This window comes from Scyliorhinus torazame, chromosome 7 (genome assembly GCF_047496885.1).
Source record: "Scyliorhinus torazame isolate Kashiwa2021f chromosome 7, sScyTor2.1, whole genome shotgun sequence".
In the NCBI taxonomy this organism is placed as follows: domain Eukaryota; kingdom Metazoa; phylum Chordata; class Chondrichthyes; order Carcharhiniformes; family Scyliorhinidae; genus Scyliorhinus; species Scyliorhinus torazame.
The window spans coordinates 12955874-13100052 of record NC_092713.1 but is presented as its reverse complement, the minus strand read 5'-3'; the positions used below and the strand labels follow the sequence as shown (position 1 = coordinate 13100052).

Below are 144179 nucleotides of genomic sequence, written 5' to 3'. Positions count from 1 at the left end.
GTTAAAAGACAGGACCTCTAGGGTTGTAATCTCGGGATTACTCCCTGTGCCACGTGCCAGTGAGGCTAGAAATAGGAAGATAGAGGAGCTAAACACGTGGCTAAACAGCTGGTGTAGGAGGGAGGGTTTCCGTTATCTGGACCACTGGGAGCTCTTCCGGGGCAGGTGTGACCTGTATAAGAAGGACGGGTTGCATCTAAACCGGAGAGGCATAAATATCCTGGCCGTGAGGTTTGCTAGTGTCACACGGGAGGGTTTAAACTAGTATAGCAGGGGGGTGGGCACGGGAGCAATAGGTCAGAAGGTGAGAGCATTGAGGGAGAACTAGGGAATAGGGACAGTGGGGCTCTGAGGCAGAGCAGACAGGGAGAAGTTGCTGAACACAGCGGGTCTGGTGGCCTGAAGTGCATATGTTTTAATGCAAGAAGTATTACGGGTAAGGCAGATGAACTTAGAGCTTGGATTAGTACTTGGAACTATGATGTTGTTGCCATGACAGAGACCTGGTTGAGGGAAGGGCAGGATTGGCAGCTAAACGTTCCAGGATTTAGATGTTTCAGGCGGGATACAGGGGGATGTAAAAGGGGAGGCAGAGTTGCGCTACTGGTTCGGGAGAATATCACAGCTGTACTGCGGGAGGACACCTCAGAGGGCAGTGAGGCTATATGGGTAGAGATCAGGAATAAGAAGGGTGCAGTCACAATGTTGGGGGTTTACTACAGGCATCCTAACAGCCAGCAGGAGATAGAGGAGCAGATAGGTAGACAGATTTTGGAAAAGAGTAAAAACAACAGGATTGTGGTGATGGGAGACTTCAACTTCCCCAGTATTGACTGGGACTCACTTAGTGTCAGGGGCTTAGACGGGGCGGAGTTTGTAAGGAGCATCCAGGAGGGCTTCTTAAAACAATATGTAGACAGTCCAACTAGGGAAGGGGCGGTACTGGACCTGGTATTGGGGAATGAGCCCGGCCAGGTGGTAGATGTTTCAGTAGGGGAGCATTTCGGTAACAGTGACCACAATTCAGTAAGTTTTAAAGTACCGGTGGACAAGGATAAGAGTGGTCCTAGGATGAATGTGCTAAATTGGGGGAAGGATAATTATAACAATATTAGGCGGGAACTGAAGAACATAGATTGGGGGCGGATGTTTGAGGGCAAATCAACATCTGACATGTGGGAGGCTTTCAAGTGTCAGTTGAAAGGAATTCAGGACCGGCATGTTCCTGTGAGGAAGAAGGATAAATACGGCAATTTTCGGGAACCTTGGATAACGAGAGATAATGTAGGCCTCGTCAAAAAGAAAAAGGAGGCATTTGTCAGGGCTAAAAGGCTGGGAACAGACGAAGCCTGTGTGGAATATAAGGAAAGTAGGAAGGAACTTAAGCAAGGAGTCAGGAGGGCTAGAAGGGGTCACGAAAAGTCATTGGCAAATAGGGTTAAGGAAAATCCCAAGGCTTTTTACACGTACACAAAAAGCAAGAGGGTAGCCAGGGAAAGGGTTGGCCCATTGAAGGATAGGCAAGGGAATCTATGTGTGGAGCCAGAGGAAATGGGCGAGGTACTAAATGAATACTTTGCATCAGTATTCACCAAAGAGAAGAAATTGGTAGATGTTGAGTCTGGAGAAGGGTGTGTAGATAGCCTGGGTCACATTGAGATCCAAAAAGACGAGGTGTTGGGTGTCTTAAAAAATATTAAGGTAGATAAGTCCCCAGGGCCTGATGGCATCTACCCCAGAATACTGAAGGAGGCTGGAGAGGAAATTGCTGAGGCCTTGACAGAAATCTTTGGATCCTCACTGTCTTCAGCGAATGTCCCGGAGGACTGGAGAATAGCCAATGTTGTTCCTCTGTTTAAGAAGGGTAGCAAGGATAATCCAGGGAATTACAGGCCGGTGAGCCTTACTTCAGTGGTAGAGAAATTACTGGAGAGAATTCTTCGAGACAGGGTCTACTCCCATTTGGAAGCAAATGGACGTATTAGTGAAAGGCAGCATGTTTTTGTGAAGGGGAGGTCGTGTCTCACTAACTTGATAGAGTTTTTCGAGGAGGTCACTAAGATGATCGATGCAGGTAGGGCAGTGGATGTTGTCTATATGGACTTCAGTAAGGCCTAGACAAGGTCCCTCATGGTAGACTAGTACAAAAGGTGAAGTCACACGGGATCAGGGGTGAGCTGGCAAGGTGGATACAGAACTGGCTAGGTCATAGAAGGCAGAGAGTAGCAATGGAAGGATGCTTTTCTAATTGGAGGGCTGTGACCAGTGGTGTTCCACAGGGATCAGTGCTGGGACCTTTGCTCTTTGTAGTATATATAAATGATTTGGAGGAAAATGTAACTGGTCTGATTAGTAAGTTTGCAGACGACACAAAGGTTGGTGGAATTGCGGATAGCGATGAGGACTGTCAGAGGATACAGCAGGATTTAGATTGTTTGGAGACTTGGGCGGAGAGATGGCAGATGGAGTTTAATCCGGACAAATGTGAGGTAATGCATTTTGGAAGGTCTAATGCAGGTAGGGATATACAGTGAATGGTAGAACCCTCAAGAGTATTGAAAGTCAAAGAGATCTAGGAGTACAGGTCCACAGGTCATTGAAAGGGGCAACACAGGTGGAGAAGGTAGTCAAGAAGGCATACGGCATGCTTGCCTTCATTGGCCGGGGCATTGAGTATAAGAATTGGCAAGTCATGTTGCAGCTGTATAGAACCTTAGTTAGGCCACACTTGGAGTATAGTGTTCAATTCTGGTCGCCACACTACCAGAAGGATGTGGAGACTTTAGAGAGGGTGCAGAAGAGATTTACCAGAATGTTGCCTGGTATGGAGGGCATTAGCTATGAGGAGCGGTTGAATAAACTCGGTTTGTTCTCACTGGAACGAAGGAGGTTGAGGGGAGACCTGATAGAGGTATACAAAATTATGAGGGGCATAGACAGAGTGGATAGTCAGAGGCTTTTCCCCAGGGTAGAGGGGTCAATTACTAGGGGGCATAGGTTTAAGGTGAGAGGGGCAAGGTTTAGAGTAGATGTACGAGGCAAGTTTTTTACGCAGAGGGTAGTGGGTGCCTGGAACTCGCTACCGGAGGAGGTGGTGGAAGCAGGGACGATAGTGACATTTAAGGGGCATCTTGACAAATACATGAATAGGATGGGAATAGAGGGATACGGACCCAGGAAGTGTAGAAGATTGTAGTTTAGTCGGGCAGCATGGTCGGCACGGGCTTGGAGGGCCGAAGGGCCTGTTCCTGTGCTGTACTTTTCTTTGTTCTTTGTTCTTATCCAGCCCATTACTGAGCTAAACCAGCCCATTGTCAGGGCCAATAGCATTTGCAACCGCCAGTGCTTTCAACCATTTCTTGATATCATGTGGAGTGAATTGAATTGGCTGGAGACTGGCAGCTACAACAGAATCACAGAAAAATAAGTGCGAAAAAGGCCCTTCGGCCCATCGACTCTGTACCGTCGCATGAAAGGCACCTGGTCTGCCAATCCTAATCCCATTTGCCAGCACTTGGCCCACAGCCTCGAATGTTAAGACGTGCCAAATGCTCATCCAGGTACTTTTTAAGAGATGTGAGGCAACTCGCCACTACCACCCTCCCAGGCAGTGCGTTCCAGACCGTCACCACCCTCTGGGTAAAAACGTTTTTCCTCAAGTCCCCCTGAACCTCCCACCCCTCACCTTGAACTTGTGTCCCCTCGTAACCGACCCTTCAACTAAGAGGATCAGCTGGTCCCTATCTACCCTGTCCATGCCTCACATAACCGTGTACACCTCGATCAGCTCGCCCCTCAGTCTTCTCTGCTCCAGAGAAAACAAACCAAGTCTATCCGACCTCTCTTCATCACTAAAATGTTCCATTGCAGGCAGCATCCTGGTGAAATGTCTCTGTACCCACTCCAGTGCAATCACATCCTTCCTATAATGTGGCGACCAGAACTGCACATAGTACTCCAGCTGTGGCCTCACCAAAGTTCTATATAAGTCCAACAGGATCTACATGCTTTTGTAATCAATGCCACGTTTGATAAAGGCAAGTGTGGACTTTGATGACCTCTGGAAGAGTCTGAGATGGATCATCCACTCGCCACTTTTGGCTAAATATCTTTTGCACTGATGTGCCAGATTCACCCATCATTGATGATGGGAATATTTCTGGAGCTTCGTCATCCAGAATTATCCACCACCATTCCCGACTGGCTGTGGCAGGGCTGCACAGCTCGGATCTGATCCATTGGTTGTGAATTGCTTAGCTCCGTCAGTTACATGCTGCACCTATTGTTTGGCATGCAAGTAATGTTTGCGTTGTAGCTTCACCAGGTTGACAGTGCGTTTTTTGGTATGCCTGGCGTTGCACCTGACATGCCCTCCTGCACTCTTCATGGAACTAGAGTTGATGCCCTGGCTTGGTGGTAATGGTAGAGTGGGAGGTGTGCCAGGCCATGAGGTTACAGATTGTAGTTGAATAGAATTCTGCTGCTGTTGATGGTCCACAGTGCCTCATGGATGCCAAGTTTTGAGTTTCTTGATCTACTTATAATCTGTCCAATTTAACAGTGTGAGTGCCACAAAACATCTTGTAGGGTATCCTCAATGTGAAGACAGGACATTGTCTCTACAACGTCTGTGCAGTGATCTCTTGTACCCATACTGTTGATGAAAAATAAAAATAAAACTTTGCTTGAAAATGGAGAGTACGACCTTTGAATTCAGGAACTGCAGTTCCCAGTGGGCCTCAGGGTTTTTGTGCGTAGGCCAGCTGTAGAATGAGCACACATGTGAATTTGGGCCATTTCTCACTTTTAGGTTAGGTACTGGCCCGGCACACGTGCAGTTTTTTTTTCTTGGTTTCTGAAGATCGGGAAGCCAGCCGCGCATCTGTGCAGAAGGAAGCCAAGAAGAAAAAGTGGAACAACACATAAAGGATATTGGGTGATGAGGAAGAGGAGCAACATTCTGGAGAAGATGTCCCAAGGAACAAGACACAGAATTAGGAGCGGGAGAAGTTCTGAACCCAAGAAAATGGTGCCAAACCTGGGGGTGGGACAGAAAGAGCATGCAGGAGACAGTCCCCATTAAGCGACAAAGACAGGAATCTGAAACAGGTTACTTAAGGTTAAATGTAAGGAACAGAAAAACCGGCTCGGAGTTTATATGAATAAGAAACAATTTCACGGTAACCAGTAGGCTCATGATGCAACAAGTATCTGAGCTCATTGAGAGATCCATGGAATTTGCTTTGGTTTCACCTGTCATTTACTTTGGAGTGTGTTGTTTGCCTGGTAATTCACATGTACTGTGAATATTGGAATACTCTGAATATTGCAGTACAAGATAAGTACTGTAAACTGTGTTATCTTTATGAATTTCTATGTATCTGTAAAGGGGTGAAGGAATAGTGTGATTTGAATCTCTTACTGCTACATGTATTGAAATCTTATAAATTTTATGTCCAGACTAATATAGTCCATTTTCCTTAATAAATGTTGATTAAACGTTCATCAGTAGACTCCTGTGAAACAAGACGTGCTTGTTAGGTGAATTGGACATTCTGAATTCTCCCTCTGTGTACAGGCACCAGAGTGTGGCGACTAGGGGATTTTCACAGTAACTTCATTACAGTGTTAAAGTAAGCCTACTTGTGACGCTAATAAAGATTACGGGTGGAATTCTCTGTAGCCTGACGGCAAAATCGTGAATGGCGATCGGGCGGAGAATGGTAGGAATCGGGGCAGGCGCCGGCTTGATGTTGGTTCTTGATGTTCCGCCCCATTCAATTCGGCATCATCGGGACACATGCCATGCGCGGTCGCAACACATTTGGCTCGTCATCAGCCGACCCACCCGCGATGCTCCACCTCCGATGCAGGTAGGGCAGTGGATGTTGTCTATATGGACTTCAGTAAGGCCTAGACAAGGTCCCTCATGGTAGACTAGTACAAAAGGTGAAGTCACACGGGATCACGGTTGAGCTGGCAAGGTGGATACAGAACTGGCTAGGTCATAGAAGGCAGAGAGTAGCAATGGAAGGATGCTTTTCTAATTGGAGGGCTGAGACCAGTGGTGTTCCACAGGGATCAGTGCTGGGACCTTTGCTCTTTGTAGTATATATAAATGATTTGGAGGAAAATGTAACTGGTCTGATTAGTAAGTTTGCAGACGACACAAAGGTTGGTGGAATTGCGGATAGCGATGAGGACTGTCAGAGGATACAGCAGGATTTAGATTGTTTGGAGACTTGGGCGGAGAGATGGCAGATGGAGTTTAATCCGGACAAATGTGAGGTAATGCATTTTGGAAGGTCTAATGCAGGTAGGGATATACAGTGAATGGTAGAACCCTCAAGAGTATTGAAAGTCAAAGAGATCTAGGAGTACAGGTCCACAGGTCATTGAAAGGGGCAACACAGGTGGAGAAGGTAGTCAAGAAGGCATACGGCATGCTTGCCTTCATTGGTCGGGGCATTGAGTATAAGAATTGGCAAGTCATGTTGCAGCTGTATAGAACCTTAGTTAGGCCACACTTGGAGTATAGTGTTCAATTCTGGTCGCCACACTACCAGAAGGATGTGGAGACTTTAGAGAGGGTGCAGAAGAGATTTACCAGAATGTTGCCTGGTATGGAGGGCATTAGCTATGAGGAGCGGTTGAATAAACTCGGTTTGTTCTCACTGGAACGAAGGAGGTTGAGGGGAGACCTGATAGAGGTATACAAAATTATGAGGGGCATAGACAGAGTGGATAGTCAGAGGCTTTTCCCCAGGGTAGAGGGGTCAATTACTAGGGGGCATAGGTTTAAGGTGAGAGGGGCAAGGTTTAGAGTAGATGTACGAGGCAAGTTTTTTACGCAGAGGGTAGTGGGTGCCTGGAACTCGCTACCGGAGGAGGTGGTGGCAGCAGGGACGGTAGTGACATTTAAGGGGCATCTTGACAAATACATGAATAGGATGGGAATAGAGGGATACGGACCCAGGAAGTGTAGAAGATTGTAGTTTAGTCGGGCAGCATGGTCGGCACGGGCTTGGAGGGCCGAAGGGCCTGTTCCTGTGCTGTACTTTTCTTTGTTCTTTGTTCTTATCCAGCCCATTACTGAGCTAAACCAGCCCATTGTCAGGGCCAATAGCATTTGCACCCGCGATGCTCCACCTCCGATGGCCCGAATTCCAAATTACGCGCGCTACGTGTGCTCCCAGCCGTCGTGAACCTGGCGTTCCGGTTGTGCACACTGTCTAGCTCCGCCACACCCGGCTGCGATCCGTACCACAGGCTGGGGTGGGGGGGGGGGGCTTCTGCTAGGGCTGGGGGGAATGGTGTGGGTGGGGGGGCTGTGGGGTCTGGGTGGGCGGGTACGCGGTCCAACACGGCCAGCGCCATGTTTCCCGGCATGATCAGTGGGTGTGTAGGCGAGCGCGGCTGCAGCTTGTCAACCCTGCGCGTGCGTGGCCCGGCGATTCTCCGGCTGTATTCCGCGTGATCCACGGGTGTTTCACGCAATGCCAGTGCTAGCCCCTTACCGGTACCAGAATCGATGAGGGGTTCGTGCCGATTTTCCCCTCGTGATACACCACAGGACTTCCGCTGGATTTGGCACATTAATAATAATAATCATCTTTATTGTCACAAATAGGCTCACATTAACACTGCAATGGCTCCAGGCCCTAACAATGCTCAAGATATCAATTCAAAAGAAACCTCCTGCTGTCTACCACAGACGGCAACACCCTCAGCTGATGAATCAGTGCTCTTCCATGTTGACCACGAATGGAAAAAGCACTCAGGAAGGCAAGGACTTTGACCCCGGGGGTCACGGTGGGGGTCGAGGGCTCTGACCCCGGGGACAAGATGGTTTGAGAGATATGACTCTGGGGGTTGAGGGAGTTTGAGGGCTCTGACCCCTGGGGTTAGAAACCCTGACCCCGGAGGGTGAAGGGAGTTTGAGGGCTCCTAACCCAGGGGTCAAAGAGATTTGAGGGCTTGACCCTGGGAACTGGTGCCCCTTACGCCAGAGGTAAAGGGCTATGATTGTGGGGATAATTAGTCCTGACTCCAGTATAGATGGGGTTTGAGGGCTCTGACCCCAGGGGTCATTGCCCCTGACCTTGGGGTTGAGGTGGTCAATGGCCATGACCCCGGGATTCGGGTGGGGGCAGGTTAGTGGTCCTGCCCCCAGGGGACGGTTTGAGGGCTCCGCCCCCCGGGATCTGTGAACCTGACCCTGGAGGTGGTGGCTCCGACCCAGAGGGTCGAGGGGGTTTGGGGCTCTGACCCCAGGAGTCAGTGGCCCGGACTGTGGGGGTCGGTGGCCCTGGGGGGGGGGGGGGGGGGCCTGACCCCGGGGCACGAGGAGGTTTGAGGGCTCTGACCCCAGAGGATGATGGGAAATGGGCTGGGATGATGGGAAATGGATAGAGGATGACGGGAAATGGGGAGAGGATGACGGGAAAAGGGGAGCGGATGAAGGGAAATGGGAGAGGGTGGTGGGCAATGGGGAGGGGATGATGGGAAATGGGGAGGGGATGATGGGCAATGGGGAGATGATGGGAAATGAGGTGCGGATGATGGGAAATGGGGAGAGGATGATGGGAAATGGGGAGAGGATGATGGGAAATGGGGAGAGGATGATGGGAAATGGGGAGAGGATGATGGGCAATGGGGAGGGGATGATGGGAAATGGGTAAGGGGTGATGGGAAATGGGGCGAGGATGATGGGCAATGGGGAGGGGATGATGGGAAATGGGTAAGGGATGATCGGAAATGGGGAGGGGATGATGGGCAATGGTGAGGGGATGATGGGAAATGGGTAAGGGATGATGGGAAATGGGGAGAGGATGATGCGAAATGTGTAAGGGATGATCGGAAATGGGGAGGGGACGATGGGAAATGAGGAGCGGATGATGGGCAATGGGGAGGGGATGATGAGAAATGGGTAAGGGATGATGGGAAATGAGGAGGGGATGATGGGAAATGGGGAGGGGATGATGGGAAATGGGTAAGGGGTGATGGGAAATGGGGAGAGGATGATGGGAAATGGGGAGAGGATGATGGGCAATGGGGAGGGGATGATGGGAAATGGGTAAGGGATGATCGGAAATGGGGAGGGGATGATGGGCAATGGTGAGGGGATGATGGGAAATGGGTAAGGGATGGTGGGAATTGGGGAGGGGATGATGGGAAATGGGGAGAGGATGATGGGAAATGGGGAGAGGATGATGGGAAATGGGGAAGGGATGATGGGAAATGGGGAGCGGATGATGGGAAATGAGGAGGGGATGATGGGCAATGGGGAGGGGATGATGGGAAATGGGTAAGGGATGATGGGAAATGGGGAGAGGATGATGGGAAATGGGGAGAGGATGATGGGAAATGAGGAGGGGATGATGGGAAATGGGGTGGGGATGATGGGAAATGGGTAAGGGGTGATGGGAAATGGGGAGAGGATGATGGGAAATGGGGAGAGGCTGATGGGCAATGGAGAGGGGATGATGGGAAATGGGTAAGGGATGATCGGAAATGGGGAGGGGATGATGGGCAATGGTGGGGGAAGATGGGAAATGGGTAAGGGATGATGGGAAATGGGTAAGGGATGATGGGAAATGGGGAGCGGATGATGGGAAATGGGGAGGGTTGATGGGAAATGAAGAGGGGATGATGGGAAATGGGGAGGGGATGATGGGAAATGGGGAGCGGATGATGGGAAATGGGTAAGGGGTGATGGGAAATGGGGAGAGGATGATGGGCAATGTGGAGGGGATGATGGGAAATGGTGAGGGGATGATGGGAAATGGGTAAGGGATGATAGGAAATGGGGAGAGGATGATGGGAAATGAGGAGCGGATGATGGGCAATGGGGAGGGGATGATGGGAAATGGGTAAGGGATGATGGGAAATGGGGACAGGATGATCGGAAATGGGGAGGGGATGATGGGCAATGGTGAGGGGATGATGGGAAATGGGTAAGGGATGATGGGAAATGGGGAGAGGATGATGGGAATTGGGGAGAGGATGATGGGAAATGGGGAGGGGATGATGGGAAATGTGTGTGGGGTGATGGGATAATGGGAAGAGGATGATGGGCAATGGGGAGGGGATGATGGGAAATAGGTAAGGGATGATGGGAAATGGGGAGAGGGTGATGGGAAATGGGGAGCGGATGATGGGAAATGAGGAGGGGATGATGGGAAATGGGGAGGGGTTGATGGAAAATGGGTAAGGGGTGATGGGAAATGGTGCGAGGGTGATGGGCAATGGGGAGGGGATGATGGGAAATGGGTAAGGGATGATCGGAAATGGGGAGCGGATGATGGGCAATGGTGAGGGGATGATGGGAAATGGGTAAGGGATGATGGGAAATGGGGAGAGGATGATGCAAAATGTGTAAGGGATGATCGGAAATGGGGAGGGGATGATGGGAAATGAGGAGCGTATGACGGGTAATGGGGAGGGGATGATGAGAAATGGGTAAGGGATGATGGGAAATGGGGAGGGGATGATGGGAAATGGGGAGCTGATGATGGGAAATGAGGAGGGGATGATGGGAAATGGGGAGGGGATGCTGGGAAATGGGTAAGGGGTGATGGGAAATGGGGAGAGGATGATGGGAAATGGGGAGGGGATGATGGGCAATGGGGAGGGGATGATGGGAAATGGGTAAGGGATGATCGGAAATAGGGAGGGGATGATGGGCAATGGTGAGGGGATGATGGGAAATGGGTAAGGGATGATGGGAAATGGGGGGGATGATGGGAAATGGGGAGAGGATGATGGGAAATGGGGAGAGGGTGATGGGAAATGGGGAGGGGATGAGGGGAAACGGGGAGGGGATGATGGGAAATGGGGAAGGGATGGTGGGAAATGAGGAGCGGACGATGGGCAATGGGGAGGGGATGATGGGAAATGGGCAAGGGATGATGGGAAATGGGGAGAGGATGATGCTAAATGTGTAAGGGATGATCGGGAATGGGGAGGGGATGATGGGAAATGAGGAGCGGATGATGGGCAATGGGGAGGGGATGATGGGATATGGGTAAGGGATGATGGGAAATGGGGAGAGGGTAATGGGAAATGGGGAGCGGATGATGAGAAATGAGGAGGGGCTGATGGGAAATGGGGAGGGGATGATGGGAAATGGGTAAGGGGTGATGGGAAATTGGGAGAGGATGATGGGAAATGGGGAGAGGATGATGGGCAATGGGGAGGGGATGATGGGAAATGGGTAAGGGATGATCGGAAATGGGGAGGGGATGATGGGCAATGGTGAGGGGATGATGGGAAATGGGCAAGGGATGATGGGAAATGGGGAGTGGATGATGGGAAATGGGGAGAGGATGATGGGAAATGGGGAGAGGATGATGAGAAATGGGGAAGGGATGATGCGAAATGGGGAGCGGATGATGGGAAATGAGGAGGGGATGATGGGCAATGCGGAGGGGATGATGGGAAATGGGTAAGGGATGATGGGAAATGGGGACAGGATGATGGGAAATGGGGAGCGGATGATGGAAAATGAGGAGGGGATGATGGGAAATGGGGAGAGGATGATGGGAAATGGGGAGGGGATGATGGGAAATGGGTAAGGGATGATCGGAAATGGGGAGGGGGTGATGGGCAATGGTGAGGGGATGATGGGAAATGGGTAGGGGATGATGGGAAATGGGGAGAGGATGATGCGAAATGTGTAAGGGATGATCGGAAATGGGGAGGGGATGATGGGAAATGAGGAGCGGATGATGGGCAATGGGGAGGGGATGATGGGAAATGGGTAAGGAATGATGGGAAATGGGGAGAGGATGATGGGAAATGGGCAGAGGGTGATGGGAAATGAGGAGGGGATGATGGGAAATGGGGAGTGGATGATGGGAAATGGGTAAGGGGTGATGGGAAATGGGAAGAGGATGATGGGAAATGGGGAGAGTATGATGGGCAATGGGGTGGGGATGATGGGAAATGGGTAAGGGATGATCGGAAATGGGGAGGGGATGATGGGCAATGGTGAGGGGATGATGGGAAATGGGTAAGGGATGATGGGAAATGGGGGGGATGATGGGAAATGGGGAGAGGATGATGGGAAATGGGGAGAGGGTGATGGGAAATGGGGAGGGGATGAGGGGAAACGGGGAGGGGATGATGGGAAATGGGGAAGGGATGGTGGGAAATGAGGAGCGGACGATGGGCAATGGGGAGGGGATAATGGGAAATGGGCAAGGGATGATGGAAAATGGGGAGAGGATGATGCTAAATGTGTAATGGATGATCGGGAATGGGGAGGGGATGATGGGAAATGAGGAGCGGATGATGGGCAATGGGGAGGGGATGATGGGATATGGGTAAGGGATGATGGGAAATGGGGAGAGGATGATGGGAAATGGCGAGCGGATGATGGGAAATGAGGAGGGGATGATGGGAAATGGGGAGGGGATGATGGGAAATGGGTAAGGGGTGATGGGAAATTGGGAGAGGATGATGGGAAATGGGGAGTGGATGATGGGCAATGGGGAGGGGATGATGGGAAATGGGTAAGGGATGATCGGAAATGGGGAGGGGATGATGGGCAATGGTGAGGGGATGATGGGAAATGGGCAAGGGATGTTGGGAAATGGGGAGTGGATGATGGGAAATGGGGAGAGGATGATGGGAAATGGGGAGAGGATGATGAGAAATGGGGAAGGGATGATGCGAAATGGGGAGCGGATGATGGGAAATGAGGAGGGGATGATGGGCAATGCGGAGGGGATGATGGGAAATGGGTAAGGGATGATGGGAAATGGGGAGAGGATGATGGGAAATGGGGAGCGGATGATGGAAAATGAGGAGGGGATGATGGGAAATGGGGAGGGGATGATGGGAAATGGGGAGGGGATGATGGGAAATGGGTAAGGGATGATCGGAAATGGGGAGGGGATGATGGGCAATGGTGAGGGGATGATGGGAAATGGGTAAGGGATGATGGGAAATGGGTAAGGGATGACGGGAAATGGGTAAGGGATGATGGGAAATGGGGAGCGGATGATGGGAAATGAGGAGGGGATGATGGGAAATGGGGAGGGGATGATGAGAAATGGGTAAGGGGTGATGGGAAATGGGGAGAGGATGATGGGCAATGGGGAGGGGATGTTGGGAAATGGGTAAGGGATGATCAGAAATGGGGAGGGGATGATGGGCAATGGTAAGGGGATGATGGGAAATGGGTAAGGGATGATGGGAAATGGGGAGAGGATGATGCGAAATGTGTAAAGGATGATCGGAAATGGGGAGGGGATGATGGGAAATGAGGAGAGGGTGATGGGGCGGGGATGATGGGAAATGGGTAAGGGATGATGGGAAATGGGGAGTGGATGATGGGAAATGGGGAGCGGATGATGGGAAATGAGGAGGGGATGATGGGAAATGGGTAAGGAGTGATGGGAAATGAGGAGGGGATGATGGGAAATGGGGAGGGGATGATGGGAAATGGGTAAGGGGTGATGGGAAATGGGGAGAGGATGATGCGCAATGGGGAGGGGATGATGGGAAATGGGTAAGGGATGATCAGAAATGGGGAGGGGATGATGGGCAATGGTGAGGGGATGATGGGAAATGGGTTATGGATGATGGGAAATGGGGAGAGGATGATGGGAAATTGGGAAGGGATGAAGGGAAATGGGGAGAGGATGATGGGAAATGGGGAGAGGATGATGGGCAATGGGGAGGGGATGATGGGAAATGGGTAAGGGATGATGGGAAATGGCGAGAGGATGATGGGAAATGGGGAGCGAATGATGGGAAATGAGGTGGGGATGATGGGTAATGGGGAGGGGATGATGGGAAATGGGTAAGGGGTGATGGGAAATGGGGCGAGGATGATGGGAAATGGGGAGGGGATGATGGAAAATGGGTAAGGGATGATCGGAAATGGGGAGGGGATGAAGGGCAATGGTGAGGGGATGATGGGAAATGGGTAAGGGATGATGGGAAATGGGGAGAGGATGATGCGAAATGTGTAAGGGATGATCGGAAATGGGGAGGGGACGATGGGAAATGAGGAGCAGATGATGGGCAATGGGGAGGGGATGATGAGAAATGGGTAAGGGATGATGGGAAATGAGGAGCGGATGATGGGAAATGGGGAGGGGATGATGGGAAATGGGTAAGGGGTGATGGGAAATGGGGAGAGGATGATGGGAAATGGGGAGAGGATGATGGGCAATGGGGAGGGGATGATGGGAAATGGGTAAGGGATGATCGGAAATGGGGAGGGGATGATGGGCAATGGTGAGGGGATGATGGGAAATGGGTAAGGGATGATGGGAAATGGGGGAGATGATGGGAAATGGGGAGAGGATGATGGGAAATGGGGAGAGGGTGATGGGAAATGGGGAGGGGATGAGGGGAAATGGGGAGGGGATGATGGGAAATGGGGTAGGGATGGTGGGAAATGAGGAGCGGACGATGGGCAATGGGGAGGGGATGATGGGAAATGGGTAAGTGATGATGGGAAATGGGGAGAGGATGATGCGAAATGTGTGAGGGATGATCGGAAATGGGGAGGGGATGATGGGAAATGAGGAGTGGATGATGGGCAATGGGGAGGGGATGATGGGGAATGGGTAAGGGATGATGGGAAATGGGGAGAGGATGATGGGAAATGGGGAGAGGATGAAGGGAAATGAGGAGGGGATGATGGGAAATGGGGAGAGGATGATGGGAAATGGGGAGCGGATGATGGGACATGAGGAGGGGATGATGGGAAATGGGGAGGGGATGATGGGAAATGGGTAAGGTGTGATGGGAAATTGGGAGAGGATGATGGCAAATGGGGAGAGGATGATGGGCAATGGGGAGGGGATGATGGGAAATGGGTAAGGGATGATCGGAAATGGGGAGGGGATGATGGGCAATGGTGAGGGGATGATGGGAAATGGGTTCGGGATGGTGGGAATTGGGGAGGGGATGATGGGAAATGGGGAGAGGATGATGGAAAATGGGGAGAGGATGATGGGAAATAGGGAAGGGATGATGGGAAGTGGGGAGCGGATGATGGGAAATGAGGAGGGGATGATGGGCAATGGGGTGGGGATGATGGGAAATGGGTAAGGGATGATGGGAAATGGGGAGAGGATGATGGGAAATGGGGAGCGGATGATGGGAAATGAGGAGGGGATTATGGGAAATGGGGAGGGTATGATGGGAAATGGGTAAGGGGTGATGGGAAATGGGGAGAGGATGATGGGAAATGGGGAGAGGATGATGGGCAATGGGGAAGGGATGATTGGAAATGGGGAGGGGATGATGAGAAATGGGTAAGGGATGATGGGAAATGAGGAGGGGATGATGGGAAATGGGGAGGGGGTGATGGGAAATGGGTAAGGGGTGATGTGAAATGGGGAGAGGATGATGGGAAATGGGGAGAGGATGATGGGCAATGGGGAGGGGTTGATGGGAAATGGGTAAGTGATGTTCGGAAATGGGGAGGGGATGATGGGCAATGGTGAGGGGATGATGGGAAATGGGTAAGGGATGATGGGAAATGGGGGTGATGATGGGAAATGGGGAGAGGATGGTGGGAAATGGGGAGAGGGTGATGGGAAATGGGGAGGGGATGAGGGGAAATGGGGTAGGGATGGTGGGAAATGAGGAGCGGACGATGGGCAATGGGGAGGGGATGATGGGAAATGGGTAAGGGATGATGGGAAATGGGGAGAGGATGATGCGAAATGTGTAAGGGATGATCGGAAATGGGGAGGGGATGATGGGAAATGAGGAGCGGATGATGGGCAATGGGGAGGGGATGAAGGGAAAGGGAAAAGGGATGATGGGAAGTGGGGAGCGGATGATGGGAAATGGGGAGCGGATGAAGGGAAATGAGGAGTGGATGATGGGAAATGGGGAGAGGATGATGGCAAATGGGGAGCGGATGATGGGACATGAGGAGGGGATGATGGGAAATGGGGAGGGGATGATGGGAAATGGGGAAGGGGTGATGGGAAATTGGGAGAGGATGATGGGAAATGGGGAGAGGATGATGGGCAATGGGGAGGGGATGATGGGAAATGGGTAAGGGATGATCGGAAATGGGGAGGGGATGATGGGCAATGGTGAGGGGATGATGGGAAATGGGTAAGGGATGGTCGGAATTGTGGAGGGGATGATGGGAAATGGGGAGAGGATGATGGGAAATGGGGAAAGGATGATGGGAAATGGGGAAGTGATGATGGGAAATGGGGAGCGGATGATGGGAAATGAGGAGGGGATGATGGGCAATGGGGAGGGGATGATGGGAAATGGGTAAGGGATGATGGGAAATGGGGAGAGGATGATGGGGAATGGGGAGCGGATGATGGGAAATGAGGAGGGGATGATGGGAAATGGGGAGGGGATGATGGGAAATGGGTAAGGGATGATGGGAAATGGGGAGGGGATGATGGGCAATGGTGGGGGGATGATGGGAAATGGGTAAGGGATGATGGGAAATGGGTAAGGGATGATGGGAAATGGGGAGGGGATGATGGGAAATGGGGAGGGGTTGACGGGAAATGAAGAGGGGATGAAGGGAAATGGGGAGGGGATGATGGGAAATGGGGAGCGGATGATGGGAAATGGGTAAGGGGTGATGGGAAATGGGGAGAGGATGATGGGCAATGTGGAGGGGATGATGGGAAATGGGTAAGGGATGATCGGAAATGGGGAGGGGATGATGTGCAATGGTGAGGGGATGATGGGAAATGAGTAAGGGATGATGGGAAATGGGGAGAGGATGATGCGAAATGTGTAAGGGATGAACGGAAATGGGGAGGGGACGATGGGAAATGAGGAGCGGATGATGGGCAATGGGGAGGGGATGATGGGAAATGGGGACAGGATGATGGGAAATGGAGAGAGGATGATGGGAAATGGGGAGGGGATGATGGGAAATGTGTATGGGGTGATGGGAAAATGGGGAGAGGATGATGGGCAATGGGGAGGGGATGATGGGAAATGGGTAAGGGATGATGGGAAATGGGGAGAGGATGGTGGGAAATGGGGAGAGGATGATGGGAAATGGGGAGGGGGTGATGGGAAATGTGTGTGGGGTGATGGGAAAATGGGAAGAGGATGATGGGCAATGGGGAGGGGATGATGGGAAATGGGTAAGGGATGATGGGAAATGGGGAGAGGGTGATGGGAAATGGGGAGCGGATGATGGGAAATGAGGAGGGGATGATGGGAAATGGGGAGGGGTTGATGGGAAATGGTTAAGGGGTGATGGGAAATGGGGCGAGGATGATGGGCAATGGGGAGGGGATGATGGGAAATGGGTAAGGGATGATCGGAAATGGGGAGGGGATGATGGGCAATGGTGAGGGGATGATGGGAAATGGGTAAGGGATGATGGGAAATGGGGAGAGGATGATGCGAAACGTGGAAGGGATGATCGGAAATGGGGAGGGGATGATGGGAAATGAGGAGCGTATGACGGGCAATGGGGAGGGGATGATGAGAAATGGGTAAGGGATGATGGGAAATGGGGAGGGGATGAAGGAAAATGGGGAGCTGATGATGGGAAATGAGGAGGGGATGATGGGAAATGGGGAGGGGATGATGGGAAATGGGTAAGGGGTGATGGGAAATGGGGAGAGGATGATGGGAAATGGGGAGGGGATGATGGGCAATGGGGAGGGGATGATGGGAAATGGGTAAGGAATGATCGGAAATGGGGAGGGGATGATGGGCAATGGTGAGGGGATGATGGGAAATGGGTAAGGGATGGTGGGAATTGGGGAGGGAATGATCGGAAATGGGGAGAGGATGATGGGAAATGGGGAGAGGATGATGGGAAATGGGGAAGGGATGATGGGAAATGGGGATCGGATGATGGGAAATGAGGAGGGGATGATGGGCAATGGGGAGGGGATGATGGGAAATGGGTCAGGGATGATGGGAAATGGGGAGAGGATGATGGGAAATGGGGAGCGGATGATGGGAAATGAGGAGGGGATGATGGGAAATGGGGAGGGGATGATGGGAAATGGGTAAGGGGTGATGGGAAATGGGGAGAGGATGATGGGAAATGGGGAGAGGATGATGGGCAATGGGGAGGGGATGATGGGAAATGGGTAAGGGATGATCGGAAATGGGGAGGGGATGATGGGCAATAGTGGGGGGATGATGGGAAATGGGTAAGGGATGATGGGAAATGGGTAAGGGATGATGGGAAATAGGGAGGGGATGATGGGAAATAGGGAGGGGTTGATGGGAAATGAAGAGGGGATGATGGGAAATGGGGAGGGGATGATGGGAAATGGTGAGAGGATGATGGGAAATGGGGAGCGGGTGATGGGAAATGGGTAAGGGGTGATGGGAAATGGGGAGAGGATGATGGGCAATGAGGAGGGGATGATGGGAAATGGGTAAGGGATGATCGGAAATGGGGAGGGGATGATGGGCAATGGTGAGGGGATGATGGGAAATGGGTCAGGGATGATGGGAAATGGGGAGAGGATGATGGGAAATGAGGAGCGGATGATGGGCAATGGGGAGGGGATGATGGGAAATGGGTAAGGGATGATGGGAAATGGGGACAGGATGATCGGAAATGGGGAGGGGTTGATGGGCAATGGTGAGGGGATGATGGGAAATGGGTCAGGGATGATGGGAAATGGGGAGAGGATGATGGGAAATGGGGAGAGGATGATGGGAAATGGGGAGGGGATGATGGGAAATGTGTATGGGGTGATGGGAAAATGGGGAGCGGATGATGGGCAATGGGGAGGGGATGATGGGAAATGGGTAAGGGATGATGGGAAATGGGGAGAGGGTGATGGGAAATCGGGAGCGGATGATGGGAAATGAGGAGGGGATGATGGGAAATGGGGAGGGGTTGATGGGTAAGGGGTGATGGGAAATGGGGCGAGGATGATGGGCAATGTGGAGGGGATGATGGGAAATGGGTAAGGGATGATCGGAAATGGGGAGGGGATGATGGGCAATGGTGAGGGGAGTATGGGAAATGGGTAAGGAATGATGGGAAATGGGGAGAGAATGATGCAAAATGTGTAAGGGATGATCGGAAATGGGGAGGGGATGATGGGAAATGAGGAGCGTATGACGGGCAATGGGGAGGGGATGATGAGAAATGGGTAAGGGATGATGGGAAATGGGGAGGGGATGATGGGAAATGGGGAGCTGATGATGGGAAATGAGGAGGGGATGATGGGAAATGGGGAGGGGATGATTGGAAATGGGTAAGGGGTGATGGGAAATGGGGACAGGATGATGGGAAATGGGGAGGCGATGATGGGCAATGGGGAGGGGATGATGGGAAATGGGTAAGGGATGATCGGAAATGGGGAGGGGATGATGGGCAATGGTGAGGGGATGATGGGAAATGGGTAAGGGATGATGGGAAATGGGGGGGATGATGGGAAATGGGGAGAGAATGATGGGAAATGGGGAGAGGGTGATGGGAAATGGGGAGGGGATGAGGGGAAATGGGGAGGGGTTGATGGGAAATGGGGAAAGGATGGTGGGAAATAAGGAGCGGACGATGGGCAATGGGGAGGGATGATGGGAAATGGGCAAGGGATGATGGGACATGGGGAGAGGATGATGCTAAATGTGTAAGGGATGATTGGGAATGGGGAGGGGATGATGGGAAATGAGGAGCGGATGATGGGCAATGGGGAGGGGATGATGGGATATGGGTAAGGGATGATGGGAAATGGGGAGAGGATGATGGGAAATGGGGAGCGGATGATGGGAAATGAGGAGGGGATGATGGGAAATGGGTAAGGGGTGATGGGAAATTGGGAGAGGATGATGGGAAATGGGGAGAGGATGATGGGCAATGGGGAGGGGATGATGGGAAATGGGTAAGGGATGATCGGAAATGGGGAGGGGATGATGGGCAATGGGGAGGGGATGATGGGAAATGGGCAAGGGATGATGGGAAATGGGGAGTGGATGATGGGAAATGGGGAGAGGATGATGGGAAATGGGGAGAGGATGATGAGAAATGGGGAAGGGATGATGGGAAATGGGGAGCGGATGATGGGAAATGAGGAGGGGATGATGGGCAATGGGGAGGGGATGATGGCAAATGGGTAAGGGATGAAGGGAAATGGGGAGAGGATGATGGGAAATGGGGAGCTGATGATGGGAAATGAGGAGGGGATGATGGGAAATGGGGAGGGGATGATGGGAAATGGGGAGGGGATGATGGGAAATGGGTAAGGGATGATCAGAAATGGGGAGGGGGTGATGGGCAATGGTGAGGGGATGATGGGAAATGGGTAGGGGATGATGGGAAATGGGGAGAGGATGATGCGTAATGTGTAAGGGATGATCGGAAATGGGGAGGGGATGATGGGAAATGAGGAGCGGATGATGGGCAATGGGGAGGGGATGATGGGAAATGGGTAAGGGATGATGGGAAATGGGGAGAGGATGATGGGAAATGGGGAGCGGGTGATGGGAAATGAGGAGGGGATGATGGGAATTGGGGAGGGGATGATGGGAAATGGGTAAGGGGTGATGGGAAATGGGAAGAGGATGATGGGAAATGGGGAGAGTATGATGGGCAATGGGGAGGGGATGATGGGAAATGGGTAAGGGATGATGGGAAATGGTAGGGGATGATGGGAAATGGGGAGAGGATGATGGGCAATGGTGAGGGGATGATGGGAAATGGGTAAGGGATGATGGGAAATGGGGAGAGGATGATGTGAAATGTGTAAGGGATGTTCGGAAATGGGGAGGGGATGATGGGAAATGAGGAGCGGATGATGGGCAATCGGGAGGGGATGATGGGAAATGGGTAAGGGATGATGGGAAATGGGGAGTGGATGATGGGAAATGGGGAGCGGATGATGGGAAATGAGGAGGGGATGATGGGAAATGGGTAAGGAGTGATAGGAAATGAGGAGGGGATGTTGGGAAATGGGGAGGGGATGATGGGAAATGGGTAAGGGATGATGGGAAATGGGGAGAGGATGATGGGCAATGGGGAGGGGATGATGGGAAATGGGTAAGGGATGATCAGAAATGGGGACTGGATGATAGGCAATGGTGAGGGTATGATGGGAAATGGGTTAGGGATGATGGGAAATGGGGAGAGGATGTTGGGAAATGGGGAGAGGATGATGGGAAATGGGGAAGGGATGATGGGAAATGGGTAGAGGTTGATTGGAAATGGGGAGCGGATGATGGGACATGAGGAGGGGATGATGGGAAATGGGGAGGGGATGATGGGAAATGGGTAAGGGGTGATGCAAAATTGGGAGAGGATGATGGGAAATGGGGAGAGGATGATGGGCAATGGGGAGGGGATGATGGGAAATGGGTAAGGGATGACCGGAAATGGGTAAGGGGTGATGGGAAATGGGGAGAGGATGATGGGCAATGGGGAGGGGATGATAGGAAATGGGTAAGGGATGATCGGAAATGGGGAGGGGATGATGGGCAATGGTGAGGGGATGATGGGAAATGGGTAAGGGATGATGGGAAATGGGGAGAGGATGATGTGAAATGTGTAAGGGATGTTCGGAAATGGGGAGGGGATGATGGGAAATGAGGAGCGGATGATGGGCAATCGGGAGGGGATGATGGGAAATGGGTAAGGGATGATGGGAAATGGGGAGTGGATGATGGGAAATGGGGAGCGGATGATGGGAAATGAGGAGGGGATGATGGGAAATGGGTAAGGAGTGATAGGAAATGAGGAGGGGATGTTGGGAAATGGGGAGGGGATGATGGGAAATGGGTAAGGGATGATGGGAAATGGGGAGAGGATGATGGGCAATGGGGAGGGGATGATGGGAAATGGGTAAGGGATGATCAGAAATGGGGACTGGATGATAGGCAATGGTGAGGGTATGATGGGAAATGGGTTAGGGATGATGGGAAATGGGGAGAGGATGTTGGGAAATGGGGAGAGGATGATGGGAAATGGGGAAGGGATGATGGGAAATGGGGAGAGGATGATGGGAAATGGGGAGAGGATGAAGGGCAATGGGGAGGGGATGATGGGAAATGGGTAAGGGATGATGGGAAATGGGGAGAGGATGATGGGAAATGGGGAGCGGATGATGGGAAATGAGGTGGGGATGATGGGTAATGGGGAGGGGATGATGGGAAATTGGTAAGGGGTGATGGGAAATGGGGCGAGGATGATGGGCAATGGGGAGGGGATGATGGGAAATGGGTAAGGGATGATCGGAAATGGGGAGGGGATGATGGGCAATGGTGAGGGGTATTGGGAAATGGGTAAGGGATGATGGGAAATGGGGAGAGGATGATGCAAAATGTGTAAGGGATGATGGGAAATGGGGAGGGGACGATGGGAAATGAGGAGCGGATGATGGGCAATGGGGAGGGGATGATGAGAAATGGGTAAGGGATGATGGGAAATAGGGAGGGGATGATGGGAAATGGGGAGCTAATGATGGGAAATGAGGAGGGGACGATGGGAAATGGGGAGGGGATGATGGGAAATGGGTAAGGGGAGATGGGAAATGGGGAGAGGATGATGGGAAATGGGGAGAGGATGATGGGCAATGGGGAGGGGATGATGGGAAATGGGTAAGGGATGATCGGAAATGGGGAGGGGATGATGGGCAATGGTGAGGGGATGATGGGAAATGGGTAAGGGATGATGGGAAATGGGGGGGATGATGGGAAATGGGGAGAGGATGATGGGAAATGGGGAGACCGTGATGGGAAATGGGGAGGGGATGAGGTGAAATGGGGAGGGGATGATGGGAAATGGGGTAGGGATGGTGGGAAATGAGGAGCGGACGATGGGCAATGGGGAGGGGATGATGGGAAATGGGTAAGGGATGATGGGAAATGGGGAGAGGATGATGCGAAATGTGTAAGGGATGAACGGAAATGGGGAGGGGATGATGGGAAATGAGGAGCGGATGATGGGCAATGGGGAGGGGATGATGGGAAATGGGTCAGGGATGATGGGAAATGGGGAGAGGATGATGGGAAATGGGGAGCGGATGAAGGGAAATGAGGAGGGGATGATGGGAAATGGGTAGAGGTTGATTGGAAATGGGGAGCGGATGATGGGACATGAGGAGGGGATGATGGGAAATGGGGAGGGGATGATGGGAAATGGGTAAGGGGTGATGCAAAATTGGGAGAGGATGATGGGAAATGGGGAGAGGATGATGGGCAATGGGGAGGGGATGATGGGAAATGGGTAAGGGATGACCGGAAATGGGGAGGGGATGATGGGCAATGGTGAAGGGATGATGGGAAATGGGTAAGGGATGGTGGGAAATGGGGAGGGGATGATGGGAAATGGGGAGAGGATGATGGGAAATGGGGAGAGGATGATGGGAAATGGGGAAGGGATGATGGAAAATGGGGAGAGGATAATGGGAAATGAGGGGATGATGGGCAATGGGGAGGACATGATGGGAAATGGGTAAGGGATGATGGGAAATGGGGAGAGGATGATGGGAAATGGGGAGCGGATGATGGGAAATGAGGAGGGGATGATGGGAAATGGGGAGGGGATGATGGGAAATGGTTAAGGGGTGATGGGAAATGGGGAGAGGATGATGGGAAATGGGGAGAGGATGATGGGCAATGGGGAGGGGATGATGGGAAATGCGTAAGGGATGATCGGAAATGGGGAGTGGATGATGGGCAATGGTGGGGGGATGATGGGAAATGGGTAAGGGATGATGGGAAATGGGTAAGGGATGATGGGAAATGGGGAGGGGATGATGGGAAATGGGGAGGGGTTGATGGGAAATGAAGAGGGGATGATGGGAAATGGGGAGGGGATGATGGGAAATGGGGAGAGGATGATGGGAAATGGGGAGCGGATGATGGGAAATGGGGACAGGATGATCGGAAATGGGGAGGGGATGATGGGCAATGGTGAGGGGATGATGGGAAATGGGTAAGGGATGATGGGAAATGGGGAGAGGATGATGGGAAATGGGGAGAGGATGATGGGAAATGGGGAGGGGATGATGGGAAATGTGTATGGGGTGATGGGAAAATGGGGAGAGGATGATGAGCAATGGGGAGGGGATGATGGGAAATGGGTAAGGGATGATGGGAAATGGGGAGAGGGTGATGGGAAATGGGGAGCGGATGATGGGAAATGGGTAAGGGATGATGGGAAATGGGGGGGATGATGGGAAATGGGGAGAGGATGATGGGAAATGGGGAGACCGTGATGGGAAATGGGGAGGGGATGAGGTGAAATGGGGAGGGGATGATGGGAAATGGGGTAGGGATGGTGGGAAATGAGGAGCGGACGATGGGCAATGGGGAGGGGATGATGGGAAATGGGTAAGGGATGATGGGAAATGGGGAGCGGATGATGGGAAATGAGGAGGGGATGATGGGCAATGGGGAAGGAATGATGGGAAATGGGTAAGGGATGATGGGAAATGGGGAGAGGATGATGGGAAATGGGGAGCGGATGATGGGAAATGAGGAGGGGATGATGGGAAATGGGGAGGGGATGATGAGAAATGGGTAAGGGGTGATGGGAAATGGGGAGAGGATGATGGGCAATGGGGAGGGGATGATAGGAAATGGGTAAGGGATGATCGGAAATGGGGAGGGGATGATGGGCAATGGTGAGGGGATGATGGGAAATGGGTAAGGGATGATGGGAAATGGGGAGAGGATGATGTGAAATGTGTAAGGGATGTTCGGAAATGGGGAGGGGATGATGGGAAATGAGGAGCGGATGATGGGCAATCGGGAGGGGATGATGGGAAATGGGTAAGGGATGATGGGAAATGGGGAGTGGATGATGGGAAATGGGGTGCGGATGATGGGAAATGAGGAGGGGATGATGGGAAATGGGTAAGGAGTGATAGGAAATGAGGAGGGGATGTTGGGAAATGGGGAGGGGATGATGGGAAATGGGTAAGGGATGATGGGAAATGGGGAGAGGATGATGGGCAATGGGGAGGGGATGATGGGAAATGGGTAAGGGATGATCAGAAATGGGGACTGGATGATAGGCAATGGTGAGGGTATGATGGGAAATGGGTTAGGGATGATGGGAAATGGGGAGAGGATGTTGGGAAATGGGGAGAGGATAATGGGAAATGGGGAAGGGATGATCGGAAATGGGGAGAGGATGATGGGAAATGGGGAGAGGATGATGGGCAATGGGGAGGGGATGATGGGAAATGGGTAAGGGATGATGGGAAATGGGGAGAGGATGATGGGAAATGGGGAGCGGATGATGGGAAATGAGGTGGGGATGATGGGTAATGGGGAGGGGATGATGGGAAATTGGTAAGGGGTGATGGGAAATGGGGCGAGGATGATGGGCAATGGGGAGGGGATGATGGGAAATGGGTAAGGGATGATCGGAAATGGGGAGGGGATGATGGGCAATGGTGAGGGGTAATGGGAAATGGGTAAGGGATGATGGGAAATGGGGAGAGGATGATGCAAAATGTGTAAGGGATGATGGGAAATGGGGAGGGGACGATGGGAAATGAGGAGCGGATGATGGGCAATGGGGAGGGGATGATGAGAAATGGGTAAGGGATGATGGGAAATAGGGAGGGGATGATGGGAAATGGGGAGCTAATGATGGGAAATGAGGAGGGGATGATGGGAAATGGGGAGGGGATGCTGGGAAATGGGTAAGGGGAGATGGGAAATGGGGAGAGGATGATGGGAAATGGGGAGAGGATGATGGGCAATGGGGAGGGGATGATGGGAAATGGGTAAGGGATGATCGGAAATGGGGAGGGGATGATGGGCAATGGTGAGGGGATGATGGGAAATGGGTAAGGGATGATGGGAAATGGGGGGGATGATGGGAAATGGGGAGAGGATGATGGGAAATGGGGAGACCGTGATGGGAAATGGGGAGGGGATGAGGTGAAATGGGGAGGGGATGATGGGAAATGGGGTAGGGATGGTGGGAAATGAGGAGCGGACGATGGGCAATGGGGAGGGGATGATGGGAAATGGGTAAGGGATGATGGGAAATGGGGAGAGGATGATGCGAAATGTGTAAGGGATGAACGGAAATGGGGAGGGGATGATGGGAAATGAGGAGCGGATGATGGGCAATGGGGAGGGGATGATGGGAAATGGGTAAGGGATGATGGGAAATGGGGAGAGGATGATGGGAAATGGGGAGCGGATGAAGGGAAATGAGGAGGGGATGATGGGAAATGGGTAGAGGTTGATTGGAAATGGGGAGCGGATGATGGGACATGAGGAGGGGATGATGGGAAATGGGGAGGGGATGATGGGAAATGGGTAAGGGGTGTATCAAAATTGGGAGAGGATGATGGGAAATGGGGAGAGGATGATGGGCAATGGGGAGGGGATGATGGGAAATGGGTAAGGGATGACCGGAAATGGGGAGGGGATGATGGGCAATGGTGAGGGAATGATGGGAAATGGGTAAGGGATGGTGGGAAATGGGGAGGGGATGATGGGAAATGGGGAGAGGATGATGGGAAATGGGGAGAGGATGATGGGAAATGGGGAAGGGATGATGGAAAATGGGGAGAGGATGATGGGAAATGAGGAGGGGATGATGGGCAATGGGGAGGACATGATGGGAAATGGGTAAGGGATGATGGGAAATGGGGAGGGGATGATGGGAAATGGGGAGGGGATGATGGGAAATGGGTAAGGGGTGATGGGAAATGGGGAGAGGATGATGGGAAATGGGGAGAGGATGATGGGCAATGGGGAGGGGATGATGGGAAATGCGTAAGGGATGATCGGAAATGGGGAGTGGATGATGGGCAATGGTGGGGGGATGATGGGAAATGGGTAAGGGATGATGGGATATGGGTAAGGGATGATGGGAAATGGGGAGGGGATGATGGGAAATGGGGAGGGGTTGATGGGAAATGAAGAGTGGATGATGGGAAATGGGGAGGGGATGATGGGAAATGGGGAGAGGATGATGGGAAATGGGGAGCGGATGATGGGAAATGGGGACAGGATGATCGGAAATGGGGAGGGGATGATGGGCAATGGTGAGGGGATGATGGGAAATGGGTAAGGGATGATGGGAAATGGGGAGAGGATGCTGGGAAATGGGGAGAGGATGATGGGAAATGGGGAGGGGATGATGGGAAATGTGTATGGGGTGATGGGAAAATGGGGAGAGGATGATGAGCAATGGGGAGGGGATGATGGGAAATGGGTAAGGGATGATGGGAAATGGCGAGAGGGTGATGGGAAATGGGGAGCGGATGATGGGAAATGAGGAGGGGATGATGAGAAATGGGTAAGGGATGATCGGAAATGGGGAGGGGATGATGGGCAATGGTGAGGGGATGATGGGAAATGGGTAAGGGATGATGGGAAATGGGGAGAGGATGATGCAAAATGTGTAAGGGATGATGGGAAATGGGGAGGGGATGATGGGAAATGAGGAGCGTATGACGGGCAATGGGGAGGGGATGATGAGAAATGGGTAAGGGATGATGGGAAATGGGGAGGGGATGACGGGAAATGGGGAGCGGATGATGGGAAATGAGGAGGGGATGATGGGAAATGGGGAGGGGATGATGGGAAATGGGTAAGGGGTGATGGGAAATGGGGAGAGGATGATGGGAAATGGGGAGGGGATGATGGGCAATGGGGAGGGGATGATGGGAAATGGGTAAGGGATGATGGGAAATGGGGGGATGATGGGAAATGGTGAGGGGTAATGGGAAATGGGTAAGGGATGATGGGAAATGGGGAGAGGATGATGCAAAATGTGTAAGGGATGATGGGAAATGGGGAGGGGACGATGGGAAATGAGGAGCGGATGATGGGCAATGGGGAGGGGATGATGAGAAATGGGTAAGGGATGATGGGAAATAGGGAGGGGATGATGGGAAATGGGGAGCTAATGATGGGAAATGAGGAGGGGATGATGGGAAATGGGGAGGGGATGCTGGGAAATGGGTAAGGGGAGATGGGAAATGGGGAGAGGATGATGGGAAATGGGGAGAGGATGATGGGCAATGGGGAGGGGATGATGGGAAATGGGTAAGGGATGATCGGAAATGGGGAGGGGATGATGGGCAATGGTGAGGGGATGATGGGAAATGGGTAAGGGATGATGGGAAATGGGGGGGATGATGGGAAATGGGGAGAGGATGATGGGAAATGGGGAGACCGTGATGGGAAATGGGGAGGGGATGAGGTGAAATGGGGAGGGGATGATGGGAAATGGGGTAGGGATGGTGGGAAATGAGGAGCGGACGATGGGCAATGGGGAGGGGATGATGGGAAATGGGTAAGGGATGATGGGAAATGGGGAGAGGATGATGCGAAATGTGTAAGGGATGAACGGAAATGGGGAGGGGATGATGGGAAATGAGGAGCGGATGATGGGCAATGGGGAGGGGATGATGGGAAATGGGTAAGGGATGATGGGAAATGGGGAGAGGATGATGGGAAATGGGGAGCGGATGAAGGGAAATGAGGAGGGGATGATGGGAAATGGGTAGAGGTTGATTGGAAATGGGGAGCGGATGATGGGACATGAGGAGGGGATGATGGGAAATGGGGAGGGGATGATGGGAAATGGGTAAGGGGTGATGCAAAATTGGGAGAGGATGATGGGAAATGGGGAGAGGATGATGGGCAATGGGGAGGGGATGATGGGAAATGGGTAAGGGATGACCGGAAATGGGGAGGGGTGATGGGCAATGGTGAGGGAATGATGGGAAATGGGTAAGGGATGGTGGGAAATGGGGAGGGGATGATGGGAAATGGGGAGAGGATGATGGGAAATGGGGAGAGGATGATGGGAAATGGGGAAGGGATGATGGAAAATGGGGAGAGGATGATGGGAAATGAGGAGGGGATGATGGGCAATGGGGAGGACATGATGGGAAATGGGTAAGGGATGATGGGAAATGGGGAGGGGATGATGGGAAATGGGGAGGGGATGATGGGAAATGGGTAAGGGGTGATGGGAAATGGGGAGAGGATGATGGGAAATGGGGAGAGGATGATGGGCAATGGGGAGGGGATGATGGGAAATGCGTAAGGGATGATCGGAAATGGGGAGTGGATGATGGGCAATGGTGGGGGGATGATGGGAAATGGGTAAGGGATGATGGGATATGGGTAAGGGATGATGGGAAATGGGGAGGGGATGATGGGAAATGGGGAGGGGTTGATGGGAAATGAAGAGTGGATGATGGGAAATGGGGAGGGGATGATGGGAAATGGGGAGAGGATGATGGGAAATGGGGAGCGGATGATGGGAAATGGGGACAGGATGATCGGAAATGGGGAGGGGATGATGGGCAATGGTGAGGGGATGATGGGAAATGGGTAAGGGATGATGGGAAATGGGGAGAGGATGCTGGGAAATGGGGAGAGGATGATGGGAAATGGGGAGGGGATGATGGGAAATGTGTATGGGGTGATGGGAAAATGGGGAGAGGATGATGAGCAATGGGGAGGGGATGATGGGAAATGGGTAAGGGATGATGGGAAATGGCGAGAGGGTGATGGGAAATGGGGAGCGGATGATGGGAAATGAGGAGGGGATGATGAGAAATGGGTAAGGGATGATCGGAAATGGGGAGGGGATGATGGGCAATGGTGAGGGGATGATGGGAAATGGGTAAGGGATGATGGGAAATGGGGAGAGGATGATGCAAAATGTGTAAGGGATGATGGGAAATGGGGAGGGGATGATGGGAAATGAGGAGCGTATGACGGGCAATGGGGAGGGGATGATGAGAAATGGGTAAGGGATGATGGGAAATGGGGAGGGGATGACGGGAAATGGGGAGCGGATGATGGGAAATGAGGAGGGGATGATGGGAAATGGGGAGGGGATGATGGGAAATGGGTAAGGGGTGATGGGAAATGGGGAGAGGATGATGGGAAATGGGGAGGGGATGATGGGCAATGGGGAGGGGATGATGGGAAATGGGTAAGGCATGATGGGAAATGGGGGGATGATGGGAAATGGGGAGAGGATGATGGGAAATGGGGAGAGGGTGATGGGAAATGGGGAGGGGATGAGGGGAAATGGGGAGGGGATGATGGGAAATGGGGAAGGAATGGTGGGAAATGAGGAGCGGACGATGGGCAATGGGGAGCGGATGATGGGAAATGGGCAAGGGATGATGGGAAATGGGGAGAGGATGATGCTAAATGTGTAAGAGATGATCGGGAATGGGGAGGGGATGATGGGAAATGAGGAGCGGATGATAGGCAATGGGGAGGGGATGATGGGATATGGGTAAGGGATGATGGGAAATGGGGAGAGGATGATGGGAAATGGGGAAGGGATGATGGGAAATGAGAAGGGGGTGTTGGGAAATGGGTTGGGGATGATGGGAAATGGGTAAGGGGTGATGGCAAATTGGGAGAGGATGATGGGAAATGGGGAGAGGATGATGGGCAATGGGGAGGGGATGATGGGAAATGGGTAAGGGATGATCGGAAATGGGGAGGGGATGATGGGCAATGGTGAGGGGATGATGGGAAATGGGCAAGGGATGATGGGAAATGGGGAGTGGATGATGGGAAATGGGGAGAGGATGATGGGAAATGGGGAGAGGATGATGCTAAATGTGTAAGAGATGATCGGGAATGGGGAGGGGATGATGGGAAATGAGGAGCGGATGATGGGCAATGGGGAGGGGATGATGGGATATGGGTAAGGGATTATGGGAAATGGGGAGAGGATGATGGGAAATGGGGAGGGGATGATGGGAAATGAGGAGGGGATGATGGGAAATGGGTAAGGGGTGATGGCAAATTGGGAGAGGATGATGGGAAATGGGGAGAGGATGATGGGCAATGGGGAGAGGATGATGGGAAATGGGGAAGGGATGATGGGAAATGGGGACCGGATGATGGGAAATGAGGAGGGGATGATGGGCAACGGGGAGGGGATGATGGGAAATGGGTAAGGGATGATCGGAAATGGGGAGGGGATGATGGGCAATGGTGAGGGGATGATGGGAAATGGGTAAGGGATGATGGGAAATGGGGAGAGGATGATGCGAAATGTGTAAGGGATGATCGGAAATGGGGAGGGGACGATGGGAAATGAGGAGCGGATGATGGGCAATGGGGAGGGGATGATGGGAAATGGGTAAGGGATGATGGGAAATGGGGATAGGATGATGGGAAATGGGGAGCGGATGATGGGAAATGAGGAGGGGGTGATGGGAAATGGGGAGGGGATGATGGGAAATGGGTAAGGCGTGATGGGAAATTTGGAGGGGATGATGGGAAATGGGGAGGGGATGATGGGAAATGGGCAGAGGATGATGGGAAATGGGGAGAGGATGATGGGAAATGTGTAAGGGATGATCGGAAATGGGGAGGGGACGATGGGAAATGAGGAGCGGATGATGGGCAATGGGGAGGGGATGATGGGAAATGGGTAAGGGATGATGGGAAATGGGGATAGGATGATGGGAAATGGGGAGCGGATGATGGGAAATGAGGAGGGGGTGATGGGAAATGGGGAGGGGATGATGGGAAATGGGTAAGGCGTGATGGGAAATTTGGAGGGGATGATGGGAAATGGGGAGGGGATGATGGGAAATGGGTCAGGGGTGATGGGAAATGGGGAGAGGATGATGGGCAATGGGGAGGGGATGATGGGAAATGGGTAAGGGATGATGGGAAATGGGGAGGGGATGGGTATGATGGGCAATGGTGCGGGGATGATGGGAAATGGGTAAGGGATGATGGGAAATGGGCAGAGGATGATGGGAAATGGGGAGAGGATGATGGGAAATGGGGAAGGGATGATGGGAAATGGGGAGCGGATGATGGGAAATGGGGAGAGGATGATGGGCAATGGGGAGGGGATGATGGGAAATGGGTAAGGGATGATGGGAAATGGGGAGAGGATGATGGGAAATGGGGAGCGGATGATGGTAAATGAGGAGGGGATGATGGGAAATGGGGAGGGGATGATGGTAAATGGGTAAGGGGTGATGGGAAATAGGGCGAGGATGATGGGCAATGGGGAGGGGATGATGGGAAATGAGGAGGGGATGATGCGAAATGTGTAAGGGATGATCGGAAATGGGGAGGGGATGATGGGAAATGAGGAGCGGATGATGGGCAATGGGGAGGGGATGATGAGAAATGGGTAAGGGATGATGGGAAATGGGGAGGGGATGATGGGAAATGGGGAGCGAATGATGGGAAATGAGGGCATGATGGGAAATGGGGAGGGGATGATGGGAAATGGGTAAGGGGTGATGGGAAATGGGGAGAGGATGATGGGAAATGCGGAGAGGATGATGGGCAATGGGGAGGGGATGATGGGAAATGGGTAAGGGATGATGGGAAATGGGGAGGGGATGATGGGCAATGGAGAGGGGATGATGGGAAATGGGTAAGGGATGATGGGGAATGGGGGGGGTTGGTGGGAAATGGGGAGGGGATGATGGGAAATGGGTAAGGGGTGATGGGAAATTGGGAAAGGATGATGGGAGATGGGGAAGGGATGATGGGAAATGGGGAAGGGGTTATGGGAAATGGGTAAGGGATGATCGGAAATGGGGAGGGGATGATGGGCAATGGTGAGGGGATGATGGGAAATGTGGAGGGGATGATGGGAAATGGGGAGAGGATGATGGGAAATGGGAAGAGGGTGATGGGAAATGGGGAAGGGATGATGGGAAATGGGGAATGGGTGATGGGAAATGGGGAGAGGATGATGGGAAATGGGGAGAGGATGATGGGAAATGGGGAGCGGATGATGGGAAATGGGGAGACCGTGATGGGAAATGGGGAGGGGATGATGGGAAATGGGTAAGGGGTGATGGGAAATGGGGAGAGGATGATGGGAAATGGGGAGAGGATGATGGGCAATGGGGAGGGGATGATGGGAAATGGGTAAGGGATGATCGGAAATGGGGAGGGGATGATGGGAAATGGGGAGGGGATGATGGGAAATGGGGAAGGGATGATGGGAAAAGGGGAGGGGATGATGGGAAATGGGGAAGGGATGATGGGAAATGAGGAGGGGATGATGGGCTACGGGGAGGGGATGATGGGAAATGGGTAAGGGATGATGGGAAATGGGAGAGGATGATGGGAAATGGGGAGCGGATGATGGGAAATGAGGGGATGATGGGAAATGGGGAGTGGATGATGGGAAATGGGTAAGGGGTGATGGGAAATGGGTAAGCGGTGATGGGAAATGGGGAGAGGATGATGGGAAATGGGGAGAGGATGATGGGCAATGGGGAGGGGATGATGGGAAATGCGTAAGGGACGATGGGAAATGGGGAGGGGATGATGGGAAATGGGGAGGGTATGATGGGAAATGGGGAGGGGATCATGGGAAATGGGGAGCGGATGATGGGAAATGAGGAGGGGATGATGGGAAATGGGTAAGGGGTGATGGGAAATGTGGAGAGGATGATGGGAAATGGAGAGAGGATGATGGGCAATGGGGAGGGGATGATGGGACATGGGTATGGGATGATGGGAAATGGGGAGAGGATGATGGGAAATGGGGAGGGGATGATGGGAAATGAGGAGGGGATGATGGGAAATGGGGAGGGGATGATGGGAAATGGGTAAGGGGTGATGGCAAATTGGGAGACGATGATGGGAAATGGGGAGAGGATGATGGGCAATGGGGAGGGGATGATGGGAAATGGGGAGGGGATGATGGGAAACGGGTAAGGGGTGATGGCAAATTGGGAGACGATGATGGGAAATGGGGAGGGGATGATGGGAAATGAGGAGGGGATGATGGGAAATGGGGAGGGTATGATGGGAAATGGGTAAGGGGTGATGGCAAATTGGGAGACGATGATGGGAAATGGGGAGAGGATGATGGGCAATGGGGAGGGGATGATGGGAAATGGGTAAGGGATGATCGGAAATGGGGAGGGGATGATGGGCAATGGTGAGGGGATGATGGGAAATGGGCAAGGGATGATGGGAAATGGGGAGTGGATGATGGGAAATGGGGAGAGGATGATGGGAAATGGGGAGAGGATGATGCTAAATGTGTAAGAGATGATCGGGAATGGGGAGGGGATGATGGGAAATGAGGAGCGGATGATGGGCAATGGGGAGGGGGTGATGGGATATGGGTAAGGGATGATGGGAAATGGGGAGCGGATGATGGGAAATGGGGAGGGGATGATGGGAAATGAGGAGGGGATGATGGGAAATGGGGAGAGGATGATGGGCAATGGGGAGGGGATGATGGGAAATGGGTAAGGGATGATCGGAAATGGGGAGGGGATGATGGGAAATGGGGAGAGGATGATAGGAAATGGGGAGTGGATGATGGGAAATGGGGAAGGGATGATGGGAAATGGGGACCGGATGATGGGAAATGAGGAGGGGATGATGGGCTACGGGGAGGGGATGATGGGAAATGGGTAAGGGATGATCGGAAATGGGGAGGGGATGATGGGCAATGGTGAGGGGATGATGGGAAATGGGTAAGGGATGATGGGAAATGGGGAGAGGATGATGCGAAATGTGTAAGGGATGATCGGAAATGGGGAGGGGACGATGGGAAATGAGGAGCGGATGATGGGCAATGGGGAGGGGATGATGGGAAATGGGTAAGGGATGATGGGAAATGGGGATAGGATGATGGGAAATGGGGAGCGGATGATGGGAAATGAGGAGGGGATGATGGGAAATGGGGAGGGTATGATGGGAAATGGGTAAGGGGTGATGGGAAATTTGGAGGGGATGATGGGAAATGGGGAGGGGATGATGGGAAATGGGTAAGGGGTGATGGGAAATGGGGAGAGGATGATGGGCAATGGGGAGGGGATGATGGGAAATGGGTAAGGGATGATGGGACATGGGGAGGGGATGGGTATGATGGGCAATGGTGAGGGGATGATGGGAAATGGGTAAGGGATGATGGGAAATGGGGAGAGGACGATGGGAAATGGGGAGAGGATGATGGGAAATGGGGAAGGGATGATGGGAAATGGGGAGCGGATGATGGGAAATGGGGAGAGGATGATGGGCAATGGGGAGGGGATGATGGGAAATGGGTAAGGGATGATGGGAAATGGGGAGAGGATGATGGGAAATGGGGAGCGGATGATGGGAAATGAGGGGATGATGGGAAATGGGGAGGGGATGTTGGTAAATGGGTAAGGGGTGATGGGAAATAGGGCGAGGGTGATGGGCAATAGGGAGGGGATGATGGGAAATGGGTAAGGGATGATCGGAAATTGGGAGGGGATGATGGGCAATGGTGAGGGGATGAGGGGAAATAGGTAAGGGATGATGGGAAATGGAGAGAGGATGATGCGAAATGTGTAAGGGATGATCGGAAATGGGGAGGGGATGATGGGAAATGAGGAGCGGATGATGGGCAATGGGGAGGGGATGATGAGAAATGGGTAAGGGATGATGGGAAATGGGGAGGGGATGATGGGAAATGGGGAGCGAATGATGGGAAATGAGGGCATGATGGGAAATGGGGAGGGGATGATGGGAAATGGGTAAGGGGTGATGGGAAATGGGGAGAGGATGATGGGAAATGCGGAGAGGATGATGGGCAATGGGGAGGGGATGATGGGAAATGGGTAAGGGATGATGGGAAATGGGGAGGGGATGATGGGCAAAGGAGAGGGGATGATGGGAAATGGGTAAGGGATGATGGGGAATGGGGGGGGTTGATGGGAAATGGGGAGGGGATGATGGGAAATGGGTAAGGGGTGATGGGAAATTGGGAGAGGATGATGGGAGATGGGGAAGGGATGATGGGAAATGGGGAAGGGGTGATGGGAAATGGGTAAGGGATGATCGGAAATGGGGAGGGGATGATGGGCAATGGTGAGGGGATGATGGGAAATGTGGAGGGGATGATGGGAAATGGGGAGAGGATGATGGGAAATGGGAAGAGGGTGATGGGAAATGGGGAAGGGATGATGGGAAATGGGGAATGGGTGATGGGAAATGGGGAGAGGATGATGGGAAATGGGGAGAGGATGATGGGAAATGGGGAGCGGATGATGGGAAATGGGGAGACCGTGATGGGAAATGGGGAGGGGATGATGGGAAATGGGTAAGGGGTGATGGGAAATGGGGAGAGGATGATGGGAAATGGGGAGAGGATGATGGGCAATGGGGAGGGGATGATGGGAAATGGGTAAGGGATGATCGGAAATGGGGAGGGGATGATGGGAAATGGGGAGGGGATGATGGGAAATGGGGAAGGGATGATGGGAAAAGGGGAGGGGATGATGGGAAATGGGGAAGGGATGATGGGAAATGGGGAGCGGATGATGGGAAATGAGGAGGGGATGATGGGAAATGGGGAGGGGATGATGGGAAATGGGTAAGGGGTGATGGCAAATTGGGAGACGATGATGGGAAATGGGGAGAGGATGATGGGCAATGGGGAGGGGATGATGGGAAATGGGTAAGGGATGATCGGAAATGGGGAGGGGATGATGGGCAATGGTGAGGGGATGATGGGAAATGGGCAAGGGATGATGGGAAATGGGGAGTGGATGATGGGAAATGGGGAGAGGATGATGGGAAATGGGGAGAGGATGATGCTAAATGTGTAAGAGATGATCGGGAATGGGGAGGGGATGATGGGAAATGAGGTGCGGATGATGGGCAATGGGGAGGGGGTGATGGGATATGGGTAAGGGATGATGGGAAATGGGGAGCGGATGATGGGAAATGGGGAGGGGATGATGGGAAATGAGGAGGGGATGATGGGAAATGGGGAGAGGATGATGGGCAATGGGGAGGGGATGATGGGAAATGGGTAAGGGATGATCGGAAATGGGGAGGGGATGATGGGAAATGGGGAGAGGATGATAGGAAATGGGGAGTGGATGATGGGAAATGGGGAAGGGATGATGGGAAATGGGGACCGGATGATGGGAAATGAGGAGGGGATGATGGGCTACGGGGAGGGGATGATGGGAAATGGGTAAGGGATGATCGGAAATGGGGAGGGGATGATGGGCAATGGTGAGGGGATGATGGGAAATGGGTAAGGGATGATGGGAAATGGGGAGAGGATGATGCGAAATGTGTAAGGGATGATCGGAAATGGGGAGGGGACGATGGGAAATGAGGAGCGGATGATGGGCAATGGGGAGGGGATGATGGGAAATGGGTAAGGGATGATGGGAAATGGGGATAGGATGATGGGAAATGGGGAGCGGATGATGGGAAATGAGGAGGGGATGATGGGAAATGGGGAGGGTATGATGGGAAATGGGTAAGGGGTGATGGGAAATTTGGAGGGGATGATGGGAAATGGGGAGGGGATGATGGGAAATGGGTAAGGGGTGATGGGAAATGGGGAGAGGATGATGGGCAATGGGGAGGGGATGATGGGAAATGGGTAAGGGATGATGGGACATGGGGAGGGGATGGGTATGATGGGCAATGGTGAGGGGATGATGGGAAATGGGTAAGGGATGATGGGAAATGGGGAGAGGACGATGGGAAATGGGGAGAGGATGATGGGAAATGGGGAAGGGATGATGGGAAATGGGGAGCGGATGATGGGAAATGGGGAGAGGATGATGGGCAATGGGGAGGGGATGATGGGAAATGGGTAAGGGATGATGGGAAATGGGGAGAGGATGATGGGAAATGGGGAGCGGATGATGGGAAATGAGGGGATGATGGGAAATGGGGAGGGGATGATGGTAAATGGGTAAGGGGTGATGGGAAATAGGGCGAGGGTGATGGGCAATAGGGAGGGGATGATGGGAAATGGGTAAGGGATGATCGGAAATTGGGAGGGGATGATGGGCAATGGTGAGGGGATGAGGGGAAATAGGTAAGGGATGATGGGAAATGGAGAGAGGATGATGCGAAATGTGTAAGGGATGATCGGAAATGGGGAGGGGATGATGGGAAATGAGGAGCGGATGATGGGCAATGGGGAGGGGATGATGAGAAATGGGTAAGGGATGATGGGAAATGGGGAGGGGATGATGGGAAATGGGGAGCGAATGATGGGAAATGAGGGCATGATGGGAAATGGGGAGGGGATGATGGGAAATGGGTAAGGGGTGATGGGAAATGGGGAGAGGATGATGGGAAATGCGGAGAGGATGATGGGCAATGGGGAGGGGATGATGGGAAATGGGTAAGGGATGATGGGAAATGGGGAGGGGATGATGGGCAAAGGAGAGGGGATGATGGGAAATGGGTAAGGGATGATGGGGAATGGGGGGGGTTGATGGGAAATGGGGAGGGGATGATGGGAAATGGGTAAGGGGTGATGGGAAATTGGGAGAGGATGATGGGAGATGGGGAAGGGATGATGGGAAATGGGGAAGGGGTGATGGGAAATGGGTAAGGGATGATCGGAAATGGGGAGGGGATGATGGGCAATGGTGAGGGGATGATGGGAAATGTGGAGGGGATGATGGGAAATGGGGAGAGGATGATGGGAAATGGGAAGAGGGTGATGGGAAATGGGGAAGGGATGATGGGAAATGGGGAATGGGTGATGGGAAATGGGGAGAGGATGATGGGAAATGGGGAGAGGATGATGGGAAATGGGGAGCGGATGATGGGAAATGGGGAGACCGTGATGGGAAATGGGGAGGGGATGATGGGAAATGGGTAAGGGGTGATGGGAAATGGGGAGAGGATGATGGGAAATGGGGAGAGGATGATGGGCAATGGGGAGGGGATGATGGGAAATGGGTAAGGGATGATCGGAAATGGGGAGGGGATGATGGGAAATGGGGAGGGGATGATGGGAAATGGGGAAGGGATGATGGGAAAAGGGGAGGGGATGATGGGAAATGGGGAAGGGATGATGGGAAATGGGGAGCGGATGATGGGAAATGAGGAGGGGATGATGGGAAATGGGGAGAGGATGATGGGCAATGGGGAGGGGATGATGAGAAATGGGCAAGGGATGATCGGAAATGGGGAGGGGATGATGGGAAATGGGTAAGGGATGATCGGAAATGGGGAGGGGATGATGGGCAATGGGGAGTGGATGATGCGAAATGTGTAAGGGATGATCGGAAATGGGTAGGGGATGATGGGAAAGGAGGAGCGGATGGTGGGCAATGGGGAGTGGATGATGGGAAAAGGGGAGCGGATGATGGGAAATGAGGAGGGGATAATGGGAAAATGGGAGGGGATGATGGGAAATGGGTAAGGGGTGATGCGAAATTGGGAGAGGATGATGGGAAATGGGGAGAGGATGATGTGCAATGGGGAGGGGATGATGGGAAATGGGTAAGGGGTGATGGGAAATGGGGAGGGGATGATGGGAAATGGGTAAGGGGTGATGGGAAATGGGTAAGGGGTGATGGGAAATGGGGAGAGGATGATGGGAAATGGGGAGAGGATGATGGGCAATGGGGAGGGGATGATGGGAAATGCGTAAGGGACGATGGGAAATGGGGAGGGGATGATGGGAAATGGGGAGGGTATGATGGGAAATGGGGAGTGGATGATGGGAAATGGGGAGCGGATGATGGGAAATGAGGAGGGGATGATGGGAAATGGGTAAGGGGTGATGGGAAATGGGGAGTGGATGATGGGAAATGGGGAGAGGATGATGGGCAATGGGGAGCGGATGATGGGAAATGGGTAAGGGATGATCGGAAATGGGGAGGGTATGATGGGAAATTGGTAAGGGATGATCGGAAATGTGGAGGGGATGATGGGCAATGGGGAGGGGATGATGCGAAATGTGTAAGGAATGATCGGAAAAGGGGAGGGGTGATGGGAAATGAGGAGCGGATGGTGGGCAATGGGGAGTGGATGATGGGAAAAGGGGAGCGGATGATGGGAAATGAGGAGGGGACGATGGGAAATGGGGAGGGGATGATGGGAAATGGGTAAGGGGTGATGCGAAATTGGGAGAGGAGGATGGGAAATGGGGAGAGGATGATGTGCAATGGGGAGGGGATGATGGGAAATGGGTAAGGGATGATCGGAAATGGGGAGGGGATGATGGGCAATGGTGAGGGGATGATGGGAAATGGGTAAGGGATGATGGGAAATGGGGAGGGGATGATGGGAAATGGGGAGAGGATGATGGGAAATGGGGAGAGGATGATGGGAAATGGGGAAGGGATGATGGGAAATGGGGACCGGGTGATGGGAAATGAGGAGGGGATGATGGGAAATGGGTAAGGGATGATGGGAAATGGGAGAGGACGATGGGAAATGGGCAGCGGATGATGGGAAATGAGAAGGGGATGATGGGAAATGGGGAGGGGATGATGGGAAATGGGTAAGGTGTGATGGGAAATGGGTAAGGGGTGATGGGAAATGGGGAGAGGATGATGGGAAATGGGGAGAGGATGATGGGCAATGGGGAGGGGATGATGGGAAATGCGTAAGGGATGATGGGAAATGGGGAGGGGATAATGGGAAATGGGGAGGGGATGATGGGAAATGGGGAGCGGATGATGGGAAATGAGGAGGGGATGATGGGAAATGGGTAAGGGGTGATGGGAAATGGGGAGAGGATGATGGGAAATGGGGAGAGGATGATGGGCAATGGGGAGCGGATGATGGGAAATGGGTAAGGGATGATCGGAAATGGGGAGGGGATGATGGGAAATTGGTAAGGGATGATCGGAAATGGGGAGGGGTTGATGGGAAATGAAGAGGGGATGATGGGAAATGGGGAGTGGATGATGCAAAATGTGTAAGGGATGATCGGAAATGGGAAGGGTATGATGGGAAAGGAGGAGCGGATGGTGGGCAATGGGGAGTGGATGATGGGAAAAGGGGAGCGGATGATGGGAAATGAGGAGGGGATAATGGGAAAAGGGGAGGGGATGATGGGAAATGGGTAAGGGGTAATGCGAAATTGGGAGAGGATGATGGGAAATGGGGAGAGGATGATGTGCAATGGGGAGGGGATGATGGGAAATGGGTAAGGGGTGATGGGAAATGGGGAGGGGATGATGGGAAATGGGTAAGGGGTGATGGGAAATGGGTAAGGGGTGATGGGAAATGGGGAGAGGATGATGGGAAATGGGGAGAGGATGATGGGCAATGGGGAGGGGATGATGGGAAATGCGTAAGGGATGATGGGAAATGGGGAGGGGATGATGGGAAATGGGGAGGGTATGATGGGAAATGGGGAGTGGATGATGGGAAATGGGGAGCGGATGATGGGAAATGAGGAGGGGATGATGGGAAATGGGTAAGGGGTGATGGGAAATGGGGAGAGGATGATGGGAAATGGGGAGAGGATGATGGGCAATGGGGAGCGGATGATGGGAAATGGGTAAGGGATGATCGGAAATGGGGAGGGTATGATGGGAAATTGGTAAGGGATGATCGGAAATGTGGAGGGGATGATGGGCAATGGGGAGGGGATGATGCGAAATGTGTAAGGAATGATCGGAAAAGGGGAGAGGTGATGGGAAATGAGGAGCGGATGGTGGGCAATGGGGAGTGGATGATGGGAAAAGGGGAGCGGATGATGGGAAATGAGGAGGGGATGATGGGAAATGGGGAGGGGATGATGGGAAATGGGTAAGGGGTGATGCGAAATTAAGAGAGGATGATGGGAAATGGGGAGAGGATGATGTGCAATGGGGAGGGGATGATGGGAAATGGGTAAGGGATGATCGGAAATGGGGAGGGGATGATGGGCAATGGTGAGGGGATGATGGGAAATGGGTAAGGGATGATGGGAAATGGGGAGGGGATGATGGGAAATGGGGAGAGGATGATGGGAAATGGGGAGAGGATGATGGGAAATGGGGAAGGGATGATGGGAAATGGGGACCGGATGATGGGAAATGAGGAGGGGATGATGGGAAATGGGTAAGGGATGATGGGAAATGGGAGAGGATGATGGGAAATGGGCAGCGGATGATGGGAACTGAGAAGGGGATGATGGGAAATGGAGAGGGGATGATGGGAAATGGGTAAGGGGTGATGGGAAATGTGTAAGGGGTGATGGGAAATGGGGAGAGGATGATGGGAAATGGGGAGAGGATGATGGGCAATGGGGAGGGGATGATGGGAAATGCGTAAGGGATGATGGGAAATGGGGAGGGGATAATGGGAAATGGGGAGGGGATGATGGGAAATGGGGAGCGGATGATGGGAAATGAGGAGGGGATGATGGGAAATGGGTAAGGGGTGATGGGAAATGGGGAGAGGATGATGGGAAATGGGGAGAGGATGATGGGCAATGGGGAGCGGATGATGGGAAATGGGTAAGGGATGATCGGAAATGGGGAGGGGATGATGGGAAATTGGTAAGGGATGATCGGAAATGGGGAGGGGTTGATGGGAAATGAAGAGGGGATGATGGGAAATGGGGAGGGGATGATGGGAAATGAGTAGCGGATGATGGGAAATGAGATGGGGATGATGGGAAGTGCGGCCAAGCCAGCTCCGCTCGGGGAAACATTGAGCGGCAGAACACCTTGCAGCCGGCTCCTGGGATGACCAGCGTGTCAGCTAACAACAATCTCTCCCATCGTGCGGCTCCCCCCCCGATCCGCTTCTGAATTGTTTCGCGGCCTCAGGGCGCTGGACCGCCAGGTACTCGCGCCGCCGCCGCCCGCGTTTGAACGTGATTGGCAGGCGCTCCCCAACTGCCGCCTTGCTGCCTCCCGCGCTCTTTTTGCCCCGCAACCGTTCTGGTTTCAGATCCCTTCTTCGTGCTGCTCCTTTGTGCCGCTTCAATTACAAAAATAAGGACCTGGACCCTGATGCTACAAAAAAAGCTTATGCATTTATATAGCGCCCGCAACCGAATACACTATCCCAAGCTGCATTCCAAGGAGGTATAAAACCAAACAGGTCAAACCAAGCCACATAAAAATACATAGTAATAATAATCTTTAGCGTCACAAGTAGGCTTACATTAACACCGCAATGAAGTTACTGTGAAAAGCCCCTAGTCTCCACACTCCGGCGCCTGTTCGGGTACACAGAGGGAGAATTCAGAATGTCCAATTTACCTAATACGCACGTCTTTCGGGACTTGTGGGAGGAAACCGGAGCACCCGGAGGAAACCCACGCAGACATGGGGCGGAATTATACCCCCCCCACGCCGGGTGAGAGAATCGCCGGGGCGCCGCGTGAGTCCCGCCACGCCGCCCCGGCACCCGCACGCGATTCTCCCACCCCCCCCCCCCCAAACCGGCCCGGTGAGAATCACGGCAGGCCGCTGGGAGAATCGCCGTTTGTAACGGGCGAGCGGCGATTCTCCGGCCCGGATGTTCCGAGCGGCCTGCCCAACACGATGGCTTCACGCCAGCGCCATCCACACCTGGTCGTTGCCGGCAGGAACAGCGTGGGAACGCTGGGGGGGGGGGGGGGGACGGCCTGTGCGGGAGGGGAGGGGGGTTCCTGCACCAGGGGAGGGGACTCAAAAGGGGCCTGGGCTGCAATCGGTGCCCACCGATCGGCGGGCCGGCCTCTCCGAAAGGAGGACCTCCTTTCCTACACCGCCCCGCCAGATCCATCCGACATCTTCTTGCGGGGCGGCCTCGGGGAGGACAGCAACCGCGCATGCGCGGATTAGCACCGGCCACGTCATTTACGCGGTGCCGCTACTCCGCGTAAATGATGCAACGCTGCTACTAGCCCCCCGGGGCCGGGAGAATAGGGGGCTGGGAGCGGCCTCCGATGCCGGAGTGAAACACTCCGGTTTTCACTCCGCCGTCGGGACTTAGTCTCCCGATGGGAGAATTGCGCCCAGGGAGAATGTGCAGACTCCGTACAGACAGTAACCCAAGCCGGGAATCTAACCTGGGTCCCTGGAGCTGTGAAGCAATAGTGCTAACCACTGTGCAACCGTGCCAGGTTTCCTCTTTGAGCCAGCCACATATCAGCCATGATTGAATGGCGGAGCAGACTCTATGGGCCGAGTGACCTAATTCTGCTCGTCTGTCTTATGGGGCGAAATTCTCCGTTATTGGCGCGATGTCCGCCGAACGGCGCCAAAAACGGCACAAATCAGTCCGGCATGGCGCCGCCCCAAAGGTGCGGAATCCTCCGCATCTTGACTGGCCAAGCCCTAACCTTGAGGAGCTAGCCTGCGCCGGACTGATTTCCGACCCACCAGTTGGCGGGAAAGACCTTTGGTGCCCCGCCAGCTGGCGGGAAAGACCTTTGGCGCCCCGCCAGCTGGCGCGAAAATGACATTGCCGGGCTGCGCATGCACGGGAGCGTCAGCGGCCACTCATGGCATCCCCGCGCATGTGCTGTGGAGGGAGTCTCTTCCGCCTCCGCCATGGTGGAGACCGTGGCGAATGCAGAAGGAAAAGAGTGCCCCCACGGCACAGACCCGGCCGTGGATCGGTGGGCCCCGATCGCGGGCCAGGCCACCGTGGGGGCACCACCGGGGCCAGATTGCCCCGCGCCCCCTCCAGGACCCCGGTGCCCGCCCGCGCCGCCTTGTCCCGCCGGTAAGAGAGGTGGTTTAATCCACGCCGGAGGGATAGGCATTCTAGCAGCGGGACTTCGGCCCATCTGGGCCGGAGAATCGAGGGGGGGGCCCCGCCAACCGGCGCGGCGTGATTCCCGCCCTCGCCGAATCTCCGGTGCCGGAGAATTCGGCAACTGGCGGGGGCGGGATTCACGCCAGCCCCCGGCGATTCTCCGACCCGGCGGGGGGTCGGAGAATCTCGCCCATGGTCTTATGGGTCAATCAGCTTTCACTCTTCAACTACTGTGCTCCTTCTTTGCTGTCCAGCCTAATATTTATCCATGAACCTCAACTGCACTGCACTACCTCCAACACAGTCCACCACATCTTTCATGTCTTGTCCAACATTCACACTGAACCCCTCTCTCTCTCCTCTTCCTCCATATCAGGGTCAATCTTCATCCTCAAACTTCTAACGCTGCCTCAGTCTCTACCTTAACCAACATTAAACCCTGAACTCTCTCCTCTTCCTCACTACCTTGCCCAATACTCATTCTGAACCCGTGTTCCCTCCTTTCTCTGTTTCCTTGCCAATATTCATGCCTGAATCACTCATTTTTGTTCCGTGTCTTGACCAATGTCTGTCCCTGTACAACTCAGTACTCTTCCTCCGTGTCTTTGGCTGCAAACCTGCAACATTAACTCTGCTTCTTTCTCCATAGCTGCTGCCAGACCTGCTGAGTGTTTCCAGGATTTACCATTTTTAATTTAACCCTGAATGAATAATCCGCCCCCATCCCATCTCTCACCCCCAACATCAACCACTGCAGTTAAAATAGGCATATATTTATCATCATTCAATGATTGATTTTGTAGTGTAATCACTATTGATGCAGGAATCGGGGCAGATATTTGCTCTTAGCAATCTCCCACGATCAACAATGAACTATTTGTTCAGTAAGAAGTCTTACAACACCAGGTTAAAGTCCAACCAGGTTTGTTTTGAATCACTAGCTTTCGGAGCACTGCTCCTTCCTCAGGAGAATGAGGAATGGATATTTTTTTCAGTGTTTACTGAGGGCTAGATTTTAGTGAGAACATTTATAAATTACTTTTTATCTCATTGGCTGTTTGTTGAAATTACGATGTGAAAGAAAGTCATGATTGGATTTTGTCAATAGAACAATGGTGACCGCATCAGGCGGGAATTGCAATGGCGGCGGTACAAACTCCAACTGGTGTGGGACAGCCTCCTGCGTTATGGGCTGGGGGGGGTGGTGAGGGTAATTCTCACATGGCTTCCCTTTAATACAACTGGCAATTCTGGGTGCTGGTATATTATCTGGATTACGTGGCTAGTATTCGGGGTCTGGCTACCACAAGAAGAGTTTGGGGTTTGTGTCATTCATTTGAGGGGAAGCGAGATAAAGGCTAGGTCAGGGAAATGAAATAGAAGGATATTTCTGATAGGATGAGCTGAGGTGAGTGAAGATGAGATGAGGTGTGAAGAGGTTTTTGTGGTCGAAACAGTGATGGGCCAAATTGTCTGTTTCTGTGCTGCACATGCTACACATGTAATACCTCATTGATGAAAACCTGTTTGTGTTTCATGCTGATTAAACACCATTAGATATCGAATGGAAAGTTTATTGCCATATCTTGCATCCAGAATAAAAGCTTTTTGAAAAGTCTCAATGACGACAGCAGATAGGAGCAGGAATTGCTCAGACCTTGAAGCACGTGAATAAATTCTTCTTTCCCCCTATCCTCCACTCCCTTAATGACGCTATCAGCCACCCAACCAGTAAAGAACAGAGCTCCACTGGCACTGAGAGAACAGATCTGTAACAAACTGTCCAGTTATGTTCCAAAGGGAAAACACAATAACGTAAACTTTGTGAATCATGACTCTCCCAACAAGGGGATGTTGAGGATAGAAACATAATAATAAAAACCTTTATTGATGTCACAAGTAGGATACAGACTCCGTAAGTGCATACAGTTTAAGTTTAGGCAAGTACCATGGTCGATGCAGGCTCGGAGGGCTGAAGGGGCTATTCCTGTGCTGTATTGTTCTTTGTTCCTGTATCCTAGGGCTAGGGTGAGTTACTTCCAAGAAACACACCAGAGGCCATATCTCCAAGGTCCAGGGCAGTGTAACTTGGGTAGTGGGGGTGGGGGGGTTCACCAAAGATGTGCTGAGAGCCTGGAAGTTCCCAAGTAAGGATTGGGTGGCAATTACGTGTGAAGTGCAAAATTCTGATCCGCAATCACCCTGCTCTGGGAACAATCCAGTACCACAGTTTAAATCACATCATTCGGATGATTCTGAATATCTTACAGCAGTAGTTACCCAGGAAAAGTTAAAAGAATTAAAACCACTTCCTGCTTCTGAGTGACTATTGTAGAGACTCAGAGCAACCCCTACAGGACTGCTCCCAACCTGCAAAATCAAGAGAAGTAACCCCAACCCCCTACTACTTCCAGGAGACAATGGCACGCAGAACGCCATCCCCCTCCTTTCCCTGCTCTCTGGTTTGAATGCTGCTGGACCTTTAAACTCATCTGATTTACAACAGCCCGTGTGATAAAAAACATTGGCGTGGCCTCCTGCAGCACTCAACTGAAGGTCTCAGGATGTTACTGCAGTTATATCATGATTGAAAGGGACTACACCAGGTCTGTGTGTACAGTTTGGGTCCTCTTAACTCAGGAAATCATCATAGAGTCCCTACAATGCAGAAGAAGGCCATTCGGCCCATCAAGTCTGTACCAAACGTTTGAATATGCACTCTACCTATGTCCACCCTGCTCTATCCCCGTAACCCCAAAACCTAACCTGCACATCTCTGAACACTAAGGGGCAATTTAGCATGGCCAATCCACCTAATCTGCACATCTTTGGACTGTGGGAGGGAACCGGAGCACCCGGAGGAAACCCACGCAGACACGGGGAGAAGGTACAAACTCCACACAGCCAGTCATCCAAGTCCGGAATTGACCCCGGGTCCCTGGCGCTGTGAGACGGCAGTGCTAACCACCGTGCCAGCCCCAAAATATATATTTACCTCAGTGCAAAGAAGATTCACTGTACTATTTCCTGGGATGAAGGGATTGCCTCGTGAAGAAAGATGAAGCAGACCAGGACTTTATATCCTCGAATCCCCTGGCGGGACCAAGACATCGATTCATTTGGGTGGTTCCTGGAATGAGGGGGTTGTCTGTGAAGAGAGATTGAATAGGCAAGGCCTATGTTCCTAGGAGTTTAAGTGAATAAGCAGTGACCTAATTGAATCATATAGAATTCTTCAGCGACTTTAGACAGTGTGAAAATGTTTCTCTTCTCCAGCAAAGGGGTTACGGTCTCGAAATAAGGGTTTGACCATTGAGAACTGAGTTAAGGAGTTTCCACTCGTTGGTTGGTGAATCTTTGGATTTTCTATGGCAAAAGCCGTTGATGCTCAATTGTTGGGTTTATTCATAACACAAGTCAGTAGAATTAAGAAATACAGAGATAATGGGTGGGATTTATCAGTTGTTCATGCCGGCGAGAATTTGGTTTCCTGGCAATCGAGAAATCCCGCTGACAATGGCGCGACCGGAATATCCACTGGCAGGCAGTCTCCCCCGCTCTTAAACGTGCGGTGGGGTGGTCGGTAAATCCCGCCCAATATAGAGAGTGAAGTTGAGCTGGAAGAGCAGTTATGATCTTATTGGCTGACGGGCAGATTTGAAGTGTCAATGAGCCTATTCCAGCTCCTGTTTCTTCATGTTCTTCTGTAAAATTCTGATATACTGACTAACTGTTAACCACAATGGAGTCCCAAGGTTACTTGTAGAGATAGTTGATCTTGGCAGGTTGTTGCCCATAATGCTCAAAGAAGACAAAGGGACAGCAATGGGTATTAGCTTGTCTGCTCTCATCAGGTTGTTGAACTTCTTGCAAGACTGGTTCATGGGCGGCACGGTAGCACAGTGATTAGCACTGTTACTTCCAGCGCCAGGGTCCCAGGCTCAATTCCTGGCTTGGCTCACTGTCTGTGCGGAGTCTGCATGTTCTCCCCGTGTCTAAATGGGTTTCCTCCGGGTTCTCCGGTTTCCTCTCTCACAAGTCCTGAGAGACGTACTGGTTAGGTGAATTGGACATTCTGAATTCTCCCTCTGTGTACCCGAACAGGCGCCGGAATGGGGGCAACTGGGGGCTTTTCACAGTAACTTCATTGCAGTGTTAATGTAAGCCTACTTGTGACAATAATAAAGATTATTATTATTATTTAAAAATGCCTTCTGGAAGTCCAGGTATACTACATCTACAGGGTCCCCATTATCCACTTTGCTTGTTCCATCTTCGAAAAACTCTATCAAATTAGTCAGCCATGATTTGCCCTTCATAAAACCATGCTGATTCTGATGGGTTGCGTTTTGACTTTCTAAATGTCCTGTTATTACTTCCTTAATAACAAATTCTAACAATTTCCCAACGACAGATGTTAAACTAAATGATCTATAGTTTCCTACTTTCTACCTTCCTCCCTTTCCAATCCACTGGAACCTTTCCCACCTCTAGGGAAATGTGGAATATTATAGCCAAGGGATTCATTACATGCACTGCCACTTCCTTTAAGAGCCTAGGATCTAAGCCATCAGGCCCTGAGGATCTGAGTGCTTTCAATACCAACAGTTTGTTTAGTACTTTTTCCCTATTGGTGAAGATTGTTCTTAGTTCCTCCCTTTCCATTACCTCCGTATTACCTATTACTACTGGGATAGTACTAGTGTCCTCCACTGTGAAAACTGGGCAAAATATTGATTTTGCGTCTCTGCCATTTCTGTGTTCCCTATTATTAACTCCTCGGTCTCACCCTTCAAGGGACCATGGTTTACTTTAGCTACTCTCTTCCCTTTTACATACTTATAGAAACTTTTGCTATCCTTTTTTGTATTTTGCCCTGGTTTTCTTTCATAATTGACCATTACTATTTTTGTTACTTTTTTAGTAACTCTGTTGACCTTCAAAAGTTTCCCAATCTTCCAGCCTGCCACTTGCCTTCGCAATATGGTATGCCTTTATTTTTGCCTTTATGTTAGATTTAATTTCCTTGTTTGGCATTGGGTGTTTCCCCACCTCGTACAATCGTTCTTCCTCTCTGGAATACATTTTAATTGGGCAGGAGATGGGGTGGTGGTATTGTCACTGGACTAGTAAACCAGAAATCCAGGGTAATGCTCTGGGGACCTGGGTTGGTATTCTGCCACTGCAGATGGTGAAATTTGAATTCAATAAAAATCTGGACTGAAAAGTCTAATGATAACCATGAAACAAATTGTCGATTGTCTTAAAAACCCATCTGGTTCACTAATGTCCTTTAGGGAAGGAAATCTGCCGTCCTAACCTGGTTTGGCCTACATGTCCCTCCAGACTCACAGCAATATGGTTGACTCTTAACTGCCCTCTCAAGGGCAATTAGAGATGGGCAAAAAATGCTGGTCCACATCCCATTAGCGAATAAACAATGCGATGCCCACATCCCATTAGCGAATAAACAAAATAAATGGAATATCTCCTTAAACAACTCCCACTGCTCATGAGCTGTCCTACCTTTTTTAATATAAATTTACAGTAGCCAATTATTTTATTCCATTTAAGGGGCAATTTAGCATGGCCAATGCACCTACCCTGCACATCTTTTAGGTTGTGGGAGTGATACCCACGCAAACATGGGGAGAATGTGCAAACTCCACATGGACAGTGACCCGGGGTCGGTATTGCACCCGGGTTCTCAGCGCTTTGAGGCAGCAATATTAACCACTATGCCACCTTAATCAACTGTCCTGCCTTTTAGTCTTCCTGTCCAGTCCACTAGGGCCAAATCTGTCCTCGTGCCAACATAATCCCGTACCAGCCTCCCTGAACAGGCGCCGGAATGTGGCGACTAGGGGCTTTTCACAGTAACTTCACTTGAAGCCTACTTGTGACAATAAGCGATTTTCATTTCATTTCATTTAATTTCATTATCTTTGTTTAACTCCAGGAGGAGAGTGTGGGACTCCAGTTTCTCGCCCTCAAACTTAATTTTAAATTCTATCATGCTATGATCACTCTTCCCTCGAGGATCCTTAACTATGTGGTCATTAATTAATCACCCCTGATTACACAATAGAAAATCCAGAATACCCTGCTCCCTGGTTGGTGCCACAAATATTTCTCCAAAAAACGATCTCTAATACATTTAATGAACTCTCCCTCAAGTATACCCTTGCCAATTTGATTAATTCACTCTGTATGCATATTAAAATCACCTATGATTAATGTCGCACCTTTCTTACAAGCCTCCAATATTTTCTGTTTTTTACTGTGCTCCACTGAGGGACAAATATTTGGGGATCTATAGATTACACCCACCAGGGACTTCTTTCCTTTGCTATTTCTTATTTTTACCCTTGATCTCGTGCCTATATCATTTCACACTACAGCACTGATCCTTTCCAAACCGTCACTTCGCAGATGGGCTCCCATTGCTCTATTATTGCTTTACCTCGCCATTTTGAACTCCCATCCAGGGCTGGATCTGTTTTTATAGTTGGGAAGGCATAACTTTGCTCAAGGCTGAAAGAGGTTACTTTCCTTCTCCATTCCAAACCTTGATTTGGACTTCACCGTATTCTTGTAATTTCCATGTCTGAATGTGGTGAACATATTATGGTAACCATTCACCACTGTATTACATTGTACTATGCTGTTGCCCAAGTGGGCTCCACCTATGGACCATTGTACTATATTACACCGCTTGTATCATGTTGGTGCCCTTGTGGGCTCCGCCCCTGGCTCCGCCCCCTTGAGGGGAGGTATAGCGAGCAGCTGCCCTGTAGACGGCTCTCAGTGCAGAGCAGTCTCAGGCAGGCACTGTTCTAGTTGATTAAAGCCACTGTTCACTGCAACTCTCTGTCTCGTGTGAATTGATGGTCGCATCACTGAGTTGTACTCTTCTCTCAGAGGTGGTTGGACCATAAATTACAAACAAAGTTCACCAACCAACTTTGTGACGGAACAAAGTTGTAACGAATGGAGAGCATGATAATTCTTGCTGGGTAGAATTATAAATGAATTCCAGAGAAAGTGGGAGACACATCATATCCACCGAGCTGACTCCAATGGTAAGTTTTGCACATTGGCAATGAGTAGAGAATGTGTATAACTAAGTACTACTACATAGATGTCACAAGATTAGATTCATGGGGATTCTTTTCTAATCGGATCTACAATTGTTCTAAATTTGCAGAATTTCCACTTTCCTCAATCAACACAACTAAACTCTTACTTTGTTTTATTTGTGAAATATTCATCAAGATGCCTGTCAGAAATGGATAATTGTACAGCACTCGGGATTCAAGCTTCCAATTGTCACAGTGCTTTGTACTGTTACATTAAAAATCAGCCACCAAAAAACAATATTATTCGCTGACTATTCATACCCTATACTGGAGGAAATAGCAAACTGAAATATCATCTTGGCACAAATGATAACCTGAAGTAAAATAAAACCACATGATATAATCATTAAGATGTGCATACAACAGACATGTCTCGTAAGAATTGTATGTTTGCCCAGTGGAAAAGCTCATTTGTTCCCAGAATTATAAGTATTCATTGGCAAAAGCACCGGCCTCCATTGTCATTCAGTTTGTTTCTTTATTCATTCGTGGGATGTGGGCCTCATTGCCTAGGCCAATATTTATTGCCAAGTTCAAATCCCCTTTGAGAAGGTGGTGGTGAGCTGCCTTCTTGGATCTCTGCAGTCCATGTGCTGTTGGTACGCACACAGTGCTAGTAGGGAGGGAGTTCCAGGATTTTGATCCAATAACAGTGAAGGCCTAGTTCAATGCCAGGTGGTCCATTCGCTTTCAGTCCTTGGTGATATTCTCTAGTGTTTTGATTCAAGGGCGTTTCAGAGTGATTTAATAGTCAACCACATTGCTGTGGATCTGAAGTCATATGTAGGCCAGACCAGGTAAGGGTGGCAGATTTCCTTCCCTAAAGGATACAAGTGAACCAGATGGGATTTTTACCACCGTCGTTTCATGGTCATCATTAAACTTGTAATTCCAGATTTTTATTTATTGAGTTGAAATTCCACCATTGTTGCGGTAGGATTCAAACCCCCGTACCCAAAACATTACCATGCTCTCTGGATTAGTAGACCAGTGACAATAGCACTACAGCCCTCCTTCCCAGAAGTAATATGATAGTTAACAAAGATTTGTTGCATTTTGTAAACAACCTATTAAGATACCTGAAGACCTTTGTTGGCAAATCACATTAGTATATTTGCTGTCCATTTATTAGGAATTCGTTCATTACCTGAAATGCTAAATCTGTTCCCTAGATCTGGGTTACTTTGATTATTAATGTTGGAAGCTATCTCACTTTCTGCTGTGTTTATCAGTAAAACCAATCACATTACATGCAGATTAAATGGTTCCAACTCTCCACTTTTTTCTGATCGGGCACAGAGCATTCCACATGTCTTCAGTTTGCATTGCTGCCGTTGGATTGAAGCTGTAATTTAGATCAGTTCCAAACCACACACCTATACCACCGAGTTTTAATTTCTTCATGATCGTTGACTTTAGTGAAATGCTCTCTGGGTCATCATACCAGACCTCGTGGTATGTATTATTAGCCTGCCATAAAAGTCAAAGGGGTTACATAGAGAGGATATACTTTTGGATCAATGTAATGGCACAACACAGAGCATCTTAAAAAGCATTATTTAACTACAATAAATTTTGACTTGCATTAAAGGATATATTTGGATGGAATTTGAACCAATTTAGGACAAAGATTCTCTCAGAGGGTTAGTCCGTAAGATATAGGAGCAGAATTAGGCCATTCGGCCCATCGGGTCTGCTCCACCAGTGGATCATGGCTGATATGTTCCTCATCCCCATTCTCCTGCCTTCTCCCCTTAACTCATGATTCCCTGGGGTTGGGTTGCCTGCATTTGGAATTCTCTTCCTCAAAAGTTGGTTGAGGCACTGTCTTTGCACATTGTTAAAGCAGAAGTAGATAGATCTTAACAAATAAGGGGAGAAAGATTTTCGGGAGCAGGCAGTAACGTGAAGTGGAGGTTAAAATTAGGTCAGTCATAAACTCATTGAATGGCGGAGCAAGCCAAAGGCGTCTAGTGGCCTACTTCTCCAAACTTGTATCTTTGGCTGAGCTCGCATCCTCTTCAGCATCGATCCAGTTACATAACTAGTTCACCACCTCGAGAATACACATTCCCTTTTCAAAGTTCACCAAGGCTGGATTTTGAGAATAAACACCTAAGAAAATAATAGATAGGAACTGGAGTAGGCCCGTTGGCCCCCCAAGCCGACTCTGCCAATCAGAGCCAGAGTCTCCCCCATGTGACGTGGACAAGATGGGCCGATTGGCCCCCTTCTGTGCTGTAACGTTTCTATGATTCTATGGGCTTGACATTTAAATGAAGGTAACCTGGTGGGACATCTTCAGGGAGAATTCCTATGGTAAATTCAAACATTATTTAAATGATCAAATAGTAAAACATGCTGCTGTGCAGAGAGACCTGGGTGTGCTAGTGCATGAGTCGCAAAAAGTTGGTTTACAGGTGCAACAGGTGATTAAGAAGGCGAATGGAGTTTTGTCCTTCATTGCTAGAGGGATGGAGTTTAAGACTAGGGAGGTTATGCTGCAATTGTATAAGGTGTTAGTGAGGCCACACCTGGGGTATTGTGTTCAGTTTTGGTCTCCTTACTTGAGAAAGGACATACTGGCACTGGAGGGTGTGCAGAGGAGATTCACTAGGTTAATCCCAGAGCTGAAGAGGTTGGATTACGAGGAGAGGTTGAGTAGACTGGGACTGTACTCGTTGGAATTTAGAAGGATGAGGGGGGATCTTATAGAAACGTATAAAATTATGAAGGGAATAGATAGGATAGATTTGGGCAGGTTGTTTCCACTGGTGGGTGAAAGCAGAACTAGGGGGCATAGCCTCAAAATAAGGGGAAGTAGACTTAGGACTGAGTTTAAGAGGAACTTCTTCACCCAAAGGGTTGTGAATCTATGGAATTCCTTGCCCAGTGAAGCAGTAGAGGCTCCTTCATTAAATGTTTTTAAGATAAAGATAGATAGTTTTTTGAAGAATAAAGGGATTAAGGGTAATGGTGTTCGGGCCGGAAAGTGGAGCTGAGTCCACAAAAGATCAGCCATGATCTTATTGAATGGCGGAGCAGGTTCGAGGGGCCAGATGACCTACTCCTGCTCCTAGTTCTTATGTTCTTATGTAAACTGCCCAAGCAGTCAGCCTAGCTACTGTGAGTTAAATTGTGTAATTAAATGAAAGTAAATTGTGAAGAGGACATAAGGAGGCTACAAAGGGACATAGATAGGCTAAGTGGCGGACGAAGATCTGGCAAATGAAGGGTATGTGCGCAAGTGTGAAATTGTTGATTTTGGCAGGAAGAATTTTTAAAAATAATCTTATTATCTAAATGGTAAGAAATTGCAGAGCAGAGGGATCTGGGTGTCCTAGTCCATGAATCACAAAAGGCTCATGCAGCAAGTAATTAGGAAAGCTGATAGAAGGTTCTTGTTTATCGTAAGGGGGATTTAATACAAAAGTAGAGAGGTTATACTTCAGTTGTACAGGACATTGGTGACACTGTGGAGTACTATACAGTATTGGTCTCATTATTGAAAGACTGACTGGACTGAGATGTATAACGAGACAAGACACAGTTGATACGCAGAAAAACAAATCAAAGATTTGTGACTGAAGGCGACAGTGTCAATCTTGGAAACTCTCCTTCAATGACCCCTCTCCACTGTCAGAATCCCCACTACAAGTGTGAATGGGGTTTTCCACTTCACTTCCAAAGTTATGACAGTGGAACAAGAAAACAAGAGTTGAAAGGAAATTTCTAGTCTATTGTTTACAACGACAAACTCAATGAACTCATCCAGATACTGTACAATATATATATCCCAGGCACACGTTTAAAGAGGCAATATGTTCCCAACATTGTCGTAATCCGTTGTGTCTGTTTTCTCTGATAAACAAGATTACAGAATGACTGCATTTATAAAGATTCTAAAGAGAGTGTTTGACTGTACAAAGAACAAAGAACCATTGAAATGTTACAGTTGCAGCAAGAGGCCATTCAGCCCCAGATGTTTGCATTTCTACATTTGTATTTTCATTTCTATAGCACATTTCACAACCTCAACACACTGGGCTGGATTCACCGTTTTTGAGACTAAGTGCGCACAGATGTGGCGTTTTACACCAAAATAAAATCGGCGGCGACCCCGCACCGATCCTGCGACCGGTGTGGGGATAGCAGCCGTGCCGAGTAAAACTCCTGCCTCCCACGATATAAAGGCCTGCAGGATGTCCGAGTCCACGGTGGCGTAAAACATGGCGCCAGGCGTGCGCGGACCTGACCTGCCAAATACTGCCCCCTGGCCACCCTCTGGCCACCCCCCACCAGTCCCCCCAGCCCCTGCGGATGCCCCCCTGGCCAGCAGTATGGCTCCAGCCCGACTGGCGGTGCTGGACACAGTCCGCAGCAGCCACGTGGGTTCCCGACCGCTGAAGCACACCTGTCCCTCACGGTCAGGAACTCGGCCCATCGGAGAGGGGCTTCAGGTGACGCGCCAACGCCATTCCAGCAGTGTACGGTGCGCGACGTGATGATGCCATTTCGGAGGGGGTGGAGGATAGAAAACTGGCGCCGTCCCCTGATTTGGGTGTCAGAAGTGATTCTCCGTCCGATTGCCGATTATGAAATCAGCGTCGGGGAACAGTGAATCCTGCCCCATATTCCTCAGGCCCACATGATTCTCCAGTCTCTAATGCAAGCATCTGTCTGATGCGGTATACCTCACGGCGGACTAAGGGGGTAACGCTTTTGGGAAGTTTCCCCCAAAGTCCATTGGGGGCCACCCTGCCCCCAACAATGCAAGACTTGCCCACACTAACCCCACCAGATATCCCCACCAGAGATCCACTAATTAAAGAGACCCCCACAATTAACCGCCAAATTAGAGACCATCCCCCCACAGACCCCCTAAATAAAGAGACCCTCACAGCGACCCCCAAATTAAAGAGACTCTCAAGAGAGCCCCCAGAAGAGAAAGACCCCTGTCAGGAAGGCCTCCAGAAGAGAGATCCCTGTCAGAAAGCCCTCAGAAGAGAGATACCTGCTTGGAAGCTAGAGGGCAGTCTTGACAGAGGCAGTGAAAAAACATCACTGCTTTAAAACTCACCTGGGCGACACACCTGCTGGCTCAGGAACAGGAAGCAGTACCTGTCAATTCGTGGACAGAGAAAATCAGTCAGCTGGATTTAAACCCCCTCAGATTCTTGATCTGCAAAATATTCATTCATTTCTATTTGATATTGATTTCACTAGGCTGTGATAGGCTTCCACAGCCTATCCAGCTGTCAGCATTATTCCATTCATCTGCCTTCAAGGTTGAGTAACTTTGAAGTGTCAGCTGTAAAGCTAACCGCAATGTTGAGAAACTTCAAGCTTTGATTGACAGCTGCTGGAACACATCAAACAGAATTAAGTGCTTCCTGTTAGTTTCGCTGCTGACGACTTCAAAGTCCTTCAGCCATGAAGGGAGATTAAGAAGGGGAAGTACAATTTGAAAGTAAACTAGTGGGAAACATAAAAAGTGACTAAAAGTTTCTACTGTATGTAAAAAGAAAAAGTTTGATAAAAACTGACGTGGGCCCCTTACAGTCAGAAACAGAGGAATTCATAACAGGGAACAAAGAAATGGCTGAGGAACTAAATTTGTACTTTGCTTCTGTCTTCACAAAGGAATGATGTGGAGATGCCGGCGTTGGACTGGGGTAAGCACAGTAAGAAGTCTTACAACACCAGGTTAAAGTCCAACAGGTTTGTTTCGAATCACTAGCTTTCGGAGCGCTGCTTCTTCCTCAGGTGAATTCACCTGAGGAAGGAGCAGCGCTCCGAAAGCTAGTGATTCGAAACAAACCTGTTGGACTTTAACCTGGTGTTGTAAGACTTCTTACTGTTCACAAAGGAAGACATGAATAAAGTACCGGAAGTTCTGAGAAGCACAAGTTTCAGTGAGGAGCTGAAGGAAATCAGTATGAGTAAAGAAATGGTTTTGGGGACTTCCGGGTGCGGCGATGACCAGCTAAGTCGCACGTTTCGGCAGCTCCCAGTGGAAAGGACTTTTGGGCTCTTAATAGGAGCCCCAACGGCAATTTTAACGGCTAAAAACACTGTGCGGTAAACCAGAAGGGAATCCCCCCTGGACACGGATGGAAAAAGGAGAGGAAAGTAGCCGGATTGCGGTGGATCCTCTAGAGCAGCGGCCAGGAAGGCAGGCACAAAGCAAGATGGCGTCGGAAGGAGGCAGTTTAATATGGGTCCCTGACCAACAAGAGTTCCTGCGGCGTTGCGTGGAAGAACTTAAAAAGGAGATGAAGAAGGAGCTGTTGGCCCTGATATTAGTCGATTGAAGGGCTAAAGGAGGACAAAAGACCCAGGAGCAGGAGCTTCGGGTCGTGAAGGCAAAGGCTGCTGAGAATGAGGACGACATACAGGGCCTGGTGGTGAAGACAGAGATGCACGAGGCACAACACAAAAGGTGTGTGGAAAGGCTGGAGGTGCTGGAGAATAATGCGAGGAGGAAGAATTTAAGGATTCTTGGTCTTCCCGAAGGTGCAGAAAGGGCGGACGTCGGGGCATATGTGAGCACGATGCTGCACTCGTTAATGGGATTGGAGGCCCCGACGGGCCCGTTGGAGGTGGAGGGAGCCTATCGAGTTATGGCGCGAAGACCGAGGGCTGTAGAAATTCCTTGAGCCATGGTGGTGAGATTTCTCCGATATAAGGACAGAGAGATGGTCCTCAGATGGGCAAAGAAAACTCGGAGCAGTAGGTGGGAGAACGCGGTGATCCGCGTATATCAAGATTGGAGTGCGGAGGTGGCGAAGGAGGGCAAGCTTTAATCGGGCCAAGGCGGTGCTGCACAAAAGGAAGGTTAAATTTGGAATGCTGCAGCCGGCAAGACTGTGGGTCACACATCAAGGGAAACACCACTACTTTGAAACGGCAGAAGAGGCGTGGACATTTATTGTCGAGGAGAAACTGGAATAAGCGGGCTAGAAAAAGAACGTTTGGGACAAAGTGGTGGGGTGAATATGTGGGGTGAAAAGGGGGAAGAGATGATTTCCCAAGCTGTTAATCCTGCGACCCTGTAACTTTTCTCTCTTCCCCATGTCGTGGGGGAGGGGGGGAGGGAGGATGAGGAGCTGGGGGCGCCGGCCATTGGGGGCGGGGCCAAATGGGAAGCGCGGGCTTTGTTCCCGCGCTATGGTAATCATGGCGGGAACAGGGAAGCAGGAAGGAGGGGGCCTCGCACAGTGGGAGCCGAGGTCACGGGGGGAAGCCGAGGTCGGCCAGAGTTTGCTGACTTCTGGGAGCAACATGGGGGGTGCAATTACGCTAGTGAGGGATCTGGTGGGGGGGGGGTTTAACTGGGTTGCTGCTGCTGGGGAGAAGGGGGAGCTGGTATGGGGTGGGGTGGTCGGGGCGGGAGGGCACCGTTGGGGGGAGATACGGCTACGTGGGAACCGGGTGAGGAGCTGGATTGAAAAAGGAGATGGCTAGTCGACAAGGGGGGTAAAGAGCCCCCCAACCCGGCTGATCACGTGGAATGTGAGAGGGCTGAACGGGCCGATAAAGAGGGCACGGGTACTCGCACACCTAAAGAAAATTAAGGCAGATGTGGTTATGCTGCAGGAGACGCATCTGAAACTGATAGACCAGGTCAGACTACGCAAAGGATGGGTGGGGCAGGTGTTTCATTCGGGGCTAGACGCAAAAAACAGGGGGGTGGCTATACTAGTGGGGAAGCGGGTAATGTTTGAGGCAAAGAACATAGTGGCGGATAGTGGGGGCAGATACGTGATGGTGAGTGGCAAATTGCAAGGGGAGGCGGTGGTCTTAGTGAATGTATATGCCCCGAACTGGGATGATGCCAACTTTATGAGGCGTATGTTAGGACGTATCCCGGATCTAGAGGTGGGGAAGTTGGTAATGGGTGGAGATTTTAATACGGTGCTGGACCCAGGGCTGGACAGATCGAGGTCCAGGACCGGAAGGAGGCCGGCTGCAGCTAGGGTGCTTAAGGACTTTATGGAGCAGATGGGAGGAGTAGACCCCTGGAGATTTAGTAGACCTAGGAGTAAGGAGTTTTCGTTTTTCTCCTATGTCCACAAAGTTTATTCACGGATAGACTTTTTGTTTTGGGAAGGGCACTGATCCCGAAGGTGACGGGGACGGAGTACACGGCTATAGCTATTTCGGATCACGCTCCACATTGGGTGGACCTGGAGATAGGGGAGGAAAAAGAACAGCGTCCACCCTGGAGAATGGACATGGGCACATAAAGGAAAGCAGGAGGGTAGGGAAAGGGAGCGGTTGTTGAAAGAACTTCTGAGGGTGGACAGACACTATGCGGAGGCACCGGAGGAGGGACTGTACAGGGAAAGGCAAAGGCTACATGTAGAATTTGACTTGTTGACTACGGGTAATGCAGAGGCACAATGGAGGAAGGCACAGGGTGTACAGTACGAATATGGGGAGAAGGCGAGCAGGTTGCTGGCCCACCAACTGAGGAAAAGGGGAGCAGCGAGGGAGATAGGGGGGGTGAGAGATGAGGAGGGAGAGATGGAGCGGGGAGCGGAGAGAGTGAATGGAGTGTTCAAGGCATTTTATGAAAGATTATATGAAGCTCAGCCCCCGGATGGGAAGGAGAGAATGATGTGCTTTCTGGATCAGCTGGAATTTCCAAAGGTGGAGGAGCAGGAGAGGGCGGGACTGGGAGCACAGATTGAGACGGAGGAAGTAGTGAAAGAGATTGGGAGCATGCAGGCAGGGAAGGCCCCGGGACCAGACGGATTCCCAGTTGAATTCTATAGGAAATATATGGACTTGCTGGCCCCGCTACTGATGAGAACCTTTAATGAGGCGAGGGAAAGGGGGCAGCTGCCCCCGACTTTGTCAGAGGCAACTATATCGCTCCTCCTAAAGAAGGAAAAAGACCTGCTGCAAAGCGGGTCCTATAGGCCTATTTCCCTCCTGAATGTGGACGCTAAGATTCTGGCTAAGGTAATGGCAACGAGGATAGAGGATTGTGTCCCGGGGGTGGTTCATGAGGACCAAACTGGGTTTGTGAAGGGGAGACAGCTGAATACAAATATACGGAGGCTGCTAGGGGTAATGATGATGCCCCCACCAGAGGGGGAAGCGGAGATAGTGGTGGCGATGGATGCCGAGAAAGCATTTGATAGAGTGGAGTGGGATTATTTGTGGGAGCTGCTGAGGAGATTTGGCTTTGGAGATGGGTATATCAGATGGGTACAGTTGCTGTATAGGGCCCCGATGGCGAGCGTGGTCACAGATGGACGGGGGTCTGATTATTTTCGGCTCCATAGAGGGACGAGGCAGGGATGCCCTCTGTCCCCGTTATTGTTTGCACTGGCGATTGAGCCCCTGGCCATAGCATTGAGTGGTTCCAGGAAGTGGAGGGGAGCACTCAGGGGAGGAGAAGAACACCGGGTATCTCTGCATGCGGATGATTTGTTGCTATATGTGGCGGACCCGGCGGAGGGGATGCCAGAGATAATGTGGATACTTGGGGAGTTTGGGGATTTTTCAGGGTATAAATTGAACATGGGGAAAAGTGAGTTGTTTGTGGTGCATCCAGGGGAGCAGAGCAGAGAAATAGAGAATTTACCGTTGAGGAAGGTAACAAGGGACTTTCGGTACTTGGGGATCCAGATAGCCAAGAATTGGGGTACATTACATCGGCTTAATTTAACGCGGTTGGTGGAGCAGATGGAGGAGGACTTTAAGAGAAGGGACATGGTGTCCCTGTCACTGGCAGGTAGGGTGCAGGCGGTTAAAATGGTGGTCCTCCCGAGATTCCTTTTTGTGTTTCAGTGCCTCCCGGTGGTGGTTACGAAGGCTTTTTTCAAAAGAATCGAGAAGAGTATTATGAGTTTTGTGTGGGCCGGGAAGACCCCGAGAGTGAGGAGGGGATTTTTGCAGCGTAGTAGGGACAGGGGGGGGGCTGGCACTACCGAGCCTAAGTGAGTACTACTGGGCCGCCAATATTTCAATGGTGTGTAAGTGGATGGGAGAAGAGGAGGGAGCAGCGTGGAAGAGATTGGAGAGGGCGTCCTGCAGGGGGACTAGCCTACAAGCTATGTTGATGGCACCGTTGCCGTTCTCACCGAAGAGATACACCACAAGCCCGGTGGTGGTGGCTACATTGAAAATTTGGGGGCAGTGGAGACGGCATGGGGGAAAGACGGGAGCCTCGGTGCGGTCCCCGATAAGAAATAACCATAGGTTTGTTCCGGGGAGAATGGATGGGGGATTTGGAGCATGGCAAAGAGCAGGGGTAGCACAATTGAGAGATCTGTTCGTAGATGGGACGTTTGCGAGTCTGGGAGCACTGACGGAAAAATATGGGTTGCCCCAAGGGAATGCATTTCGGTATATGCAACTGAGGGCTTTTGCGAGGCAACAGGTGAGGGAATTCCCGCAGCTCCCGACGCAGGAGGTGCAAGATAGAGTGATCTCAGAGACATGGGTGGGGGATGGTTGGGTGGGGGATGGTAGGGTGTCGGATATATATAGGGAAATGAGGGACGAGGGGGAGATCATGGTAGATGAGCTGAAAGGGAAATGGGAAGAAGAGCTGGGGGAGGAGATTGAGGAGGGGCTGTGGGATGATGCCCTACGTAGGGTAAACTCATCGTCCTTGTGTGCCAGGCTAAGCCTGATACAATTTAAGGTGTTACACAGGGCGCATATGACTGGAGCACGGCTCAGTAAATTTTTGGGGGTAGAGGATAGGTGTGCGAGATGCTCGAGAAGCCCAGCGAATCACACCCACATGTTCTGGTCATGCCCGGCACTACAGGGGTTTTGGGTGGGGGTGGGGGTCCAGGTCGAACCAAGCTGGGGGTTGGCTATATTTGGGGTTGCAGAAGAGCCGGGAGTGCAGGAGGCGAGAGAGGCTGATGTTTTGGCCTTTGCGCCCCTAGTAGCCCGGCGCAGGATACTGTTAATGTGGAAGGAAGCCAAACCCCCGGGTGTGGAGACCTGGATAAACGACATGGCAGGGTTTAGAAAGTTAGAACGGATTAAGTTCGTACTAAGGGGTTCGGCTCAAGGGTTCACCAGGCGGTGTCAACCGTTCGTCGACTACCTCACAGAAAGATAGAGGGAATGGAAAAGAAGAAGACAACAGCAGCAACCCAGGGGGGAGGGTGGGGGGGGGGGGGGGGGGGGGGAGGAATCGGACGGACTCTCAGGGATGTTATTGTATATGTATAGGCACTTGTTTTAGGTAATGTATATTGGACTGTTGGGTTGTATCTTTGGAGAGTATTTATTTTTGACAAGGCAGTTGCCATTTAGTTTGGTTTTTGTTTCTGTTCATATATTATTTATTTATTTGTTTAAAACTGGCCACTGTTATTTATATTGCTTTATTGTTGTTTAAAATAAACACTACGTACTGTTATGTCTGGCCAAAAAATCTTGACTAAAATATATTTTTTAAAAAAGAAATGGTTTTGGGGAAATTTATGGGACTTAAGGCAAACAAATCTACAGGGCCTGATAATCTTCATCTCAGAGTACTTAAGGAAGTGGCCCTAGAAATAGTAGATCCATTGGTAGTCATTTTCCAACATTCTTTGGACTCTGGAATGATTCCTACAGATTGGAGTGTAGTGAATGTAACTGCCGTTCAAAAAGGGAGGTGGAGAGAAAACAGAGAACTATAGACCACTGAGCCTAACGTCGGCAGTAGGGAAGTTGCTGGAGCCCATTAGCAAGGATTTCACAGCACAGCATTTGGAAAGCAGTGGTGTAATCAAACAATCAGCATGGATTTACAAAAGGAAAATTATACTTGACAAATCTACTAGAAGCCTTTGTAAATGTAACGAGTAGAGTTGACCAGGGAGAACTGGTGGATGTGGATGGGTGGATGGAAAGACTACAAAAACAAACAGAGGATAACAAAGAGAGAAATAAGGACAGAGAGGATCAAAATTGAAGGTAGGCTAGCCAGTAACATTAGGAATGATAGCAAAAGTTTCTTTAAATACATTAAAAACAAACAGGAGGCAAAAGTTGACATTGGGCCGCTCCAAAATGACGCTGGTAATTTTGTGATGGGAGACAAGGAAATAGCTGAGGAACTGAATAAGTATTTTGCGTCAGTCTTCACAGTAGAAGACATGAGTAATATCCCAACAATTCCGGAGAGTCAGGGGGCAGAGTTGAATATGGTAGCCATCACAAAGGAGAAAGTGCTAGAGAAACTAAGAGGTCTAAAAATTGATAAATCTCCGGGCCCAGGTGGGCTACATCCTAGAGTTCTAAAGGAGATAGCTGAAGAAATAGTGGAGGCGTTAGTTATGATCTTTCAAAAGTCACTGGAGTCAGGGAAAGTCCCAGAGGATTGGAAAATCGCTGTTGTAACCCCCCTGTTCAAGAAGGGAACAAGGAAAAAGATGGAAAATTATAGGCCAATTAGCCTAACCTCGGTTGTTGGCAAGATTCTAGAATCCATTGTTAAGGATGAGATTTCTAAATTCTTGGAAGTGCAGGGTTGGATTAGGACAAGTCAGCATGGATTTAGTAAGGGGAGGTCGTGCCTGACAAACCTGTTAGAGTTCTTTGAAGAGATAACAAATAGGTTAGACCAAGGAGAGCCAATGGATGTTATCTATCTTGACTTCCAAAATGCCTTTGATAAGGTGCCTCACGGGAGACTGCTGAGTAAAATATGGGCACATGGTATTCGAGGCAAGGTACTAACATGGATTGACGATTGGCTGTCAGGCAGAAGGCAGAGAGTTGGGATAAAAGGTTCTTTTTCGGAATGGCAACCGGTGACGAGTGGTGTCCCGCAGGGTTCAGTGTTGGGGCCACAGCTGTTCTCTTTATATATTAACGATCTAGATGACGGGACTGGGGGCATTCTGGCTAAGTTTGCCGATGATACAAAGATAGGTGGAGGGGCAGGTAGTATGGAGGAGGTGGGGAGGCTGCAGAAAGATTTAGACAGTTTAGGAGAGTGGTCCAAGAAATGGCTGATGAAATTCAACGTGGGCAAGTGCGAGGTCTTGCACTTTGGAAAAAGGAATAGAGGCATGGACTATTTTCTAAACGGTGACAAAATTCATAATGCTGAAGTGGACTTTGAAAGGGACTTGGGAGTCCTCGTCCAGGATTCTCTAAAGGTAAACTTGCAGGTTGAGTCTGTAATTAAGAAAGCAAATGCAATGTTGTCATTCATCTCAAGAGGCTTGGAATATAAAAGCAGGGATGTACTTCTGAAGCTTTATAAAGCATTAGTTAGGCCCCATTTAGAACACTGTGAGCAATTTTGGGCCCCACACCTCAGGAAGGACATACTGGCACTGGAGCGGGTCCAGCGGAGATTCACACGGATGATCCCAGGAATGGTAGGCCTAACATTCAATGAACGTCTGAGGATCCTGGGATTATATTCATTGGAGTTTAGGAGGTTGAGGGGAGATCTAATAGAAACTTACAAGATAATGAATGGCTTAGATAGGGTGGATGTAGGGAAGTTGTTTCCATTAGCAGGGGAGACTAGGACCCAGGGGCACAGCCTTAGAATAAAAGGGAGTCACTTTAGAACAGAGATGAGGAGAAATTCCTTCATCCAGAGAGTGGTGGGTCTGTGGAATTCATTGCCACCGAGGGCGGTGGAGGCCGGGACGTTGAGTGTCTTTAAGACAGAAGTTGATAAATTCTTGATTTCTCAAGGAATTAAGGGCTATGGAGAGAGAGCGGGTAAATGGAGTTGAAATCAGCCATGATTGAATGGTGGAGTGAACTCGATGGGCCGAATGGCCTTACTTCCGCTCCTATGTCTTATGGTCTTATGGATGTGATTTATTTAGACTTTCAGAAGGTTTTCAACAAAGTCTCACATAGCAGATTAATATGTAAAGTTAAAGCGTAGAGGATTACGGATAGTGTCTTGAGATGGATAAAAAGCTGGTCAGCAAACAGGAAGCAAAACGTTGGACTAAATGGGTCTTTTTCTGAATGGCAAGCAGTGACTAGTGGGATGCCGCAGGGATCTGTGCTAGGACCCTAACTGTCCACATTATATATTAATGATTTGGACGAGGGAACTAAATGTATGATCTCCAGATTTGCAGATGATACAAAGGTGGGTGGGAGGGTGAGCTGTGAGGAGGATGCAGAGATGCTTCAGCGGGATTTGGACAGATCAGTGGGCACATGCATGGCAGATGCAGTATAATGTGAATAAATATGAGTTATCCACTTCGGTAGCAAAAATAGGAAGGCAGATTATTATTTGAATGGGTGTAAATTGAGAGAGGTGGCTACTCAGCGAGACCTTGGTGTCCTCGTGCATCAGTCGCTGAAAGTAAGCACGCAGGTACAGCAGGCAGTAAAGAAGGCAAATGGTGTATTGGCCTTCATAGCGAGAGGATTGGAGTGTAGAAATTAAGATGTTTTACTGAAATTGTATAGGGCATTGGTGAGGCCACAGCTGGAGTATTGTGTGCAGTTTTGGTGTCCTTATCTGAGGAAGGATGTTCTTGCTGTGGAGGGTGTGCAGCGAAGGTTTACCAGGCTGATTCCAGGGATGGCGGGATTGTCATATGAGGAGATACTAAGTCGGTTAGGATTATATTCATTGGAGTTTAGAAGAGTGAGAGGGGATCTCATAGAAATTTATTATATTCAAACAAGATTAGACAGGGCAGATTCAGAAAGAATGTTCCCGATGAGTGGGGGAGTCCACAATTAAGGGGCGGGATTCTCCCCTACCTGGCGGGGCGGGGGGTCCCGCGTGATGGAGTGGCGTGAACCACTCCGGCGTCGGGCAGCCCCAAAGGTGCGGATTTCTCCGCACCTTTAGGGACCAAGCCCTCACCTTTAGGGGCTAGGCCCGCGACGGAGTGGTGGCCGTCCCGCCGGCTGGCGGGAAGGCCTTTGGCGCCACGCTAAACGGGGCCGAAGGGATTCCGCCGGCTGGCGGAAGTCCACACATGCACGGGAGCGTCAGTGGCTGCTGACGTCATCTCCGCGCACGCGCGGGGGGGGGGGTCACCTCCGCGTCGGCCATTGCGGAGGCTGATGGCTGACGCAGAGGGAAAAGATCGGTGGGCCCCGATCGCGGGCCTGGTCACTGTGGGGGCACTCCCCCGGGGCCAAATCGCCCCGCGCCCGCCCCCCCCCCCCCAAGACCCCGGAGCCCGCTCGCGCCGTCTGGTCCCGCCGGTAAGAGAGGTGGTTTAACTCACACTGGCGGGACAGGCATTCCAGCAGCGGGACTTCGGCCCATCGCGGGCCGGCAAATTGGCGGGGGGCCCGGCGACCGGTGCGGCGCAATTTCCGTCCCCGCCAAATCTCCGGTGCCGGAGAATTCGGCGGCCAGCGGGGGCGTGATTCACGCCGCCCCCCGGCGGTTCTCCGACCCGGGGGGGGTTGGGGTCGGAGAATCCCGCCCAGGGGTCATAGTTTGAGGCTAAGGGGTAAACCTTTTAGGACTGAGGTGAGGAGAAATTTCTTCACCCAGAGAGTGGTGAATCTGTGGAATTCGCTACCACAGAAAGTAGTTGAGGCCAAATTGTTGTGGTAATTTCATGAAGGAATTAGATATAGCTCTTGGGTCTAAAGGGATCAAGGGATATGGGGGGAAGGCGGGATCAGGGTATTGAACTTGATGATCAGCCACGATCAGAATGAATGGAGGAGCTGGCTCGAAGGGCCAATAACCTCCTCCTGCTTCCATTTTCTATTTTTCTCTGGAAAGCATTTAACTCAGTTTGATGTGGTCCAGGAACTGTCACTCATAGCTGATGTTTATCAACATTGCAGTTAGTTTCACAGTTGAGGAATTGAAAGTTACTCAACCGTGAAGGGAGATGTCTGAACAATGCTGACAGCTGGATGTGTGTGGGAGCTGTCTATCAAAGCCTTGTAAAATCAATATCAAAGAGAAATGAAGGAATGACTTGCAGATCAAAGGTCTCTGGAGGGGTTTAAATCTAGCTGACTGTTTTTCTCTTTCCAGGAATTGACAGGTGCTGCTTCCTGTGCCTGAGCCAGCACGTGTATTATCCAGGTGAGCTTTAAAGCAGTGACTTTCTCATTGCCTTTGTCTCTCTAGTTTCCAGACAGGAGCCTCTCTTCTGGGCATCTCGGTCGGTCTCTTTCATTAGGAGGTCTCTGTGGGAAGGGTCATTGAATAGAAGTAGGCCATTTGGCCCATCAAATCTGCACAAACCCTCTGAAAGAGCACGCCACCTAGGCCCACACCTCCACCCTATCCCCATAACCCAGTATACCCCACCTAACATTTTGGACACAAAGGGTCAATTCATCATGGCCAATCCACCTAACCTGCACATCTTTGGACCGTGGGCGGAAAGTGGAGCACCAGGAGGAAACCCACGCAGACACGGGGAGAACGTGCAGACTCCGCACAGACAGTGACCCAAGGCTAAAATTGAACGCGGGTTCCTGGCGCTGTGAGGCAACAGTGCCAACCACTGTGGCACCCCCCTTTATTTGGCAGGTCTCTGTGGGGGTCTCTTTATTTAGGAGGCCTGTGGATGGTATGTCTTTAAGATCGGGTTCTCTGCTGGGGGGTGTGGGCAGTGGTCGAAGTCACCCCTGAACTGAGGGGAGGGGAAGCTGGGGGTGATCCATGAAATCCCGGGGAGGGGGTCTGGATTGTGCTGCAGGGAGCTGTTGAATTGCGTTGCCACTGGCGGGGGTGCTGAATTGCATTGCGGGGATGGAGGGAGCCCAGCCATGCCACCCGGTTATCGGGTCGCCCGCTCAAAATGGCAGCCCAGTAGCGGATTCCCCAAAGAAACCCTCGCAATCCTCACCATGTAAAAAGTTGATTGGCCCCGGATTGGCACAGCATGAGCACAAATCAGGTGCAATTCAGCTCCAGGTGGGAGAACACCAGACCGGATTCTCCATTCCTGAGACTAAGTGTGGGTGCTGGGGCAGGATTTGTGGACTTCCACGACAACAAAACTGGCGAAACACCTGGAGCGATTGAGCCACTGTTGAGGGGCTGGCACTGGTGCCATGTGGAACACAATCCGTTCCAATGAGAAATGGTGTGGGATTCACTGGATTGGCGATTCACACTCAGGAGGCTGACACTTCACTCCTCACACACACTATCCCAGCTAACAAGATGGCACCAAGACGCACGGCCCCACGATTCACCGACGCTGAGCTTGAGACCCTCCTGGATAACGTAGTGAGGTGGACCGCCCTGTACCCTGGCCCGGTAAGGAGGCTGCCCCGCCTTCCCATGCCATGCCTGGACGCAGATGGTAGCGGCTGTCAGCGCCACCAGCTACACCATCTTGACCGGCGAGCAACGCAGTAAAAAATTGCACGACCTCCTCAGCGTGGCCAGGGTAAGTAGGCAGCGCTGTGCCCCTGGCACCAACCCCCTTCCCACACACCAGTACCCCCCACCAGGAGGGCAGCAGAACACCACTCTGCAGCACCTGCCGGCACCCATTTCAGCCGCCATGGCCGGATGCCTTGGCCACTGAAGCCACCATCTACCCACCCCTGGACTGCATGCCTCGGACTGTCTAACGCTGTGCATTCCTGCTCCCTCCCCGCACCCCACAAGAGAAGGCTGCCCATAAACGTAAGGAGCGAAAAAAAACTGGAGGAGGACCACCGGACCTGCGGCCCCTCACTGTGACCGAGGACCGGGACCTGGACGTGGTCGACGGATGGCCCACGGAAAGGGCAGCCGCCAGGTTGGAGATCAGCCTCGGGCGAAGAAGTGACACCCCGCTAAGTTGCGGTTCCCATGCCATGTGTGTCAACCCCCCGCAACACCACCCTCACCCCCACCCTCACCCTCACACCTCCCGCTCCCCCACCCTCACCGCCACAACACCCTCACCCCCACTCTCACCCCCACCCCACCCCACCCCACCCTCAACACCACCCCACCCTCAACACCACACCACCCTCACCCCACCCTCACCCCCACACCACCCTCACCCCCACCCTCACCCCCACCCTCAACACTACCCTACCCTCACCCCCACCCCACCCCCATCCCACCCTCAACACCACACCACCCTCACCCCCACACCACCCTCACCCCCACACCACCCTCACCCCCACCCTCACGCCCACACCACCCTCAACCCCTCACCACCCTAGCCCCCACAACACCTTTACCCCCACACCACCCTCACCCCCACCCTCACCCCCACACCACCCTCACCCCCACACCACCCTCACCCCCACTCTCACCCCCACACCACCCTCACCCCCACAACACCCTCACCCCCACAACACCCTCACCCCCACCCTCACCCCCACACCACCCTCATCCCCACACCACCCTCACCCCCACCCTCACCCTCACACCACCCTCTCCCATACCCTCACCCCCACACCACCCTCAACACCACCCCACCCCACCCTCAACACCACACCACCTTCACCCCCACCCCACCCTCACCCCCACACCACCCTCACCCCCACAACACCCTCACCCCCACACCACCCTCACCCCCACACCACCCTCACCCCCACCCTCACCCCCACACCCCCCTCAACCCCTCACCACCCTCACCCCCACAACACCTTCACCCCCACACCACCCTCACCCGCACCCTCAACCCCACACCACACTCACCCCCACACCACCCTCACCCCTACTCTCACCCCCACACCACCCTCACCCCCACAACACTCACCCCCACACCTCCCTCACCCCCACACCACCCCCATCCTCACCCCCACACCACCCTCACCCCCACAACACCCTCACGCCCACCATCACCCCCACAACACCCTCACACCACCCTCACCCGCACCCCCACACCACCCTCACCCCCACCCTCACTCCCACACCACCCTCACCCTCACCCCCCACACCCCCACACCACCCACACCTCCACACCACCCTCACGCACAGACACACCGCCACACCACCCTCACCCCAGCCTCACCCCTACACCACCCTCACCCCCAGCCTTACCCCCACACCACCCTCACCCACACACGACCCTCACCCCAACACCACCCTCACCCCCACCCTCACCCCCACACCATCTTCACCTCCACACCACCCTCACCCCCACCCTCACCCCCACACCAGCCTCACCCCCACACCACCCTCACCCCAACACCACCCACACCTCCACACCACCCTCACCCCCACCCTAGCCCCACATCACCCTCACCTCCACACCACCCTCACCTCCACACCACCCTCACCCTACCCTACCCCCACACCACCCTCACTCCACCCTAACCCCCTCACCACCCTCACTCCCACACCACCCTCACCCCCACACCACCCTCACCCCCACACCACCCTCACACCCACACCACCCTCACCTCCACACCACCCTCTCCCCCACACAACCCTCACCCCCACCCTAACCCCCTCACCACCCTCACCCCCACACCACACTCACCACCACACCACCCTTACCCCCACACCACCCTCAGCCCCACACAACCCTCACCCCCACACTACCCTCACCCCCTAACCACCTTCACCCCCTCACCACCCTCACCCCCACACCACCCTCACCCCCACACCACCCTCACCCCCACACCTCTCTCACCTCCACACCACTCTCACCTCTACACCATCCTCACTCCCTCACCCCCACACCACCCTCACCCCCACCACCCTCACCCCCACACCACCCTCACCCCCACACCACCCTCACCCCCACTCTAACCCCCTCACCATCCCCACCCCCACACCACCCTCACCCCCACACCACCCTCACCCCCACCCTAAACCCCTCACCTCCCCACCCTCACACTACCCTCACCTCCACACCACCCTCGCACCCACCCTAACCCCCTCACCACCCTCATCCCCACACCACCCTCACCTCCACATCACCCTCACCTCCACACCACCCTCACCCCCACACCACCCTCACCCCCACCCTAACCCCCTCACCACCACACACCCTCACCTCCACACCACCCTCACCCCCACACCACCCTTACCCCCACACCACCCTTACCCCCATACCACCCTCACCCCCACACCACCCTCACCTCCACACCAACATCACCCCCAGACCACCCTCACCCCCACACTATTCTCACTCCCACCCTCACCCCCACACCACCCTCACCCCCACACCACCTCTCCATCACTCCCACTAACCCCAAGGATCTTGCCTTGTGTCTTGCAGGATCCGCCTGTAATGGGGCAGGCACACAGCCACAGCCCAAATCCTGGGCTGCCACGTGTCAGTGCCACCTGAACATTGCAGCGGCGCTCCTGAGCGTGGTACACTCACATCGGGCCATGGGTGAGATCATCGGCGGCAATGTCCAGGCCCTGGCTGATGTGGCAGACTCATGGGGAGGTGGCCCAATCCCAGAGGGAGATGGCGCAGTCACGGCTGATGTGGCGCAGTCCCAGATTGAGGTGGTCCAATCCCTGTGCTCCATGGCCGTGAGCGTGCAGACCCTGACCAAGACGAGAGCTGACCTCCAGGATTGGCAGCGCCACGTGGCGTGGAGCTTCAGAGGATAGCTCCATTCTCCTCCTGTCCCATGGAGTAGCCCGGGACCACCGGGCACCCCAATGGAGGAGGAGGTGATGGGGCCCGTGCTGGTGACTCCCTCACGGGAAGTGCCAGAACACCGCAGCACCTCCGACTCTCCCGCTGCTGACCCTGCTGCATCTGGTGGGCAGCGGGCAGAAAAGGGGGGCACCACGCCACCTAGGTTCCGCGAGCAGCAGCCGGACCAGGCCAGGCATCGTCGTAAAAGAAGACGGCCGCCAACGGGGACCCAGGTCACAGGGCGGGATTCAACACCAGTTAAGTTGGCAAAGGTGCAGTTTAGTGAGAGGGGCTCGGGCACATAGGGGCCAGTTTAGCACAGAGGGCTAAATAGCTGGCTTGCAATGCAGAACAATGCCAGCATACCCGCCTCCCTGAACAGGCGCTGGAATGTGGCGACTAGGGGCTTTTCACAGTAACTTCATTGAAGCCTACTTGTGACAATAAGCGATTATCCAGGGGCTGGTTTAGCACAGGGCTAAATCGCTGGCTTTGAAAGCAGATTAAGGCAGACCAGCAGCACGGTTCAATTCCCGTGCCAGCCTCCCCGAACAGGCGCCGGAATGTGGCGACTAGGGGCTTTTCAGAGTAACTTCATTTGAAGCCTACTTGTGACAATAAGTGATTTTCATTTTCACATATCTTGATAAAGATGTTGTCACATTAATCAACTGTTCCTCCTGTTACAATCTGCCTCGGTGCTCTGTCAGATGGGTGTGAGGGCTGGTCCGGGCTGGCCGCAGAGGGGGTGTGCTCTGCTCCGGTGTTCCACCCCCATTTACCGCCCGGCTTCCACCGTCAGCTGAAGTTGTATCCCGCCATAGTCTCCCAGACAGAGAATTTCGGCCAATGTTTAAAAAAACCGAACTGGTTTAGGTCTTTTTCTTATCAACTCCCATTTTCTTGTCAATTCACACATTTTCCACTGTACTAACTTATCTTGAGCTTTGCTGGGTCCGAGACAAAGGGGGCTGGATTCTCCATTGACCGATGGCAAAATCGCAAAAGGCGATTGGACGGATAATCGGTATCGACATCAAAATCGCTGCACGCGCCCATTTGACGCCAAATTGCTATTCTCCGTCACCTTGACAGCGGTGTCAGTGTGTTCCGGAACGCACGTACAGTAAACACCGTTTGGATGTCATTACGGGCCCACCCAGGTATTCTCTGGGGCCTCCGTGATTCTCCGCCTCCGATGGGCTGAGTTCCCAACGGCGCAGTTCACTTGTGCTTTTAAAAATCATGAAATCGGTGTGGCGGCTGCGGAGGGAACGAGAAAGAGGAGTTAGGGCATGGGGAGGAGCTACTGCAGGCTGCAGGGCCAATGACTGGCCAGGCTGGCTAAGGTGGGAGAGGCCCTGCAGGGCCAGGGGAGATGGGGGCGGGTGGAGGCCGAGTGGCAGGGATGATCCCTGCCACCCCCTCCCCCACGGATCTGGGGCGGTGGCCGGGCATCGATCACCATTACGGCAGCCACCTTACTGCGCACCTGCTGACGACCCACCTTGGTCCCTGGTTCTGCAGTGTGCCACTGACTGTATGGGTGCCCCCGGGGATGGGGGGGGGGTAAGGGACATGCGGGGGCGGATCCCACAGTGCCACCATGTAGCCCGATGGACCTGGTTGGGCATGGGGGTACACACCAGGCTAACATGTCGTCCTTTCACCCCCTGTAGACAATGGATATTGGAATTCAACCAGCAATGGGAGTGCAGCGAAGGATTACCAGACTGATTCCAGGGATGACGGGACTGTCATACGAGGAGAGATTGACTAGGTTGGGATTGTTCTCGCTGGAGTTCAGAAGAATGAGGGGGATCTCATAGAGACTTATAAAATTCTAACAGGACTAGACAGGGTAGATACAGGGAAGATGTTCCCAATGATGGGTATGTCCAGAACCAGGGGACACAGTCTGAGGATTCAGGGTAAACCATTTCAGACAGAGATAAGGAGACATTTCTTCACACAGAGTGGTGAGCCTGTGGAATTCATTACCACAGGAAGTACTTGATGCTAAAACTTTGAATATATTCAAGAGGCGGCTGGATATAGCACTTGGGGAGAATGGAATCAAAGGCGATGGGGAGAAAGCAGGATTAGGCTATTGAGTTGGATGATCAGCTATGGTCGTGATAAATGGTAGAGCAGGCTCGAAGGGCCAAAAGGCCTCCTCCTGCTCATATCTTCTATGAACCTATGTATCTCTGTCTGTAATGGTGGCCTTCCTGCTGGTCGCCACAGCCCTTGGGGTGCCCTGAGGCTGTATGAGCTGCCGCTGCTCAAGGAGGAGGAGGAAGCGACAGCGGTGGAGCGGGCAGCAGCGGAGCAGGCAGCAGCTGAGAGTGAAGCAGGCAGCAGAAGTGTGTGCAGCAGAGGGGCAAGTGGCAGCCACCCAGGATGGAGAGGGAGTCCGAGGAGGAGGAGGTGCCAAGGAGGTGCTACATTAGGACTCGTGTACCGACAGCACCTGTCATTCGAGGACCTGCCAGACCGGGCATGCCGTCGAAGACTCCGGCTGAGCAGAGAGACAGTACGACATATCTGCCAGATGTGGCACCGCGGGGGCATGGGGGAGGCCACCTGCTCCCAGTCGCATTCAAGGTGACGGTCGCCCTGAACCTCTATACGATGGGGTCCTTTCAGTCGCCGAGTGGGGACCTGTCAGGGATCTCACAGACCTCGGTGCACAGGTGCATCCGCGCCGTCACGGAGTCCCTGTATGCTCAGGTGGAACAATACATCTATGTCAGTGTGGACCGAGCACCAGGATGCCCAGGCAGTGGGGTTCGCTGCCATCGATGGGATGCTGCAGGTCCAGGGGCTGATCGACGGGATACATTGCGCCCTATGGGTACCTACAGACGACAGGTCATTCTACACCAATCAAAAGGGATTCCACTCGATGAAAGTGCAGCTGATAAGTGATCATCAGCTGCGCATCATTCACCTCTGCGCCCGATACCCGGGCCGTGTGCACGACGCCCTCTTCCTGGCACATTCGATGAGTCCTGACATGTTCGAGACACCCCCCGATTGGGGGGTTGACTCCTGGGTAACAGGGATTATCCGCTGTGGTCGTGGCTGCTGATGCCTATCCGGAGGCCACTGACCGACATGGATACCCGCTACACTGACACCCATACAGCGACAGGAGTGTGATCAATCAGTGCTTCGGCCTCCTAAAGATGCTGAGCACAGGGCTGGTTTAGCTGCACAGGGCTGGTTTAGCTGCACAGGGCAGGTTTAACTGCAAAGGGCTGGTTTAGCTGCACAGGGCTGGTTTAGCTGCACAGGGCAGGTTTAGCTGCAAAGGGCTGGTTTAACTGCACAGGGCTGGTTTAGCTGCACAGGGTTGGTTTAACTGCACAGGGCTGGGTTAGCTGCACAGGGCAGGTTTAGCTGCACAGGGCTGGTTTAACTGCACAGGGCTGGTTTAACTGCACTGGGCTGGTTTAATTGCACAGGGCAGGTTTAGCTGCACAGGGCTGGTTTAACTGCACTGGGCTGGTTTAATTGCACAGGGCAGGTTTAGCTGCACAGGGCTGGTTTAGCTTAATGGGCTAGACAATTGGTTTGCGATGCAAAACAAGGTCAGCAACGCGGGTTCAAATCCCGTACCAGCTGAGAATTCTGAATTCTTCCTCTATGTACCCCAACAGGCGCCGGATGTGGCGACTAGGGGCTTTTCACAGTAACTTCATTGCAGTGTTAATGTAAGCCTACTTGTGAGAATAAAGGTTATTTATTTATGAAAGATGTGGTTCAGATGGACCGCTCTGGAGGTGCCCTCCAGTATGATGCTGAGAGTGTCGCCTGCATCATTGTGGCCTGCTGCATCTCCACAACATTGTACAGCAGCGGGTGCGATGTGCAGGAGGAAGAGGAACGCCAGGCCTTGTCCGACGAGGAGGATCCGGAGGAGGGAGAGAGTGGGTCGGATATAGAGCCCAGGCAGGCACGGGAGGCTGCATGACTTGTGCGCTTGGGCCATACAAAATGATCAGGTTGGATAGGGTGGACAGTGAGAGCCTTCTCCCGCGGATGGATATGGCTGGCACGAGGGGACATAACTTTAAACTGAGGGGTAATAGATATAGGACAGAGGTCAGAGGTAGGTTCTTTACGCAAAGAGTAGTGAGGCCGTGGAATGCCCTACCTGCTACAGTAGTGAACTCGCCAACATTGAGGGCATTTAAAAGTTTATTGGATAAACATATGGATGATAATGGCATAGTGTAGGTTAGATGGCTTTTGTTTCGGTGCAACATCGTGGGCCGAAGGGCCTGTACTGCGCTGTATTGTTCTATGTTCTATGTTCTAACGCGCAGGGGCTGCCCTTATCGCATCCAGGTTCACCAACTAGGATGGGGGGTAGAGCGGGGGTACTGGCCTGGGGCGCAGACACCGCATCCCAACCCCGCATCCCCTCACACACCCCCCCAGCCACGCCCTGCCTGCAAACCCCTCTGTGGTATATACCTGTCGCACTACGGGGTGGGGGCCCTGGGCTGGCAGTAACACCAGCATGGGATGGAGGATGATGACAACCCGCCCTGCAATGAGGTCTGACGCACCGCATCGTAGATGATGCCTGATTCCTGCCCACGGTAGCACTTTCCTCCGTCCGTCTGGGTGATCCCTGCATGCGAGCTGGCCATTCCATCACACGGTGTCATCGGATCGCTGGGGTGGCGGTGGTGAGGTTGGTCGGGGGAGGGGAAAGGAGGGTGGGGAACACAGGCCCAGCACAGGGTCCGCCCATTCCCCCCCACCCCCTCGGCTTGCCCAGACCAGCCCACCCCTCACACCCATCAGACAGAACACCGAGGTAGGTTGTAACAGTGGTACTAGGTATTTATTGTGAACAAATAGATACAGGTTTGTGCCCTAGCCCCTATCACTAAACTATGCCCTACCTTTCTGCCTTACATGCCCTAACGTTACGTCTAGGTGGTTCGCCAGACGGTACAGCAGGAGTGGAGGCAGCCAGCTGTGATTCCCGCCCTGCGATAAGGGTCCCCCATGGCAGGCGTCTTCTGGGGTGACCCGGCCTGGATGGGTCCGGCTACTGCTGCTGCTCGGGTATCCCTAGCGCTGCCCTGTTCTGCCCGCTGCTCACCAGATGCGCCAGGGACAGGAAGGGTGTGGGGGTGGAATCCGAGGTGCTGCGCTGTTCCTCCTTCGGGGTGCCCAATGGTCCCCGGGCTACTTTATGGGACAGGGATGCGGGTGGAGCTATCCCCTGAGGCTCCCCTGACACCTGCCACTGCCAGTCCTGGAAGCCCGCTCTGCTCTTGGCCAGGTTCTGCTTGCTCGTGGCCATGGAGCACAGGGAGTGGGCCATCTCCGTCTCGGACTGTGCCACACCACACAGCGACTGTGCCACCACCTTCTGGGTTTGTGTCACGTCAGCCAGTGACTGTACCATCTCTCTCTGGGACTGGGCCACCTCCTTCTGTGTCTGCGTCGTGGCATGCCGGCCGGAGCCTGGGCAATGCCGCAGACATTCCCAGCCATGGCCTGCCGTGACTAGGCCACGCTCAGTGGCGTCACTGCAGTGACCAGGTAGCTCTGACGCATGGCTGCCTGTGAGGCGGCAACTCTGTCCTGGGCTTCGGCCAGCACCTGCACAGAATGTCCCAGGACTTGGATATGCTGATCCATAGCCAGAATCGTCACCCCCATGCCTCCACCGTGGATGCCACCCGTGTGGTGTGGCCCTGGGTAGCACGCATTGTCGGCATCACCTCCTGCTGCTACATGAACTCCTCCAATTGCACTTGCAGGTACTGGATGCTCACCGACAACCCCTGGCTCTGTGACTGCATCTCAACAATCGATGGGACTGTCTGCTCCAGAAGCCCGAGGCGGGTGTGGACGGCGGCTCGTTCCCCGGGTCGGCCTGCCCTCCGTCAGTCCCCCCACTCGGTAGTTCCTACCTCCACTTGCTGTACCGGGTCAACTGTGTGGTGAGCACCAGAGAGTGTCCCAAGAGCTTCTTCACTCATATGGCCAACCGATGTGAGTGTCTCTGGGATGGTGGAGGGTGTTGGAGACAGATGTGATGGGAAATTACTGTCATCCTCCGACCCGAGCTCCGGGGTCTCTTGAGTCTCGGGCGGAGGTTGGTGTCCGAGCTGCTCCCATCACTGCTCGGCTCACGGGAGGACTCTGGTTGTGCCACTGGCTGGGGGCGCCAGATGGACCCGCCCCATCTCCAGCAGGTCCTGCAAGACACAATACAAAATGCATCATTAGACCGCGAGCCACGGGGAACGGGACGGTAGGGGGCGGGCGGGCACCGCAAATAAACAGAGTCTCACTTCCTCACCTGCAGTTGGTCGAGCTCGCCCTTAGCGACCTCCCTTTCCTCCGGGCCGCCATCCACATCCACGGCCCTCTGCCATGGTGAGGGGCCGCAGGTCCGGCGGTCCCCCTCCTGTCTTCTCCCGCTCCCGGCTGTTGTGCGCGGCCTTCTCCTGGGGGGAGCGGGCGGGGGGGCGGGGGGGGGGACGACATAAAACAACAGGGTTAGACATTTCGATGCATGCAGCCCAGGGGGTGGGTAGGTGATGGCCTCAGTGGCCAGTCACCCGACCATGGCAGCCAGTATGGGTACCCGCATGTGGTGCAGGGTGGGGGTTTGGGAGTGTTTAGGAGGGGGGTTAGTGCCAAGGGCACACTGCTGCCTGGCCATCTTGAGGAGGTTGTGCAGTTTTTTCCGCACTGTCGGATGGTGTTTCCCACTGCGCTCAAGGCCTCTGCCACCTGCACCCAGGCACGATGAACGGTGACAGCTGGCAACTTCCTTTCCGGGCCGGGGTACAGGGTCATCTGCCACTCCACCGCATCCAACAGTGTCTCCAGCTCAGCGTGTGTGAGCCTCGGGGCTGCTCTCCTCGCTGCCATCTTGTTGGCTGGGATGGTGTGTGTGGTGGCGCCAACTGTTTATATGCGGCTGCAGCTTGTGAGCCTTTGGGTGTCAATCGCGAAACTGGCGAATCCGGCACCGTTTCCCATTGGAATAGATTGTGTTCCACATGGCGCCGGTGCTAGCCACTTAACGGTAGCGGAATAGGTCCAGGTGCGGCACCAGTATTTCTGGCGTAGAAGTCCATGGATTCTGCATTGGTGTCAACACTTAGTCTCAGGAACGGTGAATCCTGCTCAGGGAATACGGGATCATGAATCATTGCAATGTTTCCATTTAAACAATGTTAAAATGCACATGTCTCCATTGTGCTTTGACCGATAGTCCTACCTTGTAGACAAAAAATGGCGATTTGTAATTATCATCCCAGTATCTGCCGGTAAATGATTTGGGCAACTCCTGCATGATGTCTTTGTACGGAATCTTCTTCGCCACTTCAGAACTGCAAGGAGCTCCTCTGAAAGGAACCGGCTCCAATTTGCATCGACCAGGCTGTGGGATGAGAAAATAGTACTTGTGAATTCTGTTAAAATCAAAGTTGTATTAGCCGCCTGACTGATCTCCACATGCACTGGCCGTGACACAAAAGGGTTGATTGAAAATGTCACACCTGAGATTGTTTGATTTTTGTTCGGTAAAAGCATAACGAGTTATTGAATCAAGGCCGGTTTTAGATAATTCAGATCACCAAACATCGAATTGATTGGTAGAATAGACACTACTCCAGCCTGCTCTTTGGGAAAAGATTTAAGAAACATGTGGTTTACAATCTGGAAGACTGCATTTAAGGGAACGTCTCAGTGGAAGAATGCAAAAAACCAATGTGCTGTTCCAAAATGTAATCAGATGTTCTGATTAGACAGGTTTTTTAAATTCCTTCACAGTTACGGGGATGTGGTGGGGTAGTGGTATTGTCACTGGACTGGAAACCAGGAACCCAGGGTACTGCTCTGGGGACCTGGGTTCAAATCCCACCACAGCAGATGGTGAAATTTGAATTCAATACAAATCTGGGATTAAAAGTCGAATGATGACCCTGAAACCATTATTGATTGTCTTAAAAACCCAACTGGTTCACTAATGTCCTTTAGGGAAAGAAATCTGTCATCCTTACCAGGTGTGGCTTACATGACTAGGGGCTTTTGACAGTAACTTCATTGAAGCCTACTTGTGATAATAATAATTATTATGTGACTCCAGACCCACAGCAAGGTGGTTCACTCTTAACTGGTCCCTCAAGGGCCATGATGTGAGATTCCGGTGTTGGACTGGGATGAGCACAGTAAGAAGTCTTACAACACCAGGTTAAAGTCCAACAGGTTTGTTTGGAATCACTCGCTTTCGGAGCGCAGCTCCTTCATCAGGACTCCGAAAGCAAGTGATTCCAAACAAACCTGTTGGACTTTAACCTGGTTTTGTAAGACTTCTTACTGTGCCCTCAAGAGCAATTAGGGATGGGCAATACATGCTGGCCCAGCCAGCAATGCCCACGTCCCATCAACGAATAAAAAAAGCCGGACCAGGCCAGCATTAGTTGCCCATCCCTAATTACCCTTGAGAAGGTGGTGGTGAGCTGTCTTCGTGAACTACTGCAGACCATGTTGTGTAGGTGCACCCACTGTGCTATTGGGGGGGAAGATCCAGGATTTTGACTCAGTGACAGTGAAGGAACGGCGATATATTTCTCGTCAGGATGGTGAGTGACTTGAGGGGAACTTGAAGATGGTGGGGTAACCACGTATCTGTGGCCCTTGTCTTTCTAGATGGGCGTGGTCGTAGGTTTGCTGCCTGAGGAGACTTAGTGAGTTCCTGCAGTGCATCTTGAAGATGGTACACACAGCTGCTGTTGTGCGTCAGTGGTGAAGGGTTTGAGTATTTGTGGAAGGGGTGCCAATCAAGCGGGGCTGCTTTGTCCTGGATGGTGTCGGGCTTCTTGAGTGTTGTTAGTCTGCACTGACCCAGGCAAGCAGAGAGTGTTCCACCACACTCCTGACTTGCGCCTTGTAGATGGTTGACTGGCTTTGAGGAGTTGGGGTGTGAGTTACTCGCTGCAGGATTCCTAACCTCTGACCTGCTCTTGCAGCCACAGTATTTATATGGCTAGTCCAGTTCAGTTTCTGATCAATGATATCCCCCAGAATGCTGATAGTGGGGGAATTCAGCGATGGTAATGCCATTGAATGTCAAGGTTTGATTCTCTCTTATTGGAGATGGTCATTGCCTGGCGTGAATGTAACTTGCCACTTGTCAGCCCAAGCCTGGATATTGTCCAGGTCTTGCTGCATTTGCACATAGACTGCTTCAGTGTCTGAGGGGTCACACGTGATGCCAAACATTATGCAATCATTAGCGATTATCCCCACATCTGACCTTATGTTGGAAGGAAGGTCATTGATGAAGCAGCTGAAGATGGCTGGGCTGAGGACACTATCCTGAGGAACTTCTGCAGTGATGTCCTGGGACTGAGATAACTGACCTCCAACCACCACAACCATCTTCCTTTGTGCCAGGTATGACTCCAACCAGCAGAGAGGTTTCCCTCTGATTCTCATTGACTCCAGTTTTGCTCGGGCTCCTTGATGCCACACTTGATCAAATGCTGCCTTGATGTCAAGGGCAGTCGCCTCACCTCACCTCTGAAGTTCAGCTCTTTTGCTCTGTCGTCCAATTTTGGTCCAAGGCTGTAATAAGATCAGGAGCTGAGTGACCCTGGCGCAACGCAAACTGAACGTGAGTGAGCAGGTTATTGCCGAGTAAGTGCTACTTGATGCCCCTTCCAACACTTTACTGATGATTGAGAGTAGACTGATAGGGTGATAATTGGATGGGTTGGATTGGTCCTGCTTTTTGGGTACAGGACAATTTTCCACTGCCGGGTGAATTTCAGTGTTGCAGCTGTACTAGATCAGCTTGGCTAGAGGTGCAGCAAGTTCTGGAGCACGAGTCATCAGTCCTAATGTCGGAATATTGTCAGGGCCCAGAGCTTTTGCAATATCCAGTGCTTTCAGCCGTTTCTTGATATCGCGTGGAGTGAATTGTATTGACTGAAGAACGACATTTGTGATGCTGGGGAACTCCGGAGGAGACCGAGATGGATCATTCACTCAGCACTTTTGGCTGAAGATTATTGCAAATGCTTCAGCCTGGTCTTTTCCTCAGATGTGCTCACCTCCTCCATCGTTGAAGATGGGGATATTTATGGAGCCTCTATGATGGCAGATTCTCTTCCCTGAGGGACATTAATGAAGCAGAAAGCTTTTAGAATAATTAGTTATAGCTTCATGGTCACCATTACTGAGATAAGCGTTAGCTTCCAAATGATATTGAATTTAGATTCTACCAGCGACTTGGGTGGGATTTGGCTCATTGCCCCCAGAACATTAGCCTGGGCCTCTGGGTCACTAGCCCAGTGACATTAACATTGAACCACCTTCACCCAATTAACATGCACTTCAGATGTACTAATTCACTCCCATTTTGTGCACAATGCAAATTAATCATTTGTCCTTACCTCAAAGAAATGCTTGCAAGGATAGTCATAACCATACCATGGAACTCCCATTACCAGTTTTCCGGAATCAATACCCAGATTAATATAAGCAGAAAGACCTAAATGGACAAAAATGTGACCATTTTAGGCTAATATTGATATAGGCCGGACACTCTTAACCAAAATGTTTTGTTGGACATACCTGTATAAGTGTGGTCATAGGGAGCATTTGCTTTTGCAAAACACTCATCCCACATTTGACTCTGCATATCAAAGGACATCACAACTAAGAAGTCACACGAGCTTCCAATTGCTGCATAATCATAGCATCGATCATCACGACAATGAGGAGACCAGGGCACGTCTATTATAATCTGAGGGCCAGAATATAACAAAATGTTAATTTAATCTCAAACCACATCTTGACTATAACTGGTATTCATAGTACCGGTGCATGGTTCTAATGACACCAGCATGGATGCTGGTGACCGATGCAACGATGCCCGGCATAGAATATAGAAAATACAGCACAGAACAGGCCCTTCGGCCCACGATGTTGTACCGAACCTTTGTCCTAGATTAATCATAGATTATCATTGAATTTACAGTGCAGAAGGAGGCCATTCGGCCCTTTGAGTCTGCACCGGCTCCTGGAAAGAGCACCCTACCCAAACTCAACACCTCCACCCAACACCAAGGGCAATTTTGGACATTAAGGGCAATTTATCATTGGCCAATTCACCTAACCTGCACATCTTTGGACTGTGGGAGGAAACTGGAGCACCCGGAGGAAACCCACGCAGACACGGGGAGGACGTGCAGACTCCGCACAGACAGTGACCCAAGCCGGAATCGAACCTGGGACCCTGGAGCTGTGAAGCATTGTGCTATCCACAATGCTACCGTGCTGCCCTTAAGAACAAATAAATCTACACTATATCATTTTACCGTAATCCATGTACCTATCCAATAGCTGCTTGAAGGTCCCTAATGTTTCCGACTCAACTACTTCCACAGGCAGTGCATTCCATGCCCCCACTACTCTCTGGGTAAAGAACCTACCTCTGATATCCCTCCTATATCTTCCACCTTTCACCTTAAATTTATGTCCCCTTGTAATGGTTTGTTCCACCCGGGGAAAAAGTCTCTGACTGTCTACTCTATCTATTCCCCTGATCATCTTATAAACCTCTATCAAGGCGCCCCTCATCCTTCTCCGTTCTAATGAGAAAAGGCCTAGCACCCTCAACCTTTCCTCGTAAGACCTACTCTCCATTCCAGGCAACATCCTGGTAAATCTTCTTTGCACCTTTTCCAAAGCTTCCACATCCTTCCTAAAATGAGGCGACCAGAACTGTACACAGTACTCCAAATGTGGCCTTACCAAAGTTTTGTACAGCTGCATCATCACCTCACGGCTCTTAAATTCAATCCCTCTGTTAATGAACGCGAGCACACCATAGGCCTTCTTCACAGCTCTATCCACTTGAGTGGCAACTTTCAAAGATGTATGAACATAGACCCCAAGATCTCTCTGCTCCTCCACATTGCCAAGAACTCTACCGTTAACCCTGTATTCCGCATTCATATTTGTCCTTCCAAAATGGACAACCTCACACTTTTCAGGGTTAAACTCCATCTGCCACTTCTCAGCCCAGCTCTGCATCCTATCTATGTCTCTTTGCAGCTGACAACAGCCCTCCTCACTATCCACAACTCCACCAATCTTCGTATCGTCTGCAAATTTACTGACCCACCCTTCAACTCCCTCATCCAAGTCATTAATGAAAATCACAAACAGCAGAGGACCCAGAACTGATCCCTGCGGTACGCCACTGGTAACTGGGATCCAGGCTGAATATTTACCATCCACCACCACTCTCTGACTTCTATCGGTTAGCCAGTTCGTTATCCAACTGGCCAAATTTCCCACTATCCCATGCCTCCTTACTTTCTGCAGAAGCCTACCATGGGGAACCTTATCAAATGCCTTACTAAAATCCATGTACACTACATCCACTGCTTTACCTTCATCCACATGCTTGGTCACCTCCTCAAAGAATTCAATAAGACTTGTAAGGCAAGACCTACCCCTCACAAATCCGTGCTGACTATCCCTAATCAAGCAGTGTCTTTCCAGATGCTCAGAAATCCTATCCTTCAGTACCCTTTCCATTACTTTGCCTACCACCGAAGTAAGACTAACTGGCCTGTAATTCCCAGGGTTATCCCTAGTCCCTTTTTTGAACAGGGGCACGACATTCGCCACTCTCCAATCCCCTGGTACCACCCCTGTTGACAGTGAGGACGAAAAGATCATTGCCAACGGCTCTGCAATTTCATCTCTTGCTTCCCATAGAATCCTTGGATATATCCCGTCAGGCCCGGGGGACTTGTCTATCCTCAAGTTTTTCAAAATGCCCAACACATCTTCCTTCCTAACAAGTATTTCCTCGAGCTTACCAATCTGTTTCACACTGTCCTCTCCAACACTATCGCCCCTCTCATTTGTAAATACAGAAAAAAAGTACTCGTTCAAGACCTCTCCTATCTCTTCAGACTCAATACACAATCTCCCGCTACTGTCCTTGATCGGACCTACCCTCGCTCTAGTCATTCTCATATTTCTCACATATGTGTAAAAGGCCTTGGGGTTTTCCTTGATCCTACCCGCCAAAGATTGTTCATGCCCTCTCTTAGCTCTCCTAATCCCTTTCTTCAGTTCCCTCCTGGCTATCTTGTATCCCTCCAATGCCCTGTCTGAACCTTGTTCCCTCAGCCTTACATAAGTCTCCTTTTTCCTCTTAACAAGACATTCAACCTCTCTTGTCAACCATGGTTCCCTCACTCGACCATCTCTTCCCTGCCTGACAGGGACATACATATCAAGGACACGTAGCACCTGTTCCTTGAACAAGTTCCAAATTTCACATGTGTCCTTCCCTGACAGCCCATGTCACGGAGCAGGGCATCGGACTCCTTAAAATGCAGTTCCGATGCTTCGACCACTCAGGTAGTGCCCTGCAGTATATCCTGCAGAGGGTCACCCACTTTGTGGTGGTCTGCTGTGTCCTCCACACCCTGGCCTAGCAGAAGGGCGAAGTGCTGGAGGTGGAGTGGCAGGAATATGTGGCCACCTCGGAGGATGAGGAGAAGGAGCCGCCAGATCAGGAGGACACACAGGACCAGCCAAAGGGTGGGAGCGGCGAGGGTCTGACAAGCCCGGAGTGCCAGGGAGGCCCTCGTATCCTCGCCTGCCCCACATAGGTCATTCCCCCACTCCTCAACCTCCACACCCCCTTCTCGCTCCAACAGGGGGAACAGGGCATCCCGTCTGGCCTCCGCCGTGTCCAACAATCTGCCCAGGTCGGCATCACCAAACCCTGGGGCTGGTTACCCCGGCAGCATGGCTACGGTCTGAGTGGGGTTGGCTGTGCAGTGTCGGTTTAAGTGCTGCTCTTCCTTGTTAGTGGGGGGCTGGCGAGCGCGGTCCTGGCGAATCAGCTGGCGGTACCATGATTTGCGGGCAGATGCCCGTCGGGGCTCATTAAGTGGACCAATCAATGTTTTATTGCAGGAGGGACCTCGCTGGGCTGAGCATCGGGAAGCTCGTGGCTGTTCCCGCTCTTTGAAACTTTTTGGTTAAATTGCGCCCTTTGTCTCCACTGTACGGTGGTCATGCCTACCAATCCCACGAGGTTCAGTGAGGATGAGGTTATGTAGCATCCTCTTGTTGGTTCCCTTGTGACTTGCCACAGACCCGGGCTAAGGTCTGTGTCCTTTATGACTCAGCTTGTTCAGTCAATGTGATGCTGCCAAGCACCTCTTGGAGATGTCAGGAAAACAGAGGTTTTTAAGGGATTTATATTTGTATTGTTGAATATTAGAAATCAGGTGTAGATTTAACTGGGTGTCATGTAGTATTGCTGTAAAAGGAAAGGTTAACCTACAGTTAGATTCATGTGAGACAAAAGTGTATGTTTCCAGGGGTTTTTGGTTTTAGTTCAAACTGTGATTCCATTGTGCTTAGAGAGGGTTATGTCAGGAAAAGTAAAGAAGCTGGGAGAAGTAAAGCTATTGCTTAGTAACCAGGGTCACCTTTACAGGTACATCTTTCACAGTTGCTTCACAGCTCCAGGGTCCCAGGTTCGATTCCCAGCTTGGGTCACTGTCTGTGCGGAGTCTGCACGTTCTCCCCGTGTCTGCGTGGGTTTCCTCCGGGTGCTCCGGTTTCCTCCCACAAGTCCAAAGGTTTGCAGGTGAGGTGAATTGGCCATGCTAAATTGCCCTTAGTGTACAAAAGGTGGGGTGGTGTTACTGTGTTCCGGGAATAGGGTGGAGGTGTGGGCTTGGTTAGGGTGCTCTTTCCAAATGCCGGTGCGGACTCAATGGGCCAAATGGCCTCTTCCTGCACTGTAAATTCTGTGAAATCGATGAAAGTAGGAATGCTTTTTGAGTTAAATTTAGCTGGATTTATGGCAGTTGGAGCTAAGGAGTAAGAAGGTGAACAGCTTTGAGCTCTGCCAAAAGCAAAAAAAACATTGGACACTAACACTAATACATGGCCAATACACCTAACCTGAAATGAAAATCGCTTATTGTCACAAGTAGGCTTCAAATGAAGTTACTGTGAAAAGCCCCCAGTCGCCACATTCCAGCGCCTGTTCGGGGAGGCTGGTACGGGAATTGAACCGTGCTGCTGGCCTGCCTTGGTTTGCTTTCAAAGCCAGCGATTTAGCCCTGTGCTAAACAGCCCCTAACAGCACCTGCACATCTTTGGACTGGGGTGGAAACCTGAGCACCCGGACGAAACCCATGCAGACCCTGGGAGAACATGCAGGCTCCACACAGTCACCCAAGGTTGGAATTGAACTTGAGTCCCTGGCGCTGTGAGGAAGCAGTGCCAACCACTGTGCCACCCCAATGGAGTATGGTGCACGAAAGCAAGCTCGAGAGGAACGAGAGGACTGTTCATTCTCGAAACTAAAGAATTAAAAAAAACGCTCCAGGAATATTCAAGTGAAAAGGATCAACGAGGAACTGGCTTTGAACAAAATGCTGTTTCTGGAAGCTGAAACTCTGACCTGGGAAGAGATGATCTGGGGCGTCATTCTCCGGCCCCCCGCCAGGTTGGAGAATCGGCGGGGGCTGCCGTGAATACCGCCCCCGCCAGTTGCCGAAGTCTCCGGTACCGGATATTCGGCGGGGGCGGGAATCGGGCCGCGCCGGTTGGTGGGCCCCCCCCGCTGGATTCTCCGGCCCGGCCCGGATGGAAGTCCCGCCGATAAATTGCCTGTCCCGCCGGCGTGGATTAAACCACCTTTTGAACGGCGGGACAAGGCGGCGTGGGCGGGCTCCGGGGTCCTGGGGGGGGGTCGCGGGGCGATCTGGCCCCGGGGGGTGCCCCCACGGTGGCCTGGCCCGCGATCGGGGCCCACCGATCCGCGGGTGGACCTGTGCCTTGGGGGCACTCTTTCCCTTCCGCCTCCGCCACGGTGGAGACCATGGCGGAGGCGGAAGAGACTCCCTCCACTGCGCGTGCGTGGGAAACTGTCAGCGGCCGCTGACGCTCACGCGCCGCCCGGGGATGTCATTTCCGCGCCAGCTGGCGGGGCAACAAAGGCCGTTTCCGCCAGCTGGCGGGGCGGAAATTCCTCCGGCGTCGGCCTAGCCCCTCAATGTTGGGGCTCGGCCCCCAAAGATGCGGAGCATTCCGCACCCTTGGGGCGGCGCGATGCCCGTCTGATTGGCGCCATTTTGGGCGCCAGTCGGCGGACATCGCGCCGTTTCGGGAGAATTTCGCCCCTGATGAGGCTGCTTTCAGCCAAGCCACACACCTGAAGCAATTGTAAGGTTTGGTGTCCTTCGTTCCAGTTTTTGAAGCAGTAGTATTTGGTTGGGGACTGAGTACCTGAGTCTGTGTAACGTTTTGGATGCATGTTGCAATTCATGATAAATGAATTTCTTGTTAAAAGTGGAGCCGAGTCTTTCTTTGACAGGATAGTTGAAGAGCCAGTAGTGGATTATTGATGCAAACGGCTGATGGAAAGCATTGTTAGAAAGTTTTAAATCATGTATTTTTCAGAGTGGTGTTTGAGAGACCATCATGTGACAATCACCTGGGAAAATTGTGAAATAAATCCACAGAAGATTGGTTGAGTGGCATGGGCCATTTGGTTCAGAATGGGGTGTTATTTTTTTGAAAACTACAAAGTTTGAAGCTAAAAGGAGGGTACGGGGATATTGTATTATAATCAAACTTTTCATGTTTAATAAATGTGTTATTAAAAGCTAATTCGTAATCCTGTGACTCTCCTCCAAGTTTTCGAAAAAAAAAGGTCCACCTCACCTGCAGGATTTTCCGTTTCTGACATTACGTGTTGATGCCGGAGCAGGATTCGTGGACTTTCACAACAGCAAAACTGGCGCTGCCCCTGGACCGATTCAGGGACCACTGAGGGGCTGGCACCGGCACCACGTGGAACACAAATCGATTCCAATGAGAAATGGTGCGGGATTCGCCGGGTCTGTGATTGACGCTCGGGAAGATGACAAGTTGCAGCTGTATATATACATTACAACCCCCACGCACACTCATCCCAGCCAACAAGATGGCACTGGTTGTGCTCGAGCACGCCCATCCTGCTGATGGATCGGCTGGGGTCAGAGGGCACCTATGGGAGTGCCCTGGAGGGACACCCATACAACCTGTGGCCCTAAGTTCACAGAGGGCAGTCAGTGGCGTGCACTGCTGCATGGCTGCCTTGCAGGCCGTGGCAATGGTGTTCCATGCCCGTCCACCCTGACCCCACAGCCCACCTCCTGGCCACCCCCGCTACTCCCCCTGGCCCTGGCAGAAGTCCCCCCGGCCAGTGGCACGACTACCAGAAAACTATGGTGACGTTGGACACTTTCCATACCCGCTCGCTCTCCCTCAGCAGCCACGGTGCCTGTTTCACAATGTTTAAAAGCACAAGTGAACTGCGCCGTCGGGAATTCGCCCCTGTGGAGAATTGCAGGGGCCCCCCGAGAATACCGGGCAACGCCCGCGAATTATATGCCCAAGGTGTTCACTGCACATGTGGAGTGGAGCACATTGATGTCCTTGTCGAGGCACCGAAGAATTGCGATTTGGCGTGAAACCGGCGCCTGCCACGATTTGGCTGTCAAACCGATTCTCCGCCCAATCGCATTTCCCGATTCTGGATTCAGAACGGAGAATCCCGCCCATGATCTTTGGAGCCATGGTTCCATTCTTGGGTCTTCCCATCAAATAGTAACACCAACTGGGATCGTAACAGTCGTGGACTTTGAAGTCCCTCAATCCAGAGTACATTCTGAGCCTTCACCATCTTCAGTGCTTCCTCCAAGTAGTATTCAATATCGTGGACCACTGAATCATCGATGAGTTATGACGGGAGCAGACGGGAACACGTATCAAATGGTGATCAGAAGAAGACTTCTTGCCCATGTTTGACTTCGCCCATGAAAGTCCAAGGGCTCCAGTGGGTCAATGATGAAAGCGTTCAGGGAAACTGCAACCCTACAGTGTATACGGTATACCACTGTGCCACCACCTCTGGTAGGAATGTCTTGCTGGTGCAATAAGACAAACCCAGGGATGCTGATGGTGGTGTCTAGGATATTGTCTGTGAGGTATGACTGTGTGAGCATGACCATGGTTGTTGCGTGACCCATCTGTGAGACAGATCTCTCAATTTTGGCACAAGCCCCCATATCTCAGTAAGTAGGACCTTGGAGGGGCATAGAATCATAAAATCATAGAATTTACAGTGCAGAAGGAGGCCATTTGCCCCATCAAGTCTGCACCGGTGTGGTAAACCACGGATTGCATTGTGTTGCATTGTGTTGTATGGTACATGCCTGGTCTTGTCCAGGCTGGCTCCGCCTGTGGCTCCTCCCCTCGGGCTTATGTATAAAAGTGGCAAGTCTCCGCCTCCGACCCAGTTCGGCTCCAGAGGCAGGAGGCTTGCTGTTTAGAGTATTAAAGCCTCAGTTACATTCATCACTCGTCATGTGCTTATTGATGGTGTATCAATTTAATACACTAACCTTTACGATGAACTCATCACTCAAGCCGGATCGTCTGGAGCTGGACCCACAAGCAGCCGACGCCACAGAAACCTTTGAACACTGGCTAAGCTGCTTCGAGGCGTACCTCGCATCCTTCACCGAAGACTTCACAGACCTCCAGAAGATGCAGATCTTCCATGCACGGGTGAGCCCAAGAGTCTTTCTTCTCATCAGGGACATCCCCTCGTATGCGGACACAATAATGCTACTGAAGGGACATACGTGAAGTCCATTAACGAGGTGTATGCTAGGCACCATCTCGCCACGAGACGGCAACGCCCTGGGAATCACTCGCAGAATTCCTGCGTGCCTTGCGTATATTCTGCCGGAACTGCGATTGCCGGGCGATATCGGCTACCCAGCACACGGAGCTGCTGATCAGGGATGCTTAAGTCGTGGGCATGAACTCGAACTATGTCTGCCAGCGATTACTAGAAGGGGGGACACTCGGCCTCCCAGAGACAGTGCAACTCTCCAACTCGCTGGAGGAGGCCTCCCAGAACATGAGGCCTACCCCTCCAACCGCGCGGCACCCTCATGGGTGCTGCCATCAACCGACCCAGGTGTGACGCAAGCCTGTGCCACACAGCGGCCCGCCAACACCGGAGGCCCGAGGTGCTACTTTTGCGGCCAGAGTAATCATCCCAGACAACGCTGCCCGGCACGGAATGCAACTTGCAACGGCTGTGGGAAGAAGGGCCACTTTACAAAAGCCTGCCAGGCCCGATCTCCCTCTAAAACATCTAGGACCAGCAGCGCTGCCCAAGCTGCCGTGCCATCCGCCATGTGCGACCCGTGGACGCTGCCATCTTCACCACCATCTTCAATTTCGGCCACCACGTGGGACCTGTGGGCGCCATCTTGGACGCCATCGCTGCTGCCACCCGCCACGCGCGACTCATGGGGGCCGTCAACTTGGGACCACTCCGGAGCCTCCCGGGAGCCCAGCTCACCCGACCTTATGCTGGCCGCCGCTACCTCCGACGGGCCTACCCATCACCTTCCGAAGCTCGCCACCATCACCCTTGACCAGTCCCGGCTGCACCACTTCGCAAGAAGCATCAGGAATAAGGTGGGTGAACTTAAGGCATGGATCGGTACTTGGGACTACGATGTGGTGGCCATCACGGAAACTTGGATAGAAGAGGGGCAGAAATGGTTGTTGGAGGTCCCTGGTTATAGATGTTTCAATAAGATTAGGGAGGGTGGTAAAAGAGGTGGGGGGGTGGCATTATTAATTAGAGATAGTATAACAGCTGCAGAAAGGCAGTTCGAGGAGTATCACCCTATTGAGGTAGTATGGGTTGAAGTCAGAAATAGGAAAGGAGCAGTCACCTTGTTAGGAGTTTTCTATAGGCCCCCCAATAGTAGCAGAGATGTGGAGGAACAGATTGGGAAACAGATTTTGGAAAGGTGCAGAAGTCATAGGGTCGTAGTCATGGGCGACTTTAACTTCCCAAATATTGAGTGGAAACTCTTTAGATCAAATAGTTTGGATGGGGTGGTGTTTGTGCAGTGTGTCCAGGAAGCTTTTCTAACACAGTATGTAGATTGTCCAACCAGAGGAGGGGCAATATTGGATTTAGTACTGGGTAATGAACCAGGGCAAGTGATAGATTTGTTAGTGGGGGAGCATTTTGGAGATAGTGACCACAATTCTGTGACTTTCACTTTAGTAATGGAGAGGGATAGGTACGTGCAACAGGGCAAGGTTTACAATTGGGGGAAGGGTAAATACGATGTTGTCAGACAAGAATTGAAGTGCATAAGTTGGGAACATAGGCTGGCAGGGAAGGACACAAGTGAAATGTGGAACTTGTTCAAGGAACAGGTGCTACGTGTCCTTGATATGTATGTCCCTGTCAGGCAGGGAAGAGATGGTCGAGTGAGGGAACCATGGTTGACAAGAGAGGTTGAATGTCTTGTTAAGAGGAAAAAGGTGACTTATGTAAGGCTGAGGAAACAAGGTTCAGACAGGGCATTGGAGGGATACAAGATAGCCAGGAGGGAACTGAAGAAAGGGATTAGGAGAGCTAAGAGAGGGCATGAACAATCTTTGGCGGGTAGGATCAAAGAAAACCCCAAGGCCTTTTACACATATGTGAGAAATATGAGAATGACTAGAGCGAGGGTAGGTCCGATCAAGGACAGTAGCGGGAGATTGTGTATTGAGTCTGAAGAGATAGGAGAGGTCTTGAACGAGTACTTTTCTTCTGTATTTACAAATGAGAGGGGCGATATTGTTGGAGAGGACAGTGTGAAACAGATTGGTAAGCTCGAGGAAATACTTGTTAGGAAGGAAGATGTGTTGGGCATTTTGAAAAACTTGAGGATAGACAAGTCCCCCGGGCCTGACGGGTTATATCCAAGGATTCTATGGGAAGCAAGAGATGAAATTGCAGAGCCGTTGGCAATTATCTTTTCGTCCTCACTGTCAACAGGGGTGGTACCAGGGGATTGGAGAGTGGCGAATGTCGTGCCCCTGTTCAAAAAAGGAACTAGGGATAACCCTGGGAATTACAGGCCAGTTAGTCTTACTTCGGTGGTAGGCAAAGTAATGGAAAGGGTACTGAAGGATAGGATTTCTGAGCATCTGGAAAGACACTGCTTGATTAGGGATAGTCAGCACGGATTTGTGAGGGGTAGGTCTTGCCTTACAAATCTTATTGAATTCTTTGAGGAGGTGACCAAGCATGTGGATGAAGGTAAAGCAGTGGATGTAGTGTACATGGATTTTAGTAAGGCATTTGATAAAGTTCCCCATGGTAGGCTTCTGCACAAAGTAAGGAGGCATGGGATAGTGGGAAATTTGGCCAGTTGGATAACGAACTGGCTAACCGATAGAAGTCAGAGAGTGGTGGTGGATGGCAAATATTCAGCCTGGATCCCAGTTACCAGTGGCGTACCGCAGGGATCAGTTCTGGGTCCTCTGCTGTTTGTGATTTTCATTAATGACTTGGATGAGGGAGTTGAAGGGTGGGTCAGTAAATTTGCAGACGATACGAAGATTGGTGGAGTTGTGGATAGTAAGGAGGGCTGTTGTCGGCTGCAAAGAGACATAGATAGGATGCAGAGCTGGGCTGAGAAGTGGCAGATGGAGTTTAACCCTGAAAAGTGTGAGGTTGTCCATTTTGGAAGGACAAATATGAATGCGGAATACAGGGTTAACGGTAGAGTTCTTGGCATTGTGGAGGAGCAGAGAGACCTTGGGGTCTATGTTCATACATCTTTGAAAGTTGCCACTCAAGTGGATAGAGCTGTGAAGAAGGCCTATGGTGTGCTCGCGTTCATTAACAGAGGGATTGAATTTAAGAGCCGTGAGGTGATGATGCAGCTGTACAAAACTTTGGTAAGGCCACATTTGGAGTACTGTGTACAGTTCTGGTCGCCTCATTTTAGGAAGGATGTGGAAGCTCTGGAAAAGGTGCAAAGAAGATTTACCAGGATGTTGCCTGGAATGGAGAGTAGGTCTTACGAGGAAAGGTTGAGGGTGCTAGGCCTTTTCTCATTAGAGCGGAGAAGGATGAGGGGCGACTTGATAGAGGTTTATAAGATGATCAGGGGAATAGATAGAGTAGACAGTCAGAGACTTTTTCCCCAGGTGGAACACACCATTACAAGGGGACATAAATTTAAGGTGAAAGGTGGAAGATATAGGAGGGATATCAGAGGTAGGTTCTTTACCCAGAGAGTAGTGGGGGCATGGAATGCACTGCCTGTGGAAGTAGTTGAGTCAGAAACATTAGTGACCTTCAAGCAGCTGTTGGATAGGTACATGGATTACGGGAAAATTATATAGTGTAGATTTATTTGTTCTTAAGGGCAGCACGGTAGCATTGTGGATAGCACAATTGCTTCACAGATCCATGGTCCCAGGTTCGATTTCGGCTTGGGTCATTGTCTGTGTGGAGTCTGCACGTCCTCCCCGTGTCTGCGTGGGTTTCCTCCGGGTGCTCCGGTTTCCTCCCACAGTCCAAAGATGTGCGGGTTAGGTGAATTGGCCAATGATAAATTGCCCTTAATGTCCAAATTGCCCTTGGTGTTGGGTGGAGGTGTTGAGTTTGGGTAGGGTGCTCTTTCCAAGAGCTGGTGCAGACTCAGGGGGCCGAATGGCCTCCTTCTGCACTGTAGATTCAATGATAATCTATGATTAATCTAGGACAAAGGTTCGGCACAACATCGTGGGCCGAAGGGCCTGTTCTGTGCTGTATTTTCTATGTTCTATGTTCGCAAAGTCTACGATGACTGTCCGGATCAACGGGCACGAGACGCCCTGCCTTTTCGACTCCGGGAGCACAGACAGCTTCATGCACCCAGATACGGTAAGGCGCTGCTCCCTCCCAGTCCTACCCGTGACTCAGAAAATCTCCCTGGCTTCCTGATCCCACGCAGTAGAAATCGAAGGTACTGTGTTGCAACTTTAAGCTCTACATCTTCCCCCATCTCTGCGCTGCCCTATTATTGGGGCTCGACTTCCAGTGACACCTCCAGACCCTTACCTTAAAGTTCGGCGGACCCCTGCCCCCCCCCCTCACCGTCTGTAGCCTCGCGACCCTTAAGGTCGACCCACCCTCACGCTTCGCAAACCTCACCTCGGACTGTAAGCCCGTCGCTACCAGGATCAGACGCTACAGTGCCCGGGACAGGGCCTTTATCAGGTCGGAGGTCCAGCGACTCCTGCGAGAGGGAATTATTGAGGCTAGTACCAGCCCCTGGAGAGCCCAAGTGGTGGTCGTCAAGACTGGGGAGAAGCACCGGATGGTCATCGGCCACAGTCAGACCATCAACCGGTACACGCACCTCGATGTGTACCCCCTTCCTCGCATATCTGACATGGTCAACCAGATTGCGCAGTATCGAGTCTTATCCACAGTTGACTTGAAGTCCGCGTACCACCAGCTCCCTATCCGCCCGGAGGACCACCAATACACTGCCTTCGAGGCAGATGGCCGCCTCTACCACTTCCTCAGGGTCACCTTCAGCGTCACCAATGGGGTCTCGGTCTTCCAAAGAGAAATGGACTGAATGGTTGACCAGTATGGGCTGCGGGCCACTTTCCCGTACTTAGTGTCACCATCTGTGGCCATGACCAGCAGGACCACGACGAAAACCTCCGGCACTTCCTCCACACCGCTAAACTCCTGAATCTCACCTATAATAAAGAAAAATGCGTCTACCGCACAACCCGCCAAGCCACCCTTGGCTACGTTGTGGAACACGGAGTCCTAGGGCCCGACCCCGACCGCATGCGCCCCCTCATGGAACTCCCCCTCCCCCACTGCCACAAAGCCCTGAAGAGATGCCTGGGGTTCTTCTCGTACTATGCTCAGTGGGTCCCCAATTATGCGGACAAGGCCTGCCCACTTATCAAATCCACCGTTTTTCCCCTGACGGCTGAGGCCCGACTGGCGTTCAATCGCATCAAGGCAGATATTGCCAAAGCCGCGATGCACGCGGTGGATGAGTCCATCCCATTCCAAGTGGAGAGCGATGCGTCGGACTTTGCTCTGGCCGCTACCCTCAACCAGGCGGGCAGGTTGTCTTTCTTCTCCCGTATCCTCCATGCCTCCGAAATTCGACACTCCTCCGTCGAAAAGGAAGCCAAAGCCATCGTAGAAGCTGTGCGACATTGGAGGCATTACCTGGCCGGCAGGCGATTCACTCTCCCCATTGACCAACGGTCGGTTGCCTTCATGTTCAATAACACACAACGGGGCAACATTCAGAATGACAAGATTCTGAAGTGGAGGATCGAGCTCTCCACCTACAGCTATGATATCTTGTATCAACCGGGGAAGCTCAATGAGCCCCCAAATGCCCTATCCCGCGGTACGTGTGCCAGCGCACAAGTAGACCGACTTCAGGCCCTCCACAATGACCTTTGTCACCCGGGGGTCACCCGTTTTTTTCACTTCAACAAGGCTCGCAACCTGCCCTACTCCATCGAGGAGGTCAGGACCGTGACCAGGGACTGCCAGGTCTGCGCGGAGTGCAAGCACTTCTATCGGCCAGACAGAGCACACTTGGTAAAGGCCTCCCGCCCCTTTGAGCGCCTCAGCATCGACTTCAAAGGGCCCCTCCCCTCCACTGACCATAACGTGTACTTCCTCAACATCGTTGACAAGTACTCAAGATTCGCCTTCGCCTTCCACGTGCCCCGACATGACCTCTGCCTCCGTCATCAAGGCCCTGCACAGTCTTTTCACCCTGTTCGGGTTCCCCGCCTACATCCACAGTGATCGGGGCTTCTCCTTTATGAGCGACGAGTTGCGCCAGTTCCTGCTCAGCAAGGGCATTGCTTCCAGCAGGAGACCAGCTAAAACCCCCGGAGAAACGGATAGGTGGAGAGGGAGAATGTGACGGTCTGGAAGGCCGTCCTTCTGGCCCTACCGTCTAGAAGTCTCCAAGTCTCCTGCTGGCAGGAGGATCTCTCTGACACGCTCCACTCCATCTGGTCGCTCCTGTGTACAGCCACCAACGGGACTCCTCATGAACGTATGTCTGCCAGGACGGGCGGCAGGACACAGTCTCCCTTCGGGATTTGGCACCTGCATGTTCCCCAGCGACCATCACCACCACCCCTGACCCTACACTATCTTCCCCCACCCCTGTCCACCTACCTCACGAACTGGCACCTGCAGGCCCACCGGCGACAAGCATCACCACCCTCGCCCATACACCGCCCCCCACTTCGCCGACTCAACATCTGGGTGAAGAAGAAGACAACACATTCCCGGACGTGCAGGTCTCGACACCGGTGCCCACACCACAGCCAGGACTGAGGCGATCACGGCAGAAGGTCATGGCCCCCCGATAGACTTGATCTTTAAGACCACTTCACCCCCGCCGGACTCTTTTTTTAAACAGGGGGTGAATGTGGTAAACCACGGTATTGCATTGTATTGCATTGGTTTGTATTGAACATGCCTGGGCTTCTCCAGGCTGGCTCCGCCTGTGGCTCCTCCTATAAAGGTGGCAAGTCTCCTCCTCCGACCCAGTTCGGGTCCAGAGGCAGGAGGCTTGCTGTTGAGTGTATGAAAGCCTCAGTTACATTCATCACTCGTTGTGTGCTTATTGAAGGCATATCAACCGGCTCCTGGAAAGAGCACCCCACTTAAGCCCACACTTCCGCCCTATCCCGGAACCCAACCTAACCTTTTTTGGACACTAAGGGCAATTTATCATGGCCAGTCCCCTAACCTGCACATCTTTGGACTGTGGGAGGAAACCGGAGCACTCGGAGGAAACCCACGCCGACACGGCAAGAACGTGCAGACTTCGCACAGACAGTGACCCAAGCCGGGAATTGAACCTGGGACCCAGGATCTGTGAAGCAACTGTGCTAACCACTGTGCTACTGCGCTCAAAAGGACTGGATTTGCCAATGTTGTTTCCAGTGCCTAGGTCAAAGCTAGTCTGGTTCCATTCATTGGTCTGGACTTTGTTATGATACAGTTGAGTGGCTTGCTGAGCTATTTCAGATGCTGTTCAGAGTCAATCACTGTTATTTATTAACTGAATAAAATTGCAATCATGGTCTTGGTGGGATTCAAAATGTTCCAGAACATTAGCCTGGCCCCCTGGATTACTCGTCTGGTGGTATTACCACAATATCAACACCTCCCCCAGAAGGTGCACGAACAGCATTTCAATTTATTGATCCAGAAATATGTCCAGACATTTTTTTAATGAATTACAGTAAGCTTTGTTCCCATTTTTTAAAATATAAAAAGATTTTTACCTGCGATCCACCTATTTCACTGTGGAAGGCTTTTGCGGTTTCATTTATCAGCAGTGTAAGTGACTCTTGGTCCATAGTTCCAGATTTAATAATGTCCCGCATTTCCAAATAGATGCCGTCCATATGCAATGTTTTGACAAAACCCAAGTTACGATTGATCCATATTTGTCTACGATGATGATTCACGAAACCTTGAGGCATTGTTGTTCCTGATAAACGGTGAAGAAACAACAGCTCACATCTTCTGCATCAGTTACACATGCAGCGGTATTCTCCCTTCTGGGGGATAAAGTCCCCAGGCCGGCGGGAGAACCCGTGACAACCACTCCGGCGTCAACAGCCCCTGAAAGTGCGGAATTCTCTGCACATTCGGGGGCTGGGTGGATGGCGGAGGGGTTGGCGCTGTTCCTGCAAGCGCTGAAGGGACTGCGCGAGTTCGCGCATGCGCCGAAGGGTCGGCGTGATCTCGCGCATGCGCAGAACCCCCGGCGTGGTTCCGTGCATGCGCAGACCGACCAACATATTTTGATGCATGCGGGGGGGTTTCTCTTCTACGTGCCGGCCATGGTGGAGCCCTACAGGGGCAGGCCCGCCCGCAGATCAGTGGGCCCCGATCGCTGGCCAGGCCACCGTGGGGCACCCCCCACCCCCCCTCGCGTCCCCCCCGAGGACCGCCCCCACCGTCTTACCTGCCAGGTCCCACCATGTGGGACCATGTGGAATCCACGTCGATGGAACTGGCCAAAAACGGACGGGCGCTCGGTCTATTGGGGCCTGGAGAATTGCCGGGGGGGCCCCTGCCAACGGCCCCCGACCGGCGTGCCATGAATCTCAGCCCCGCCCAAAAAACATCATCGGAGAATGCGGCAGTCGGTGGCGGGGCCCCCGGGGATTCTCCGACCCTGCAGGGGGCGGGGGGGGGGGGGGGCGGAGAATCGCGCCCATGGTGTCCCAGAGTATTTGAGAGAACGCAACTGCCAACCTCCAGTAGGACATGGAGATTTAGGTAGAACTTGCATTTACATTGTGAACTTCATATCCTCAGGATGTCCTTGAACCCTTTGTGGCATATTAATTATTTCTGAAGTGTAAGCACTCTTGTTTCTGAGGGAGGTGTGATCACTAATCCCTGCCCACCAAGGTCCCGATGAAAGGAGGCAGAAAGCAGGAATCTACGGACAGTTAGCTTAACGTCTGACATATGTTATAAGTCACTATAAAAGACGTTATAGCTGGGAGGTTTGTAAAATTCCGGGTAGTCAGACAGAGTCAATAGTGCTTTCTGAAACGGAAATCATGTTTAACCAAATAACTGAAGAAGAAGCATGTGCTGTGGATAAAGGGGAACCGATGGATGTACTGTACTTAGGTTTTCAGAAGGCATTGGATAAGGTGCCACATCAAAGGTTGTTGCGAAAACTAAAAGCACATGGTGTGTGTGTGTGTGGGGGGGGGGGGGGGGGTGGCTAACATATGGACATGGATTGAAGGCTGCCTAGCTGAAAGGATGTGGAGTTGCCGGCGTTGGACTGGGGTTGGCACAGTAAGAAGTCTTACAATACCAGGTTAAAGTCCAACAGGTTTGCTTCAAACACTAGCTTTCAGAGCACTGCTCCTTCCTCAGGTGAATGAAGATGTATGTTCCAGAAACATATATATAGACAAATCTTTGAATTTGGACTTTACCCTGGTGTTGTAAGCCTTCTAGCTGAAAGGAAACAGAGGCTAGGTATAAAAGCATCTTTTTCTGATCAGCAAGATGAAATGAGTGATATGCCACAGGGATCAGTGCTGTGGCCTCAACCTTTTCAATTTAGATAAATGACATGGATGGAGACCTTGAAGATATCAAGGCTAAACTTGCTGATGGCACATAGTTAGATGTTAAGATGTGATAATTAGATGTGAAGATGACACAAAGAGGCTACAAAGTGATCGAGATAGATTAAGTGAGTGGGCAAAGACCTGGAAAATGAAGTATAATGTAGGAAAGTGTGAAACAGTTCATTTTGTCAGAAATAATTTTTTTAAAAGCACATTATTATACATGTTGAGAGATTACAAATCCATCTACTTATTAAAAACTTGACTGATTAAATTTGATGTGATATCATTTGAAAATGAAATAACAATTGAAATGGAAGCTGCAGAACAGATGTAAACAGTGCCAGCACTGGTGGGGAGTTCCTCATACTCTGCATTACTCGGGGCGGCACCGGGGCACAATGGTTAGCACTGCTGTCTCACAGCGCCAGGGACTCAGGTTCGATTCCAACCTTGGGTGACTCTGGAGTTTGTACATTCTACCTGTGTCTGCGTGGGTTTCCTCCGGGAGCTCTGGTTTCCTCCCACAGTCCAAAGATGTGCAGGTTAGGTGCGCTGGCCATGCTAAAATTGCACCTTAGTGTCCACAAGGGTATTTGGGATTGTGGGGGAGTGGGCTCAGTTAGGGTGCTCTTTCTGAGAGTCGGTGCAGACTCGATGGGTCAAATGACCTCCTTCTGCACTGCAGGGATTCTATAAACGAGTTTACAGAGACTGATCCCATTATAAATGCGAAGAACATCAGTAAATACACCGGTGATTCATTTTGGCAGGCGTAACAGTACTGGGCTAATGGTAAGATTCTTGGTAGTGCGGATGAGCAGAGAGATCTCGGTGTTCATGTGCATAGATCCCTGAAAGTTGCCATCAGGTTGAGGGGGTTGTTAAGCTTTTGTGTGTGTTAGCTTTTATTGGGAGAGGGATTGAGTTTCGGAGCCTTGAGGTCATGTTGCAGCTGTACAAAACTCTGGTGCGGCCGCATTTGGAGTATTGCGTGCAGTTCTGGTCGGCGCATTATAGGAACGATGTGGAAGCATTGAAAAGGGTGCAGAGGAGATTTACCAGGATGTTGCCTGGTATGGAGGGACAATCTTATGAGGAAAGGCTGAGGGACTTGAGGCTGTTTTCGTTAGAGAGAAGAAGGAAAAGAGGTGACTTAATTGAGGCATACAAGATGATCAGAGGATTAGATAGGGTGGACAGTGAGAGCCTTTTTCCTTGGATGGTGATGGCTAGCGCGAGGGGTCATAGCTTTAAATTGAAGGGAGATAGATATAGGACAGATGTCAGAGGTAAGCTCTTTACTCAGAGAGTAGTAAGGGCGTGGAATGCCCTGCCTGCAACAGTAGTGGACTCGCAAACATTAAGGGAATTTAAATGGTCATTGGATAGACATATGGACGATAATGGAATAGTGTAGATGGACTTTAGAGTGGTTTCACAGGGCGGCGCAACATCGAGGGCCAAAGGGCCTGTACTGCGCTGTAATGTTCTATTCTATTGTCTATTGGCTTGCATTTACATAGTGCCTTTAACACAATAAAATGCCTCTTCACAGGGGCAGCATTGAGATTGATGAATGGAAAAGATTGTCATCAAAGTGTGCAAAACTTGACCAGCAGGAAGGAATATTAGGACAAGTGCCGGGTGTAAATGAGCGGCATTTAGCACAGTGGTTAGCACTGCTGCCTCACAGTTCCAGGGACCCTGGTTCAATTCCGGCTTCCGGTGACTGTCTGTGAAGGGTTTGAATGCTCTCCCTCTCCCTCTGTCTGCGTGGGTTTCCGTGTGCTCCGGTTTCCTCCCACAGTCCAAGGATGTGCAGGTTAGGTGGATTGGCCATGCTAAACTTCGTGTCCAAAATGTTAGGTGGGGTTACTGGGCTACGGGGATAGGGTGGAGGTGTGAGCTTAAGTAGGGTGCTCTTTCCTAGGGCCAGTGCAGACTCGATGGGCCGAATGGCTACCTTCTGTACTGTAAATTCTATGATTCTATCAAGATATATGCTTTATCAAAGATGGAATGTTGAATATTGCACAATGGCAGATAAAAGGGCTCAGGGGAATTTCAACATTCTGACATCAAGAATACCAGTAACCTACAATTACATAAATGATACAGCACAATAAAAGGCCATTCGGCCCAGCCTGTCCATGCCAGTGATTTGTCACCACTTCAGCCTGAACCAGGAAACTTCATGGGCTGGATTCTCCGATTTTGAGCCTATGTCCGGGGGAAGTGTCTAATTTTATAATGAAAACGTCGGCGGTGCCCCCGCACCGATGCTCCACCCGGTGAGGGGCCAGCAGCCGCTCCTCGTAACACACCAGGCATTTCCGACAAAAGTGGCTGGAGAAATGCCGAGTCTGTGGTCGCGCATGCGCACGGCGACAACCTGCAGCGGTTGCGCCATACAACATGGCGCCAGCCACATGCCCCCCTGGACACCGCCTCGCCACCCCCTGGACACCACCCACCAGTTCCTCCAGCCCTCCTGCCAGCAACACGCGACCCATGCAGTCGGGAACTCTACCCATCGGGGGCAGAGCATCGGGGGAGGGCCTCAAAGCGATGTGATGATGCCATCGCAACAGCCAACGGCGCACGCCTTGATGATGCCAATTTGGAGGGGGTGGAACATCCGAGAAACAATGCCGACACCGATTCGATCAATAATGAGGATTCTCCGTCCGATCGCCGAATACAGGTTTGGCTTCGGACAACGGAGAATCCCGCCCCTTTCTCTGACTCTTCAATAATGCATCAGAAAATAGAAAGACACCTGTTTGTGCTTTGCTAAAATGTGTTACCTCTCATGATAACTCGAGCATTATGTTCATGGGCAGCACACAAAATCTCTTTGCTAAATCTGTCACCAAGTACAACTGCTGTGATCTTAGACCAATCATAATGTTGATAATCCGTTCCTCCGTGATCAAAAACAAGGACCTGGGAAAAATATAAAGCAGTCACTACAGTGAGGAGGGACATAATCAAACATGTTAAGATATCTGTATTTCCTATGACTGTAATTGTCTCCAGGCTAGGGCATCAGGAAGGGTTAATGAACACATCCAGTCTGCAGGTTCTGTTGCTGGAGATACTGTTGCTGACACACTGCTCACTGAACAACAGTACTGTGAGGGAAATACTGACCTCATCAAATACACAACAGCTACAGAGTGATTTGATATCAATGCTTGTTGAAATATTCGCTAAGTTGTATTCAGTTTCGCCATGAGCAGGATCCCAGTTTTACAATGACTGAGGTCAGATCACAATTTTATTCCATGTGATTCCAGGATTTTTAACTGGTGTTGTGGGGAATCAACATTCTGTGAAAACTGTAAACTTTAACCTGGTATCAGTCTGTCAGAGTGAGATCCCACATCATTTAAGTTTCTACACATCAGAGAAACATTTTAAAATAAACATTTTACTAGTGCTGCCCTTGTTCAAATATCTGTGCATTGTTCAATATTACAGATGTCCTATTTTACACAGGCTGTAACTACACCAAGATTAACACTTTAACATATATTACATATCATACGATTCTCTTTGTATTTGAACAACAGTCTGAGCTGCTCCTTGTGTCTGTGCACTAGCTTCACCTGCCCCCCCACCCTGAGCCTGGTCCTGATCCTGGGGTTGTGTTCAGGACCCCTCTCCAGCCTGTATCTCCCCGGGAGCCCAGGCTGGAGGGTGACCGGTTAACGCTCTCCCCCAACCGAACCCAGGCCAGTCCCGGGGGGGAGAAAGAACATCCTAAAGAGGGCAATCTGTCAGAACTTCCACAACAGTGTGGGTAAAAGGAGCTGAACCACATGATGAAAGTCACCAGTTCACAGCCCAATGCTCCATTCCAAGTGCTGCTGCCCAATACACTTCAAAAAAACAACTTCAAATCAATGAACTCTTTTCCCGAGGGAATTTAATGCTCTGACACACCCACCTGCACTTGGAACTGAAGTTTTGCGGGTAACGGCTGGCACAGACTCCGTTTTGAACACGGACACACATTAATGGGGAAAACCCCGGAGGCTCCGCCGATCCACATCACCAGCACCGCCACAACCTGTGCCAATGCCAGACTCCAGCGCATCCTCTCCGCCACAACCTGCGCCAATGCCAGACTCCAGCGCATCCTCTCCGCCGGAGATGAAGATCTATCAGTCGCAGCGAGATCCTTTCTTTATACTGAGCCTCATGTGAATGATGATGCCACCTCCTGGGTCTCTCTATCTCTATCTTGCTTTGTGTGATAACAGGGAAATGTTGACGCAAGCTTCATGCTGTTAAATGTAACTATTGAAGTTCTCCCCATCACTCCTCTTGAGTAACATTATCCGTTAAGCTCTACAGTATTTCCTGTCTTTGCTGACTTTCATTGTTGAACGTCGCTCTCCTTGTCCCAAGTCTTTATTACCAGGGGCTGGTTTAGCACAGGGCTAAATCGGTGGCTTTGAAAGCAGACCAAGGCAGGCCAGCAGCACGGTTTAATTCCCGTACCAGCCTTCCCGAACAGGCGCCAGAATGTGGCGACTAGGGGCTTTTCACAGTAACTTCATTTGATGCCCACCTGTGACAATAAGCGATTTTCATTTCATTTTTTTTCATTTTCACTACAGTGAGGAAGGACATGAAATAATAAATAATAATCTTTATTGTCACAAGTAGGCATTCATTAATACTGCAATGAAGTTACTGAGAAAAGCAACGAGTCGCCACATTCCGGCACCTGTTCGGTTACACAGAGGGAGAATTCAGAATGTCCAAATTACCTAACAAGCACATCTTTTGGGATTTGTGGGAGGAAATTGGAGCCCGGAGGAAACCCACACAGACATGGGTAGAAGGCGCAGACTCCGCACAGACAGTGACACAGCGGGGAATGGAACCTGGGACCCTGCCGCTGTGAAGCCACAGTGCTATCCACTTGTGCTACCATGCTGCCTATAATCTAACATGTTAAAAAAATCTATATTTCCTATGACTTTCATTGTCCCCAGGCTAGGGCATCAGGAAGGGTTGATGAACACATCCAGTCTGCAGATTCTGTTGCTGGAGATACTGTTGCTGACACACTGCTCACTGAACAACATTACTGTGAGGGAAATACTGACCTCATCAAATACACAACAGCTACATAGTGATTTGATATCAATGCTTGTTGAAATATTCGCTAAGTTGTATTCAGTTTCGCCATGAGCAGGATCCCAGTTTTACAATGACCGAGGTCAGATCACAATTTTATTCCATGTGATTCCAGGATTTTTAACTGGTGTTGTGGGGAATCAACATTCTGTGAAAACTGTAAACTTTAACCTGGTATCAGTCTGTCAGAGTGAGATCACACATCATTTAAGATTCGACACATCAGAGAAACATTTTAAAATAAACATTTTACTGGTGCTGCACTTGTTCAAATATCTGTCTGTGCATTGTTCAATATTACAGATGTCCTATTTTACACAGGCTGTAACTACACCAAGATTAACACTTTAACATATATTATATATCATACGATTCTCTTTGTATTTGAACAACAGTCTGAGCTGCTCCTTGTGTCTGTGCACTAGCTTCACCTGCCCCCCCACCCTCAGCCTGGCCCTGATCCTGGGGTTGTGTTCAGGACCCCTCTCCAGTCTGTATCTCTCCGGGAGCCCAGGCTGGAGGGTGACCGGTTAACACTCTCCCCCAACCGAACCCAGGCCAATCCCGGGGGGGGAGAAAGAACATCCTAAAGAGGGCAATCTGTCAGAACTTCCACAACAGTGTGGGTGAGAGGAGCTGAACCACATGATGAAAGTCACCAGTTCACAGCCCAATGCTCCATTCCAAATGTTGCTGCCCAATACACTTCAAAAAAACAACTTCAAATCAATGAACTCTTTTCCCGAGGGAATTTAAAGGTCTGACACACCCACCTGCACTTGGAACTGATGTTTTCCAGGTAAAGATTCACACATATCCTCTGATTCACACGGACACCATCGCCAAGGTTGTAGCCCGGAGGCTCCGCTGATCCACATCACCAGCACCGCCACAACCTGCGCCAATGCCAGACTCCAGCGCATCCTCTCCGCCTGAGATGAGGATCTATCAGTCGCAGCGAGATCCTTTCTTTATACTGAGCCTCATGTGAATGATGATGCCACCTCCTGGGTCTCTCTATCTCTATCTTGCTTTGTGTGATAACAGGGAAATGTTGACGCAAGCTTCATGCTGTTAAATGTAACTTTGTAGGGAAGTTCTCTTCTCCCCGTTACTCCTCTTGAGTAACATTATCCGTTAACCTCTACAGTATTTCCTGTCTTTCCTGATTTTCATTGTTGAACGTCGCTCTCCTTGTCCCAAGTCTTTATTACCAGGGGCTGGTTTAGCACAGGGCTAAATCGGTTGCTTTGAAAGCAGACCAAGGCAGGCCAGCAGCACGGTTCAATTCCCATACCAGCCTCCCCAAACAGGCGCCGGAATGTGTCGACTAGGGGCTTTTCACAGTAACTTCATTTGAAGCCCACTTGTGACAATAAGCAATTTTCATTTCATTTCATTAATATTCATTCTCTCTTCCCTCCCCCCTTCCTCCCAATTCTTTCCAATATTCATCCCAGCACTTCAGCTTTCCTGCTCTCTGTCCCACTTCTTCCATCTCTGGACCAATATTCACCAGAGATCCACTCTGTTACCTTTCCTTCCTGCCTTCGTCAATACTCATCCCCGAGTCCCTGATTCCCCACCCTGGCCAGAGAAACTCTCATCCCCCTGTGTTCCCTGGTGTGGGATCCTTCAAATTGCAATGTCGTTACAATCACCACTCTCTCCACACCTTCATTGGTCAAAACGTACCTCAAACTTACTCTATTTTCCTGCCTTATCCCTAAACGTCTCCTTGTCTCTGTCTTGGACAGCATTCATCCATGAAGCTTACTGACCTCTTCCAGCAAAGATTTTCAGAAGCAGTTTTGAATGCTCCCTCCAATTTCTCAGCCTCAATGTTTATCACCAAACACTTTACCCTCTTTCCTCCATGTCTTGTATAAAATACATTCCAAACCCTTCTTTCCTTCCTGATTGTATTCGCTAAAGTTCATCGCTGAGCCTCTCCACTCTATGGCTTTGCAATTAGTTATATATTCCTAACCCTCTCTCCTCTCTTCCTCCCATCGTTGGTCGAAATTTCGCCTCAAAACTTCACCGACATTCCTCCATGCCTCGGTTACCAGTCCTTGACCTTCACTCCTCCTTCACCACACGGCAGCCATCAAAACCGGAAAGGTTCTCATTCCTTCATTCTCATTTTGGGAAAGATTTTGTTTTCAATCTCCAACCTCTTTAGGAACAGGAGGAGACCATTCGGCCCTTCGAGCCTGCTCCACCGTTCATTATGATCATGGCTGATCATCAAGTTCAGTACCCTGATCACGCCTACCTCCCATATTCCTTGGTCCCTTCATCAAGGGGAGGTCCCGTCTGATAAATCTGTTAGAGTTCGTTGAGGAGGTAACAAGAAAGTTAGACAAAGGAGAACCAGTGGATGCGATTTATTTAGATTTCCAGAAGGCCTTTTACAAGGCCATGGTGTTCAGGGTAAGATCCTGGATGGATAGAGGATTGGCTGACTGGCAGAGAAGGCAGAGAGTGCAGATAAAGAGGTCCTTTTCAGGGTGGCGGCCGGTGACTAGTGGTGTGCCTCAGGGCTTGGTGCTGGGACCACAACTTTTCACAATGTACATTAATGATCTGGAAGAAGGAACTGAAGGCACTGTTGCTAAGTTTACAGATGATACAAAGATCTGTAGAGGGACAAGTAGTATTGAGGAAGCAAGGGACTGCAGAAGGATTTGGACAGGCTAGGAGAGTGGGCAATGAAGTGGCAAATGAAATACAATGTGGAAAAGTGTGAAGTTATGCACTTTGAAAGGAGGAATGGAGCCGATAGACTATTTTCTAAATGGGGAAATGTTTCGGAAATCAGAAGCACAAAGGGTCTTGCGAGTCCTTGTTCATGATTCTCTTAAGGTTAACATACAGGTTCAGTTGGCAGTTCAGAAGGCAAATGCAATGTTTGCATTCATGTCGAGAGGGCTAGAATACAAGACCAGGGATGTACTTCTGAGGCTATTTAAAGCTCTGGTCAGACCCCATTTGGAGTATTGTGAGCAGTTTTGGGCCTCGTATCTAAGGAAGGATGTACTGGCCATGGAAAGGGTCCAGAGGGGTTCACAAGAATGATCCCTGGAATGACGAGCTTGTCATTTGAGGAGCGGTTGAGGACTCTGGGTCTGTACTCGTTGTAGTTTAGAAGGATGAGTGGGGATCTTATTGAAATTTACAGCATACTATGAAGCCAGGATAGAGTGGACGTTGGGAGGATGTTTGCACTTGTAGGAAAAACTAGAAGCAGAGGACACAATCTCAGACTAAAGGGACGATCCTTTAAACCAGAGATGAGGAGGAATTTCTTCAGCCAGAGGGTGGTGAATCTGTGGAACTCTTGGCCGCAGATGGCTGTGGAAGCCAAATCACTTGAGCGTCTTTAAGACAAAGATAGATAGGTTCTTGGTTATTAAGGGATCAGGGGTTGTGGGAAGAAAACAGGAGATTGGGAATGAGAAAAATATCAGCCATGATTGAATGGCGGAGCAGACTCGTTGGATGGCCTTAATTCTACTCTTATGTCTTAAGGTCTTTAGCCCCAAGAGCTAATTCCTTCTTGAAACTAACCTCATTTGAAGCCTACTTGTGACAATAAGTGATTTTAATTTCATTTCATTTTCATTTCATTTCATTTCATTTCACTACCTGACAATCAGAAAAAAGACCCATTTATTCCAACGTTTTGGTTCCTGTCTGCTAAACAGCTTTCTATCCATCTCAAGGCACTACATAATCCCATATGGTTTAACTTTACATATTAATCTGCTTTGTGAGACCTTGCCGAAAGCCTTTTGAAAGTCTAAATAAATCACATCCACTGGCTTCCCTGTTTAACTCTACCTTCAAAGAATTCTAGTAGATTTGTCAACATAAGAACATAAGAACTAGGAGCAGGAGTAGGCCATCTGGCCCCTCGAGTCTGCTCCACCATTCAATGAGATCATGGCTGATCTTTTGTGGACTCAGCTCCACTTTCCGGCCCGAACACCATAACCCTTAATCCCTTTATTCTTCAAAAAACTATCTATCTTTATCTTAAAAACATTTAATGAAGGAGCCTCTACTGCTTCACTGGGCAAGGAATTCCATAGATTCACAACCCTTTGGGTGAAGAAGTTCCTCCTAAACTAGTCCTAAATCTACTTCCCCTTATTTTGAGGTTATGCCCACTAGTTCTGCTTTCACCCGCCAGTGGAAACAACCTGCCCGCATCTATCCTATCTATTCCCTTCATAATCTTATATGTTTCTTTAAGATCCCCCCTCATCCTTCTAAATTCCAATGAGTACAGTCCCAGTCTACTCAACCTCTCCTCTTAATCCAACCCCTTCAGCTCTGGGATTAACCTAGTGAATCTCCTCTGCACACCCTCCAGTGCCAGTACGTCCTTTCTCAAATAAGGAGACCAAAACTAAACACAATACTCCAGGTGTGGCCTCACTAACACCTTATACAATTGCAACAGAACCTCCCTAGTCTTAAACTCCATCCCTCTAGCAATGAAGGACAAAATTCCATTTGCCTTCTTAATCACCTGTTGCACCTGTAAACCAACTTTTTGCGACTCATGCACTAGCACACCCAGGTCTCTCTGCACAGCAGCATGTTTTAATATTTTATCATTTAAATAATAATCCCTTTTGCTGTTATTATAACCTCACATTTGTCAACATTGTATTCCATCTGCCAAACCCAAGCCCATTCACTTAGCCTATCCAAATCCCTCTGCAGACTTCCAGTATCCTCTGCACTTTTTGCTTTACCACTTATCTTAGTGTCGTCTGCAAACTTGGACACATTGCCCTTGGTCCCCAACTCCAAATCATCGATGTAAATTGTGAACAGTTGTGGGCCCAACACTGATCCCTGAGGGACACCACTAGCTACTGATTGCCAACCAGAGATACACCCAGTAATCCCCACTCTTTGCTTTCTATTAATTAACCAATCCTCTATCCATGCTACTACTTTCCCCTTAATGCCATGCATCTTTATCATATGCAACAACCTTTTGTGTGGCAACATGTCAAAGGCTTTCTGGAAATCCAGATATACCACATCCATTGGCTCCCCGTTATCTACCGCACTTTTAATGTCCTCAAAAAATTCCACTAAATTAGTTTGGCACGACCTGCCCTTTATGAACCCATGCTGCGTCTGCCCAATGGGACAATTTCCATCCAGGTGCCTCGCTATTTCTTCCTTGATGATAGATTCCAGCATCTTCCCAACGACCGAAGTTAAGCTCACTGGCCTATAATTACCCGCTTTCTGCCTACCTCCTTTTTTAAACAGTGGTGTCACGTTTGCTAATTTCCAATCCGCCGGGACCACCACAGAGTCTAGTGAATTTTGGTAAATTATCACTAGTGCATTTGCAATTTCCCTAGCCATCTCTTTTAGCACTCTGGGATGCATTTCATCAGGTCCAGGAGACTTGTCTACCTTTAGCCCCATTAGCTTGCCCATCACTACCTCATTGGTGATAACAATCCTCTCAAGGTCCTCACCTGTCATAGCCTCATTTCCATCAGTCACTGGCATGTTATTTGTGTCTTCCACTGTGAAGACCGACCCAAAAAACCTGTTCAGTTCCTCAGCCATTTCCTCATCTCCCATTATAAAATCTCCCTTCTCATCCTCTAAAGGACCAATATTTACCTTAGCCACTCTTTTTTGTTTTATGTATTTGTAGAAACTTTTACTATCTGTTTTTATATTCTGAGCAAGTTTACTCTCATAATCTATCTTACTCTTCTTTATAGCTTTTTTAGTAGATTTCTGTTGCCCCCTAAAGATTTCCCAGTCCTCTAGTCTCCCACTGATCTTTGCTACTTTGTATGTTTTTTCCTTCAATTTGATACTCTCCCTTATTTCCTTAGATATCCACGGTCGATTTTCCCTCTTTTTACCGTCCTTCCTTTTTGTTGGTATAAACCTTTGCTGAGCACTGTGAAAAATCACTTGGAAGGTTCTCCACTGATCCTCAACTGTTTCACTATAAAGTCTTTGCTCCCAGTCTACCTTAGCTAGTTCTTCTCTCATCCCATTGTAATCTCCTTTGTTTAAGCACAAAACATTAGTGCTTGATTTTACCTTCTCACCCTCCATCTGTATTTTAAATTCCACCATATTGTGATCGCTCCTTCCGAGAGGATCCCTAACTATGAGATCCTGAATCAATCCTGTCTCATTACACAGGACCAGATCTAGGACCACTTGTTCCCTCGTAGGTTCCATTACATACTGTTCTAGGAAACTATCGCGGATACATTCCATAAACTCCTCCTCAAGGCTGCCTTGACCGACCTGGTTAAACCAATCAACGTGTAGATTAAAATCCCCCATGATAACTGTTGTACCATTTCTACATGCATCTGTTATTTCTTTGTTTATTGCTTGCCCCACCATAATGTTACTATTTGGTGGCCTATAGATTACTCCTATCAGTGACTTTTTCGCCTTACTATTCCTGATTTCCACCCAAATGGATTCAACCTTATCCTCCATTGCACCGATGTCATCCCTTACTGTTGCCTGGATGTCATCCTTAAATAACAGAGCTACACCACCTCCCTTACCATCCACTCTGGCCTTCCGAATAGTTTGATACCCTCGGATATTTAACTCCCAGTTGTGACCATCCTTTAACCATGTTTCAGTAATGGCCACTAAATCATAGTCATTCACAATGATTTGCGCCATCAACTCATTTACCTTATTCCGAATACTACGAGCATTCAGGTAAAGTACACTTATGTTGGCTTTATTACCTCTGTTCTGAATCTTAACACCTCGATCAGTAACCTCTCCTAAGTTATATTTTCTCTTAACCTTTCTCCTAATTTTCCTTGTCGTTGAACCCATATCTTCATGTAACAACCTGCCGCGTCGCTTACCATTAATGTTTTCACTTCCCATTTTATTTCTTTTAGTATCCCTGGTCCTATTCACTGAGCTCCCCATAGTCACTGTACCTTGTACTGTCGCCCTTTTTGATTTATGACTATGGCTTCTCTGCCTTACACTTTCCCCCTTACTGCCTTTTATTTCTGTCCCTGTTTTACTACCTTCCAACTTCCTGCATCGGTTCCCATCACACTGCCACATTAGTTTAAACTCTCCCCAACAGCTCTAACAAACACCCCCCCAGGACATCGGTTCCAGTCCTGCCCAGGTGCAGACCGTCCGGTTTGTACTGGTTCCACCTCCCCCAGAACCGGTTCCAATGTCCCAGGAATTTGAACCCCTCCCTCTTGCACCATCTCTCGAGCCACGCATTCATCCTCTCTATCCTGACCTTCCTACTCTTACTAGCTCGTGGCACTGGTAGCAATCCTGAGATTACTACCTTTGAGGTCCTACTTTTTAGTTTAACTCCTAGCTCCCTAAATTCAGCTTGTAGGACCTCATCCCGTTTTTTACCTATATTGTTGGTGCCTATGTGCATCACGACAGCTGGCTGTTCACCCCCCCCCCCCCCAGAATGTCCTGCAGCCGCTCCGAGACATCCTTGACCCTTGTACCAGGGAAGCAACATACCATCCTGGAGTCTTGATTGCGTCCGCAGAACCGTCTGTCTATTCCCCTTACAATTGAGTCCCCTATCACTATAGCCCTGCCATTCTTCTTCCTGCCCAGCTGCGCAGCAGAGCCAGCCACGGTGCCATGAACCTGGCTGCTGCTGCCTTCCCCTGGTGAGCCATCTCCCTCAACGGAATCCAAAGCGGTATATCTGTTTTGCAGGGAGATGACCGCAGAGGACACCTGCACTGCCTTCCTACTCTTGCTCTGTCTTTTGGTCACCCATTTTCTATCTCCCTCAGTACCTTTTACCTGCGGTGTGACCAACTCGCTAAACGTGCTATCCACGACGTCCTCAGCATCGCGGATGCTCCAAAGTGAGTCCATCCGCAGCTCCAGAGCTGTCAAGCGGTCTAACAGGAGCTGCAACTGGACACACTTCTTGCACGTGAAGGAGCCAGGGACAGTGGACGTGTCCCTGAGCTCCCACATCGCACACGAGGAGCATGACACGGGTCTGAGATCTCCTGCCATGTCTTAAACCTTCGGTTAACTTCAACAACTACAATTTCAACAAAAAAAACAACAAAGAAAAAATAAATAAATATACCAATGAAAAGAAACAGAAAAACAGAAACACTACTTAACTACTTACCAGTCACTTACCAGGGATAAAAAGCACTTCCTCCCCACCCAGCTTCGAATTCCCACCTAGATTCAAATTCCCAAACTCACTCTTAGCTGTGTCTCACTCCTGGCTCTGTCTTCTCTGGCTCACTGGGAGAACTCACTCAAGTATGGTTTCCCTTTAGTAAATCCATCCACTGCTTAACAAATCTTTAATAATGGACTCAAGCAACTTCCCTACTACTGACTTTAGGTTCATTGTAATTCCCTGTTTTCTCCCTATCTCTCTTTTTGAATAGTGGGATTATATTAGCTATTCTCCGATCTGTAGGAATCATTCCAGAGTCGAAAGAATTTTGGAAAATGACCACCAATCTACTATTTCTAGGGCCACTTCCTTCAGCACTCTCGGCTGAAGATTATCAGGCCCTTGAGATTTATCCAGTTTCAATTCTATTAATTTCCCCAAAACCATTTCTCTCCTAATACTGATTTCCTTCAGCTCCTCCCTAAAATTTCTCAGAGTTCTGGTACATTATTCATGTCTTCCTTTGTGAAGACGAAGCAAAGTGCGAATTTAGTTCCTCAGCCATTTCTTTGCTCCCATTATGAATTCCCCCGTTTCGGACTGTAAGGGATTTACATTCATTTTTGTCAATCTTTTTCTCTTTCCATACCGATAGAAACTATATAAACAGTCTGTGTTTATATTCCCCACTTGTTTACATTCATATTGTATTTTCCATAATCTCCCCAGTCTCCAGTGTGAGACTGACCAATATTAATCTATTTGTCAGGCCTGTTTTGGTCTCCAATTGATTTCATCTTTTGTTACGACACTCCGGGCTACGGCTCAGTCAATTTCGGCCCCCTTTGATCTGGAGTCACGACACAATAATTCTTTGAAAACTGCCCCAAGTTTTTGGCCCTTAGCTGCCCAATAATTACAGTCACCAGGTTTATAAATTTAAACACAATCACTGTTTATTTATAACAAGAACTATAATGAAATATGCAGCAAATAAATCTGGTTATCTATTATTTAATTCCTAATCCCCCACTTTAACTTTCCTCCCACCCAGCACACACAAGACCAACACACGTAGAGGGGGGAAACCAGATTTGAACATAATCAGTAAAAAGAAAAAGAGTTTTTGTTCCAGATGGTTGTCTTTAAGCACATTTGTCTTCATCCCTGTCTGAAATGGTTTTCACTGTCAATTTATTCAGGTCTCTGCAGTTTTAGAAATACAGATGTTATCCAACTTTACATGAAGGAGAGAGAGAGAAGACGTCCTTGTCTCTCAGTGTCCAAGTCTCCAACTCTGCTTCCCTTATTTCTCTGAATATCGTCCCATTCAGGCAGGCTCCAATCACTGCCTGTTACCGGGCAGAATGCAGCCTTTTGGCCAATCCATTGGCCAACAGCCAATCAATCACACCGAGTCCCATCCAATCTGTCAGGTGCTAGAGAGCCTGAGTTTTGCTGCTCGAAAAATAGCACCATGTAATATCATAGATCGTAGATCATAGATCATAGATCATAGAATTTACAGTGCGGAAGGAGGCCATTCGGCCCATCGAGTCTGCACCGGCTCTTGGAAAGAGCACCCTACCCAAGGTTAACACCACCACCCTATCCCCATAATCCAGTAACCCCACCCAACACTAAGGGCAATTTTGGACACTAAGGGCAATTTATCATGGCCAATCCACCTAACCTAATATGTGTCATGTGAGAGTACCTTTAAGAAATGGGTGTTTATAAATGGGTGTGTATATAAATATCTGTAGTGAGAGTACCTTTAAGAAATGGGTGTTGACTACTGCAGTGATGTCAGAGAGTGGGTGGAGCTGGGATGCTGTCAGCTTTTTACTTTCGCTTTAGGCTTTTTGCTGCAGGGTGGGTTTGGTTTCATTTTAATTTTGGAGAAGCTGCAATCGCAGCAGGATGTGTGTGAATCTCTGCAAGCTTATGAATGTCCATTTGCTGATTTCAACGTGGTAACTGTTCTCAGTAATGAAGTTAAACTTGAGGTGTTTCTGCTAAAGGTTTTGTTTTAAGTCTTATGGATGTTAAAAGGAAAGCTCTTGATTTGATTTGATTTATTATTGTCACATGTATTCGTATACAGTGAAAAGTATTGTTTCTTGCATGCTGTACAAACAATGCATACCGTTCATAAGGAAGGAAGGAGAGACTGCAGAATATAATGATACAGTTAAAGCTCAAGAATTACTTAGTGTTGTATTCTTTGGGGGTTGTATTTGAATTAATGGTTGCTAAGATGTTCACTACATGTTGTAAAAAGGTTAACTTGAATTCAGAGAATAAATGTTGTTTTGCTTTAAAAAATACTTTTCCATTTCTGCTGTACCACACCTGTAGAGTGGGCCGTGTGCTCCCCGTACCACAATCTAATAAAAGTTGTGGGTCAGGTGAACTCCATGATACACTTTGGGGTTCTCGAAACCCTGGCCCGTAACATATGTTGCAACTATTTGAATTCTTCATTCTCTCTGCTGCTTGACTCAAGGATATATGTGTATGAAGCATTCTTGGATCAAACTGATAATGGCAAAAAAAATAAAGGGGAAAAAGGGAATCAGCAGGAAATACACTTATACGTCCATGTATTGACCTGGTATTGTTGGGTCGGCGAGCTGACAAGTTCCCAGGTTCGGATGGACTGCACCCCAAGATCTTAAGAGCAGTGACAAATGAAATAGTTGCTGCATGGGGTTTAAGTTTCCAAAATTCGCTAGCTTTGGGGAAGGTTCCATTAGATTGGAATATTGAAAATTGTACTCCTCTAATCAAAAAGGGAGTGAGACAGAAAACAGGAAACTACAGGCTAGTTGACCTAAGAGCTATCATAGGGAAAATGTTAGAAGCCATTATTAAAGATGTTCTAGTAGGGCACTTGGAAAAAAATCAAGGCACTTCTGCAGAGTCAACATGGGCCCGTGGCTTCCTGTCAGTGCCGCCGATTTTAAATATGAAATCTAAGCACTCACTTGCATTCCAATGATGCATCCAACCTTCCTTTCTCTTCAGCAGCATTGGGCCTGCAGCGCCCCAGCCTGCGCAGGAAACAGTGGGGTTCAGAAGTGCAGCCCCACCCCCTTATGATGCATCCAGCTTGGGAATGCCCATTGAGGGCAGGCATTCAAACAGCAGATTTAGATAGAAAACACATGTTCTGGGAGGCACTAAAGGCTGTGATCGGAGGGGAAATTATAGCCTACAAGGCACGCCGAGACAGGGAAGAGAGGGCGGCCAGGCAGCAGCTGATAGACTCCATCTTAGTGGTTGAGAGAAAATACTCCGAGGCCCCGACCGTAGAGCTGCTGGTGGAGAGAAAAAAGCTACAAATTGACTTTAACTTGTTATCCACTACGAAGGCAGTGTACCAACTCTTCCAGACACTGGGGACCTTCTACGGACACGGAGAACAGGCTGGCCGCCTACTGGCTCACCAGCTGAGAAAGCAGGCAGCCGTAAGGGAAATAGCACAGGTTAAGGACAACAGAGGCAGACTGGTGGCGGAATCGAGCATTTGAGACCTTCGACCGAGGGCTGTACACCTCCGAGCCCCCTGACAGGACGCGGGGATGAAACAGTTCCTCTCTGGACTGGACATGCCAGTTGTGGGGGAGGAGAGGCAGGGGGAACTGGCAGCACCGATAGATCTGGGAAAAATCACGGAGAGCATCAGCTCCATTCAGGCGGGGGAGGCGCCGGAACCGGATGGATTCCCAGCGGACTTCTATAAAAAATGTGCGCCGGCACGGGCCCCACATCTAAGGGATATGTTCGCAGGCTCGCTAGGAACGGGCGCCTTGCCTCCTACACTAGCACAGGCCACAATCTCATTAATACCCAAGAAAATAAAGGACCCGATGGAATGTGGCTCGTAAAGACCCATTTCTCTACTAAATGTAGACGCGAAGATACTCGCAATCGTCCTGGCCAAAAGTCTGGAGAACTGCGTACCAGAGGTCAAGGGTACTCACTGCGAACATCAGTCGGCTGATGAATATAACAATGATTCCCCCAGGGGAGAGAACACCAGAGGTGATAGTCTCCCTGGACGCAAAAAAGGCCTTCGACCAAGTCGAATGGAAGTACCTCCTAGAGGTACTGGAACGGTTTTAGGTTAGGGACAGGATTCACCGCCTGGGTGACGCTCCTGTAAAATGCCGCCAAGGCGAGCGTTCAAACCAACACCACCAGTTCTGAATACTTCCAACTGCACAGAAGCACAAGGCAGGATGCCCACTGTCCCCGCTCCTGTTCACCCGAGCAATCGAATCCCTGGCGATAGCTCTGCAGGATGTGAAAAACTGCAAGGGCATTCAAAGAGGAGACAGAGAGCACAGAGTCTCACTCTATGTGGATGAACAAAGAACAAAGAAAAGTACAGCTCAGGAACAGGCCCTTTGGCCCTCCAAGCCTGTGCCGACCATGCTGCCCGTCTAAACTAAAATCTTCTACACTTCCGGGGTCCGTATCCCTCTATTCCCATCCTATTCATGTATTTGTCAAGATGCCCCTTAAACATCACTATCGTCCCTGCTTCCACCACCTCCTCCGAGCGAACAGGGAGAATATCAAAGGGGAACTGGGCCGGGGGGGGGGGGGGGGGGGGGGGTGCGCACCGAGACAGATGGTGACAAACTAAATAGATCCAAAAGAATCTGATGCACTATACAATAACGAACACGAAATGCAACTGTATATAAAATCGAAAATGCCAATAAAAATATTTCAAAACCAAAAAGAGACAGAAAACAACAGGCAACTATTTTAACAAGTGTTTTGAAGGTATGTAGACTTTCCTTTAAACATTTTCTTGCTCTTTTAAATAGGCATTACTAATGTGGTCGATCCTTTTAAACTAATTTTTAATTTTTTAATGATTAAAGGTGATTATTTATAAGTGAACATAGGTTTGGTTATTTGGTTTAAATCTGTGAAACTATTTAAATCTGCACTATATTATTATATAAATATACCTGTGCATTGCCAATGTTTGTATGTTTTAATTTAGATTATGGCCATAAGATTTTTGGCTTTGTGCTGTCACTGTCCTTGTAGCAGCTGAATTTTTTGGATTAGTGTTTACAGAATTACTGCAGTGCAGAAGAAAGCCATTCGGCCCATCAACGCTGCACTGACACTCCGAAAGTGTACTCTACCCAGGACCATGCCCCGCCCTATCCCCAGAACCCCACCTAACCTTTGGACATTAAGGGACAATTTAGAAAGGCTAATCCGCCTAACCTGCACATCTTTTGACTGTGGGAGGAAACCGAAGCACCCGGAGGAAACAGCGGTGGTACATTTGCACAGTGGCTAGCACTGCTGCATCACAGCGCCAGGGACCGGGTTCAATTCCGGCCTGGGGTGACTGTGTGGAATTTGAATGTTCTCCCTGTGTGTGTGGGTTTCCTCCCGGTGCTCTGGTTTCCTCCCACAGTCCAAAGATATGCAGGTTAGGTGGAATGGCCATGCTAAGTTTCCCCTTAGTGTCCAAGGATGTACAAGTTAGGTTCGGGGATATGGCAGGGGAGTAGACCCAGGTAGGGTACTCTTTTAGAGGGTCAGTGCAGACTTGATGGGCCAAATGGCCTCCTTCTGCACTTTGGAATTCTATGGTTCTATTCTATCATTCTAGGAAACCCATTCAGATACAGGGAGAATGTGCAAACACCACACAGTCACCCAAGGTCTGAATTGAACACGGTCCCTGATGTTGTGAGGCAGCAGTGCTAATCAGTGTGCCCGTGTTAAATATGTATCTGCCTTGTTTACTTCAATTATCTTATTTGTTTATAATTATCTCAATTAAATGTTGTGTTCTGGGGCGTCATTCTCCGCTGGCGGGAGTCTCCGTTTTGCCGGGGCCCAGGGTTTCCCGACGGCGCGGGGCTGCCCCACAATGGGAAACCCCATTGACCGGCCGGTGTAACGGAGCATCCCACCGGTGGGTCAGGGCAGAAATGTGGCGGGGCGGGATGGAGAATTTCGCTCCTGATGTTTCAGTAAGACATTTGCAGAAGCTTGTAAAGTTTAATGCAAAACATTTATTAACAAAAATAATTTTACAAATACAAAACATCTAACTTAAAGTTGAACTGTAACAGATGAACAATGATGTAAAACCACCTCAACTTTTAAAATTTCTTGCAATAAAATGAGTATTTTCTCACTTAAACACAACGGTCCCACCTATTTGTAAAGGGAGGGAGGGAAGGGGGGGAGATGGAAGGAGGATGGGGGCAGAGGGGGGGCGGGTGGAAGGGGGTAGGGGAGGGTTTTGACAGTTGTTAATTGACAAGCTCAACGTCTGAAAGCAGCAGCTGCTGAAGCACAGTGACCTGGAACACATCTCCTCTGAAATCATTTTGGGATGTCCTTTGGCCGTATACCCTGAAGTGTGGGTGTTTGATTCGCTAACAATACCTGTCAGACAGATAGTTCACATAAGCTCACAGGAGGCTTGCATATATCAAATAAGGCATTAAACATTGTTGGAGCATTTGACGTAATCACTGAGGCTTCTAAGGTTGAACATTATGTCAGTGAGACTCTTAAACAACACAGCTTAAAATGCATTGCAAAATCAAAATGTACTTTAGCTCTGAATCAGCTGGGAGGACAGGTGTGCTAACATTAGTGCCTTGAAGAGTCAATAGCACCAATATGGAGACCATGATAATCCAAAACCAACTCTGCTGGACCACCCATTATGCTTAGGATGTCACAGTTCCGACTTCCAAAAACAATCTTCTTCACCCACGCCAGCCGACCTTCGCGACCCATGCCGTCCGACCTTCGCGACCCACCATTTTCTCTTATCTTTAATGCGAGAGGTGAGTCTGGACTTATATTCTATAGTCTAGAGCAGCGAAGAATGAGAAATTACCTAATTGAAACAGACATTATTCTCTCAGGACTCTACAGAGCAGATGCAGAATGTAAGTTTTGCTCAGACGGGTGGTTTACAGTCTGGGGATATAGTCTGCTAATTACAATGCGATGATTTTAGACATAGATGAGGCGAAATTACTTATCTCAACAGATTGTGAATCTTTTTCATCTCTTATCAAAGAGAATTGTGTAGACTCACCCATTGAGCCTGTTCAAGACAGATGCAGGAAGACTGAAGTGAATTTAAAAAATAATCTTCTCCTGGGTCAGCACGCTGACGTCAAGAGAAGGTGGTGTTTCTCCCTGAGCTCTGGGCAGGCGCACTGATGAGCGGGTATGCATGCGCAGCGGGCCCGCATTTTTAAAGCCTGTCGCGGCCGTCAGTTTTAAAGCCGCTTGCAGCCGGCATTTTTAAAAGCCATCTGCTGCGGCCGTTGCGTCTGAATGACACGATGTATGGTTCCACAATCCTCCCGACACCTGTCCGCGACCCGTGGGTCGCGACCCCCACTCTGAAAATGCCCGCAGCAAATTACCATTTTAATGGAATTAACAACCTCCCAACAAACCAAAGTTTTAAAATATACATATCTTCCTTTCATTCTATTTGCATTTTAAACATATTTATAAACGCTAAGCGCTAATAATATAAAACTTAACCTACCGAACAAGCGTCTCCCAATGTCTCCTGCCTCTACGACACTGAAAAATTTCAGTGCAAATAAAAAGGTGAACAAACTCACCAGAAATCTGAGTAAGTGGCCCAAGTTAGTGCTGCAGCTGGATTTTTATAATTCAGCAGCGCAGGGTTTCAAGCAAGAAAAAAAAACACCCAGGGGTTTGAACGCCGCACGCTTTTGTCGTGCATTCCTGAACGGCAGCAAATCCAGGCCATATGTGTGGCACACCAGCGACTTAGAGTCACCAATCCACTGATCAATACCTTGATCCACTGCAATTCGCATACTGCCACAACCGGTCCACAGCAGACATCATCTCCCTGGCCCTACACTTATCCCTGGAGCATCTCAACAACAAGGACTCTTACATCAGACTCCTATTCATTGACTTCAGCTCCACCATTATTATTATTACCTTCAACACAATAATCCCAGCCAAGCTCATATCAAAGCTCCAAAAGCTAGGACTTGGCTCTTCCCTCTGCAACTGTGTAATAACCTATGTTAACCTCCACAGGACTCATCCAGCTGGGGATGATTGTGCTCAATTGGACTGAGGTAACCCAGCACGAGCATAAAAGGCCGGCAGCTGTGGAGCCAGCTAAAAGGAATGAGGACCCAGTGAAAGGTAACCGGGCCCTGTGCATGTATTTGGATTTGTTGTTGAAACAAACACAGCACGCTGTTGTTGAAATAAAGGACTTTTAAGAAGTTCGTTGGACTCCCCTCGCTTTATCACAAACTTGATCCTCAAATTTCTGACACATAGACCACAATCAGTAAGGATAAACAACAACACCTCCTCCATGATAGTCCTCAATACTGGGGCCTCGCAAGGCTGCGTACTTCAGCCCCTACTGTACTCCCTGTACACACACGGCTGTGTGGCAAAATTTGTCTCCAACGCCACCTACAGGTTTGCTGATGACAAGGCCAAAGTGGGTCAGGGTGGGTCGGATCTTAAATAATGATCAATCAGAGTACAGGAGGGAAATAGAGAACCTAGTGGAGTGGTGTAATGACAACAATCTCTGCCTCAATATCAGCAAAACTAAGGAGCTGGTCATTGACTTCAGGAAGCGAAGTATCATACACACCCCATCTGCATCAATGGTGCCGAGGTGGCGATGGTTGTCAGCTTCCAATTTGCAGGCATGGAGATGGGTTGAAGTGTGTATACTTCAACGCAAGAAGCATCAGGAATAAGGTGGGTGAACTTAAGGCATGGATCGGTACTTGGGACTACGATGTGGTGGCCATCACGGAAACTTGGATAGAAGAGGGGCAGAAATGGTTGTTGGAGGTCCCTGGTTATAGATGTTTCAATAAGATTAGGGAGGGTGGTAAAAGAGGTGGGGGGTGGCATTATTAATTAGAGATAGTATAACAGCTGCAGAAAGGCAGTTTGAAGAGTATCACCCTATTGAGGTAGTATGGGTTGAAGTCAGAAATAGGAAAGGAGCAGTCACCTTGTTAGGAGTTTTCTATAGGCCCCCCAATAGTAGCAGAGATGTGGAGGAACAGATTGGGAAACAGATTTTGGAAAGGTGCAGAAGTCATAGGGTAGTAGTCATGGGCGACTTTAACTTCCCAAATATTGAGTGGAAACTCTTTAGATCAAATAGTTTGGATGGGGTGGTGTTTGTGCAGTGTGTCCAGGAAGCTTTTCTAACACAGTATGTAGATTGTCCAACCAGAGGAGGGGCAATATTGGATTTAGTACTGGGTAATGAACCAGGGCAAGTGATAGATTTGTTAGTGGGGGAGCATTTTGGAGATAGTGACCACAATTCTGTGACTTTCACTTTAGTAATGGAGAGGGATAGGTACGTGCAACAGGGCAAGGTTTACAATTGGGGGAAGGGTAAATACGATGTTGTCAGACAAGAATTGAAGTGCATAAGTTGGGAACATAGGCTGGCAGGGAAGGACACAAGTGAAATGTGGAACTTGTTCAAGGAACAGGTGCTACGTGTCCTTGATATGTATGTCCCTGTCAGGCAGGGAAGAGATGGTCGAGTGAGGGAACCATGGTTGACAAGAGAGGTTGAATGTCTTGTTAAGAGGAAAAAGGTGACTTATGTAAGGCTGAGGAAACAAGGTTCAGACAGGGCATTGGAGGGATACAAGATAGCCAGGAGGGAACTGAAGAAAGGGATTAGGAGAGCTAAGAGAGGGCATGAACAATCTTTGGCGGGTAGGATCAAGGAAAACCCCAAGGCCTTTTACACATATGTGAGAAATATGAGAATGACTAGAGCGAGGGTAGGTCCGATCAAGGACGGTAGCGGGAGATTGTGTATTGAGTCAGAAGAGATAGGAGAGGTCTTGAATGAGTACTTTTCTTCTGTATTTACAAATGAGAGGGGCGATATTGTTGGAGAGGACAGTGTGAAACAGATTGGTAAGCTCGAGGAAATACTTGTTAGGAAGGAAGATGTGTTGGGCATTTTGAAAAACTTGAGGATAGACAAGTCCCCCGGGCCTGACGGGATATATCCAAGGATTCTATGGGAAGCAAGAGATGAAATTGCAGAGCCGTTGGCAATTATCTTTTCGTCCTCACTGTCAACAGGGGTGGTACCAGGGGATTGGAGAGTGGCGAATGTCGTGCCCCTGTTCAAAAAAGGAACTAGGGATAACCCTGGGAATTACAGGCCAGTTAGTCTTACTTCGGTGGTAGGCAAAGTAATGGAAAGGGTACTGAAGGATAGGATTTCTGAGCATCTGGAAAGACACTGCTTGATTAGGGATAGTCAGCACGGATTTGTGAGGGGTAGGTCTTGCCTTACAAATCTTATTGAATTCTTTGAGGAGGTGACCAAGCATGTGGATGAAGGTAAAGCAGTGGATGTAGTGTACATGGATTTTAGTAAGGCATTTGATAAAGTTCCCCATGGTAGGCTTCTGCACAAAGTAAGGAGGCATGGGATAGTGGGAAATTTGGCCAGTTGGATAACGAACTGGCTAACCGATAGAAGTCAGAGAGTGGTGGTGGATGGCAAATATTCAGCCTGGATCCCAGTTACCAGTGGTGTACCGCAGGGATCAGTTCTGGGTCCTCTGCTGTTTGTGATTTTCATTAATGACTTGGATGAGGGAGTTGAAGGGTGGGTCAGTAAATTTGCAGACGATACGAAGATTGGTGGAGTTGTGGATAGTAAGGAGGGCTGTTGTCGGCTGCAAAGAGACATAGATAGGATGCAGAGCTGGGCTGAGAAGTGGCAGATGGAGTTTAACCCTGAAAAGTGTGAGGTTGTCCATTTTGGAAGGACAAATATGAATGCGGAATACAGGGTTAACGGTAGAGTTCTTGGCATTGTGGAGGAGCAGAGAGACCTTGGGGTCTATGTTCATACATCTTTGAAAGTTGCCACTCAAGTGGATAGAGCTGTGAAGAAGGCCTATGGTGTGCTCGCGTTCATTAACAGAGGGATTGAATTTAAGAGCCATGAGGTAATGATGCAGCTGTACAGAACCTTGGTAGGGCCACATTTGGAGTACTGTGTACAGTTCTGGTCGCCTCATTTTAGGAAGGATATGGAAGCTCTGGAGAGGGTGCAGAGAAGATTTGCCGGGATGTTGCCTGGAATGGAGAGTAGGTCTTACGAGGAAAGGTTGAGGGTGCTGGGCCTTTTCTCATTGGAGCGGAGAAGGATGAGGGGCGACTTGATAGAGGTTTATAAGATGATCAGGGGAATAGATAGAGTGGACAGTCAGAGACTTTTTCTCCAGGTGGAACACACCATTACAAGGGGACATAAATTTAAGGTGAAAGGTGGAAGATATAGGAGGGATATCAGAGGTAGGTTCTTTACCCAGAGAGTAGTGGGGGCATGGAATGCACTGCCTGTGGAAGTAGTTGAGTCGGAAACATTAGGGACCTTCAAGCAGCTGTTGGATAGGTACATGGATTACGGGAAAATGATATAGTGTAGATTTATTTGTTCTTAAGGGCAGCACGGTAGCATTGTGGATAGCACAATTGCTTCACAGATCCATGGTCCCAGGTTCGATTCCAGCTTGGGTCATTGTCTGTGCGGAGTCTGCACGTCCTCCCCGTGTCTGCGTGGGTTTCCTCCGGGTGCTCCGGTTTCCTCCCACAGTCCAAAGATGTGCGGGTTAGGTGAATTGGCCAATGATAAATTGCCCTTAATGTCCAAATTGCCCTTGGTGTTGGGTGGAGGTGTTGAGTTTGGGTAGGGTGCTCTTTCCAAGAGCTGGTGCAGACTCAAGGGGCCGAATGGCCTCCTTCTGCACTGTAAATTCAATGATAATCTATGATTAATCTAGGACAAATGTTCGGCACAACATCGTGGGCCGAAGGGCCTGTTCTGTGCTGTATTTTCTATGTTCTATGTTCTATGTGTGCACATTACCAACAATCTGCCCTGGTCCACCAATGTCGACGCTACTACCAAGAAAACACAATAGCGCCTATACCTACTCAGGAAACTAAGAAAATTTGGCATGTCCACATTGACTCTTAGCAACTTTTACAGATGCACCATAGAAAGCATCCTATATGGCTACATCACAGCCTGGTATGGCAACTGCTCAGCCCAAGACTGTATGAAACTGCAGAGAGTCGTGAACACCGCCCAGTCCATCACACAAACCCACCTCCCATCCATCGACTCTGTCTACATGTTCCGCTGCCTGGGGAAAGCGGGCAGCATAATCAAAGTCTTCTCCCACCCGGCTTATTCACTCTTCCAACTTCTTCCATCGGGCAGGAGATACAAAAGTCTGAGAACACGCACTAACATTCAAAAACAGCTTCTTCCCCACTGTTACCAGACTCCTGAATGACCCTCTTATGGACTGATCGACTGATCTGACCTCTTCACACATCTTCTCTACTGAGTAGTACTACAGTCCTATATGCCTCACCCAATGCCTGTGTCTATGTATTTACATTGTGTATTTATATATGCCCTATGTTTTTTCATGTATGGATCGATCTGTCTGGACTCCATGCAGAACAATACATTTCAGTGTGCCTCGGTACACTTGACAATAAACAAATCCAAATCCAAATTCAATCCTCCAGGAAGTTATGGGGCATGATTTTGTGGAAGGGAAATCCTGTTTAACCAGCTCATTGGAGTTCTTTGAAAGAGTTGCATGTGGATAAAAGGGAACTGCTGGATGTACTGTATTCAGATTTCCAGAAGGCAATGATAAGATGCCATGTCAAAGGTTATCGCGTAAACTAAGAGCTTATGATAGAGGGGGGTAACATATTGGCATGGAATAAAGATTGGTTGGCTAAATGAAACAGTTGGTATAAATTTGTCTTTTCCTGTTGGCAGGATGTGATGAATGGTGTGCCACAGGGATCAGTGCTGGGGCCTCAACTTTATACAATTGGGGGTGGCACGGGGCACAGTGGTTAGCACTGCTGCCTCACAGCGCCAGGGACCCAGGTTCAATTCCGGCCTTGGGTGACTGCCGTGTTTGCACTTCCTCCCCGTGCCTATATGAGTTTTCTCCGGAAGGTCTGGTTTCCTCCCACAATCCAAAGATCCGGAGGATTGGTGGATTTGCCATGCTAAAATTGTCCCTTAGCGCCAAGGAATGTGTAGGTTATGTGAGGTTACAGGGAGAGGGTGGGTGTATGGGCCTAAGTACTGTGCTTTTTCAGAAGGTTGGTGCAGACTCGATGGGCCAAATGGCCTCCTTCTGCACTGTAGACATTCTATGATTTTATAAATTACTTAGATGAAGAGACTGAAGATATGGTTGCTAAATTTGTTGTTGAGACAAAGATCAGCAGAAAGGTAAATTATGAAGTGGATGTAAGGCTACAAAGGGACATAGATAGGTTAAGTGAGTGGGTAAAAATCTGGCAAATGGAGTATAATGTGGACAAATGTGAAATTGTCCATTTTGTTAGGAAAATTAAAAAGTAATTTTATTGTATAAACGTTGAGAGATTGAAGAGCGCTGCGGTGTAGACAGATCTGGGTCTCCTCGTGTATGAAACACAAAAGGCTAGTACACAGATACAACAATTAAAGCTAATAGAATGTTGTCATTTATTGTGAGGGGAATTGATTACAAAAGTCGAGAAGTTATGCTTCCATTGCACAGGACATTGGTGAGATCACAACTGGAGTCTTGTGTATAGTCCTGATATCCTTATTTAAGGAAAGATGTAAATGTGTCCAAATAATAATCTTTATTAGTGTCACAAGTAGGCTTACAATAACACTGCAATGAAGTTACTGTGAAAATCCCCTAGTCGCCACATTCCAGCACCTGTTCACTGAGGGACACATCTTTCAGGACTTGTGGGAGGAAACCGGAGCACCCGGAGGAAACCCACGCAGACAACGTGCAGATTCCACACAGACCCAAGCCAGGAATCGAACCCAGGATCCTGGAGCTGTGAAGCAACAGGGCTGACCACTGTGCTACCGTGCCAAAGCAGTTAGAAGCAGAGAGGATTTACTGGACTAATACCTGGAATGCACGGATTCTCTTATGAGGAAAGGTTGGAGAGGTTAGGTTTGTATTCACAAGAGTTTAGAAGAGTAAGTTGCGACTTGAGAGTTAGCTGCTCATCTGTTCTCATGCCCTTTTATTGTTTTTTTAGATCCATTAGGAATATTTACGACATGCATCTCTATTCCCTACAGTATTATCAATCTTACTGAAGGAAATCAGCTATTTCTGTTAGGTAAAAGGCCATTTTAATGTAAATATTAAAGTCCAGTCTTTAATACCCATTTTAAAATAGGATTTCAGTATTCATAACCTCAGGTAATGACAAAACACATAACTTAAACAGAGGTACAAAGCTTGGCACATCCACAAACTAATTGAAGATAAAAACAACATTTTTACTGACAATATGAACGGACTATTGTTCGAATGAACAGATTTCAAAGTAAGTTTCATATTAAGAAAGGAGCTGTACCAGTAATCAAGATCAAGGTCGAAATAAGCACCATAACAACATGTTCAGAATATGGATAAAGTGAAAGTCAGCAGAAAACCAGTAAAAACCAGACTTGATTACAGCACAAAATCACATTCCATGGTCGTCATTCTCCGACCCCCCAGAGGGTCGGAGAATGGCCGTTGGCCGCCGTGAATCCCGCCCCGCCGGTTGCCGAAGTCTCCGAAGGGAGAAAAGTCGGCGGGGCGTTAATGTCGCCGCTGCCGCGGAGAATGTCACGGGTCTGCGCAAGGCAGCCAATTTTCGGCCTGCCGATATTCTCCCTTCTGGATGGGCCGAAGTCCCGTCGACGTGATGACCGTTCACGTCGACGAAAATTAAACCTCCTTTTCATCGGCGTGACCCTGTGCTCCAGGTTCACGCCGACCAGCGTGGAGGTGAGTGACGGCCTGGGGGGTTGGCTCTAGGCAGGCGATGGCGTGGCCGCAGTCTGAATGCGTGAGGAGAGGTGTGTCTCGGCTTGTGTGTGTGTGTGTGCGGCCGGGGGGGGGGTGGTTAGAATAGGCTGGGCTCCGGGGGAGTGCCGGGAGGGGGTCCGTGCCGGGGTGGAGGTTGGGGGGGGGGTCCGTGCCGGGGAGGGGGATGGGGGGGCAAGTGAGTTGGTCCACCTGGCCAGGTGCCAACCTCCAACAGTTGGACCCATGCGGTCCATGCCACCTGGCTGGGGGGAGGAGGGGATATGGGCAATGATGACATGTCGTTGTTCCCCTCCCCCCACCAGGCCGTCATGTTTTCAGATCATCCAGCGATGTTGGCCGCCGTGGCGTCTGCCGCTCATGTCTATGTTGCCCTGGATGAGGAGGAGGAGGAGGAGGAGCGTGCCAGAGAGGCGGTGCAGGCTGCTGCAGAGGGGCAGGCGGCAGCCGCCCAGGCTGGAGGGACACCCGACCGACAGGACGAGGAGGGGGAGGAGGACGTCGCGGCCCCACGGCAACGGAGGCACCCGAGGGCGCCCCGTGTGTACCGGCCCAGGCAGTCATACCAGGACCTCACGGACCGGGAATGCAGGAGGACACTCCGGATGAGCCGGGAAACCGTGGCACACATCTGCCACCTGCTGGCACACCTGTCACCGTGTGGCACTGGCGGGGGACTAATAGGACGGGGACCTATTCGATGAACGTACAGGTGGTCTGCGACCACCGCATGATGATCCTGCACGTCTGCGCCCGTCACCCAGGCAGTGTACACGACTCATTCGTGTTGTCGCGGTCATCCATCCCCGGCATGTACGAGGGACGCCATCCCCGGCTGAGGGGCTGGTTTCTGGGCGACAGGAGCTACCCATTGCGATCGTGGCTGATGACGCCTGTATGGAGACCACGCAATGAGGCGGAGAACCGCTACAATGATGCCCATGTAGCGACAAGGGGAGTGACAGAGAGGTGCTTTGGCGTGCTGAAGATGCGTTTCAGGTGCCTGGACCTCTCTGGGGGCGCCCTCCAGTATCGGTCAGATAGGGTTGGCCGCATCATTGTGGTGTGCTGCGTCCTGCACAACATAGCCCAGCAGAGGGGCGATGTGCCGCAGGCAGAGGAGGGCGGAGTGGAGGAGCAGCAGGAAGAGGCGCAGTCCTCCCCAGATGAGGGGGATGGGGGTAATGGTCAGGGCAGACGGGGTAGACACAGGCGGGTGGCTGTCCATTACCGTGCAGCGGGCACGGGACAGACTGATAGACGCCCGCTTCACTGACTAGATGGGCGTGGGAATCGGGTAGTATGGCCACAGACCGCACACCATGGCAACAGCCGACCACCCACACCCCCCACCCATCCACCCACCCAGCACCCTCAGCCCCCTCCCCAACCCCACCCACTCCATCCGCATGCACACCACCCCCCCCCCCCCTATTGCCGATCCACCTGCGGCACAACGGGCCGGGCTCACACAGTTGCGGGTGGACGCGTGTCTATCGCAGGCCATGGAGGATGATGACAACCCGCCCTGCGGTGAGCTCCTGGCTCTACATCGTTGGACTATGTCTGACCCATGGCCACAGTACCACCATCCACCCGGACCATCCCTGCATGCGGCTGTGACACTGCAGCGCACGGTCCCGTCCTCTGCCCGGGGGATGTTGATGGCGGCCCAGGGGGAAGGGGGCAGACTCACCTGGGGCTGAGGTAAGACCACCCCTCACACACACTTGAGCTCAACGTACATGACACCCCCGCACACTTTGGACAGAGCACAAAGGCAGCTTCTGTAGGTGTAACATTGACTTTAATAACCAAAGGAGTTCATGCACGTGCCCTAGCCCCTAAAACTCATCTGTGCCCTGCAACCGTGCCAACTTACTCAGTGTCAAATTGTTTGGCCTTACGGGCCCTTTGACTACGTCTACGTGGTTCCCCAGACGGTACAGCAGAACTGGAGGTGGACTCCTGTGATTCCTGCCCTCTGACACTGGATCCCTTTGGCGGCCGTTTCCTGGGGCGTCCTGGCCTAGATGGGCCAGGCTGCGGCCCGGGCGACTGGGATGGCGAGCTGCCAGCCTGTCCTGCCCGTTGCCCACCCGATGCACCTGGGACGGAAGGGGGGGAGCCCGAGGTGTCGCGGTGTACCGGGACCTCCCCTACAGAGGGAGCCGGGATGGACCACACCACCTCCTCCTCCCTCGGGGTGCCCGATGGCCCCCAGGCCTCTACATGGGTGGGGGATGTGAACGAACTGGCCATCCGACGCCCCCCCCGACATCTGGCGCTGCCAGTCCTGGAGGCCCATGCTGGTATCGACAGGGGTCTGCAGGTTTGCAGCCATGGAGCCCAGGGCGTTGGCAAACCGTGTCTGTGACAGTGCGACACCGGCTCGCACATGGCCACTGGCGCCGATGCCCTCAGCGATGGCCTGCAGAGACTGGGCCATGGCCTGCTGAGACTGGGCCATGGCCTGCTGAGACTGGGCTATGGCCTGCTGAGACTGGGCTATGGCGTTGAGCGCCTCTGCCATCTGGCGCTGGCACTGGCTCATGGCCTCCTGTGAGAGGGCAGCCATTTCCTGGGCCACAGACGCCGCCTGAAAGCCCCAGGCCTTGCAAACCGTTCCCCATGTCTGACACCGTCGCACCCATTGCCTCCACCGCGGACGCCACCCGTGCGGTGTCGGTCTGGGTGGCACGCATGACCGGCACCACTCCCAGCTCCTGGACGCGGGTGGACTCCTCCACCTGCGACCGCAGCCGCCGCAAGCCGCCCGTCACCCTCTTCGCTTGTCTCCGGGTCGGTGGTTGCATCGGATCTATGTGTGGGTGTAGTAACTCCAGGAACCCGGGATCCATCTGGGCGGCAGATGTTCGCTTGGGCTGGGCTGCCCTCCGACCGCCCGGCCCCTCTGCTGCTCCTACCTCCACCTGCTGTACCGGGACGGCTGTGTTGTGCGCACCAGTGAGTGTACCAGACGCCTCATCACTAAAGTGCCCAACCGAGGTGAGTGTTTCTGCGATGGTGGAGGGTGTTGGTGACAGCAGTGGCGTTGTGTCGTGCTCTTCGTCCCACTCTGAGTCCATGGCACTTTGGGGTGGGGGTTTGTCTCCACCCATCCACTCTGAGTCACTGTCCGGTATTTCGTCTTCCTGGGTAGTGCTGTCCCGGGTACTGCTGTCCCGGGTAGTGGTGTCCCGGGTAGTGGTGTCCTGGGTAGTGGTGTCCTGGGTAGTGGTGTCCTGGGTAGTGGTGTCCTGGCTCGGATGTGACGGGGGCCTGTGGCTGCCCCCCTCATCGCTGGGTGGTCGCTCCCGCACGTGACGGGGGTGTCGTCTCCCTGTTGCTCCAGGTCTCTCCGTCTCCCGTGGTGTGTGAGGGGCATCCTGCGGGCGTCGCATGCCGGAGGGTCCGGGTCTCTCCGTCTCCCGTGGCCTCCGAGGGGCATCCTGCGGGCGGTCTGCATCTGCGGGGATGGGTGCCTGGACGTTTGGTCCTGCGATACACAATGAAGCATGCATGGTTAGACATCAGGCAGTGATCAGGTGATACGGGGGAGGGGGATATAGGGGAGGGGGGGATATGGGGGAGGGGGGATATGGGGGAGGGGGGATATGGGGGAGGGGGATATGGGGGAGGGGGGATATGGGGGAGGGGGATATGGGGAGGGGGGATATGTGGGGGATATGGGGGAGGGCGGGATATGGGGGAGGGGGGATTAGCGGGAGGGGGGATATGGGGGAGGGGGGATATGGGGAGGGGGGATTATGGGGGAGGGGGGATATGGGGGAGGGGGATATGGGGGAGGCTCACCCTGCCTGCTCTGACGAGGTCGTTCACCTTCTTGTGGCACTGGGTGCCTGTCCGTGGTGCGGCCGTGCCCGGGCTACAGGGCGTCCCTCCTCTGCTCCACCGCGTCCAGGAGCGCCTCCACATCACGTGACTCGAACCTCGGGGCTGAGCGGCGGCCAGCCATCCAGTCGGGTGTTCCGGTCGGGTGCTCCGGTCGGGTGGGGGGGAGCAGCGCGGCCTTATGAGCCGTCATGCCATGCGGCGCGTATGACGCTGCACGGCGTGAACTACTGCGCAAGCGCGGATCCCGTTACGTCGCTGCTAGCCCATTTCGGGCCGGAGACTATCGACCCATTTTTCCGAAGTGACGCAAGTCGGATTTGCGCCGTTTTTTGCGCCGATCGGGGGACTTTCCGCCGATAACGGAGAATTTCGCCCCATAGCACACACAAATATTCAAACATGAAACATTTAAAACTCATGTTGCAAATTTGAGGATTGGCAGTTAACCATCGAATCAAACGTATTTGAAACTCACCCAAACCAATAAGGACGACATGGAGGTATGGACAGATGGCCTCAGACTGATAACAGTTTCCTTAAACATGAGAGTTCAGACAGCCATTTTCTATCCAGGATCACTCTATACTTTGATCTAACTACTTGCTATCCTTATTTTCGTATTTTCACTTTTCCATTCTAACTCTTGAAGTTCGCGCAAGCTGTTTTGCTTTAAGCAAGAAACCATTTCTGTATTATTTTTGAAAGTTAAAAAATTGTTTTATAAATTACTTCTCTTTAAGTCTTTTACTGGCAAGGCTTTATTGGGAATAGATTTAAGTTTCTCTCAATTGTAATCAGTAGAGGCAATAAAAGATTCTTACTTGCATCCGAGAAGTGTAACTCAAATGTCTACCGAGTTTTGAAGTGTAAGCGAGACTGCACTTGAACCACATGGTAGATCTCCACATTTACATTTATCGTAAGTTTCCTTCATGAGTTTTCATTTAAGCCTGTCACTTCCGTGAATCGTCGGGAAGTCTGTGCGAAAAAATCCCGCCGAACGTTCCGACTCCAGCAGCAACCTTGGTCCTGCGTTGGGGCAGAATGTGCAGGCCGCAGCGTGGCGCAGGAGAAGTGTAGCCACACCCCCGTATGACGAGGTCAGATTGGGAATGCCTGTTGAGGGAATGCTGTGAAAGAACAGTTTTAAAGTGAAGACAAAAACAACCCAAGGATTCCCTGCTCTCATGAAGGTATGATGAAGCTTTAAAAAAATATTTTTTTGTTATTTCTTTTAGTTAGTTCATGCTTTTGTCATTGCCTCTTTTAAAGTGTAGTTTTTAGTTTTCTTAATGATTTGCGATGATTATTTAATATTTGTGAATGAATATCGGTTTTGTAATTTGCTTTAAATCTACTAAACTACTCTAGATTGGCAAGGTTTTATTATCTACCTTTACATGTGGCGTGCTTAAAAATATTCGGATGTTTGAATTTAGAATATGGGAACTCAAAGTTTAGTCGTGAAGAAGAGAAGTCAGAATTCACGGGCAATGATTTGGATACACTGTGTGTGTATATAGCTTAACAGATAACGTAATATCGAAAACTTAAAATCCTAGTTTCTGATTGTAGAAGTTCAGGAACGGAATGATGGCTGTTCTGCCTGCTCAGTTTTGATGTATCAAATACAATCCTGATAACATCCAATGATGTCTGTTTTATGGCTGCTAAATTTATTAGGGTGCAGTATCTTGGTTGTGCTGTGAATGAGCCCCTCCAGTGTAAATAAGTAAGACTTTCTGAGGTGTCCACAAAATGCTGTTAACTTGGAGATGGTTCTGACCTGGAATGGAAAACATCCCCCAGAGAACAAGCCTTCAGGTTTCAGAGGCGTCATACTGGTTGTGATCAAGGGTTTTTAATGCGTTACAGGTGTCCAACAATGCCCCACTCTCCCGATAGTGCCGCCTCAACCTCCCCCCCAACCCCTACTTAACCCGCCGCCCTCTTCCCCAGTGCTTTTTTTTTCATTAGAACACAGGACATACGGTGCAGAAGGAGGCCATTCGGCCCATCGAGTCTGCACCGACCCACTTAAGCCCTCACTTCCATCCTATCCCCGTAACCCAATAGCCCCTCCTAACCTTTTTGGTCATTCAGGGCAATTTATCATGGCCAATCCACCTAACCTGCACATCTTTGGACTGTGGGAGGAAACCGGAGCACCCGGAGGAAACCCACGCAGACTTTAGCCTTCCTTGCTCTACTGCTCCGTCTAGACGTGTCCCTAGGATGCACATCAGAGGTGGAGTCAACCAGCTACGCATCTCATTCTGTGGCCTTCGATGCACCTTGCGGTCGTCCTCTTGGGTCTCTGGGGTCGGAGAGCACCGGTGCACTTGTGGACGACACATGCACGGCTATACCGCCCTGTCCTGTGTGCTGCCTGTGAGATGCAGTCTCATCAAAGGGGTGGAACTCGGGGGAGCTGGTGACCACCATCCCCACTCCATGGGATGGGTCCAATTTGGCACCCAGCATCCTCTCCTCCCGCTCGTTGCCTATAGGGCCCCGGTTCACCTCGGGGTGGAGGAGCAGCTGGTTCGAGCTCCAGCTGTCCCTGTATCCTCTGGCTCTGCCAGCCCTGCCGGCTCCCCGATATCATTGTGTTGACGCCCTCGGCGATGCTCCTCAGTGATTGCCCCATGTTCTGCAGCTCTGGTGCTCTGTTTTCCTCCCACAGTCCAAAGATGTGCAGGTAAGGTGGATTGGTCACGCTAAATTGCCCCTGAATGTCCTACAGGGTAGGTAGGGTTACTGGGTTACAGGGCTAGGGTAGAGGCGTGGCCTTATGTGGGGTGCTCTTTCAAATGACCGGTGCAGACTCGATGGGCTGAATGGCCTACTTCTGCACTGTAGGGATTCGCATTAGAGTCTTTCCACTGATTCCTTTTGACTCCACTTTTGACACCACACTTTTGATACATTTCATACCAATACAAGCTGGCATTACCAGCAACGCGCCAATCCTTTCGAAAATATATAGTTTTACTACTGCTTGTGGCTCACTGAGCCTCATTTATTCCACGACATGAGTCACAAGATCTCTTTGAAATATATCCCATTTTGCACAGCGATAGGTTCACCCGCTCAGTAGAGGGTGCTGTCATTGTGAAGATGAGACTTTGTCTCCACTGTATGATGGTCATTCCTACCAAGACGGTTTAGTTGAAAGTATCTGCAACAGGTGATTCGGAGAGGATGAGATTAAATAGTTTTTTTCCTCTTGTTGGATCCCTCATGGCATGCCGCAGACCCAGGCTTGGAGCTATGTCCTTTCGGACTCAGCCAGTTAGGACAATGGTGATGCTACTAAGCAACTCTTGGAGATGGACATTGAAGTCCTCCACCCAGAGTGCATTCTGTAACTTTACCATCCTCAGTGCTTGCTCCAAGTGGTATTCAATATGAAGGAGCACAGGTTCATTAATGAGTGGTTGCGGGTGGGTTTGCGAGGCATGTATGTACTCTTAATAGGCAGGAGGTTTCCTTGCCCATGTTTGACTTCGTCCATCAGAGTCCATGGGCTCCAGTGTCAATGTTGAAAATATTCAGGGAAACCGCAATCCGACTGTATACTACAGTGCCATCACCTCTGGTGGGATTGACTTGCTGGTGCAATCATACAAACCCAGGGATGGTGGTGTCTAGGACATTGTCTGTAAGGTATGACTGTGTGAGCATGACCATGGTTGTTGTGTGACTCATCTGTGAGACAAATCTCTCAATTTTGGCACGAGCCCCCATATCTCAGTAAGTAGGACATTGGAGGGTCAACAGGGCTGGATTTGCCAATGTCATTTCTGGTGCCTAGATCGAAGCCAGCCTGGTTCCATTCCTTTGTCTAGACTTTGGTGTGGCATGGTAGCACAGTGGGTAGCACTGTTGCTTCACCGCACCAGGGTCCCAGGTTCGATTCCCGGCTTGGGTCACTTGTTGTGCGGAGTCTGCACATTCTCTCCCTGTCTGCGTGTGTTTCCTCCGGGTGCTCCGGTTTCCTCCCACAGTCCCAAAAGATGTGCTGTTAGGTCATTTGGACATTCTGAATTCTCCCTCAGTGTACCCGAACAGGTGTCGGAATGTGGCAACTAAGGGCTTTTCACAGTAACTTCATTGCAGTGTTAATGTAAGCCTACTTGTGACAATAAAGATTATTAAATTAAATTGTGGCAGTTATGATAAAATTGAGTAGCTTGCTAAGCTATTACAGAGGCAGTTCTGAGTTAACACTGTGGGCAACACTGGGGTAGCATAGTGGTTAGCACAATTGCTTCACAGCTCCAATTGCTTCACCAGGGTCCCAGGTTCGATTCCAGCTTGGATCACTGTCTGTGCGGAGTCTGCACGTTCTCCCCGTGTCTGCATGGGTTTCCTCCGGGTGCTCCGGTTTCCTCCCACAATCCAAAGATGTGCAGGTTAGGTGAATTGGCCATGCTAAATTGCCGTTAGTGTCCAAAATTGCCCTTGGTGTTGGGTGGGGCTACTGGAATATGGGGATAGGGTGTAGGTGTGGGCTTGGGTTGGTTGTTCTCTCAAAGAGCCGGTGCAGACTCGATGGGTCAAATGGCCTCCTTCTGCACTGTAAATTCTATGACAGCTGTAGGAACAACCAGAGAAGGATGCCTGATTTCCTTCATTAAAAGGCATCAGTGAAACAGGTGGACCAGTGAATCAAGGCGTTATCACTGTTACCAAGACCAGCTTTTGTTTAAATTGTGGATTTATTAACCGAATAAAATTGCAATCGTGGTCTTCAGTGATTGCCCCATGTTCTGCAACACCTCGGCAATGCCCACCTGCGACTGGAACAAGCTCCACAACGCCTCGGCCATTACCATCTGAGAGTGGAACATGTCCGCAGAACCCCATCGAGGTTAGCCTGGTACTGGGTAACGTCTCCCAGCAAACCGGACACTCTTTCGAGGCCCTCAGCCATGGCCGCGACCAACTGCACCGCGCCCTGGACACCTCCACTAATGCTGCCGAAGTCGTGCAGATTCCCTCTTCACCAGGGTGGGCCTCAGACTCAACACTGCCTGGGTGTTGGTGTCAGGGACAGTCAGTGCTGCCAGCCTCACCTGGATGAGGCAGCTGGTTATCCGGAGGAGTGGGGGTCACTGGTGAAGCCTCTGCCCTGGAGAACCAGGGAGGGTTCCAAAGGCCACGGTGCAGGTGTCCTCCAGTTGGGGTGAGCTCTGCTGATCCCCTGCTCCCTCTGCAGTGGGGCAGTGCTTCTGAGGAGCACCAACACCCGGTGGGCCCCTCATTGAGCTTGGCCACACCCATCCTTTTCATGAACCAGCTGGGTATGAGGGTGTCCAGAGAGGTGGCCTGGGTGGGCTCCCAGATGACCAGAGGCTCCCTGAGCATTTAAATAACACAGGCAGTACTCAGCAGAGTGAACACCTAGGGGACTGTAAGGAGCACCAAAGGGGTGTGTTTGAAAGCCAGACAGCAGCAAAGCAGTCTGAGCCAGGGCACACTGATCCCGCAGGGAACACCCTGAGTTCACGGACTTGACACAAAGCCACTCCCCCTACTGCCCCTAGCCCCGGCCGCACCCCCAGCAAGCCCGTCAGTTTTCATGGGCTTTTCGTAGTTGTTTTAGCCTCCAGCTTCCCGTCCGCAGATGTGGCACCCAGGGCTTGCTTGTTGGATTGGATTGGATTGGTTTATTGTCCCATGTGTCGAGGTACAGTGAAAAGTATTGTTCTGCATGCAGCTCAAACTGATCATTCATTATATGAAAACAAAATACATAATAGGGCAACACAAGGTACACAATGTAAATACATAGACACAAGCATCGGGTGAAGCATACAGGGGTGTAGCACTGCTCAGTAGAGAAGATGTGTGAAGAGGTCAATCAGGTCAGTCCAAAGAAGGTCGTTTAGGAGTCTGGTGACAGTGGGGAAGAAGCTGTTTTTGAGTCTGTTCGTGCGTGTTCTCAGACTTTTGTATCTCCTGCCCGATGGAAGAAGTTGGAAGAGTGAGTAAGCCGGGTGGGAGGGGTCTTTGATTATGTTGCCGCTTTCCCAAGGCAGCAGGAGGTGTAGATCGAGTCAATGGAGGAGAGGCAGGTTTGTGTGATGGACTGGGCGGTGTTCACTGTTCTCTATAGTTTCTTACGATCTTGGGCTGAGCAGTTGCCATACCAGGCTGTGATGCAGCCAGATAGGATGCTTTCTATGGTGCATCTGTAAAGGTTGGTAAGAGTTAATGTGGACATGCCGAATCTCCTTAGTTTCCTGAGGAAGTATAGGCGCTGTTGTGCTTTCTCGGTGGTAGTGTAGACGTGGGTGGACCAGGACGGATTTCTGGTGATGTGCACACCTAGCAATTTGAAACTACTAACCATCTCCACCTTGGCCCCGTTGATGCTGACAGGGGTGTGTACAGTACTTTGCTTCCTGAAGTCAATGACCAGCTCTTTAGTTTTGCTGGCATTGAGGGAGAGATTGTTGTCGCTGCACCACTCCACTAGGTTCTCTATCTGCCTCCTGTATTCTGACTCATCGATATTGGAGATCCGGCCCACTGTGGTCGTATCGTCAGCAAACTTGTAGATAGGGTTGGAGTCAAATTTTGCCACGCAGTCGTGTGTGTACAGGGAATATAGTAGGGCGTAGGTACGCAGCCTTGCGGGTCCCTGGTAGTGAGGATTATCATGAATACTTGCCCTAATTTGTGTCCGTGAGACCTCCACCTAAAAAGGGCGAAGCATCGTGGAAGGGTGGAGCATGAAATGTCCAAGACGCTACCGACATTGGAATTCATGCCGAGGTTTACATGGATCCACCAATACGGGCACAAATATTAATATCGCCATCAGCAGTGACCGGAGCTTCGTGTGGGAATTAGTGTCGGGCGCAAGCCTCAATTTTTCATTCTCCACCCAATCGCGTTTCACGTTTCCGCAGTCGTGAAATGAAGAATTCAGCCCTGGATTTTTGTTTTTGCTTAGTGTTTATCTTAGTATTTCCTGTCTCTTTTACTTCAAATATATTATTCAATTTATAAATATCTAATATTTGAATGTTGGATTGGATTTGTTTATTGTCACGTGTACCGAGGTACAGTGAAAAGTATTTTTCTGCGAGCAGCTCAACAGATCATTAAGTACATGGGAAGAAAAGGGAAGAAAAGAAAATACATAATAGGGCAACACAACATATACAATGTAACTGCATAAGCACTGGCATCGGATAAAGCATACAGGGTGTAGTGTTAATGAGGTCAGTCCATAAGAGGGTCATTTTGGAGTCTGGTGACAGTGGGGAAGAAGCTGTTTTTGAGTCTGTTCGCGCATGTTCTCAGACTTCTGTATCCCCTGCCCGATGGAAGAAGTTGGAAGAGTGAGTAAGCCGGGTGGGAGGGATCTTTGATTATGCTGCCCGCTTTCCCCAGGCAGCGGGAGGTGTAGATGGAGTGTTTTGATGTTTGAATAAGACATCTGTAAAGTTTAATGGCAAACTGTAATAGCCTTTCCTGTTAATTCCCTTATTCCCCCTTTCTTTATTTTTGCTATTTTCGATGCACTGATGCTGAATGGACATGTTTCTTTAAGTCCAGCAGGGCAGTTGAGGAACTCAAATGTTACAAAAGAGAACACTGTGCTAGCTTTTAACAGCAGAACTCAGGCTTGTCGGCACCAGAGATCGGTGGGACACAGTTCGATTGATTGGCTGGTGGGCAATGAATTGGCCAAAAGGCTGTATTTTGCCTGGGTGGGATGATTTTCAGAGATCGGGGGAAGGACAGTTAGAGTCCTGGACACTCAGAGGAAAGAAGCTGCTCTCTTTCGCCCTCGTGTATTCTCCAGAAAAGCTGCATAGCCCTGCACAGAATCTGCATGAATCTGCAATGAGTACCTCAAATTGAAAGCCTAAATTGAAGAAAGGTCTGTTGGAGACTACCAAGACTAATATTTTTACTTTTATTATTATTTTTATACTCCTCTTTCCCTCTCTGAGTTGGTTTGTCTGTCTTGTGTATGTGTATGCGTAGAGGATGGGGGTGAGTTAAAAACTGGGGTTGAGGATAAGATAATCGTTAGCCTGTTGTATCTGCTGCATATTTAATCATACTTCTTGTTATTACTATTAATTGTGTTTACATGTTACAAAGCTGGTGACTGTAATTATTGGGCAGCTATTGGCCAAAGAATTTGGTTGTTTTCTAAAACTTATTTATCAATTTCACTTGTGTTGTGGCTCTGGGTCAAGTGGGGCTGGAATTGACCGCGCACCAGCTCAAGGGGCGTAACATAATTTGGGGGCTCGTCCGGGATATTTGGAATGGTAGACGGTGACATTTGGGTTGCAGTATAAATTAAAAAGAGACACCAGGTTTGTAGCAATAACCGGATGGCTTTTGAAGCTACTAAGATTTTTGTTCAGGTGAATTACTTGTCTTTGTTTTACTTAAAAGACTTTCAAAAAGACAAGAAAATTCAAATGGTCAGTTAAAAATAGCAACAAAGAACAAAGAACAAAGAAATGTACAGCACAGGAACAGGCCCTTCGGCCCTCCAAGCCCGTGCCAACCATGCTGCCCGACTAAACTACAATCTTCTACACTTCCTGGGTCCGTATCCCTCTATTCCCATCCTATTCATGTATTTGTCAAGGTGCCCCTTAAATGTCACTATCGTCCCTGCTTCCACCACCTCCTCCGATAGCGAGTTCCAGGCACCCACTACCCTCTGCGTAAAAAACTTGCCTCGTACATCTACTCTAAACCTTGCCCCTCTCACCTTAAACCTATGCCCCTTAGTAATTGACCCCTCTATCCTGGGGAAAAGCCTCTGACTATCCACTCTGTCTATGCCCCTCATAATTTTGTATACCTCTATCAGGTCTCCCCTCAACCTCCTTCGTTCCAGTGAGAATAAACCAAGTTTATTCAACCGCTCCTCATAGCTAATGCATAGCAGTGCCAGCTAAAGCTAGGAAGGCAGGGATATATGACATATCGGTCGAATACTTAGGTCTGTTAGAAACACTGGAGAGTCCATGAAGTAATGTAACATCAAATATATTTTCTGGTGGGGGATTGAGTTGGAGAGAATTCAGTTGCAGTTCGAGAATGAGAGGGAATTACCTTATAATAATGATCTTTATTGTCACAAGTAGGTTTGCATTAACACTGCTGTGAAGTTACTGTGAAAATCCCCTGGTCGCCACATTCTGGCACCTGTTCGGGTACACAGAGTGAGAATTCAGAATGTCCAAATTATCTAACAGCACATCTTTTGGGACTTGTGGGAGGTAACCGGAGCACCCGGAGGAAACCCGCGTAGACACGGGGACAATGTGCAGACTCCATACTGTCGTGTGAGAGTACCTTTAAGAAATGAGTGTGTATATAAATATCTGTAGTGAGAGTACCTTTAAGAAATGGGTGTTTACTACTGCATTGATGTCAGAGAGTGGGTGGAGCTGGGCTGTCTGTCAGCTTTTTACTTTTGTTTTTAGCTGTTGTTGCAGGGTGTGTTTTAGTTTCGTTTTCAGTGTGGGAGCTTAAGCCAGACAAAGCAGCTGTACTGTTGAAGTCTCTGCCAAGAAAAGACTATCTCTATATCATTTGATGAAATCAGAATTATAAATGTTTTCAGTAGTGAATGTAAACCTAATCAGGGATAGAAACTGGGGACATGAGAAATACTCAAGTGGTAAGAGTAAAGGTGATCTGATGGGAGATAATAAGGAGAGTGTACCTCAGATTAAAAAAGAAATCCAGGAGGGTGTAAAAGAAATGAAATGAAATGAAAATCGTTTATTGTCACAAGTAGGCTTCAAATGAAGTTACTGTGAAAAGCCCCTAGTCGCCACATTACGGCGCCTGTTCGGGGAGGCTGGTATGGGAAACATTTCAAATGTTTCCCTTGTAATAAACTAGGCCATGTAAAGTCACGGTGTTGGTGGTGGAAGAAAAGCACTGGGAAGGCTGATGTGGTAAAACAGGATAAGACAGTGGGGTTTGTTAAAGTGGTAAAGGAAAGCCCAAGTGAAGCGAAGGAGGTTCAAAAGATTGTATAGCCTGATGAAGAGGTGATTGATAAGAAGCGACCAGATGTCTTTGAAGAATTTACTTGTGTGGGTAAAGTTTACTCATGTGTATCAGGAGGAGCAGGTAAAGAAGTCACAATTTTAAGAGAGGGCTAGTCAATCTTTAATGGTAAGAGATGAGGAGTTATGTAGTTTGGGAAGAATGTTGCCAGAAAAGGTGGTAATATGTGGAATTCAGGGTGAGAGCAGTCGTGTTCAATTATATAAGGTGAGGTTGGAAAGTCCAGTGAAGAGTGGTGAAGTGGCAGTAGGAGTAATAGAGAAATTATCTTGTCCAGGAATGCAGTTTATCTTGGACAATGATATAGCTGGATCGCAGTTGGGAGTGATGCCTACTGTGGTTGATAAGCAGTGGAAAATCAGACAACTGAAGAGTTGAAGGATGAATATCCTGGGATTTTTCCGGATTGTGAAGTAACAAGGTCGCAAAGTCACAGGTTAAGACAAGAGGAGAAATCAAAGGGTGAAGGTGAAGTTGAAGTGCAATTATCAGAAACGATTTTTGATCAGATGGTTGAAAAAGAGCAAGAACAGGTGGAGGATGAGGCGGATATTTTTAGTTCAGGAAAATTGGCGGAGTTACAATAGAAAGATGTAGAAATAAAACGGATGTATCAGAAAGCATACACGGAAAAGGAATCTGAGTGGATACCAGAGTGTTATTACCGTAAAAGTGATGTCTTGATGAGAAAATGGAGACCTTTACATATGCAGGCGGATGAAAAGTGGGCAGAAGTTCATCAAGTAGTATTGCCGGTAGGGTATAGAAAGGAGGTGTTGCGAGTTGCACATGAGGTACCAGTGGGAGGTCCTTTGGGAATAAGGAAAACTCAAGCTAAAATACAAAAACATTTTTATTGGCCTGGACTACATAAAGATGTAGTTACATTTTGTCAATCATGTCACACGTGGTAGGGAAACCTCAAGCAGTGATAAAACCAGTGCCCTTAATACCCATTCCAGCATTTGAGGAACCTTTTACAAGGGTCCTAATCGATTGCATAGGACCGCTTCCTAAAACGAAAAGTGGGAATCAATATCTTTTGACTATAATGGATGTGTCTACTAGGTTTCCAGAGGCTATTCCAGTACATAATATTACAGCTAAAAAGATTGTGGAGGAGTTCCTTAAATTCTTTACTAGGTATGGACTACCCACAGAAATACAATTGGATCAAGGATCAAATTTTACCTCGAGGTTATTCAAAGAAGTTATGGATAGCTTAGGAATAAAACAATTTATATCAACTGCGTACCATCCAGAATCGGAGGGAGCGTTAGAAAGGTGGCATCAGACGTTAAAGACAATGTTGAGGGCTTATTGTCAAGATTATCCAGAGGATTGGGATAAAGGAATTCCATTCGTACTGTTTGCAATTCGGGATGCAGCTCATGAGTCAACCAAATTCAGTCCTTTTGAAATAACTTTTGGTCATGAGGTAAGAGAACCGCTTAAATCGATGAAGGAAAAATTGGTGAATGAGAAATCGGAAATTACATTATTGGATTACGTGTCAAATTTTAGGGAACGATTAAATAGAGCAGGTGAATTGGCTGGACAACATTTGAAAGTTGCACAAAATGTGATGAAACTGGTAGCGGACAAGAAATCCAAAGTTCGTAGTTTTGCCAGTGGAGATAAAGTTTTAGTATTGTTACCAGTGGTAGGTGAAGCTTTAAAAGCTAGGTTTTGTGGACCGTATCAGATTGAAAGGAAATTAAGTGAGGCGAATTATGTGGTAAAAACACCAGATAGAAGGAAGACGCACCGAGTGTGTCATGTGAATCTGTTTAAAAGGTACTTTGAAAGGGAAGGAGAGAAAAAGGAGATGGTTTTAATGATTCTATCTCAAAGTGACGAA

At 50.4% G+C, this 144179-nt stretch overlaps 1 protein-coding gene and 1 long non-coding RNA gene across 4 annotated transcripts; one reads left to right on the top strand and one right to left on the bottom strand.

The window, feature by feature from the left end:
- Nucleotides 1-42267: 42267 nt before the first annotated feature.
- LOC140426041 (uncharacterized) lies at nucleotides 42268-121696 on the top strand. The gene is made up of 3 exons (XR_011948111.1): nucleotides 42268-42432; nucleotides 67453-67503; nucleotides 121521-121696. It is a non-coding gene; the product is annotated as an uncharacterized lncRNA (long non-coding RNA).
- Nucleotides 45901-106236, bottom strand: LOC140426040 (di-N-acetylchitobiase-like). Of its 3 annotated transcripts, none has more exons than XM_072510341.1 (7): nucleotides 106003-106236; nucleotides 102883-103021; nucleotides 98249-98457; nucleotides 82616-82787; nucleotides 82435-82532; nucleotides 79254-79415; nucleotides 45901-52949 (listed from the first exon to the last, which is right to left on the bottom strand). In XM_072510341.1, the coding sequence occupies exons 1-7, from the start codon at nucleotides 106150-106152 to the stop codon at nucleotides 52737-52739; spliced, it is 1143 nt and encodes a 380-aa protein (XP_072366442.1). In that variant the 5' UTR covers nucleotides 106153-106236; the 3' UTR covers nucleotides 45901-52736. The 3 variants fall into 3 exon arrangements, with proteins under 3 accessions (XP_072366442.1, XP_072366443.1, XP_072366441.1); XM_072510342.1 differs by lacking the exon at nucleotides 106003-106236 and adding an exon at nucleotides 104028-104370 and having other exon boundaries at nucleotides 45901-52299; XM_072510340.1 differs by lacking the exon at nucleotides 106003-106236 and adding an exon at nucleotides 104028-104368.
- Nucleotides 121697-144179: the final 22483 nt, after the last annotated feature.

Coding starts and splice junctions, on each gene's coding strand:
- LOC140426040 (XM_072510340.1), bottom strand. CDS start 104,219: ATGCGCTGGAGTCTGGCATTGGCGCAGGTTGTGGCGGAGAGGATGCGC. Junction 98,458..102,882: donor TGCTCGAGTTATCATGAGAG/GTAACACATTTT, acceptor ACCGTTTATCAG/GAACAACAATGCCTCAAGGT. Junction 79,416..82,434: donor CTTGCAAGCATTTCTTTGAG/GTAAGGACAAAT, acceptor CTCATCCCACAG/CCTGGTCGATGCAAATTGGA.